Here is a 121,204-nt window from a genome sequence, read left to right as displayed (position 1 = left end):
CTACTCTTTCATACATTATATATTACATACATTATATAAATATACAATTTTCAAGTATATAAAGCAGTGGTCTCAACATGCAGTGGTCTCAGTAGGTGGGTGGTGGTGCACTGGGTTAAGCACACATAACAAGGGACATTTGGATGTAGTAATGGTGTCATGTGTGGCTTTGAGGTAGAGGACTGAACCTGGAAGAAAAGGAAGGCAATTATGTATAAATGTAGACAGCTATAGAGATGATGGTTGGCCCAAGTCTGCAACCTTAGGAGAACTGCAGTAGCTTGCAGTGGAGAGATTGGGGATTCATAACTCTGGTTGTTGGAACAGAATGGAATTATACCCCTGTTGACATGTAATTTTGTAAATCAACATTAAGTCACTAATAAAATTAAATTAAAAAAAAGAGCTAGAGGGAAGCTGAGATGGAAAGTGGAGCTAGGGAGAGAGAAAGAGAGGCATCTGAAGTACTGCCTCACTATCTGTGAAGCTCCCCCTACCCTAGGTAAGGTCTGGGGTCTTTAACCCAGGTCCCTGTGCATGCATGGTAACATGTGCACTCAGCCAAGTGCACCATCAACCAAGCCCAGACTTCCTTCTTTCTCATGGCAGAATAATATGCTTCACCTGCTTGATCTCTTCACCCATTAAAGAACATTTGGGTTGTTTCAATATTATGGCAATTATGAACAATGCTACACTGAACATAAAAGTACAAATATGACTTCAAGATAATGGCTTTATTTTCCTTAAATACCAAATGTGGGATTGCTGGATCTCACTTTAATATTTGATTTCAGAGTATGTAAGATATAACCTTACAATTGTGTAAATGTCACTAATATCTTCTGAGTTCACTTCTTTAACTCTGTCTGCTCAGGCAATTATTTCACCTGTGTGAGGGTGTATAAAACCCTGATTAGTCATTCAATAGCTATTTCAGGAGTACCCACAGGGTACATAGTTCAACCTTTCATTTCTGAAAATCCAGCCTTCTACCCATTATAGCTTTACTAAACAATATTAAATTTTTTAGAGATGAACAAAGTCACAACCTTGTTATTCTAATACTAGTGATTATAATAATAATATAAATTATGTTTAATGTACTCAGCATTTCTTGGTGGAATTCTGACTACTATGCAAATAACAGCTATTATTTTTTTAATGATCAAAGCAGGAAATGCCTTGAGTCCAGTTTCTCAGAATGAAGTATGTAGATCTCTATAAGATGTTGCTGACTACCTAAACATTTTCTGAGGCCAACAAAATAGATTGTGGAGAGTGTGCTATTTTGCCATATACATGACCCAGCCCCACTGCATTGGAAGAAGAGTCACTGTTGTGATCTATGTCTCTTTCCCTTTTTGTTTCTGTTTTTCTCTTTTTTTAAAAAAATTATCTTAATTTTCTGTTGGATAGAGACAGAGGGAAATGAGAGGGGAGGGGAAGATAGAGAGAGAGAGAGACAGAGAGACACCTGCAGCACTACTTCATCACTCACAAAGCTTTCTCCCTGCAGGTGGGATCCTAGAGCTCAAGCCTGGATCCTTGTGCATTGTAACTTGTGCGCTCAAATAGGTGCGCTACCACTTGGCGCTGTTTCTGTTTTTCTCTATCTGAAAAAGTCATCCTGAAACAATGAAACCTCAGAGATGACCAAAAAGGAAAGAAAAGAAAGGACTGAGAAGAACCAGTGATTAAACAACTAAGCATATTTTTAATTAATTAATTTATAGGGAAGGAGGAGGAGGAGAGAGAGTCTCCAGGGGACCAGGAAATGGCCTACCGGATTAAGTGTACATTGTATCAAGTACAAGGACCTGAGTAAAGATCTGGGTTCCAACCCTGGCTCCCCACCTGAAAGGGAGTTGCTTCACAAGCTGTGAAGCAGGTTTGCAGGTATCTCTCTGTCTCTCTCCCTTTCTATTTCCCACTCCTCTCAATTTCTCTCAATCCTGTCCAATAAAAATGAAAAATGGCTGCCAGGAGCAGTGGATTTGTAGTGCAGGCACCATTCCCCAGTGATAACCATGGAGGCAAAAATAAATATATATACAGAGAGAGAGACCACAGCACAGAAGCATTTTTCAATGTAGTGGGTTCCAGGCTTGAACCTCGGTCATGCACATTGTAAAGTAGTACATTATCCAAGTGAACTTTTTCCCTGACCTGCTAGGTGCATTTTAAGATGGCATGGCTTTCAATTCAGGAAAGTTTTACTGTTTATCTGTTTTACTGTTTATTGTTTTATTGATCTATTTCTGCATCTCTCTCAAAAATAAAATAAAGGGAGCGGACGGTAGCGCAGCAGGTTAAGCACAGACAGTGCAAAGAGCAAGGACCTGTGTAAGGGTCCCTGTTCGACTCCCAGGCTCCCCACCTGCAGGGGAGTCGCTTCACAAGTGGTGAAGCAGGTCTGCAGGTGTCTGTCTTTCTCTGCCCCTCTCTGTCTTCCTCTCCTCTCTCCATTTCTCTCTGTCCTATCCAACAACGACGACATCAATAATAACAACAATAACTACAATAATAAACAAGGGCAACAAAAGAAAATAAATAAATATTAAAATAAATAAATAAATAAAATATTTTAAATTTTTAAAATTATGTATATAGGCAGGGGTAGATAGCATAATGGTTATGCAAACAGATTCTCATGCCTGAGGCTTCAAAGTCCCAGGTTCAATCCCCTGCACCACCATAAGCCAGAGTTGAGCAGTGCTCTGGTAAAAAAAAAAAAAAAGAAAGAAAATTATTTATGCAGCCTGAGAGATAGCACAGTGAATAAAGCATTGGACTGTCAAGCATAGAGTTTGATCCCAGCCTTGCATGTGCTAGAGTGGTATTCCATTTCCCACTCTCAACTCTCTTGCATAAATAAATAAATCTCAGGGAAAAAATTATTTATTTGCCCCTAGGGTTATCACTGGGGCTGGGTGCCTGCACTACGAATCCACTGTTCCTGGAGGGCATCTTTCCCATTTTTGTTGCCCTATTGTGGTTGTTATAGCTGTTGTTGTTGGATAGGATAGAGAAATCAAGAGAGGAGAAGAAGACAGAGAAGAGGAGAGAAAGACGGACACCTGCAGACCTGCTTCACCGCCTGTGAAGCGACCCCCTGCAGATAGGGAATCAGAGGCTCAAACCGGCATCCTTAGGTCCTTGCTTTCCGCCACCTGCGCTACCGCCCAGCCCCGCCCTCTTCATTTTTTTAAATGTATTTTGAAGGTGTAACAAAATCAGTAGCCTAGGGGGTGGGGTAGTGATGCAGTGGATTAAGCTCAAGGACCTGCGTAAGGGTCCTGGTTAGAGCCCCTGGCTCCCCACCTGCAGGGGAGTCGCTTCACACGTCTACAGGTGTCTTATCTTTCTCTCCTCCTCTCTGTCTTCCCCTCCTTTATCTCTGTCCTATCCAACAACGATCACATCAACAACAACAATAATAACCACAACAAAGATGAAACAACAAGGGCAACAAAAGGGGAAAAAAATGGCCTTCCACGAGCAGTGGATTCGTGGTGCAGGCACCAAGCCCCAGCTATAAACCTGGAGGGGGAAAAAAAAATCAGTAGCCTAAACAGGTTCATATACAAATTACCAACTATAGTTCAATATTTATTTGTGGTGCTTTTTCTTAAATAAATTTAAATTGAGTGAAAAGTACAAATCTTAAATCTACAATCCAAAGAGTTCGAGAAAAAATATTTTAAAAAGTATTATTGGGGGCCGGGCAGTAGCACACAGGGTTAAGTGCACATAGTTTGAAGCACAAGGATCCCAGTTTGAGCCCCCAGCTCCACACCTACAGGGGGGTCGCTTTGCAAGTGGTGAAGCAGGTCTGCAGGTGTTTATCTTTCCCTACCCGTCTTTTTAAAATTTTTTTTTTAATTATCTTTATTTATTGGATAGAGAGAGTCAGAAATTGAAAGGGTAGGGGAAGATAGTAAAGGAGAGACAGAGAGACACCTACAGTACAGCTTCACCACTTGCAAAGCTTTCCCCCTGCAGGTGGGGACCAGGGGCTCCAACCCCGGTCCTTGCTCATTTCTTCTTCTAGCGTTTGCCCTTCTTCCGTAGCCAGTCAACAGCATCAGGTTGAGCCTGATGTAAAGTTTCGAGACCTCCTTTGAATCTGGAGAGGTGGCAGTCGTTGACTATGTGGGTCATAGTCTGTCTGTAGCCGCAGGGGCAGTTCGGGTCGTCTCTGGCTCCCCAGCGATGGAACATAGCGGCGCACCGGCCATGGCCTGTTCGATGGCGATTGAGGAGATCCCAATCATAACGTGCTAGGTCAAAGCCGGGTTGACGCTTGCAGGGGTCTGTGATGAGGTGTTTGTTCTTTACCTCAGCTGACTGCCAGCTCTGTTTCCAAGAGACTGGAACAGAGAAGTTCAGTGTAGGCGTAGGGGACCAGGTTGGGTGACGAGACGTCAAGCATTGGACAGGGTGGGCGAAGATATCCGCGTATATTGGCAGGTCCGGTCGAGCGTAGACGTGGGAAATGAACTTCGATGATGCCGCATCCCGACGAATATCTGGCGGGGCGATGTTGCTAAGAACTGGCAGCCATGGAACCGGGGTGGAATGGATGGTTCCAGAAATTATCCTCATGGAGGAATATAATTTGGAATCGACCAAGTGGACATGGAGGCTACGGAACCATACTGGGGCACAGTATTCTGCAGTGGAATAGCATAATGCCAGAGATGATGATCGTAGTGTGGAAGCGCTCGCGCCCCATGAGGAGCTGGCCAGTCTTGCAATGATGTTATTCCTCGTGCCCACCTTTGCTGCAGTTTTTATGAGATGTTTGTGAAATGACAGAGTGCGATCAAGAGTAACGCCAAGATAGACTGGCTGGGCTTCATGCTGGCTTCTCGTATCGCCAAGCTGCACATTAAGCTCACGCGAGGCTGAGGCATGGTGTAGATGGAAAGCAGATGATACCGTTTTTGCAGTGCTAGGGATTAGTCGCCATTTTTTACAGTAATCAGATATCAGAGACATGTCTTTCGTGAGTGTTTCCTCGAGGATGTCGAACTTGGATGCCTGAGTTGCACAGCAGATGTCATCGGTGTAGATGAATTTCCTTGAAGAAGTTTCTGGGAGGTCATTGATGTAAATATTAAATAGCGTAGGAGCCAGAACAGAGCCCTGGGGGAGGCCACTTGAGACAAGTCTCCATCTGCTAGACTTGTCACCCAGATGTACCCGGGATCTTCTGTTTTGGAGAAGAAACGATATAGTGTTGGCCACCCATGGAGGCAGGCATCTTGAGATCTTGACTAGGAGACCACGGTGCCAGACCGTGTCATAGGCTGCTGTGAGATCAACAAAGACAGCACCCGTCTTTAAATTCTTGCTCATTGCAATATGTGCACTCAACCAGGTATGCCACAACTTGGCCCCTCTCCCTCTATTAGTCTTTCCTTCTCTCTCAATTGCTTTCTATCCTATCCAACAACAGCAGCAGCAACAACAACAACAATAACAATAATAACAGCTACAACAACAGAAAAAAGATGGCCATCAGGAGAAGTGGATTCATAATGCAGGCACCAAGCCCCAAGGATAACTCTGTAGGCATTAAAAAAATTATCTATTACTAGGGGGTGGGCGGTGGTGCACCTGCTTGAGTGCAGGTTACTCTATACAAGGACATGAGTTTGAGGCCCTGCTCCTCACCTGTGGTAAAGTAAATACTGCAAGTGTCTCTCTATCTCTCTCTTCTCCTACCCTTTCAATTTTTCTCTACTCTATCAAATAAAAAAAAAGCAAATAGAAAAGAAAAGAAAAAAAGAGCGGGAGTACATAGCATAATGGTTAGGCAAAAAGACTCTCATGCTTGAGGTTCCAAAGTCCTAGGTTCAATTCCCCCACCACTGTCACCATAAACCAGAGCTGAGCAGTGCTCTGGTAAACAAATAATAATAATAATAATAACAACAACTGGGAAATGTTATGCATGTACAAACTATTGATTAAAAACATTAATTCTCCAATAACGAAATTAAAATTAATAATAATAATAATACCATCTTCAAAAATATTCTTTAAAGAAAAGAAAGAAGAAGCAGAAATGACCACCAGAAACAACGGATTAGTTGTATAGATACAAGTCCCATTGATAACCCTGGTGACAATTAAAAAAAAAAGTGGAATAAAAAAGGGGTGGGGGGGAGTCCGGGGTAGTGCAGCGGGTTAAGTGCACGTGGCGCAAGCACTAGGACCTACGAAAAAATCCCGGTTGGAGCCCGGGGCTCCCCACCTGCAGGGGCGTCGCTTCAGGCGGTGAAGCAGGTCTGCAGGTGTCTGTCTGTCTCACCCCTCTCTGTCTTCCCCTCCTCTCTCCATTTCTCTCTGTTCTATCCAACAACGAAGACAGACAACAATAATAACTACAACAATAAAACAAGGGCAACAAAAGTGAGTAAGTAAAAAAATAAAATAAAATAAAGGGGTGGGGAAGATAGCATAATTGTTGTGCAAAGAGAATCTCATCCCTGAGGCTTCAGAGTTCTAGGTTCAATCTCCCGTACCACCGAAAGCTAGAGCTTTCTGAAAATGTAGTGTTCTGATTAAAAATAAAATTTGGGAGTCGGGCAGTAGCGCAGCGGGTGGTGCAAAGCACAAGGACGGGCATAAGGATTGGGGTTCAAGCCCCCGGCTCCCCACCTGTAGGGGCATCGCTTCACAGGTGGTGAAGCAGGTATGAAGGTGTCTTTCTCTTCTCCTCTGTTTTCCCCTTCTCTCTCCATTTCTCTCTGTTCTAACAACAACGACATCAATTACAACAAAAATAATAACTACAACAACAATAAAAAAAAACCTTTAAAAATTAATTAATTTTTAAAAATCTACTACTAGGGGGCTGGGTGGTGGTTCACATGGTAGAATGTGCTTATCATAGTGCACAAAGGCCTGGATTCAAGCCCCAGACCCCACCTGCAAGAGGAAAGCTTCATGACCACTTCTTCTTCTAGCGTTTGCCTTCATGATCACTAAAGCAGTATTATAGAAGTCTCTCTCTCCCTTTCTTTTTTTTTATTATTTATTTTTTTGAGCTCCAGGGTTATTGCCAGGGCTCAGTGCCTACACTACGAATCCACTGCTCCTGGAGGCTATTTTTCCCATTTTGTTGCCATTGTTGTTGTGTTTGTAGTTGTTGTAGTTGTTACTGTTGTCATAGTTGTTGTTGTTAGATAGTACAGAGAGAAATGGAGAGAGGAGGGGAAGACAGAGAGGGGGAGAGAAAGATAAGACACTTGCAGACTCGCTTCACTGCCTGCGAAGCGACCCCCTGCAGGTGGGGAGCTGAGGCTTCTAACCAAGATTCTCACTCCAGCCCTTGCGCTTTGCGCCACATGTGCTTAACCCGCTTCGCTACCGCCGGACTCCCTCTCTCTCTTTCTATCTCCCCTTCTCTTTCAGTATCTCTCTGTCTCTTTCAAACAAACAAATAAAATATAAAAACACAGATTAAAAGAGAAACAGCAAGCAGAAAATTAATTTTTTAATATTTATTTATTCCCTTTTGTAGCCCTTATTTTATTGTCGTAATTATTATTGTTGTTGTTAATTGATGTCGTCATTGTCGGATAGGACAGAGAGAAATGCAGAGAGGAGGGGAAGACAGAGGGGGAGAGAAAGACAGACATGTGCAGACCTGCTTCACCTCTTGTGAAGCGTCTCTCCTGCAGGTGGGGAGCCAGAGGCTCGAACTGGGATCCTTACGCCGGTCCTTGCACTTTGCACCAGGTGTGCTGAACCTGCTGTGCTACCGCCTGATTCCCACAGAAAAGTATTATTTAATAAAAATATATATTACTTTAATTAAAGAGTCCTTTAATCAAAACCAGGGACAAGGGAGATAGCACAGTGGTTATGTAAAAGACTTTCTTTTTATTTATTTATACAGACAGAGAAACTGAGAGGGAAAGGGAAATAGAAAGGGAGAGAGACAAACACCTTCAGCCCAGCTTCACAGGAGGGAGGGACCAGGGGCTTGAACCTGGGTCCTTGTGCACTGTAATGTGAGTGTTTAACCAGGTGCACCACTGCCTGGTCCTGTAAAAGATTTTCTAAGAAATCAGGTTTAATTCCCTAGTACCACCATTTTTAACCAGATTTAAGCAGTGCTCTGCTTAAAAATAATAATAATAAGAAAGAAAGATATATTTCCCAGAAGCCTAGGAATTCTAGCTTCTACCACAATGTCTTATTGCTTCACCAAAGAAACATTCAGCTAAGTACATTCTAGTCCATATTTGGGGAGTAGATATTTGAGAGGGCACATTTAAATACATCATTGGTGTGGTTAATGTGTGAGCAAAAGTAGTTGGTATTTGCTCTCTACAAATAACAGTTTCTATCATATTATTTATCATTGTATGGAAAATTATCTTAATGGCTTAAACAATGAACACTTTGCATCTCACACTCTTTATGGGCCAGCAATTCAGTCGCAACTGAACTGGATTATGTGACTCAGTCTCTCTTAAGGCAATTAAGAATAGGGTTTCAGTCACCTGAGACATGTCATTTGAGGGCTTTAGGCTCTCCTCCAGGTAGCTTACTCAATTGGCTTCTGGCAGATGATCTTGGTTCCTTGCCATGTAGGTCTCCCCGAAGATTTTCTAGTGTGTCTTCATGACATGACATATGGATACCCTCAGAAAGACTTATCCAAGAGAGAGTAAGAAGTGCTTTGGGAGGTGGGGGTAGATACCATAATGGTTATGCAAACAGATTCTCATGCCTGAGGCTCCAAAGTCCCAGGTTCAATCCCCCTCCCAACCCACCACAAGCCAGAGCTGAGCAGTGCTCTGTTTAAACAAACTAACAAAAAATGGCTTTTATGACTTAGTCTCTATAGTTGTTCGCTATTATTTCCACTTAATTTTATTAGTCAACAAGTTACATTTTCTGAAGGCTGTCCTTAAAGGTACTTATGAGAAAGGTATAGGACAGGGACCCAGGTGTTAGCTCAGTAGGTTAACGGTATGCCTTATGTGGGCAAGATCACCAGTATCATCGAAGAGTCAGCAGTCACAGGATAGAAACAAATGGAGCTCTCCTAGCACCCCTTTCCTTCCTCTCAGAAAGAATTAATAATAAAAAGTTGGGCTGGGGGCCAGGTGGTGGCGCACTGGATTGAGCACACACATTACAGTGCACAAGGACCCAGGTTCAAGCCCCTGGTCCTTACCTGCAGGGGGAATGCTTCTCGAGTGGTAAAGTAGGGCTGCAGTTGTCTCTTTGTCTCTCTCCTTCCCCCTCCCCTCTCAATTTCTCTCTGTCTCTAGCCAATGATGAATAAATAAATACATACATAAATAAAATATTTTTCAAAAGTTGGGCAGGAAAAAAAAGTTGGTATGGGGAGGCTTCTCAGAGGTATCACATACGCACAGAAGTCTCTGGGTTCATTCTCCAGCACCACATTAATAAGGAACAAAAACACTAGGGAAAGATAGAAACAGGCTGGTGTATGTATGAATTGACTTGCCAATGCCTATGTCCAGCAGAGAAGCAATTACAGAAGCCAGAGCTTCCACCTTCTGCACCTTATAAAGAATTTTGGTCCATACTACAAGAGAGGGGGAGAAATGTTAGGGGAAGATTACTACAGGGTTCTGGGAAAAAAAAAAAAAAAAGGTGGCCACAGGTGATTCAGCCAGTAGAGGACAGGTGATGCCATGCCTGAGGACCCAGGTTTCAGCTCCTGGTAACAGCATGGAAGCATCTGCAGTGGGGGAAACTTCATGAACACTGGAGCAGTGTTCTGAGTCTCTCCATTTCTCTCTCTCTCTGTCTGTGTTTCTCACTCTCTATCTAGAGGGAAAAAGTGGCTGGCCATAAAGAGCAGTGGAATCATGTAGGCACTGAATCCCAGCAATAACCTTGTAGCAAAAACAAACAACTGAGTGAATGAGTAAAGACCTAGTTAGTCCTAGGTACTGAAAATAAATAAACAAATTAGTTAACTAATAAAATTAAAATGGTGGTCTGGGAGATGGTTCAAGTATGAGGTCCTGAGTTCAATCCCTAGCAGCACATGTACCAGAATCATATCTGGTTCTTTCTTTCTCTCTACCTGTCTTTCTCATTAGTCAAGAAATAAAATCCTTTAAAATAAATAAAAATTGGGAGTTGGGCGGTAGCTCAGCAGGTTAAGCACAGGTGGCACAAAGTGCAAGGACCGGCTTAAGGATCCTGGTTTGAGCCTTCAGCGCCCCACCTGCAGGGGAGTCGCTTCACAGGCGGTGAAGCAGATCTGCAAGTGTCTATCTTTCTCTCCCCCTCTCTGTCTTACCCTCCTCTCTCCATTTCTCTGTGTCCTATCTAACAATGATGACATCAATAGCAGCAATAATAATAACTACAACAATAAAAAAACAAGGGCAACAAAAGGGAAAATAAATAAATAATTAATAAATAAGTAAAAACTAAAATGGCCCCAACACCTATGGACATGTAATCTTTGACAAAGGGTCCCAGACTATTAAATGGGGAAAGCAGAGTCTCTTCAACAAATGGTGTTGGAAAAAATGGGTTAAAACATGCAGAAGAACAAGGCAACAAAAGGGAATAAATAAATATTTTAATAATAATAATAATAAAAAAGAGGACTTCCGGAGGTGGAGCTACGAACAGCAGATCGCTTTCTCTCCTCTCCTCTCCTTTCCTGGATCAACTAGGAATACCAAAGGAGACCACCCGGGACCGAAACAAGACAGGACTAGAATGACCACAGGAATCCAGTAAATCACCGGTGAGTACAAACACGTGTAGCTGATGACAGAGAAGAGAGAGAAGAGAGGAGCCTAAGGAGAGATTAAGTGACTGATAACAGTTCACCAGTTTATCAGTTGAGACACCACCTCCAGTCTGCTCCACCAACAAGGGGACAGCTTAAGGGAGGAGAGGACTCCTCAGAGATTCACCAAGTGCAACTCTGAGTCTCCATTGCTACTACACTCAGAATCTGGAGCAGCGACAGGAAGGGACACCAGGGGACAGAGATCTAACCAGGAAACTCAGAAGAACTATACCTCTGTGGCATAGCTGAGGGGCTGTGAAAGTCTCTTTGCATAACCACTGGATTATCTCTGCCACACCCTGCTTTATCTCTTGGTCAGGAGTCAGTGATTAGGCTAAGAAGCCTGTTGATAGTTTAAAAGCCCTCAGGCTCCCATTGCCTACAGGGAAGGAAAAAAAAAAGACTTTAACTTAGACACAAGTCAATCCAGGCAATAGTGATCAATAATTTGAAAAGTACTGATAAAGAGAACTCATAACATAATATATAAAATGGTTAAAACAACAAGAAAAAATATTTGAGAATCGAACCAGGACAAGAGTCCAGCTAAAAGTCCTCCAGAGGGTGAAGCACAAAATAACGAGTTCAATATCCAAACATTAGCTAAGGAAATAATAACAGCAGTGAGTAAAGAATTTGAAAAAATTGTAATCAGAAATGCAGGAACAACAAATGAGAATATGGAAGAAAATACTAATTATCTCATGGTTATTAGAGAGCTGAAAGCTGAAATCGCTGAGCTAAGAATGCAACTAGCTGAACAAGCTAAAACAGTATCAAAGCAGGGCAACAAAATAGATGAACTCCAGAAAACAGTAGAGGGCAGAGAGAATAGAATCTATGAGGCTGAAGACAGAGTTAGCAAAATTGAGGATGAGTTAGAGACAACAAAAAAGAAGTAAGAGATCTCAAAAAGAGATTAAGAGATGCTGAAAATAACAACAGAGTCCTATGGGATGACTTCAAAAGAAACAATATACGCATTATTGGCATACCAGAAGAAAGAGAAGGAGAGGAAGAAAGCATTCTCCAGGCCATAGTAGCTGAAAACTTCTCTAGTCTAGACAACATCAAAGACATAAAAATTCAAGAAGTCCAGAGGGTCCCAAACAGAATTAACTCAGACCTAAAGACACCAAGACATGTCATACTTAGAATGGAAAGGAATAAGGATAAAGAAAGGATCCTGAAGGCTGCAAGAGAAAAACAAAGAGTCACCTACAAAGGAAAACCCATAAGATTAGCAGCAGACTTCTCCATACAAACACTACAGGCCAGAAGAGAATGGCAAGATATCTATCGAGTGCTCAATGAGAAAGGCTTTCAGCCAAGAATACTATATCCTGCTAGACTGTCATTCAGACTAGATGGAGGCATCAAAACCTTCTCAGACAAGCAACAGTTGAAGGAAGCAACCATCACCAAGCCTGCCCTGAAAGAAGTTCTGAAAGGTCTCCTATAAACAACCAGACCACCACAAATAGGACATATATCAAAACACCCTAAAACTCTACAAGAATGGCGTTAAACTATCTTCAATCTTTGATATCAATAAATGTCAATGGCCTGAATTCACCTATTAAAAGACACAGAGTAGGAAGATGGATCAGAAAATACAACCCAACAATATACTGTCTACAGGAAACCCACCTAACTCAACAAGACAAACACAGACTTAAAAGTGAAAGGATGGAAAACTATCATACAAGCCAATGGCCCACAAAAAAGGGCAGGAACAGCTATTTTCATATCTGACATGACAGACTGTAAAATAGATAAGATTAAAAAAGATAGGAATGGACACTACTTAATGCTCAGAGGATCAGTCAATCAAGAGGACTTAACAAGTATTAACATCTATGCACCCAATGAGAAACCATCTAAATACATCAAACTTCTACTGAAAGACCTACAGCAATATATTAACAGTAACACAATCATAGTAGGGGACTTCAACACCCCACTCTCTCAACTTGACAGATCATCCAGGCAGAAAATCAATAAAGACATAAGGGAGCTAAATGAAGAGATAGATAAACTAGAACTATTGGACATTTTCAGAGTCATTCATCCCAAGAAACTGGAATACACATTTTACTCAAATCCACATGGGTCATTCTCAAGGATAGACCATATATTAGGCCACAAAGACAGCATCAGCCAATTCAAGAGCACTGAAATCATCCCAAGCATCTTCTCAGACCACAGTGGAATTAAACTAACACTTAACAATCAACAAAAGATCAGTAACAGTGCCAAAATGTGGAAGCTCAACAGTACACTTCTTAACAACTTCTGGGTCAAAGAGGAAATCAAGGAAGAAATCAGAATGTTTCGAGAGTTCAATGAAAATGAAGACACAAGCTATCAAAATATTTGGGACACAGCTAAAGCAGTCCTAAGAGGGAAGTTCATAGCTATACAAGCACACATTAGGAAACAAGAAAAAGCACAAATAAACAGCCTGATTGCACATCTTAAAGACCTAGAAGAACAACAACAAAGGAACCCTAAAGCAACCAGAAAGACAGAAATCACTAAAGTTAGGGCAGAAATAAATAACACTGAGAGTAGGAAAACCATACAAAAGATCAACGAAAGTAAATGTTGGTTCTTTGAAAGAGTAAACAAAATCGACAAACCTTTAGCCAGACTCACAAAACAAAAAAGGGAGAAGACCCAAATAAATCGGATAGTAAATGAAAGAGGAGATATCACAACAGACACCGCAGAAATTCAACATATCATGCGAGGCTTCTATGAACAACTATATGCCACCAAGCTAGAGAACCTGGAAGAAATGGATGATTTCCTAGACACCTACCAACTTCCAAAACTAAGTAAAGAGGAAGTGGATAGCATGAACAGGCCCATCACAGCTAATGAAATTGAAACAGTTATCAAAAATCTCCCCAAAAATAAAAGTCCTGGACCAGATGGTTTTACAAATGAATTCTACAAAACCTTCAAAGAAGAACTAATACCTCTACTTTTAAAAGTCTTCCAGAAGATGGAAGACACTGGAATACTCCCTGCCAGCTTCTATGACGCCAACATCACCCTGATACCAAAAGCAGACAGGGATACAACCAAAAAAGAAAACTACAGACCAATATCTCTGATGAACATAGATGCGAAAATATTGAACAAAATTCTAGCCAACCGGATACAGCAGTATATCAAAAAGATTGTCCATCATGACCAAGTGGGGTTTATCCCAGGCATGCAAGGTTGGTTTAATGTACGTAAATCAATCAATGTGATCCACCACATCAACAAAAGCAAGACCAAAAACCACATGGTCATATCAATAGATGCAGAGAAAGCCTTTGACAAAATACAACATCCCTTTATGATCAAAACACTACAAAAAATGGGAATAGATGGAAAATTCCTGAAGATAGTGGAGTCTATATATAGCAAACCTACAGCCAACATCATACTCAATGGTGAAAAACTGGAAGCATTTCCACTCAGATCAGGTACTAGACAGGGCCGCCCACTATCACCATTACTATTCAACAGAGTGTTGGAAGTTCTTGCCATAGCAATCAGGCAGGAGCAAGGAATTAAAGGGATACAGATTGGAAGAGAAGAAGTCAAACTCTCCTTATTTGCAGATGACATGATAGTATACATGGAAAAACCTAAGGAATCCTGCAAGAAGCTTTTGGAAATCATCAGGCAATACAGTAAGGTGTCAGGCTATAAAATTAACATTCAAAAGTCAGTGGCATTCCTCTATGCAAACACTAAGCTAGAAGAAATTGAAATCCAGAAATCAATTCCTTTTACTATAGCAACAAAAACAATAAAATATCTAGGAGTAAACCTAATCAAAGAAGTGAAAGACTTGTATACTGAAAATTATGAGTCACTACTCAAGGAAATTGAAAAAGACAGAAAGAAGTGGAAAGATATTCCATGTTCATGGGTTGGAAGAATTAACATCATCAAAATGAATATATTGCCCAGAGCCATCTACAAATTTAATGCTATCCCCATCAAGATCCCAAGCACATTTTTTAGGAGAATAGAACCAATGTTACAAATGTTTATCTGGAACCAGAAAAGACCTAGAATTGCCAAAACAATCTTGAGAAAAAAGAACAGAACCGGAGGCATCACACTCCCAGATCTCAAACTGTATTATAGGGCCATTGTCATCAAAACTGCTTGGTACTGGAACATGAACAGACACACTGACCAGTGGAATAGAATTGAGAGCCCAGTTATGGACATCTAATCTTTGACAAAGGGGCCCAGACTATTACATGGGGAAACCAGAGTCTCTTCAACAAATGGTGTTGGAAACAATGGGTTGAAACATGCAGAAGAATGAAACTGAATCACTGTATTTCACCAAATACAAAAGTAAATTCCAAGTGGATCAAGGACTTGGATTTTAGACCAGAAACTATCAGATACTTAGAGGAAAATATTGGCAGAACTTTTTATGCATAAATTTTAAAGACATTTTCAATGATACGAATCCAATTACAAGGAAGACTAAGACAAGTATAAACCTATGGGACTACATCAAATTAAAAAGCTTCTTCACAGCAAAAGAAACCACTACTCAAACCAAGAGACCCCTCACAGAATGGGAGAAGATCTTTATATGCCATACATTAGATAAGAGTTTAATAACCAATATATATAAAGAGCTTGCCAGACTCAACAACAAGACAACAAATAACCCCATCCAAAAATGGGGGGAGGACTTGGACAGAATATTCACCACAGAAGAGATCCAAAAGGCTGAGAAACACATGAAAAAATGCTCCAAGTCTCTGATTGTCAGAGACATGCAAATCAAGACAACAATGAGATATCACTTCACTCCTGTGAGAATGTCATACATCAGAAAAGGTAACAGCAGCAAATGCTGGAGAGGGTGTGGGGTCAAAGGAACCCTCCTGCACTGCTGGTGGGAATGTCAATTGGTCCAACCTCTGTGGAGAACAGTCTGGAGAACTCTCAGAAGGCTAGAAATGGACCTACCCTATGACCTTGTAATTCCCCTCCTGGGGATATATCCTAAGGAACCCAACACATCCATCCAAAAAGATCTGTGTACACATATGTTCTTGGCGGCACAATTTGTAATAGCCAAAACCTGGAAGCAACCCAGGTGTCCAACAACAGATGAGTGGCTGAGCAAGTTGTGGTATATATACACAATGGAATACTACACAGCTATAAAAAATGGTGACTTCACCGTTTTCAGCTCATCTTGGATGGACCTTGCAAAAATCATGTTGAGTGAAATAAATCAGAAACAGAAGGATGAATATGGGATGATCTCACTCTCAGGCAGAAGTTGAAAAACAAGATCAGAAACGAAAACACAAGTAGAACCTGAAATGGAATTGGCATATTGCACCCATGTAAAAGACTCTGGGGTGGGTGGATGGGGAGAATACAGGTCCATGAAGGATGATAAATGACATAGTGGGGGTTGTATTGTTAAGTGGGAAACTGGGGAATGTTATGCATGTACAAACTTGTATTTACTGTTGAATGTAAAACATTAATTCCCCAATAGAGAAATAAATTAAAAACAACAACAACAAACAAAAAAAAAGAAACATGCAGAAGAATGAAACTGAACCACTGTATTTTACCAAATACAAAAGTAAATTCCAAGTGGATCAAGGACTTGGATGTTAGACCACAAACTATCAGATAATTAGAGGAAAATATTGGCAGAACTCTTTTCTGCATACATTTTAAAGACATATTCAATGAAATGAATCCAATTACAAAGAAGACTAAGGCAAGTATAAACCTATGGGACTACATCAAATTAAAAAGCTTCTTCACAGCAAAAGAAACCACTACCCAAACCAAGAGATCCCTCACAGAATGGGAGAAGATCTTTTTTTTATTTTATTTTATTTTTTTTTTTATTTAAGAAAGGATTAATTAACAAAACCATAGGGTAGGAGGGGTACAACTCCACACAATTCCCACCTCCCAATCTCCATATCCCACCCCCTCCCCCGATAGCTTTCCCATTCTCTATCCCTCTGGAAGCATGGACCCAGGGTCATTGAGGGTTGCAGAAGGTAGAAGGTCTGGCTTCTGTAATTGCTTCCTCGCTGAACATGGGAGAAGATCTTTACATGCCATACATCAGACTAAAGTTTAATAACCAAAATATATAAAGAGCTTGCCAAACTCAACAACAAGACAACAAATAACCCTATCCAAAAATGGGGGGAGGACATGGACAGAATATTCATCACAGAAGAGATCCAAAAGGCAGAGAAACACATGAAAAAATGCTCCAAGTCTCTGTGAGAGAAATGTAAATAAAGACAACAACAAGATACCACTTCACTCCTGTGAGAATGTCACACATCAGAAAAGGTAACAGCAGCAAATGCTGGAGAGGGTGTGGGGTCAAAGGAACCCTCCTACACTGCTGGTGGGAATGTCAGTTGGTCCAACCTCTGTGGAGAACAGTCTGGAGAACTCTCAGAAGGCTAGACATTGACCTACCCTATGATCCTGCAATTCCTCTCCTGGGGATATATCCTAAGGAACCCAACATATCCATCCAAAAGGATCTGTGTACACATGTGTTCTTAGCAGCACAATTTGTTATAGCCAAAACCTGGAAGCAACCCAGGTGTCCAACAACAGATGAGTGGCTGAGCAAGTTGTGGTGTATGTACACAATGGAATACTATTCAGCTGTAAATGGAGACTTCACCGTTTTCAGCTCATCTTGGATGGACCTTGAAAAAATCATATTGAGTGAATTAAGTCAGAAACAGAAGGATGAATATGAGATGATCTCACTTCAGGCAGAAGTGAAAAACAAGATCAAAAAAGAAAACAGAAGTAGAACCTGAAATGGAATTGGCGTATCGCACCAAAGTAAAAGACTCTGGGGTGGGTGGGTGGTGAAAATGCAGGTCCAAGAAGGATGACAGAGGACCTACAGTGGGGATTGTATTGTTATATGGGAAACTTGGGAATGTTATGCATGTATAAACTATTGTATTTTTATGTTGAATGTAAAACATTAATTCCCCAATAAAGAAATTTAAAAAAAATGAAAAAAAATTAAAATGAAACAGGCCTATTCTGGTACAGGCATGGGGAAAATAGAAATTTTATCTGATGTTGGAATTTTTGCCACATAAGTGAGAAAGAACACAGTAGGGGGCAAGGTGGTGGTGCATCTGGTTGATTGCCTGTGCTACAATGTTCAAGAACCTGGGTTCAAGTCCCTGGTCCCCACCTACAGAGGGAAAGCTTCCCAAGCAGTAAAGCAGTGCTGCAAGTTTCTTTCTGTTTCTCCCCCTTTCTGTCTCTCCACTCCCCTTACAATTTTTTTTGTCTGTCCAAATAAATAAAATATTTACAAAGTACTTAAAAAAAAACAATGGGGGCGGGGGAGACAGCATAATGGTTATGCAAACAGACTCTCATGCCTGAGGCTCCTAAGTCCCAGGTTCAATCCCCCGCACCACCATAAGCCTGAGCTGAGCAGTGTTCTGGTGTTTCTCTCTCTCTCCTCTCTTCATCTCTCAAAAATAAAATTAATTAAAAAAAAAAATTAAAAAAAAAAAAAAAACAATGGTCAAGGGAGTGTAAAATATTGGAGCAGGGAGCTGGGTGGGAGCGCAGAGGCTTAAGCACAGGTGGTACAAGGCACAAGGAACAATGGAAGGATCCTGGGTGGAGCCCTGGCTCCCCCCCTACAGGGGAGTTGCTTCACAGGAGGTGAAGCAGGTCTGCAGGTGTCTATATTTCTCTCCCTCTCCCTGTCTTCCCTCCTATCTCCATTTCTCTCTGTCCTATCCAAAAACATCAACAATAATAACTACAACAATAAAAAACAACAAGGGCAACAAAAGGGAATAAATAATTTTTTAAGACTTTAAAAAATATATTGGAGCATTATTCTGAAATAGCACACCAAAGCTACTCATAACATTGTACCAAATTGATGAAATGTAAATGACTTTTTTTTTTGCCTTGTGCTCTCTTCTTGACATTTCTTTTTTTTTTTAATTTTTTCTTTTTTTTAACTTTTTAAAAAATCTTTATTTGTTGAATAGAGAAAGTCAGAAATTGAGAGGAAAGGGGGTAATAGAGAGGGAGAGAGACAGAGAGACACTTGCAGCACTGCTTCACCACTTGTGAAACTTTCCCCCTGCAGGTGGGCACCAGGGGCTCGAACATGGGTCCTTGCAATGTAACATATGCGCTCAACCAGATGAGCTACCACCTGGCCCCGTGCTCTCTTCTTGATATCTGAGATCACATATTTTGTTTTGGCTGAAATAGTTTGACCAGGAAAGCTTCAGCTGAATCAGGACTATCCCTGATCAACTGTCTTTCTCTACATTATCTACTGCAAATCCCAGTTTTTAGAAAGACGGAATACAATATTCATACAATACTGTTTTTGCTAATAACATTGAAAAACATCTTTTATGTATTTTAAAAAATTTTTATTTATTTGTTTTCTCGTTTGTTTCCCTTGTCTTTTTTTTTATTGTTGCTGTAGTTGTTGTTATTATTGATGTCGTTATTGTTGGATAGGACACAGAGAAATGGAGAGAAGAGGGGAAGACAGAGAGGGGGAGAGAAAGACACCTGTAGATCTGTTTTACGGCCTGTGAAGCGACTTCCCTGCAGGTGGGGAGCCCCGGGCTGGAACCGGGATCCTTATGCAGGTCCTTGAGTTTCACACCAGGTGTGCTTAACCCACTGCGCTACTGCCCGACTCCCCCTTTTATGTATCTTTATAATTTAATTCACATAAATTTGTATTTTATAAGTATATGTAAGATATATGTACTAAAACCAAGCAGATAGGTCCTCTGGGTAGTTGAAATCAAATGGAGTTTATTTTGGGGAATTTTTTTTAAAAAGATTTTTATTTTATTTATAAGAAAGATAGGAGAGAAAAAGAACCAGACATCACTCTGGCATATGTGCTGCCAGGAGTTGAACTCTGGGACCTCATGCTTGAGAGTCCAAAGTCTTATCACTGCACCACCTCCCAGACCACTGTTTTGGGGGATTTTATCATTGCTGGAACAGCAAATTTTCCTAGGGAAGAGAGTTGCAAAGAGATAGCAGTGGGGACTTGTGCTGCAAAGACTGAGATAATTTCTACCTTTAAATAATTTTAAACAAAGTGAGAAATGTTATGCATGTACAGACTATTGTATTTACTGTTGAATGTAAAACATTAATCCCCCAATAAAGGGGAAAAATAAAAAATAATTAAAAATAACACAAAACACAACTGAATGATTACTTTGTGTCAGAAATTACAGAGTACATTGTATAATAATCACACTTATTTTTTAAAATTATTATTATGGGATAGAGACAGAGAAAAATCAAGAAGGAGGGGGTAGTGGGCAGAAAGATATTGCCTGTGCAGGTGGGGGGGGTGTTAGGCCTGAACCCAGGACTGTGGGCATTGTAACACGTGCACTCAAACATGTGAGCCACCACCTGGTTCCATAACTACAGTGTCCTATTTAATACTCATGACAATCGTGTGATACAGGTACTGCTATTATGTTTCATTTTACAGAGATTTTGAGAGATTAACTTGTCCAAGCACAGAAATAAATCTGAAAGACAGTTCCAGCAGTCTTTAGTGTCTGACTCAGGCTACATTAGTGCCATCTCTTGAAACTTACCCTCTTCCGGTCTCATAGCTCTCCTTCTGTTTCTGGAATTTAACCAAGATCTTTTTCCCTTGCTGTTTCTTTGGAGGGTTTTTCTCCAGTTTGTTAATGGCTGGCTCCTTATTGCACATATCTTTTCTAAATTAGTACTCCTTACCTTACTCTAACATCATGTTTTACTTCCATTAGAGCATATTATTTATCACACTCTGAAATTATTTTGCCTTCCCTCCATATTATAAGAAACTGTATTCTTCTTTAATCTCTCACCATTTATCCCTAAGGACCCATTCCGAGTTTTTTCTAAGAACCGCCAGATAAAATAGAGTGCCGCTTTACCCATCTTGACCGGTAGGGGGCGGCATGGGCGGAGGCCTCTGTCTGGGAACTTCACGTCTCACAAAGGCAGAGAGGCTGAGCTGGGAGAAGTAGAGAGGAGCGGCAGCCGGAAGGAGCGGGCTCGCGGATGAGCCCGCCCCTGGAGGGAGATTCTCCTCCTTCGCCCCGCCCCTCCCCCCGCCCGGGCGGCCATGGCCATTCCCGGCATCCCCTATGAGCGACGGCTTCTCATCATGGCGGACCCTAGAGATAAGTCACTGACGGATTTTCGGAAGAAGCTTCTTGAACATAAGGAGATAGATGGCCGTCTCAAAGAATGTAAGTGCACCTCTTCCTGCAGAATTTTGTGACTGGACAGGCTTCGGTGTCTGACAAAGCGGAGGCCTTTCGCTGAGCTCGGCCACCGCGCTCGGGGAACGGGAAGGCCTCGGTCCAGGACAAGGCGCTTTGTCATCCTGCCCAGGGCTGGGGGAACGGGAGCCTCTGTGGGGGTGGCGATGGCTCGGGCTGGTCCAGGTGATAGGACATCACAGTTCTGAGGTGGAAGTGCAAGAGGACTAGAGGAGGAATGGCCAGGTTGGAGGTTTCCCAGGTTGGAGCGCAGTGGGAGCAGTTTTGGTGGAGTCCCGGTTCCCTGAAAAGGGACGAAGGCTTGAGGCAAAGCAGCACAAACGAGAGGGGAGAACAGGGAGTTGACTTGTTGGAGTGGAGTGCTGGGCGCGGAGATTGAGAGAGGAGTCCAGCGGTCACGGAAGTTTCTCTAACCATCTGAGCTAAAAGGAAAGGGCACAGCTTCCTTCCTTCCTTCCTTCCTCCCTCCCTCCCTTCCTTCCTCCCTCCCTCCCTTCCTTCCTTCCTTTCTTTCTGTACTACACCTGCACTGAAAAGGCTTTGTGTTTGTGTCACGTCGGGGCTTGCTTTGTGGCAGCTTGAGCCCACCACTTCTGGTGGACTCTTTCACGTAGAGGGAAAGATGCCACAGAGGCGCTTCACCAGTCTGGAGCTTTGTGGGTAGGGGGGCTTGAACCCAGGGCCTCGGCCCTCGTAAGTGTGCACTTTACAGGATGAGTTCTATCCCAACCATCTTCAATGGACAATTTAAAGGATGTACATGACCGTATAATTTTGTGTAGAAACGCACCTTTTGGATCTTTTATCATTTCTCTGTCACTGTCGATTAAGAATGTATCCTAAAATGTGCTTTGACAGCTATTACAGATTAAAGAAAACACAGTGCCTTCTCTGTTACATTTTATTTGTAAACATGATACAAGTAGCATTTTGTCCTTTGTGATTTGATATAGTGGATATAAGGCATATGTAAAATAAGAGTTAAGTGAGACTTTTTAAAAACTTACTCAAATTATTGTTTATTTAAAAATGTTCAAATTCTGTTATTTCAGTAAGAGAACAATTAAAAGAACTTACCAAGCAGTATGAAAAGTCTGAAAATGATCTGAAGGCCCTACAAAGTGTTGGACAGGTAGGTAATGAAGTTTGGGTTATGCTGAATGATGTTGATTTGCTTTGTTTTTTTAGCTGTTGGCAAAAAGTATCCTTTTTTTCCTTTCTTAGATTGTGGGTGAAGTACTTAAGCAGCTAACTGAAGAAAAATGTAAGTGGAGTTAAGATCTAAAACTTGTTCTCCCTGCCAGTTTTTGAAATGCTTGCTTTTTAAATTTTTATTTTTTGGGGGGAGAAATGAAGTGTGAAATGGGGCTGTCATAAGAGATTGAGCCTTGGGACTGTGCATGCAAATTGGTGTTTAACAGGCAGAATTATCTCCCTGTAGTTATTTTTTTGTTTTTCAAATGAAGTAAGTTTTCTTTCAACTGTGTTCTTGGAGGACAGAAAAAATTGGACATGTCATCAATGCAGATATATATTTTTTCTTTTTTATGCTTTATATTTTTCAAATTTGTCCTTTCATTTTCTTCCTCTAGTCATTGTTAAAGCTACAAATGGACCAAGATACGTTGTGGGTTGTCGCCGACAGGTAACACTTTAATTTTATTGGGAAAGGTTAATGGCTTATAGTGCAAATAGTTGACATTTCTAAAATGGTCCATGGTGATTTCTACAGTTAATTTGAGACTTTGGGAGGATAAAGACTACAGTGCTTGAGAAAACCAGAATATATATTTTCTTTCTTTCTTTTTAAGATTTTATTATTTTTTAATATTTATTTATTTTCCCTTTTATTGCCCTTGTTTTTTATTGTTGTTGTAGTTATTGTTGCTGTTGTTGCTGATGTCGTCATTGTTGGATAGGACAGAGAAAAATGGAGATAAGAGAGGAAGACAGAGGGGGAGATTACCTGCAGACCTGCTTCACTGCCTGTGAAGCAACCCCCCTGCAGGTGGGGAGCCAGGGGCTTGACCAGGCTCCTTAAGCTGGTCCTTGTGCTTGTCACGTGCAGTTACCGGCTGCGCTGCCGCCCAACTCCCAAGATTTTATTTATTTATTAATGAGAAAGATAGGAGGAGAGAGAGAGAAAGAACCAGATATCACTCTGGTATATGTACTGTCTCAGAACTTCATACTTGTGGGTTCAATGCTTTATCCACTGCACCACCTCCCAGATCACCAGATATATATTTTCTGTACATATAAGCATAGACATTGAATTTGCTTGATATTAAGCTATGTACAACTATTTTTCAAGTAAAATTGCATTTCTTTTTTAGCTTAATATACAATATTGGGTTGTTGGAAAGTTATGATGTATTTCTGCACAGAAAAACACATCATGTGGTCCGGGAGGTGACGCAGTTGATAAAGCATTGGACTCTAAAGCATGAGGTCCTGAGTTCAATCCCCGGCAGCACATGTACCAGAGTGATGTCTGGCTGGCTCTTTCTTCTCCTATGTTTCTCATTAATAAACAAAATCTTTAAAAGAAAGAAAGAAAGAAAGAAACATTACTTTTCTGGCAGCCCAATATTAAGCTTAGTGTTTTGCCAATCCAGTTCATTTCAATTAGCATTAAATCTTTTTTTTTAATTTTTTTCATTTTTCAAAGATATTTTATTATTGGATAGAGACAGAAATGGAGAGGAGGGGGAGATAGGGAGAGAGACAGACACCTGCAGCTCTGCTTTACCACTTGTGAAGCTTTCCCCCTGCAGGTGGGGACTGGGTGCTTAAACTCAGGTCCTTGTGCACTGTAATGTGAGCACTTAACCAGGTGCGCCACTGCCTGGCCCCAGCACTAAATCTTAAATTTAGAGCTCTTTGCAAAATCCTATGAAAAATGATCAGTAGTTTTCACAATTCTGAATTTTATGTTGGACGTGTTTTTTGTTTTATTTATTGGATAGAGACAGAGGAATCAAGGGGGAGAGAAAAAGAGACACCTGCAACACTGCTTTGAGGCTTACAAAACTTCCCCCTGCAGTTGGGGGCTGGGGAGGTTGAACCCTGTGTCCCTCCCTGCACATTGTAATGTGTGCTCAATAGATTATACCACTGTCTGGACTTTTTTGCTCTTTTTAAAAAAATGTTTATTTATTAATGAATGGGATAGGAGGAGAGAGAAAGAACCAGACATTTCTCTGGTATATGTGCTCCCGGGGATTGAACTCAGGACCTCATGCTTGAAAGTCCCAACACTATTCATTTCAGTACCTCTTTTCTTAAAGAGAGATTGAAAGAGACCACAAAAGGGGTGGGGGTATAGCATAATGGTTATGCAAAGAGACTTTCATGCCTAAGGCTTCCAAGTCCCAGGTTCAATCCCCCACACCGCCATGAGCCAGAGCTGAGCAGTGCTCTGGTTAAAAAGAGAGACCGACCACAACAGCAAAAGTTCTTTCATGTTGTGGGAGCCAGACTCAACCTCTGTCATACATCTAACAAAGCAGCCCACTATCCAAGTGAACTATTTTGTCAATACAACAAAGAATTTTATTTTACTTACTCCTTTATATAAGAGAAATACAATGAGAGGGAAACCGGGAGTCTGATCAGAGCACTGATTAACTCAGGCTTAGGATGGTTTTAGGTATTGAACCTGGGGCCTCAGAGCCTCAGGCATAGAAGTCTTTTTACATAACCATTATACTATCTCTCTGGCCCTAGCATGGAATTTTTAAAGATTTTAATTTTTTTATATATTTATTTTTCCTTTTGTTGCCCTTGTTTTTCATTGTTGTTGGTGATGTTGTTGTTAGATAGGACAGAGAGAAATGGAGAGAGGAGGAGAAGACAGACAGGGGGAGAGAAAGATAGATACCTGCAGACCTGCTTCACAGCCTGTGAATTGACTCCCCTGCGGGTGGGGAGCCGGGGGCTTGAACCCGGATCCTTAATATTGGTCCTTGCGCTTTGCGCCACGTGCGCTTAACCCGCTGTGCTTCCACCCGACTCCCTTTTTTTAAAGATTTTATTTATTAATGAGAAAGATAGGAGAGAAAGAAAGAACCAGACATCACTCTGGTACATGTGTTGATGGGGATTGAACTCGGGACCTGCTGCTTGAGAGTTCAGTGCTTTATCCACTGTGCCACCTCCCGGACCACAATTTTTTTTTTTAATAAAAAAATAACTTGGGGGAGGTCAGGGGAGATAGCATAATGCAAACAAACTCTCACTTCTGAGGCTCCGAGTTCCCTGGTTTAATCCCCTAAACTACCATGAGCCTGAGCTGAGCAGTGTTCTGGTTAAGAACAAGAGAGGGGAGTTGGGCGGTAGCACAGCAGGTTAAGTGCATGTGGCGCAAAGTGCAAGAATCCTGGATCAAGCCCCCGGCTCCCCACCTGCAGGGGAGTCGCTTCTCAGGCGGTGAAGGAGGTCTGCAGGTGTCTGTCTTTCTCTCCCCCTCTCTGTCTTCCCCTCCTCTCTCCATTTCTCTCTGTCCTATCTAACAACAACGACATCAATAACAACAACAATGAAAAACAACAAGGGCAACAAAAGCGGGGGGGTGGGGGGATGGCCTCCAGGAGCAGTGGATTCATGGTGCAGGCACTGAGCCCCAGCAATAACCCTAGAGGCAAAAAAAAAAAAAGAGTTATTGAAAAATAACTTGGGGGAGAAAAGACAGTGCAGCAGTAGAGCATAGGATCTGCATGCTAGAGGTTCAATTCAGTTTGATCCCTAAAGTCAACAGTAGCCAGAGCTAATTAGTGCTCTGGTGAAAAAAAAGAAGAAAGAAAGAAGAACCTGAACTGGAGTTGGTGTATTGCACCGAAGTAAAAGACTGGGGTGGGTGTGTATGGGGGTGGGTGGGTGTGGGGGGAGAGTACAGGTCGAAAAGGGATGACAGAGGATCTGGTGGGGGTTGTATTATGGGGACAACTGAGAAATGTTATGCCTGTACAGACTATTGTATTTACTGTCAAATGTAAAACATTAATTCCCCAATAAAGAAATTAAAAAAAAAAGAAGGCGGCATTTCCACATTGTGGGGTGGGGAATAAGTGAACTTCATTTTCTGTCAGTCCTCAGGATTGTCTTTCTGTCTGGTCGCTGGCCATTAACACCTTCAGTAATATGGAGAATCCAGAATTTTCTCACCCAAGATGCCAGTAGAGGTAGTGGGGTTTTGCTTCTGCCTTGTTTACCTAGTTTATCTTTCCAAGTTGGTCACCTGCTATTTTCTTTGAGTACCATGGGGTTATAGCCCAGGATATCCACAGAATTAAAAATAAATAATTTGGAGGTATATGGTTATGCTAACATTCTTAAAACTGAGGCTCCCAGATATCAGCTTTAATTCCCAACACCACCATGAGCCAGAGCTGTGCCAAGAGCTCAGGTTAGAGAGAGAGAGAGAGAGAAAAAAGTAACTTGGTGGCACAGAGGATAGTTTTGAACTCTGAAGCATAAAGTCCTGAGTTTGATCTCCTGCCTCACTTGTGCCTGTGATATTCTGATGTTCTTTTTCTCTCAGTAAAATTACTTTTTTTTTTTTTTTTTGAAAAATAAAGCTTGAATATCAAGTGAATTTACTGGAAAGACTATACTCAATTCTAGCCAAGTAAATTATCATGCCAAATATGCTGATGAATTATTTAGCGTTATTCAGCCTAATATCAGTATATAATCTAGCATAGTGTCTGACATGCAGAGAAGCCATGAATGGTTTCCTTTCTTTTTTTTTTTTTTAACCAGAGCGCTGCTCAGATCTTATGCTTATGGTGGTGTGGGGGATTGAACCTGGGATTTTGGAGCCTCAGGCATGAGAGTCTCTTTGCATAACCATTATGCTATCTACCCTCTCCCCATCCATGAATGGTTTCCAGCAATGTCTTTATTAGTTTGTTTGTTTGTTTGTTTGTTTTTAAGCTCTCAACAAAAATCTATGGGAAATCAGCATGAATTTCCATATTTCTCAGGCTAGTTATTTATCTCCTATGATCAAGTACCTATGACCTTTTTCCATAAAGATATATTAAAAAATAAATCTAGGGAAGCTGGGCAGTAGTGCAGCAGGTTAAGCACATGTGGTGCAAAGCCCAAGGACTAGCAGAAGGATCCCGGTTCTAGCACCTGGCTCCCCACCTGCAGGGGAGTCACTTTACAAGCGGTGAAGCAGGTCTGCAGGTGTCTTATCTTTCTCTCCCCCTCTCTGTCTTCTCCACTCTCCATTTCTCTCTGTCTTATCCAACAATGATGACATCAATAACAATAAAACAAGGGCAACAAAAGGGAATAAATAAATATTTTAAAAAGTTTTAAAAATAAATCTAGTAGCCACACCTTTAAAATGTGTCCTTTTGGGAGTCGGGCAGTAGTGCAGCGGTTAAGCACATGTGGCGCAGAGCACAAGGACTGGCATAAGGATCCCAGTTCGAGCCCCCGGCTCCCCGCCTGTAGGGGAGTCGCTTCACAAGTGGTGAAGCAGGTCTGCAGGTGTCTATCTTTCTCTCCCCCTCTCTGTCTTCCCTATCTCTCTCCATTTCTCTGTCCTAACAACAATGACATCAATAACAACGACAATAATAACTACAACAGCAATGACAAACAAGGGCAACAAAAGGGAAAATAAATTTTTCAAAAAGATATGCAACAGTGATTTCCTATTTTGGTTTCAGTTCAATAAAAATTTCTTTTTTTTATTATTGGATAGACAGAAGTTGAGAAGGGGAGGTTGAGATAGAGAGTGGGAGAGACAGAGACACCTGTGGCCCTGCTTCACCACTTGTGAAGCTTTTCCCTGCAGGTGGGGACCAGGTGCTTGAACCTGGGTTCTTGTGCACTGTAATGTGAGCACCTAACCAGGTGCACCACCGCTTGGCCCTGTTCAATAAATATTTATTATGGACAAAAAAGTATTAGCTTTTGAAGAACAAGAGTTCATTTCTTCTTGAAAAACTAAGCCATTACCTGCTCAACCTTTGTATACTAGTAATTACATCTTCAAACTGAAAGTGCCATAAAGGGCATTCTTTAAGGAGAAGATAGAAATAATTTTGAATTGTTATTTTTATGAAGTAGTCATGGTGTTTATAATCTAAAACTAATAGTTTCACTTGAAGGTTAGAAAGGATTATTTGGGGGGGGGCAGGCGGTAGCATAGCGGGTTAAGCGCATGTGGCGCAAAGTGCAAGGACCTGTGTAAGGATCCTGGTTCGAGCCCCCGGCTCCCCACCTGCAGGGGAGTCATTTCACAAGCGGTGAAGCAGGTCTGCAGGTGTCTGTCTTTCTCTCCCCCTCTGTCTTCCTCTACTCTCTCCATTTCTCTGTGCCCTATCCAGCAGCAATGACAACAACAACAATGGGCAACAAAAAGGGTAAAAATATCGTTCGAGAGCAGTGGATTCGTAGTGAAGGCAACAAGACCCAGCGGTAACCCTGGAGGCAAAAAAAAAAAAAAAGGATTATTTGGGGGGCCTGGGGGTCACACAGTGGGTAAAGCGCACATTGCATGAAGCTCAAGGACCTTTGTAAAAATCTCGGTTCTAGCCCCCAGCCTCCCACCTGCAGAGGGGTCGCTCCACAAGTGGTGAAGCAGGTCTGTAGGTATCTGTCTTTCTCTTTCCCACTCTGTTTTCCCCTCCTCTCTTGATTTCTCTCTGTCCTGTCCAACAGCGACAGCAATAACAATAATAATAACCACAACAAAAGGGAAAAAATGGCCTCCAGGAGCGGTGGATTTGTAGTGCAGGCAATAACCCTGGAGGCAAAAAAAAAAAGTGGCGTGGTAGATTATTTGGCTTGCAAATAATTTATTCTTGTTATTCCGCATTTAAAGTATTGATGTGTAATCCCTTTTGTCTTATAAAAATAGCTTGATAAAAGTAAGCTGAAACCAGGAACAAGAGTTGCTTTGGATATGACTACACTAACTATCATGAGGTAGGTTTCTTTATATGTTTATTCTCACAGAGAGAAGATTTTATCCAAAATAAGCTTTATGAGTTCACTTTTATCTTCTCCATTTTTTCCTTCTAATTTCTAATTATTCCAAGTACATTTTTTATCAAACTATCTACAGGTCCTTGCATAAGTGAGTCATTTATATTTGTTAAATCCTGCTTATAGGTGAGGTCATTTGGTATTTGTCTTTCTCATTTTGGTTTATCTCACTTAACATGATATCCACAAGTTTCATCTAAGATGATGCAAGGAGATATTTTTAACAGCAGAGTAGTATTCCATCATGTGAATATAGGATATGTATTTTGTCATTGTAGATATTTGCCAAGGGAGGTGGATCCACTAGTTTATAATATGTCTCATGAGGACCCTGGAAACGTTTCTTATTCTGAAATTGGAGGCCTATCAGAACAGATTCGGGAGTTAAGAGAGGTTAGTAATATAAAGTTTTTCTGAACTTAATAATAAATAGTACTGTTTTTCAATATCCTGTAGGAAGAAAGTGGTTGGAAAATTACTCTTTGGCACAACGACCAGCCTAAGGATCCCGGTTCAAGCCCCCCGGCTCTCCACTTGCAGGGGAGTCGCTTCACAAGCGGTGAAGCAGGTCTGCAGGTGTCTGTCTCTCCCCTTCTCTGTCTTCCTTCCTCTCTCCATTTCTCTCTGTCCTAACAATGATGACATCAATAACAATAACTACAACAATAAAACAAGGACAACAAAAAGGGAATAAATTAAAAAAATTACTTTTTGTTCAAATAGTGTTTTTTTTTTTTATTTTTTTTTTAATGCTGCTTATTTCATACAGAGAAACAGAGGGAGAGGCAGCATAGCATTTGGGCTTCCTCCCTGTCATGAGACTTCTATGTTGTGCCAGGATTCAGACCCAGGCTGCACACATGAAGGAGAAGCACTCTACCACATAAGGCAGCTTCCATCCCTGGTTTAACAGTCTTGCAAAGAAAAGTTCAGCTCACCTGGTAGAGCTTGTGCCCTACCATACTTGAGGCTCCAGGTTTAACCCCGAGCACTTTCCCTCTCAATTGCTCTATCCTATCAAATGGAAAAAAGAAGAAAAAATACAGAGCTACATTCCCATCTTGGAACTCTTAATTAAAATACAAAAACCTGTGGGATGGGCAGTAGCACAGGTTAAGTGCACATGGTGCAAAGCGCAAGGGCCAGCTTAAGGATCCCAGTTTGAGCCCCTGACTCTCCACCTGCAGGGGAGTCACTTCACAAGCTGTAAAGCAGGTCTGCCAGGTGTTTGTCTTTCTCTTCCTCCTCTGTCTTCTCTCCTTTCTTTCTGTCCTATCCAACAACAATGACATCAGTAACAACAATAATAACCACAACAATGATAAAAAGGGGGGGCCAACAAAAGGGAAAAAATAGACTCCAGGAGCAGTGGATTTGTGGTGCAGGTACTGAGCCCCAGCAACCTTGGAGGTAAAATAAATAAATATAAAAAAATACAAATACCTTATATTTCTCAGTTTGTTTTATCCGCTCTGGCTTGTGATGGTGGTGAGTGAGACTAAGTCTGGGATTTCAGAGTCTTAGGCTAGAGTCTTCTGCATAACCGCTAAGCCTTCTCTCTTTCCTTTCTCACTCTTTCTATTTTTCGGTTTTCTTTCCTTGAGCCAGTCTTTGAAGGACATTGAGAGCAGAACATATAGTTCTCTTTGTGTATATATACACCACAGCTTGCTCAGCCACTCATCTGTTGTTGGACACCTGGGTTGCTTCCAGGTTTTGGCTATTACAAATTGTGCCGCCAAGAACATATGTGTACACAGATCTTTTTGGATGGATGTGTTGGGTTCCTTAGGATATATCCCCAGGAGGGGAATTGCAGGGTCATAGGGTAGGTCCATTTCTAGCCTTCTGAGAGTTCTCCAGACTGTTCTCCACAGAGGTTGGACCAATTGACATTCCCACCAGCAGTGCAGGAGGGTTCCTTTGACCCCACACCCTCTCCAGCATTTGCTGCTGTTACCTTTTCTGATGTATGACATTCTCACAGGAGTGAAGTGATATCTCATTGTTGTCTTGATTTGCATTTCTCTGACAGTCAAAGACTTGGAGCATTTTTTCATGTGTTTCTCAGCCTTTTGGATCTCTCTGTGGTGAATATTCTGTCCATGTCCTCCCTCCATATTTGGATGGGGTTATTTGCTGTCTTGTTGTTGAGTCTGGCAAGCTCTTTATATATATTGGTTATTAAACTCTTATCTAATGTATGGCATGTAAAGATCTTCTCCCATTCTGTGAGGGGTCTCTTGGTTTGGGTAGTGGTTTCTTTTGCTGTGAAGAAGCTTTTTAATTTGATGTAGTCCCATAGGTTTATACTTGTCTTAGTCTTCCTTGTAATTGGATTCGTATCATTGAAAATGTCTTTCAAATTTATGCATAAAAAGTTCTGCCAATATTTTCCTCTAAGTATCTGATAGTTTCTGGTCTAACATCCAAGTCCTTGATCCACTTGGAATTTACTTTTGTATTTGGTGAAATACAGTGATTCAGTTTCATTCTTCTGCATGTTTCAACCCATTGTTTCCAACACCATTTGTTGAAGAGACTCTGGTTTCCCCATGTAATAGTCTGGGCCCCTTTGTCAAAGATTAGATGTCCATAACTGGGCTCTCAATTCTATTCCACTGGTCAGTGTGTCTGTTCATGTTCCAGTACCAAGCAGTTTTGATGACAATGGCCCTATAATACAGTTTGAGATCTGGGAGTGTGATGCCTCCGGTTCTGTTCTTTTTTCTCAAGATTGTTTTGGCAATTCTAGGTCTTTTCTGGTTCCAGATAAACATTTGTAACATTGGTTCTATTCTCCTAAAAAATGTGCTTGGGATCTTGATGGGGATAGCATTAAATTTGTAGATGGCTCTGGGCAATATATTCATTTTGATGATGTTAATTCTTCCAACCCATGAACATGGAATATCTTTCCACTTCTTTCTGTCTTTTTCAATTTCCTTGAGTAGTGACTCATAATTTTCAGTATACAAGTCTTTCACTTCTTTGATTAGGTTTACTCCTAGATATTTTATTGTTTTTGTTGCTATAGTAAAAGGAATTGATTTCTGGATTTCAATTTCTTCTAGCTTAGTGTTTGCATAGAGGAATGCCACTGACTTTTGAATGTTAATTTTGTAGCCTGACACCTTACTGTATTGCCTGATGATTTCCAAAAGCTTCTTGCAGGATTCCTTAGGTTTTTCCATGTATACTATCATGTCATCTGCAAATAAGGAGAGTTTGACTTCTTCTCTTCCAATCTGTATCCCTTTAATTCCTTGCTCCTGCCTGATTGCTGTGGCAAGAACTTCCAACACTCTGTTGAATAGTAATGGTGATAGTGGGCAGCCCTGTCTAGTACCTGATCTGAGTGGAAATGCTTCCAGTTTTTCACCATTGAGTATGATGTTGGCTGTAGGTATGCTATATATAGACTCCACTATCTTCAGGAATTTTCCATCTATTCCCATTTTTTGTAGTGTTTTGATCATAAAGGGATGTTGTATTTTGTCAAAGGCTTTCTCTGCATCTATTGATATGACCATGTGGTTTTTGGTCTTGCTTTTGTTGATGTGGTGGATCACATTGATTGATTTACGTACATTAAACCAACCTTGCATGCCTGGGATAAACCCCACTTGGTCTTGATGGACAATCTTTTTGATATACTGCTGTATCCGGTTGGCTAGAATTTTGTTCAATATTTTCGCATCTATGTTCATCAGAGATATTGGTCTGTAGTTTTCTTTTTTGGTTGTATCCCTGTCTGCTTTTGGTATCAGGGTGATGTTAGCGTCATAGAAGCTGGCAGGGAGTATTCCAGTGTCTTCCATCTTCTGGAAGACTTTTAAAAGTAGAGGTATTAGTTCTTCTTTGAAGGTTTTGTAGAATTCATTTGTAAAACCATCTGGTCTAGGACTTTTATTTTTGGGGAGATTTTTGATAACTGTTTCAATTTCATTAGCTGTGATGGGCCTGTTCATGCTATCCACTTCCTCTTTACTTAGTTTTGGAAGTTGGTAGGTGTCTAGGAAATCATCCATTTCTTCCAGGTTCTCTAGCTTGGTGGCATATAGTTGTTCATAGAAGCCTCGCATGATATGTTGAATTTCTGCGGTGTCTGTTGTGATATCTCCTCTTTCATTTACTATCCGATTTATTTGGGTCTTCTCCCTTTTTTGTTTTGTGAGTCTGGCTAAAGGTTTGTCGATTTTGTTTACTCTTTCAAAGAACCAACATTTACTTTCGTTGATCTTTTGTATGGTTTTCCTACTCTCAGTGTTATTTATTTCTGCCCTAACTTTAGTGATTTCTGTCCTTCTGGTTGCTTTAGGGTTCCTTTGTTGTTGTTCTTCTAGGTCTTTAAGATGTGCAATCAGGCTGTTTATTTGTGCTTTTTCTTGTTTCCTAATGTGTGCTTGTATAGCTATGAACTTCCCTCTTAGGACTGCTTTAGCTGTGTCCCAAATATTTTGATAGCTTGTGTCTTCATTTTCATTGAACTCTCGAAACATTCTGATTTCTTCCTTGATTTCCTCTTTGACCCAGAAGTTGTTAAGAAGTGTACTGTTGAGCTTCCACATTTTGGCACTGTTACTGATCTTTTGTTGATTGTTAAGTGTTAGTTTAATTCCACTGTGGTCTGAGAAGATGCTTGGGATGATTTCAGTGCTCTTGAATTGGCTGATGCTGTCTTTGTGGCCTAATATATGGTCTATCCTTGAGAATGACCCATGTGGATTTGAGTAAAATGTGTATTCCAGTTTCTTGGGATGAATGACTCTGAAAATGTCCAATAGTTCTAGTTTATCTATCTCTTCATTTAGCTCCCTTATGTCTTTATTGATTTTCTGCCTGGATGATCTGTCAAGTTGAGAGAGTGGGGTGTTGAAGTCCCCTACTATGATTGTGTTACTGTTAATATATTGCTGTAGGTCTTTCAGTAGAAGTTTGATGTATTTAGATGGTTTCTCATTGGGTGCATAGATGTTAATACTTGTTAAGTCCTCTTGATTGACTGATCCTCTGAGCATTAAGTAGTGTCCATTCCTATCTTTTTTAATCTTATCTATTTTACAGTCTGTCATGTCAGATATGAGAATAGCTGTTCCTGCCCTTTTTTGTGGGCCATTGGCTTGTATGATAGTTTTCCATCCTTTCACTTTTAAGTCTGTGTTTGTCTTGTTGAGTTAGGTGGGTTTCCTGTAGACAGCATATTGTTGGGTTGTATTTTCTGATCCATCTTCCTACTCTGTGTCTTTTAATAGGTGAATTCAGGCCATTGACATTTATTGATATCAAAGATTGAAGATAGTTTAACGCCATTCTTGTAGAGTTTTAGGGTGTTTTGATATATGTCCTATTTGTGGTGGTCTGATTGTTTATAGGAGACCTTTCAGAACTTCTTTCAGGGCAGGCTTGGTGATGGTTGCTTCCTTCAACTGTTGCTTGTCTGAGAAGGTTTTGATGCCTCCATCTAGTCTGAATGACAGTCTAGCAGGATATAGTATTCTTGGCTGAAAGCCTTTCTCATTGAGCACTCGATAGATGACCTACACAGCCCACCCCTCCCTCAGGACCCTGCACCCCAGACCTGCACAGCCCACCCCTCCCTCAGGACCCTGCACCCCAGACCTGCACAGCCCACCCCTCCCTTAGTACCCTGCACCCCTGACCTGCACAGCCCACCCCTCCCTCAGGACCCTGCACCCCAGACCTGCACAGCCCACCCCTCCCTCAGGACCCTGCACCCCTGACCTGCGCAGCCCACCCCTCCCTCAGGACCTTGCACCCCTGACCTGCACAGCCCACCCCTCCCTCAGGACCCTGCACCCCAGACCTGCACAGCCCACCCCTCCCTCAGGACCCCTGCACCCCTGACCTGCACAGCCCACCCCTCCTGTCAGGGTCTCTCTCTAGTTTGGGGTGATCTCCAGGGGAAAGGTAACGGGTTGGTTCTTTCTCGCTCACGACAGGGGTGACACGAAGTAAAAGACACCAGGGGACTCTTAGCGTGAATCTAGAATCTGAGTCCTTAAGAGTCCCAGAATCCTAGAGTCCGTTTATTAGCAACGTGGACATGAGTTAAATAGAAAAGCAATGAAGTTAATTATTGTTGAAATATGACAGAAATTACAGGTTTCTTAACAGTCAGCATGCCCCTAAGGTAAGGGGCTGGTATGACAGGAATTGATGAGATATAAGACAGTTATTCTCCATAACACAAGCAACTTAATTATCCAAAGGTATTTGAGAGAAGCATAGGGGTTAAACCCGTAGGGTGAGACAGAGAGAAGATGGATATCAAAAGGCCATATAGTTTGGCATTTCTCTTGTCTGGGGTCTGAGGTGTGTGATGAAGTGTGTGATAAGGTGTGTTCTTCTGTGATCAGAAGGTGACTTTGAATGAGTGAATCTGCGGCCATGTGGCCTGCAGTTAATGGAGGGAAGTACTGGGGTATCTGTGGGCCTGAGAGTCAAGAAGGAAAGAACCAAGTCTGAGTTTCCCCCCTTATGCTCACCTCGGTTGAGAGAGACTTACCAAGAGGTTATCTTCTCAGACCTCCATCCAAAGATGGGGGTGGTTCTCCCTAAGCTCTATCAGGCTCACACATGTTCCCAACAGTTGCTTCCTTCAACTGTTGCTTGTCTGAGAAGGTTTTGATGCCTCCATCTTGTGAATGACAGTCTAGCAGGATATAGTATTCTTGGCTGAAAGCCTTTCTCATTGAGCACTTGATAGATATCTTGCCATTCTCTTCTGGCCTGTAGTGTTTGTATGGAGAAGTCTGCCTGTAATCTTATCTGTTTTCCTTTGTAGGTGACTCTTTGTTTTTCTCTTGCAGCCTTCAGGATCCTTTCTTTATCCTTATTCCTTTCCAATCTAAGTATGACATGTCTTAGTGTCTTTAGGTCTGGGTTAATTCTGTTTGGGACCCTCTGGGCTTCTTGAATCTTTATGTCTTTGGTGTTGTCTAGACTAGAGAAGTTTTCAGCTATTATGGCCTGGAGAATGCTTTCTTCCTACCCTTCTCTTTCTTCCTCTGGTAAGCCAATAATGCGTATATTGTTTCTTTTGAAGTCATCCCATAGGACTGTTGTTGTTTTCAGCATCTCTTAATCTCTTTTTGAGATCTCTTACTTCTTTTTTGTTGTCTCTAATTCATCCTCAATCTTGCTAATTCTGTTTTCAGCCTCATAGAATCTATTCTCTCTGCCCTCTACTGTTTTCTGGAGTTCATCTATTTTGTTGCCCTGCTTTGATACTGTTTTAGCTTGTTCAGCTAGTTGCATTCTTAGCTCAGCGATTTCCGCTTTCAGCTCTCTAATAACCACGAGATAATTAGTATTTTCTTCCATATTCTCATTTGTTGTTCCTGCATTTCTGATTACAATTTTTTCAAATTCTTTACTCACTGCTGTTATTATTTCCTTAGCTAATGTTTGGATGTTGAACTCGTTATTTTGTGCTTCACCCTCTGGAGGACTTTTAGCTGGACTCTTGTCCTGGTTCGAGTCTCCAATATTTTTTCTTGTTGTTTTAACCATTTTATATATTATGTTATGAGTTCCCTTTATCAGTACTTTTCAAATTATTGATTACTATTGCCTGGATTGACTTGTGTCTAAGTTAATTAAAGGGTTCACAGTGGTGGAAGCTAACAGTTATTTCAATTCCTGAGTTGGAACTCAGTGGTTTAAAAGCCTCTTTTTTTTTTCCTTCCCTGTAGGCAATGGGAGCCTGAGGGCTTTTAAACTATCAATAGGCTTCTTAGCTTAATCACTGACTCCTGACCAAGAGATAAAGCAGGGTGTGGCAGAGATAATCCAGTGGTTATGCAAAGAGACTTTCACAGCCCCTCAGCTATGCCACCGAGGTATAGGTCTTCTCCTGAGTTTCCTGGTTAGATCTCTGTCCCCTGGTCTTCCTGTCGCTGCTCCAGATTCTGAGGGTAGTAGCAATGGAGACTCAGAGTTGCACTTGGTGAATCTCTGGGGAGTCCTCTTCTCCCTTAAGCTGTCCCCTTGTTGGTGGAGCAGACTGGAGGTGGTGTCTCAACTGATAAACTGCTGAACTGTTAGCAGTCACTTAATCTCTCCTTAGGCTCCTCTCTCCTCTCTGTCATCAGCCACACGTGTTTGTACTCACGGGTGATTTACTGGGTTCCTGTGGTCATTCTAGTACTGCCTTGTTTCGGTCCGGGTGGTCTCCTTTGGTATTCCTAGTTGATCCGGGAGAGGAGAGGAGAGGAGAGGAGAGGAGAGGAGAGGAGAGGAGAGGAGGGGAGAGGAGAGGAGAGGAGAAAAAGCGATCTGCTGCTCGTAGCTCCGCCTCTGGAAGTCGAATCCCCCCCTCCAGTAGTCGAATTCCCATAGCTCTCTTAAGGTGCTGTCACAGAATTCTAGCTTATGAAATCTCTATACTTTGTCTCAGTGGCATTTTTGATTTACTACATTTCAGTGGTTCATGATTGTTTTCTGTTGTATTCCTAAATGCAAATTATAATTATTTTAACGATGTCACTCAACTGTATGTAAAAGGAGATATCTAAGGAGGTAACATAGTGATAGTGCACAGGACTTGTAAAGATCCCAGGTTCAGTCCCTAGCACCACCAAAGTTGAGAGATGTAATGGTTAAAAAAAACTTTTTTATATTTCTTATTTACTTATCTATTGGAGAGAGATGATCAGAAATTGAGAGGGAAGGGTGTGATAGAGACAGACACCTGCAACACTTTCATCACTAGCAAAGTTTTCCCTTTTCAGGTGGAGACTGGGGGCTGGAAACCCAGGTCCTTGCACATTGTAATGGATTTGCATACCTGAGACTGCCCTTCCATTTGAATATTCTGAAGGCATGCTCTGGCCTCTCAGGAATTTTTGCCTCCTCATTGTCAGAACTTCATTGCTCTTGGTTGACTTTTTCATATAGAAGGAGGATGGGGGAGAGAAACAACAACAGTACAGAAGCTTCCATCAGTATCAGTTCCCACATGGTGTACAAGGGGCTCCAACCTGTGTCATGCTATGGCAAAGTGAGAATTCTCCCAAGTGAGCTTTCTTACTGATCCAAATCTCTTAAAAATTTATTTAAAATCTTTTAGATTTAAGAGATACCTTAAATGTGACTGAAGAAATAACTCTTAGAATAAGTGGATTTACATAGCATGGAATTCCAAATGTTATTTATGAGTAAACAGAATGGTGTTAATGTTTTACTTAAATATTTGAAAGTACATCAAAACATTTATCAACTTTTAAAGAAATATACAACTTTTTTTTTTTTTTAGGTGATAGAATTACCTCTTACAAACCCAGAATTATTTCAGCGTGTAGGAATAATACCTCCAAAAGGCTGTTTATTATATGGACCACCAGGTTGGTATTATGTCAACCCTACAGAAAATGAATTAACAAAAAATAAGATGGGAATTCAATGTTAACCATTACAACCCCAACTGTTCAGAGTAAGGAAGTGTTTACTGTTCTCTTGGGCATAGTAAATCATCTAATGTATCATAGTGTATATATATCTTAACATACCATGAGGTTCAAGTGTATGTAATGGACTACAGAGTGTGTTTCCGTGCATATTCCTGAAATATTTAAGGGAATTTGCAAATTCAGAACTTGAAATTTCATGGGGGAAATGGCATAATGGTTACGCAAAGAGAGTCTTTTGCCTAAGGATCCAAAGTCTCAGGTTCAATCCACCGTTCCAACATAAACCAGAGCTGAGCAGTACTTTGGTAAAAAAAAATAAAATAAAATCAGAACTTGAACTTTCACAGTAAGTTAGCATCTATGCTGATGATGCAATAATGATAAAAACTGCTCATGCCAGTTAACCTAGTTTCACAAAATACTATAGTGGTCATGTTCTTGATTGTTCAGAATTGTGATAAAAACCTATTTGGGTGTTTACTTCTTTCTGCAGCACGTATACTAAAATTGAAACGATACAAAGAAGGTTAACATGGCCCCTGCGCAAGGATGACATGCAAATTAGTGAAGTGTTCCATATTAAAAAAAAACTATTTTGGGGCAGGGGTAGAGATACCATCGTGGTTATGCAAAGAATTTATGCCTGAGGCTCAAAAGTCCCAGATTCAATCCCACCATCACCACCAGAAGAGCTAAACAGTGCTCTGGTTAAAAAAAAAAAGGGGGAGGGTTGGGCGGTGGCACAGTGGGTTAAGCGCAAGGACCTGGGTCCTGGTTCGAGCCCCTGGACTCACCTGCAGGGGAGTCGCTTCACATGTGGTGAAGCAGGTCTGCAGGTGTCTCTCTCTCTCCCTCTCTGTTTTCCCCTCCTCTCTCCATTTCTCTCTGTCCTATCCAACAACAAACATCAACAGTGGTAATAATAATAACCACAATGAAGCTACAACAACAAGGGCAACAAAAGGGGGGAAAATGGCCTCCAGGAGCGGTGGATTCATGGTGCAGGCACTGAGCCCAGCAATAACCCTGGAGGAAAAAAAAAAACAACCTTTTTTCCTCTTTAAATTGTTTTTGGTGATCTGGGTCAAAGTCCCTGGTTCCCACCTGCAGCCAGGAAATGCTTCACAACTGGTGCAGCAGTGCTTCAGCTGTCTCTCCCCCCCCCTCTTTTTTTTTTTAATTCCCCTCTCCCGTCTCAGTCTCTATTCTATCAAATAAAAAAGAAAAAGCTTCTGAAAATTTGTTTTACTTCTCATCTGACTTTCATTCCTAGGTACAGGAAAAACACTCTTGGCACGAGCTGTTGCTAGTCAGCTGGACTGCAATTTTTTAAAGGTAAGAGTGAGGGAAAGATTCTTTTTGTAGTTACTGAAATTAAGTTTTATTTGAATTCTCTTAATGTGGTTGTTTGTTTCAGGTTGTATCTAGTTCTATTGTAGACAAGTACATTGGTGAAAGTGCTCGTTTGATCAGAGAAATGTTTAATTATGCAAGGGACCATCAGCCATGCATCATTTTTATGGATGAAATAGATGCTATTGGTAAGAATATCTTTTACCTACTATTTATTTTAAAGATTTCTTGCTTGGGAAGTAGTTTAGCTAGTAGAATGCTGGATTTACATGCTTGAGGCTTCTGGTCTGATCCCCCAGAGCCACATATATTAGAGTGATACTGTGACTTCTTCCTCTTAATTTGAAACTTTCTATCTCATATGAAACAAATCTTAAAAAAAAAAAATAGGGACTGAGAAAGCTCACCTGCTAGAGCCCACACTTTAAAAAAATATTTTTAATATTTATTCCCTTTTGTTGCCCTTGTTGTATTATTGTTGTAGTTATTATTTTCGTTGTTATTGATGTCGTTGTTGGATCGGACAGAGAAATAGAGCGAGGAGCGGAAGACATAGAAGGGGAGAGAAAGTTAAGACACCTGCAGACCTACTTCACTTCCTGTGAAGTGACTCCCCTGCAGGTGGGGAGCCGGGGGCTCGAACTGGGATCCTTATGCTGGTCGTTGTGCTTTGCGCCACGTGCGCTTAACCCGCTGCTCTACCGCCTGACTGAGCCCACACTTTTTAACAGTCTTGACCTGGGCTCAAACCCTGGCCACCACATAGGATTACCTGCACAGAGGAAGTTTCACAAATGGTGGAATAGTGCTGCAGTGTTTCTCCCGTCTCTCCCTCTAGGAAGGGAGAGAGAAAAATCCACCATTAACTGGAATCCTGCAGGTATGAAGTTGCAGTGAAAACCCTGGTGGCAAAGAAAACCATAGTACTGCTCAGCTCTGGTTTATGGTGGTGCTAGGAGTTGAATAAAAAACCTTTTGTATGATCATTATGCTATCTCCTAGTCCTTTTTCTTTTTTTTAAAATTAAACCATTATTGAAAGTATTTTGTGTTTTAAATATCTGTAAGGATACTTCCCTTGACCTTTAGTTTCAGTTGTGGTTTTTTTTTTTTTTTTTTTTTTTTACCAGATTACTGCTCAGCTCTGGTTTATGGTAGTTGAGGGATTAAATTTGGGACTTTGGAGCCTCAGGCATGAGGGTCTTTTTGCATACTCATCATGCTGTCTACCTCCACCCTTTGTATGTATAAAAAAATAAATATATGTTGCTTTTTTCTCATTTATAGATTTTAGTTATTTACTTATTTATTTATGAGAGATAAGGAGAGAGAGAAAAAAACAGACATTACTCTGGTACATGTGCTGCGGGGAGTTGAACTTGGAGCTCATTCTTAAGAATCTAATACTGGGGGCCGGGCAGTAGTGCAGTGGGTTAAGCGCACGTGGCGCAGAGCACAAGGACCGGTATAGGATCCCGGTTTAGCCCCCAGCCCCAACCTGCAGGGGAGTCGCTTCACAGATGATGAAGTAGGTCTACAGGTGTCTATCTTTCTCTCCCTCTCTCTGTCTTACCCTCCCCTCTCCATTTCTCTCTGTCCTATCCTACGACGACAACAATAATAGTAACAACACCAATAAACAAGGGCAACAAAAGGGGGGATAAAAGGCCTCCAGGACCTGTGAATTCATAGTGTAGGTAGGCACCACCCTAGCAATAACCCTGGAGGCAAAAAAAAACCCAAACTTTAAGTGATCTGGGTGGTGGCTCAGTGGATAAAGCACTGAACTTTTAAGCATGAGGTTCTGGGTTCTATCCCTAGAAGCACATGTACCAGAGTGATGTCTGGTTCTTTCTCTCCCCCCTATCTTTCTAATTAATAAATAAAAATAAAAAAGAATCTAATACTTTGGGAGTCTGGCGTTAGCGCAGCTGGTTAATCGCACGTGGCACAAAGCGCAAGGACAAGCATAGGATCCTGGTTCGAGCCCCCCAACTCCCCACCTGCAGGGGAGTCACTTAACAGGTGAAGCAGGTCTGCAGGGGTCTTTATCTCCCCCTCTCTGTCTTCCCTCCTCTCTTTATTTAAAACAAGGGCAACAAAAGAGAAAAAAAAACATCCAATACTTTATCCACTACATCTCCCGATCACTTCCCCCACCCCCAATCATTTTATTGGGATAACAGGGTTTTTATTTGTTTGTTTTTTGTATTTACACTTTGTTTATTTTTATTTTTTGCCTCTAGGGTTATCTCTGGGGCTCAGTGCTGGCACTGTGAATCTTCTACTCCTAACAGCCATTCTTTTCCTTTTTTATTTTCATTTCTCTTACTATTTTTTATTGGATAGGACAGAGAAATTGAGAGGGAGTGGGAAGAGAGGCCAACTGGTAGATCTGCTTTACCACTCTTGAAGCATCCCCCATAGATGGGGGTAGTGGGAAAGCACATGGTATTATGTGCATTTAACCAACTGTACCACTGCCTGGCCCCTTTATTTTTATTTTAATGATAGAGATAACAGAAAGACAAGAGCACTGCTCAGCTCTGATGGCCCTGCAGATTGAACCTGGGAGTCTTCTCATCTCCTTAAAGTATCTACACACCACTCCCATGCCTAATGTAGGTTCTTCTCTACCACCATGCACTGGGTACCCCCAAACACTCTGCTTGTTGCTTATTTATGTATTCATTATCTATTTATGATAGTACAGAGAGAAATTGAAGGGGGAAGTTAGAGGGAGAGATAGAGACACCTGTAACACTCTTTCATAGCTCCTAAAGTTTCCTCCCTGCAAGTGGAGACCAGGGGTTTGAACTTGGGTCCTTGCATATGTGTGCTCATACTGATCACCACTGCCTGAACGTAGATATTACTTTTTAAAAAAAATTTTTTTTAAATATTTTATTTATTCCCTTTTGTTGCCCTTGTTGTTTTATTGTTGTAGTTATTGTTGTTGTTGTCGTTGTTGGATAGGACAGAGAGAAATGGAGAGAGGAGGGGAAGACAGAGAGGAGGAGAGAAAGACACCTGCAGACCTGCTTCACCGCCTGTGAAGCGACTCCCCTGCAGGTGGGGAGCCGGGGTTCGAACCGGGATCCTTATGCCGGTCCTTGTGCTTTGCGCCACCTGCGCTTAACCCGCTGCACTACAGCCCGACTCCCACTCAGTGCCTTTTTGACTCCACTGTTCTTGCCCCTTTTTCCTTTTCATAGAGAGCAGCACTGTTCCACAACTTACGAGACTTCCTCCCTGCTGATAGGGGCTTGAACTTGACAACTTGTGCACTCTACCTGCTGGGCTACCATCCTGCCCTACTTGAACCATTTTTAATGAACTTTGAGACTGACAAAATGACTAATATCAATTGCAAAGTCACTTCTTTGTTGGTATAGTTCTTAAGATTTAGTGGTCTTACTGTTTTTATATGCCCAACACTATCATGTCCTGTTTTCCCACAGAATGGTTATAGAGCAAAAGAGTGAGTTTCTTTATTATTTTATAGGTGGTCGTCGGTTTTCTGAGGGTACTTCAGCTGATAGGGAGATTCAGAGGACTTTAATGGAGGTAATGCTTGGTTAAAAGAGATTTTTCTTTTTTTGTAAGAAATCACTGTTTTAGATGAAGAATTAAATCCTGGATAGTCAAAGGTCGATGCATAATACAACACTTTAAATGAAAAATTTGTGTTAAATTTGAAAATGTTGACTGTAATGAACACATCTCCTCATCAGAATCTGTCAAGAAAATGACTGAAAAATACTGGGAATATCTAAAAATATCTAAATATCTAAAAAAGGTTTTAGATATTTTTAATACCTAAAAATCCTATTTTGTACAGAGTAGTTGTACTTTTCTATGAACAGATCAGCCATTTAGATATTAAAGCTATATGTTACCTTTTTATATTGTAAATATGATTTTTTTCCCCTTCAGTAGTAAAATTAGAAGGCGAAAGGAGAGATAGAGAGGAGATAGCTGTAGCACTGCTCTACTACTTGTGAAGCTCTCTGCAATTTGGGTGTGGGCTTGGCTTGAACCTGGCTCTTTGAGCAAGATAAGAGTTTGTGCTTTACCAGGTATGCCACCATCCAACCCCAATCTTGTGGTATTTTAGTAAAGCACTTTATGAGTGACATAGTAAGTCTGGTGACAGTAAATAAATTATAATTGCCTTTATTAAGCTGCTCTAAAAGTCATTAATAATATCCTGTTTCTGAGAATGATACAAAAAAATTGTTTTGCCTATTGATTAATGATGGGACATAGGAATGTATATATAATCATTGTTCACTTCCCCTTCCCACTCTCCAGAGTCTCTAAAAGTGATGGCAAAAATCCCAAAAACATTTCTTAAAACTATAATTATTGGATAGAGACAGCCAGAATTTTAGAGGGACGGGGAAATAGGGAGACAGAGACATCTGCAGCAGATGGGAGCTGGAGGATTGAACTGAGGTCCTGGAACACTGCAACATGTGTGCTTAACCAAGTGTGCCACCACCCCGCCCCCCAAATACATTTTTTTAAATTTGGATTTCTGCAAATAGAAAGTACATGGCAGTGGTCCGGGAAGTGGTGCAATGGTAAAGCTTTGAACTCTCAAGCATGAGGTCCTGAGTTTGATCCCCGGCAGCACATGTGCCAGAGTCATGTCTGGTTCTTTCTCTCTCCTCCTATCTTTCTCATAAATAAATAAAAAAATCTGAAGGGAAAAAAAAGAAAAGAAAGTACATGACAAAAGTAATAATACAGTGTTAAAGTTTCCCCCCCTCAAGGGCCCTTGAAAATCTTCATGAATTATACTGGTTTTCTCAGTCTTTTAAAATCAATTACTGAGTTTCTTAGAAATCTTTAAAAAAAATTAAAGATTTAAAAAAATTTATTGTATAGAAACAACCAGAAATTGAGAGGAAAGGGTGATAGAAAGGGAGAGAAACCTGCAGCCCTGCTTCACCACTCGCAAAGCTTTCCCCCTGCAGGTGGGGACCAGGGCCTTGAACCTGAGTCCTTACATAATGTAATGTTAGTGCTTAACCAGGTGTGCCACCACCTGGCCCTGAGGATTTTTTAAATTATATTTATTTATTTATTGGATAGAGACAGCTAGAAATCAAGTGGAAGGGGAGATAGAGACCTGGAACTCTACTTAACCACTTGTGAAGCTTCCCGCCTGAAAGTGGGGACCAGGGGCTTGAATCCTGGACCTTGCACACTGTACTATGTGCACTTAACCAGGTGAGCCACCACCTGGTCCCCTTAAATTGAGGATTTTAAAACAATACATTTTTATAACTGATATGTTCTCAGCTACCACATTTTGGGAAAGAAATAGACATTGTCAGGGTAGTTATATTTAATTAAGTTAGGTTGTTAAACATAGTAAGAAAACTTCAGTAGTCCTGAAAGTGGTGCAGTGGATAAAGCTTTGTACCCTCAAGTATGAGGTCCTGGCAGCATATGTACCAGAGTGATGTCTGGTTCTTTTTCTCTCTCCTCCTGTCTTTCTTATTAATAAATAAATAAATATCTTTTTTTAAAAAAGAAAAAACTTGAGAAATTAAAAAATATTTAGTGTCTCAGTATTGCTACATGTAACAATTATTTGAAAAGCTATGGTATGGACTTGCTATCAACTTTATAGGAAAGTCCTGTTTTTATCCTAATGTAAACTATGTATCTGGCAAGCATTCAGCATTTTATTTTATTGCCACCTGGGTTAGTTGAGGCTCCTTGCCACTTTTTTTCTTTATTTGATAGGATAGAGATTGAGAGGGGAGGAGGAGACAGAAAGATAGACATCTGCAGACCTGCTTCACCACTCGTGAAGCTTTACCCCTGCAGGTGGGTCCTTTCGCATGACAACATGTGCCACTGCCCAGTTCCCACGTTCAACACTTTTTACTTTACATTTTGTTATTAGATGTATGTTTAAAGTAATTGCATGAAAAAATTGAACATTGGAAATCAGATCACATAGTTTATTTCTTGACTAGTGGAAGCCTTTAGACTTATTAGAATGACTTGGTAACTATACAATGGTACATATTGATAATTAAATAATCTGTCTTGGAACTTTAAAGATGAAAAGTATATTTCTTATGTAAGGGGGGAAAAAACAGTGATCATTATGAATATCATATCCTTACCTGACAATTGACTAGCTATCATTGAATGCCTGTGACTGACAACCATTTCATGGTATTGGGCATATAAAAAGCCTCTACTTTGTATTTTTTGATGGTTGGGATGTATTATAAAATCTTTTATTTGCAAACAAATTCTTAGTTACTGAATCAAATGGATGGATTCGATACTCTACATAGAGTTAAAATGATCATGGCTACAAACAGACCAGATACACTGGATCCTGCTTTGCTTCGTCCAGGAAGATTAGATAGAAAAATACGTGAGTTATGGGTCCATTTCCCTTCCTTTATCCTCTCCTAACCCCTATTTTATTTTTAAAACCCAAAAACTTACAAAAACTTTTCTTATTTTCAGATATTGATTTACCAAATGAACAAGCAAGATTAGATATATTGAAAATCCATGCTGGTCCCATAACAAAGCATGGTGAAATAGGTAAGGAAATAATATATTTTACATGTGCTTATATTTAATAAATGAAGCAGAATGCTGTTGATATCACTTGTAGTCTATTTTTATTTTTAAGTGTAAATTCAGGGCCTCATGCATGCATGTTACCAGTACACTCTTCCTTGGCCCAATCTAAATGATAAGGTTATAGCAATAAACAAAACACGAAGAAATCTTGTCTTTATAGAACTTAGATTCCTATCAGGAAAGACAAATAGAATATTAGATGGTGATAAGTGCAATGGACAACAAACAAGAAAGGGAAATAACACTAGTCATCTTGTGTAATCATTATGCTGTCTCTCTCTCAAGCATTGTGTTTTGTTTGTTTGTTTGTTTGTTTTTACCAGAGCACTGTTCAACTCTGGTTTATGGTGATGCAGGAAATTGAACCTGGGACTGTGGAGCCTTAGGCATGACAGTCTGTTTGCATAACCATTATGCTATCTACCCCCCACAAACTCCAGTGTGTATATATATATTTTTTTTTTCTGTTTTTATTTATTGATTGGGTAGAGTCAGAAATTGAGAGGGAAGGGGAAGATAGAGGAGAGAGACAGAAACATCTGCAGCCCTGCTTCACCATTCATGAAGCTTTTTCCCTGTAGGTGGGGACGGGTGGCTCAAACCTGGGTCCTTGTGCATTGTAACGTGCACTGAATCAGGTGTGCCACCACCTGGTCCCTTGCCCCAATGTATTTTTTAATTAATTTTGTAAAATTAATTTTGGATAGAAACAGAAGTTGAGGGGCGGGCAGGGGAAGATAGAAAGGAAAAGAGATAGAGACACCTGCAACACTGCTTCACCACTTAGGAAGCTTCCTTCCTGTAGGTAGGGGCCAAGGCCTGCAGTGTCTTAAAATAATGTGATTCTAGATAGACTTTGGAGACAGGTGTTTGGACATTGCTCATTAATTTTACATGAGTTAAAGATTAGGGCCTGCGGGAGTCAGGCAGTAGCACAGCGGGTAAAGTGCATATGGCGCAAAGTGCAAGGACTGTAAGGATCCTGGTTTGAGCCCCTGCCTCCCCACCTACAGGGGAGTCTGCCTCCCCACCTACAGGGGAGTCGCTTCACAAGCGGTGAAGCACTTCTGCAGGTGTCTATCTTTCTCTCCCCCTGCCTTCCCCTCCTCTCTCCCATTTCTCTCTGTCCTACCCAACAATGACGACATCAATAACAACTACAAAAAAAAGATTAGGACCGGGAATTAGGTGGTAGTGCAACGGGTTAAGTGCACGGACTGGCATAAGGATCCCGGTTTGAGCCCCCAGCTCCCCACCTGCAGGGAAGTTGCTTCACAAGCAGTGAGGCAAGTCTGCAGGTGTCTGTCTTTCTTTCCCCCTCTCTGTCCTCCCCTCCTCTCTCCATTTCTCTCTGTTCTATCCAACAACGACATCAATAACAATGATAATAATAATAACCACAACAGCGATAAAAAATTAGATTTAAAAAGAAAATGGGAAATTTTATGCCGGATATATTGATATGGCAATTAGTTAATAGTAAAACTTTTGATGTGAATAATTGGGATACTCTGTGCTGGAGATAAATGTGTGTGTCAGCATAAAAATAGCATTTAAAGGGAGTCGGGTGGTAGCGCAGTGGGTTAAGCAAAGCGCAAGGACTGGCTCAAGGATTCCAGTTCGAGCCCCCGGCTCCCCACCTGCAAGGGAGTGAAGCAAGTGGTGAAGCAGGTCTACAGGTGTCTGTCTTTCCCTCCCCCTCTCTGTCTTCTCTTCATTTCTCTGTCCTATGCAACAACAACGACATCAGTAACAACAATAACTACACAATAAAACAAGGGCAACAAAAGGGAATAAATAAATATTTAAAAACTAACATTTAAAGTCCTGAGAATACATGATGATGAATGTGAATAGAGATGTTAATTTCAGGTGGGGGAATGCAAAGAGACTGACTGTCATGCTTGAGGCTCCAAAATACTAGGTTCAATCCCCCACACCACCATAAACCAAAGCAGTGTTTTGGTATTAAACAAACAAACAAAAAAAAAATCAGTTAATTCTGACATAAAGAAGTTCAGATAGGAGCTGAGGAGACCGCATAATGGTTTTGCAAAAAGACTTTCATGCCTGAGGCACCAAAGGTTCCAGATTCAATCCCCAGCATCACCATAAGCTGGTCTCTTTCTGTATAGATCTTTTTTTTTGTTTGTTTATTTTATTTTTGAGAGACAAACACCAGCACACTGCCCTGCTCTGGCTTATGGTGGTGGGGGATTGAACCTGGGACTTTGGAGCCTTAGGCATAAGTTGACTTTTTCATATATAGAGAGAGGAAAAGATATTATAGCTTCAAACTTCTCCCAGTGCAGTGGGGTCTGTGCTTGAAACTGGGTTGCATTCACAGTGATGCAGGCACCTCCTAGATGGGCTCTAATTCTGCCATCTTTACTTGACAGCAGAGGAAAATGGAATTTATTTATGCATTCCTGGGGATTGAATTTAGGACTTCATGATTGAGGGTCCAACATTCCCATCAACTGTACTGTCTCCTGAGGAGCTACATGCATGTTTGTTTTTTTTTCCTTTCTTTTTCTACATTAGCAAGCAAGCTTTAATCCGTAAGTCTAAATAAACTTTGTGCCACAATATTACTTTTAGGGTGCTTCTTGATAAACTATCAAATCATACCAATTACTGCTTTGGGCTATACCATACAAACTACATTCTCCAATGGAAGATTTGCAGTTCTTACAATGGGAACAGTAAAAGAAACATGATTTATCTTTCTTCTCTTGGTGGGGCTGGGGAGAGAGAAGGGAGAGAAAGACATCTGCAGCACTGCTTCACCATTCATGAAGTTCACCCCCAGTAAGTGTGACGAGAGACTAAGCAATTGTGCATGGTAACATGTATGCCACCAGCCAGTCCCCATGTATATCACTGTTTGTGAATGAATTTCATTATTGTGGTTGATTTGAAATATTCTAGGCTTGTTTAAGTGTTTGTTTATATTTCCAGAAAAAGTGTCTTAACTTGATAACTGAAGTTCATATGTTTATAATGGTTTAAAAAAAGAAAGAAACAGATTAAGGTAACCTAAGGAGGTACCTCTGAACTTGGAATCAGGAGGTCCTGAGTTCCACTCCCAATATCTTATGTACCCAAGTAGCTCTCTCCTTTATCTGGTGTTAATAATAAATGAAATCTAGGAAGTCGGCGGTAGCGCAGCGGGTTAAGAGCAAGTGGTGCAAAGCGCAAGGACCCATGCCCGTGTAAGGATCCCAGTTTGAGCCCCTGGCTCCCCACCTGCAGGGGAGTCGCTTCACAGGCAGTGAAGCAGGTCTGCAGGTGACTTTCTCTCCCCCTCTCTGTCTTCCCCTCCTCTCTCCATTTCTCTCTGTCCTATCTAACAAAGATGACATCAACAACAACAACAACAATAATAACTACAACAATAATGAAAAACAACAAGGGCAACCAAAAGGGAAAATAGATAAATATTAAAAAAAAAAAAAAATCTAAGAAAGAGAAAAAGGTAAGGAGAAAGGGAAGTAAAATAAGTAAATAAAATGCTTTTGGACCTTAATAATGTTTTCTGGTGTTTAAATTTCAGAGGTGTCTTTTCTTAGTGCTGATTTATTTAAACAGAAATAAGAAGGTGTGTCTATGTAAGTTGTCTTTGCTAATTTCTAAACAGATTATGAAGCAATTGTGAAGCTTTCTGATGGCTTTAATGGAGCAGACCTGAGAAATGTTTGTACTGAAGCAGGTAAGAATATAAAGAGTTGTTTTTGTTTGTTTTCCTATTGATCTTGATTTTTTTTTTCTAGATTGCTAAAAATGTGTTTAGGTTTGTCCAAAAATAGAATCTGAGCTTTACAAGGCTTTGATGTTTGTTTGTTTGTTTTAAGAGAAAATAGGGAAAGTAAAATGGAAAGAAAACAATTATAAGGGTGTAGCATTATTTACTTATTTTATTTATTTATTTATTTATTTATGAGACCTCAGAGAAACAGAATGTCAGCTGAAAGATGGGAAACAGCATTTATCAGCTGTGTGTCAGACTGGACCACCACTAGAAAAAGGATGACTTTTTAAATATTTATTTATTTATTTCTTTTTTGTTGCCCTTGTTGTTTCCATTGTTGTTGTAGCTATTATTGTTGTTGATGTCGTTGTTGTTCGATAGGACAGAGAGAAATGGAGAGAGGAGGGGAAGACAGAGAGGGGGGAGAGAAAGACAGACACCTGCAGACCTGCTTCACCACTTGTGAAGCGACTCCCCTGCAGGTGGGGAGCCGGGGGCTCGAACCAGGATCCTTGAGCCAGTCCCTGCGCTTTGCACCACGTGCGCTTAACCTGCTGCGCTACCACCCGACTCCCAGGATGACTTTTTTAGTACTAATCTGTCAGCAAAAAACTTTTGAGAGATTGTGTTGTGAATTTTGTCAGCATTGCAGCTTGTGTTAAATATAGTGCGTAAATTTTTTTTTTTGGTTTTGTTTTTTTGTTTTGTTTTGTTTGGTCATTGCTCCAGGAGGAGTTAACAGATAAAAAGACCAAGATAGGAAGTAGTAGTGAGGGGAAAAGACACCATTGTACCGAAGCTCCACTTCAGTGTGATGAGTGCTGGACTCAAACCTGGGTAGGGTGCATCACAAGGGAGGAATCCTCCAAAGTGAGCTTACTTGCTAGTCTGTGTGATAATTTTTAAATATAATTTTATTTGAATTGTATGATTCTAGTTTTATTTCTGGCATCAAGTGACTTTAAAATCCTGTGTATTTATAATTACTTAGTATTTGTCCCCCACACTAAATCTCACAACTGCATTTTTTTTCTCTTTTTAAAAATTTTCATTTATTTGCTTATATATATGTATTTTATTATTTATAAAAAGGAAACATTGACAAAAACATGGGATAAGAGGGGTACAACTCCACACAACTACCACCACCAGAACTCCGTATCCCATCCCCTCCCCTGATAGCTTTCCTGTTCTTTAACCCTCTGGGAGTATGGACCCAAGCTCATTGTGGGATGCAGAAGGTGGAAGGTCTGGCTTCTGTAATTGCTTCCCCACTGAACATGGGCATTGACACATTGATCCATAGTCCCAGCCTGCCTCTACTCTAGTGGGGTGGGACTCTGAGGAAGTGGAGCTCCAGGACACATTGGTGGGGGTTGTCTGTCCAGGGAAATCTGGTCGGCATCCTGCTAGCATCTGGAACCTAGTGGCTGAAGAGAGTTAACATACAAAGCCAAACAAATTGTTGAACAGTCATGAACCTAAAGGCTGGAATAGTACAGATGAAGAGTTGGGGGGTCCTCTACTTTATAGATAGGCATGTTTTAGTTATATTCCAAAGGGCCTGTGGCTATACAAGTGTTTTTTTTTTTCCCAAGCCTGAAATCTGATACACAGGTGGATCCAAGTTATTGTCTGGGGAGATGATGTCATGCCTGGAAAAGGTCCAGAAAGCTGGATCAGGGAACAATATTTATACACTATGGGAAAGGTGTATAAATATTGTTGACTATAAACTCTTATCAATTTGATCTGATCTGGGGCCCATATTCATCTTAGGAGCCTATGTGACCTCTGCATCCCTGTAGATTTGAGCTCACATTCTGTGGTCATGAGCAGGAACATTCCCAGCTGCCCCAATATCAGGACCCATCTTCCTTGAGTGTAGCATAGAGTATGTTGTCCATCCTCCCTTCGGAGGATGGAACATTTTTCTACTGTTGTTGATCCAATTTGAGGGCAAGGTCCTATGGGGGACCCACAGAGGGGTCTATTTTGTTGTTCCTTGCTTATTTATATTTTAATGAGATAGAAATACAGAGAGAAAGACCAGAGCACTGTTCAGCTCTGGCTAATGGTGCTGGGGATTGAACCTGGGACCTCAGAGCCTCAGGCATGAAAGTTATTTGCATCCCCATTATGCTGTTTCTCCAGTACTCCCCTTTTCTTTCTTTCTTTTTTTTAAAAAATATTTATTCCCTTTTGTTACCCTTGTTTTATTCTTGTAGTTATTATTGTTGTTATTGATGTTGTTGTTGGATAGGACAGAGAGAAATGGAGACAGGAGGGGAAGACAGAGAGGAGGAGAGAAAGACACCTGCAGACCTGCTTCACCATTTGTAAAGCAACTCCCCTCAGGTGGGGAGCGGGAGGCTTGAACTGGGATCCTTACACCAGTCCGTGTGCTTTGCGCCACCTGTGCTTAACCCGCTGTGCTACTGCAGACTCCTATTTTTCTTTTTTTCAGAGTACTGCTCTGGATTATGGTGTTACTGGAGGATTGCATCTAGGGACCATTTTTATAACCATTATTCTATCTCTCCAGACCCCAAATTATTTTTTTAAATTTCTTTATTGGGGAATTAATATTTTACATTCAACAGTAAATACAATACATAACATGCATAACATTTCTCAGTTTTCCATATAACAATACAACCCCCACTAGGTCCTTTTTGGACCTGTATTCTCCCCCTCACCCACCTGAGTCTTACTTTGCAAATTAATTTTTTTTTAATTTAAAAAAAAAATATTTTATTTATTTATTCCCTTTTGTTGCCCTTGTTGTTTTATTGTTGTAGTTATTATTGTTGTTGTCATCGTTGTTGGATAGGACAGAGAGAAATGGAGAGAGGAGGGGGAGAGAAAGATAGACACCTGCAGACCTGCTTCACCGCCTGTGAAGCGACTCCCCTGCAGGTGGGGAGCCGGGGTTCGAACCAGGATCCTTATGCCGGTCCTTGTGCTTTGTGCCACCTGCGCTTAACCCGCTGCGCTACAGCCCGACTCCCGCAAATTAATTTTTTTAATTGCTTCCAGAGTTATCACTGGAGCTCTGTGTTTGCAGGACAAATCCACTTTCCCAGTTGTCATCCTCCCTCCTCCTTTTTTCTTTTATTTGATTGGACAGAGAAAAATTGAGATGGGAGAGAAAGTAGGGGGAGGAGGGGGGAAAAGAAACATAAAGTACTTGCTTCACTGCAACACTGGAGGAATTTCCTCTAGTGCCACTGCATCTTCTGTGTAGTGCCAGAGTTTGAACCTATGTTGTATGCATGGCAAGGCATACATCTTTATTAGTGAGCTATCTCTCCAACTGTCTAAATAGTTTTATATTAACTTTCATAGGTTGCATATGAACAGTTTTCGTCAGCCTTATTTGAACATGTGTTACAAATTAAGCTCTGTTTAATGAAACTGCTCAGGCAAGCCTTCTCTGTAGGAGTGTCTTCATAGTATATTTTAAGTAGGCTTCTAGAATAGGTTTGAATCCTAAAAGCTCAAAGACACACCCACCATGCACTGCACCAGAAGAAGCTTCATGAACAGTTGTGTGGAGGGCAGGGGTAGATAGCATAATGGTTATGCAAACAGACTGTTAACACTGAGGCTCCAAAGTCCCAGATTCAGTCCCCTTCTCCACCATAAGCCAGGAGACAGCATAATGATTATTCAAAGAGAAATTTAAGCCTGAGACTCTTGACACCCCAGCTTCAATCTTCATACCACTATATACCAGAGCTGAGCAGTGTTTTCACTGAAAAAATAAAAGATTATCAGGCAGGAGTCATGTGATTGCACAGATACAGAATTCTGATGCCAAAAATAAGTAAAATCCTGTTGAAATATAATTAGCAAATAATATTGTGTAACTTAAGTCTACTAAATATTCAACACTGCAAATATTTACAGTTCTACGGTCTACTGTCTTAGCAGCTTCCAAATACTTTATACTGGATCAGTAACTATAGTACAGTAACCAGGCTTATTTATATTTATATCCTTAGGACTTATTTATATTAAAACTGAAAGTTTCATTAAGGGCAACAAAAGGGAATAAATAAATAAAATGAATATTAAAAAAAACAAAACTGAAAGTTGTATCTTTTGATCATGCCCACCCATTTTTCTCACTACAAATCACATATTAATAATCATATTTGTTTTATTTTCCATAGGCATGTTTGCAATTCGAGCTGATCATGACTTTGTAGTACAGGAAGACTTTATGAAAGCAGTCAGAAAAGTGGCTGATTCCAAGAAGCTAGAGTCTAAATTGGACTACAAACCTGTGTAATTTACTGTAAGGATTTTGATGGATGCATGACAGATATTGGCTTAATATTAAAATAAAGTTAAGGAAAATAATGTGTGTATTGGCAGTGATCTCATTAACAGTGTATTAGGAAAATATATATATGAATAACATAATTAATAATTCAGTAATTCTACTTTTAAGGTTGGTACAGAGGAGATTTGTACGTTAGTGTTGCACTTATTGAGGCAGAAATTATAAAAGTATGTTGAAACTTTTCCTATTTGCTGTGTGAGGATTTTGTAAAACATTGAAAGTGATTTGAGATAGTAGTTCAAGGAGCATTTCTTCTTATGACTTATTTTATATCATTTGTTTTCCTCATCCTAAATAAATGAATAAAATCTCTTTGATTCAGTTCTACTATATATTTTCTTATCTTCTGAAAAAAATATATTTGTTATGTTTTTTTTTTTTTTTTTTGGATGGGGGATTCTTTTTTTTTTTTTTTTTCCTCACCAGGGTTTTCACTCGGACTTCTTAACATACAAAATAACAAGGCTTCTTCCTAATTGGTTTTCACTTATTTATTATTGGCTAGAGACAGAGAAATTGATGGGGGGACATAGAAAGGGAAAGAGACAGAGACCTGCAGCCCTGTTTCACCACTCGTGAAGCTTCCTCCTGCAGTTGGGGACCAAGAGCTTGAACATGGGTCCTTGTGTACTGTAATGTGTATGCTTAACCAGGTATGCCATCACCTGTCCACACTTTTTTTTTTTTTTTTTTCACACCAGAGCTCTATCTTGTGGTGATGGGGATTGAATCTGGAACCTTTGGTGCCTGAAGCACCAAAGATTTTTACATAATCATTATGCTGTCTCCCCAGCCCCTTTTAATTTTGGATAGAGAATGAGAATAATTTACTCACAGATGTACTATTCACAATAGTCAAAGAACCAGCCTCAATTCCCATAGAAAGAGAACTGGACAAAGAAAAATTAGGGGTGTTGGGGGCAAGTGGCAAGTGATGGCTGGCACACCCAGCTGAGTGCACATGTTCCAATGTGCAAGGATCCACTGATAGGCATTTTTTTCTCGTCCTCAATTTCCCTCAATTTCTGGCTGTTTCTATCTGAAAAAAAAATTTTTTTTTAAAGGGAAGAATTGGGAAGGTATCGGAACTTTGATGGTGAGTATGGTAAATTGTACATACACTTGTGTGAAACTACCCCTGAAATTTTATAATTTAGTAAAACAAAAATAATGCCAACAGTGTTCATAAAAGCATCTTGTTAAATGTAACATTTGTATGTATATTTCCTCTATACACACACAAATTTTTCTTTTTAAAAAAAAAAAACTATTTTACCAGAGCACTGCTCAGCTCTGGCTTACGGTGGTGCAGGGGACTGAACCTGGGCTTTGGAGCCTCAGGTGTGAGAGTCTTTTTGCATAACCATTATGCTATCTACCCTGCCCACAATTTTTTTTTCTTAAGATTTAAATATTTAGTTTTACCAAAGTTCTGCTCAGCTCTTGAGTATAGCGCTGGGAGTGCGATGGGGGGTGGGGTTTGAATCTAGGACTTCGGAGCCTCAGGCATGAGAGTCTCTTTGGATAGAACCATTATACCATCTATCCTGCCCCTGAAAGTCATAACCACTATGGGCTATCTCCCCAATCCATCTTGCCTTTTTAATTTTGATGTTAACTATTTTTTCTTATATTATAGATTTGAACTTTTGTATTTATTTTACCAAAGCATTGGTTTATGGTGGAGGTGGTGAGAGTAGTTTTTTAAAATTTTTGACTATTTGTGAAATAGGTATTTTAAAAGAAAAGAAAGGCATTTCCTTATGCACAAAAAAAGTACCACATACCTTAAATTTTACTAACACTACAATTCTGGATCTGAGGACTTAAACCTTTTTTTTTTTTTTTTTTTTAAAGATTTTATTTATTAATGAGGAAGACAGGAAGAGAGAGAAAGAACCAGAGACATCACTCTGGCACATGTGCTGCCGGGGATCAAACTCGGGTCCTCATGCTTGAGGGTCCAAAGCTTTACCATCGCACCACCTCCCGGACCACTTAAACCTTTTTTTTAAGGTACTAGAAGTGAGGGGGCGAGGTGGTGGCACACCAAGTTGAGCTCACACATCAAACAAAAGGGGTTAGAACCCCTGCTCCCCACTTGGAGGAGGGAAGCTTCAAGAGAGGTGAAACAGGTCTGCAGAGCTTTTTCTCCCCTACCCTCTCAATTTTTTCATCATATCAAATAAAGAAAAAAATAAAGGAAAAACGTGGCTACTGGGAAGGTAGATTCATAATAGTGCTGGCACTGAATCTCACTGATAACCCTGGTGGGGGAAAAATGTTAGTATACTTAGAATAAATGAGAGAACTTTCTTGAGTATTATATACAACAGTCCTTTTTTTAAAATTTATTCATTCCCTTTTGTTGCCCTTGTTTTATTGTATTCTTGTCATCGTTGTTGGATAGGACATAGAGAAATGGAGAGAGGGGGAGAGAAAGACACCTGCAGACCTGCTTCACCACCTGTGAAGCGAGTCACTCCCCTGCAGGTGGGGAGCAGGGGGCTGGAACCGGGGTCGTTATGCAGGTCCTTGAGCTCTGTGCTACCTGCGCTTAACCTGCTTTGCTACCCTCCGATTCCCTTCTCCCTGGTGAGCTATTTTTACTAGTTCTGTAAAATTTGAAAGTTGAGCCAAAATATTGAGTCACTACAAGATTCTAAGAGGGAAGAAACTTTTCCTATCAGGTGCCAGTTTCTCGTGGGTAGGAACATGTTTTGCCCTCATACCTAGGAAGGGATTTGCGCAGCATCCACTAGTTTGGACCGTCTCACAGCCTTTCTCAGGACATAAAGGGTCGGCTCTCCAGACACCGCCCACCTCCTCCGCACCCCTTCAGTCCCGACTAGTCTCCGAAGCCCCGCCCCCTCGCGCCTGCGCTCTGGTGAAGGGGCGGGAAGGCGATGCGCTGACACCTGGCGGCCGCGAGGGGCGGGCCGAAGGCGAGCGTGGGCTGCGATTGGCTGGCGCGGCGTGGGGCAGGCGGTAGAAGGAGAGGCGGTTGTGAGGCTCGTGGTGGTGCCGGAGGCTGGGAGGCCCTAGGGGCGCGGAGACTATCGGGGAAGGGGGAGGGAAGACAGCAGCATGGCGGCCGGGTACGAGCCGCCCAACCCTCCCCTTCATCACTGTCGCCGCGGCCGCGGCCGGGGTCGCTGGGACCCTTCGGTCTGTGTGTGTGAATTGTAAGCCCGCCGCCCGTCCGTCTGTCCTCTGGCCCTTCTCCCTCACCGCCACTGCCTGCCCGAGGGTCGGGACGGCCGGATCTCTCCTACCAACCCACCAGCGCACGGTTCGGGGCCATGGAGGACGTGAAGCTGGAGTTCCCCTCCCTCCCGCAGTGCAAAGAAGACGCCGAGGTGAGTCGGCTCGCTGACCGCCACACACAGGCCTCCGTAGCGGCTCTTCGGCCGAGGGGCTACCCCGGCCCCTGCCGTCGGAGCCTCAGCTCGGCAGCCGCCCAGCTCCCTCCCGCGGGCGGCCCGGAAGCTCGGGGCGGAGCCTCTGCGGCTCCGGGGCGCCGGTCCCACCCTGCCCGGCGCTCTTCCTCCTCCGGCCCGGCCGGGGGGCTGCGGCGCACTCCCAACCGGAAGAGGTCTGCGGAAATCTGCGTCTAGATTTACTTGAACTTTGAGCCCTCCTTAAAAAACAAAATTAAAAAATCGTCGCAGTAGTAGCGAACTAACGTTTGAAAAATTTTTTAAATTTATTTATAAAAAGGAAACACTGACAAAAACGATAGGACGTTTGAAATCCTAATTTGAGAGAGAGCTTTGGTGGCGAGCATTCACTCCCGGGCCCCAAGGGCCCAGGTGTAGAATTAGACCCGGGCCTGCCTCAGCCTGGGAAGTGCGCCTTGGAAAAGTTTTCCAAACTGGTTTTCTTTTTTTAAGACCAGCAGCATGAATTGTCACAGCTCGTCTGAATCCAAACTTTCAGTCAGAAATATTGCCCTTTGAGGGAGAGTTTAATATCGAGCATAAGATGATTTATAATTTGGACTCCTGATACCTAATTCGGGGTGCTTTCTTTTCGACCTAATTTATTCCCTACAAACATGTATTCAGAGGTTTTCCTCTCATTGGACAGCGGGTTAAGTGCACGTGGCGCAAAGCGCAAGGACCAGCGTTAAGATCCCGATTCCAGCCCCGGCTCCCCACCTGCAGGGAAGTCGCTTCACAGGCAGTGAAACAGGTCTGCAGGTGTCTGTCTTTCTCTTCCCCTCTCTGTCTTCCCCCTTCTCTCTTCATTTCTCTCGGTCCTATCCAACAACAACGACAGCAGTGACAAAAATAATAATAACGATAAACAAGGGCAAAAAAGGGAAAAGGTAGCCTCCAGGAGCAGTGGATTCTTCACCGAGCCCCAGCCATACCCTGGAGGCAAAAAATAAATTTCCTCTTGATATCTTGAGATACTTTATGGTATCGCAGAATAGTAAGATGGAGTTTCGTGAGGGCTCAACAGGATGGGGACACTCAGACTCTAGTAGGATCAAGAAATAAATCTTGTGGTCCGGGAGGTGGCTCAGTGATAAGGCTTTGGACTCTCAAGCATGAGGTTCTGAGTTCAATCCCTGCAGCACATGTGCCAGAGTAATGTCTGGTTCTTTCTCCTATCTTTTCATGAATAAATAAATAAAATCTTAAAGAAAAAAAAGAAAGAAATCTTAAAATGTTTAGACCTTTTTTTGCCCCCCCCATTCTTAACCTCTCCTATGCTAATTTCATCAGTGTGTGTATTTTTTCTGAAATTTTTTTCCTTTATTGGGGGATTAATGTTTTACAGTTGACAGTAAATACAATAGTTTACATAACATTTCTCAGTTTTCCACATAATAATACAACCCCCACTAGATCCTCTGTCTTCCTTTTCTAGGACCTGTACACCCCCCTCCCTCTTAATTTTTAAAATTTGCCTAGATGGACAGACACCACAGCCTCAAGGCATCCTTTGATGGTACTGTAGTACTTCCCATGTGATGTTGAGGTTTCCACTGTACACATGGCAAGGCAGGCCTCCTACCTGCTGACCTATGTCTTTCCCCACAATGTGCAGTTTTAAACATCTTAAAAATGACTTAAAAAATAAATGAAAGGGAGCCCGGCGGTAGTGCAGCAGGTTAAGTGCAGGTGGCACAGCAAGGACAGGTGTAAGGATCCCAGTTCGAGTCCCAGGCTCCCCACCTGCAGGGGAGTTGCTTCACAGGCAGTGAAGCAGGTCTGCAGGTGTCTATCTTTCTCTCCCCCTCTCTGTCTTCCCCTCCTCTCTCCATTTCTCTCTGTCCTATCCAACAACGATGACATCAGTAACAACAGTAAGAACTACAACAACAATAAAAAACAAGAGCAACAAAAGGAAATAAAAGAATCATGAAAGAAAAAAAAAGAAAATTCCACTAAATATATAAATGAAATAAAGATCTGTTTTTAAATATCTAGCTTATATCAAGTGTTTATACTATTGAGTATCTTCATATAGGCTCACTTTGGACTGATTTTGTGGTTGTGATCCTTGTTTTAAAAGGTAGAAAGAGTGAAAAGAGACCACATCTTTCTTCAATGCAGTGGGGCCTGGAATCAAACCTTATTTGTACAAATGCCAAAGCAACATTGTCAAATGAGATACTTCAGTTGCCCAAGGTTTTCACTTTATAAAAGATTTATTAACATACACCCGCAGAGAGAAAACAGAGAAAGCATCACTCTGGCACATGCTATACTAGAATAGAGTCCAGTGTTCTGGCCATTGTGCCACCCTCACCTAGAGAAGGATTAGAATTAATTATTTGCCTTTTACCATTTTATTGGGGCTTAATGGCTTACAGTACAGTTGTTGACACATGAGTACAATTTCTCATCTCCCCTTGTTAGGTGTCTGGAGAACACTTTGAGCCCCTGACTTGGGTCTTTTATACCATCATGCACCAAGACCCCATAGCTCCTCACCCCCTTCCTCCCCAGAGTCCTTTGTTTTGGTCCCTGAGGCTCTAGGTCCCAGGTTTAACCTTTTTCTCTCTGCTCCTCCTCCACTACCTTAAGCCAGTGTTGTTGTGTGTTTCTTTCTTTCTTTTTTTTTTTTTAATATTTATTCCCTTTTTGTTGCCCTTGTTTTATTATTGTAGCTATTATTGATGTCGTTGTTAGATAAGATAAGAGAGAAATGGAGAGAGATGGGCAAGACAGAGGGGGAGAGAAAAGTACCTGCAGACCTGCTTCACCGGGTGTGAAGCGACTCCCCTGCAGGTGGGGAGCCAGGGGTTTGAACTGGGATCCTTAATGCTGGTTCTTGAGCTTTGCGCCACCTGTGCTTAACCCGTTGTGCTACCCCTCCTCCATGTTTGTCTTTCTTAAAGGAGCCCGTCTCTCCTTCATCCTCCTTCTTCCCCACCCCCTTCTATTTTCCTCAGAGCACTAGTTTATGATGTTGCATGGAACTGAACCTGGGACTTGAGAGCCTCAGACATGAAAGTCTTTTTTTGTATAATCATTATGCTATTACCCAGCCCAGGAGCATGCTAATAGCCAACAAAATTATTGTGGATGCTGGGAGGTGGTGCACACATGATACCAAGGGCAACTGAGTTCAAGCTCCCACTCCTCACCTGCAGGGAATCCACTTCACAAGTGGTGAAGAGGTCTGCAAATGTCTTTTTCTCCCTCCCTCACTCGCCTTGTCCTTTCTCAATTTCTATCTTCCCTAATAAAAATTAGAAAGGAAAAATTATTCTGTAGTTTCAGTACCAGAAGCAACCTTTTAATTTGCAGTTTTGTCAAATTTCACATGAAGAAATTGCAGGTTACAGAGGTTAAATGCTCTTTTGAAAGAACACATTAGCACAAAACAGACAACCTTGATCTCCTGGCTTATAGTTCATTTTTCTGTTTTAGTACACTGTGCACTGAGTTCTTCCCAACTCTTTTTTTTTTTTTTTTAAGGTTTTATTTATTAGTGAGAGAGAACCAGAACATTACTGGCACTTGCAGTGCTGGGGATCAGACTCAGGACCTCATGCCTGAGACCCCAGATGTAATCTTTAAAGTTCTAGTTTAAGGGACTGAGTGGTGCAGATGTTATGATGCACAAGGATCCAGGTTTTAACCCCCAGACCCTACCTGCAGGGGAAAAGCTTTTTGAGTGGTGAAGCAGTGCTACAGGTGTCTCTCTGTCTCTGTCTTTCTCTATCACATCCTTCCCTCTTGATTTCTGGCTGTCTCTGTCCAATAAAGATACTAATAATAGCACCAAAGTAGAAGACTCTGGTGTGGGTCGGGGGAGAGTACAGGTCCTGAAAAAGGATGACAGAGGACCTAGTGGGGGGTTTTATTGTTATGTGGAAAACTGAGGAATGTAATGTATGCACAAACTATTGTATTTGCTGTCAACTGTAAAACATTAATCCCCCAATAAAGAAATTTTAAAAAAGATACTAGTAATAAAAAAATGAAAATGGAGGATGCTTTCTGTTTCCACAAAACTGTAAATGGACATTAGATAAGACATGGTAACATAATAAACAAATAAAACATAATGTTAATTTTGGAAAACTTTTGGTAATGTCTAGGCCTGCACTGTAATCTAGCAATTTCATTGCATCCCATATATATTTTTAATTAATTAATTAAAAAAAATTTTACCAGAGCACTGCTTAGCTCTGGTTTATGGTGGTGCTAGAGATTGAACCTGGGACTTTGGAGTCTCAGGCATGAGTCTTTTGCATACCATTATGCTATCTAACCTGTACCTCCATTGCTATTTTACATATAGGAGAAATAAATAAGATATTTTTAAACCAGAGTACAGTTTCACCTCTAGTATACAATGGTGCCAGGGATTGAACCTGGGACCTTTAAGTCTCAGGCATCAAAGTCTTTTGCATAAACATTGTGCTATTTTCCTGGCCTCTAGAATTTTCACTGCCTCTGTATGTATAATTATCAAAACCTGGCATTTACTTAAATCTCCCCCAGAGTTTAGGTAAATTGTGGAATATTCATGCAATAGTATATACATAGCAGTGAAAATGCAATAACTATGGACATATATGAGATCATGAATTTATTACACAGGTTGAGAGAAAGAAGCCAAACAGAATAGTACTGCTGTATGATGTAGCAAATTCAAAAACAGGTGAAATGGAATCCATAGTGATTGAAGTCAGTGATCACCTGAGGAGTTGGAGGCAGTAGACTGAGAAATGAGGGAACTTTCTTTTTAGTATTTTAATGACAGTGGTAAAAGAAAGACCAGAGCACTGCTCATTTCTGGATAGTGTTGCTGGGACCTTGGAGCCTCAGGTGTGAAAGCCTTTTGCATAACCACTGTGCTATCTCCTTGGCCCAAGGGAACTTTCTAAGATAGTAGAAATCTATTTGATGTACGTGGTGATTATGTGGGTGATTATATTCATAATTAGGAGATGCTTCATGAGTGGTGAAGCAGTGTTGGAGGTGTCTCTCTCTTTCCCTCTCTATCTTCTCTTCCCCTACCAATTTCTCTCTGTCCTATCAAATAAGAAACAACAAATAAAGGACCATGAAGGATAAGATTTTCTCAGGACACCGCATTAGTGCTCTGTAACCTTTCTGGGTTTGTGCTTTTTTGTATTTGTGTGGGTGTTGGGTCTTTATCTGGGGATTTTCCCTTACTCTCTTTTTTTTTTTTCCCCTTACTCTCTTGCAGAGCTTCTCAGGACTTGTAGCCTATTTCTACTACATTGCTAGACCAATTTTCAAAATAAATCAATTTCCGCTTCTCTAATAAAAAAAAAAAAGCAAACTGCATCCTTGTGTCAATGAATACACTGTAAACCATTAACCTCAAAAAAAAAAAAAGCAAGCGGACGGAGGGTAGACAGCATAATGGTTATGCAAACAGACTCTCATGATTGAGGCTCCAGGTTTAATCCTCCACACCACCATAAGCCAGAGCTGAACAATGCCAATGCTCTGGTAAAAAAAAAAAAAAAGCAAGGCAACAAATTTATTACAGGTTTATTATTTTCTCTTTATTATAGCTCTATAACATTTCTGTTTAGGAGTTAAATTTTTTTTTTCCTGAGGCCAGGTGGTGGCACACGTGATTCCTGGTTAAGAGCACATGTTGGGAGTCGGGCTGTAGTGCAGCGTGTTAAGCGAAGGTGGTGCAAAGGGCAAGGACCGGCTTAAGGATCCCGGTTTGAGCCCCTGGTTCCCCACCTGCAGGGGAGTAGCTTCACAGGTGGTGAAGCAGGTCTATCTTTCTCTCCCCCTCTCTGTCTTGCCCATCTCTCTCCATTTCTCTGTCCTATCCAACAACCACATCAATAACAACAACAATAATAACTACAATGATAAAACAACAAAGGCAACAAAAGGGAATAAATAAATATTAAAAAATAAAATTAAAGCATATGTTATAGTGTGTGAGGAGCCAGGTTCCTTCTCCCATTTCCCACCTGCAGGGGGAAAGCTTTGTGAGCCATGAAGCAGTGCTGGTCTCTGTCTCTCTCCTTACCTCTAAATTTCTGTCTATCCAATAAAGATAATTATAAACAATAATAATTTTCTGTGGTCCAAGAATTGGCTAAGTGGCTAGAGCATCGGACTTAAAATCAAGAGTTTCTGAGTTCAGTCCCTGGCATAATATGTGTTAGAGTGATGCTCTGATTTTCTTAAAAAAGGGGGCTGGGTAGTGCAGCTGGTTAAGTGTGCATGGCGGTAAGCACAAGGACCAACTTAAAGATCTCGGTTCGAGCCCCTGGCTCCCCACCTGCAGGGGGGTTGCTTCACAGGCGGTGAAGCAGGTCTGCTGGTGTCTATTTTTTTCTCCCTTCCTCTCTCTATATCTCTCGGTTCTATCCAACAGCAATAATAACAACGATAAACAACAATGGCAGCAAAAGGGGAAAAAAATAGCCTTCAGGAGCAGTGGATTTGTGGTGCAGGCACTGAGCCCCATCAATAACCATGGAGGAAAAAAAAAAAGGGGACTGGGTGATGGTGCACCTGATTAAGTGCACGTGTTAAAATGCACAAACACCCAGGTTCAAGCCCCCAGCCCCCACTTGCAGGGGGAAAGCTTTGCGAGCGGTGAAGCAGTGCTGCAGGTGTCTCCCTATCTCCCCCTACCCTCTTGGTTTCTGGCTGCCTTTATCCAACAAATAAAGATAAAAAAAAAATTATTGGGAGTCGTGCGGTAGGTAGCGCAGTGGGTTAAGCGCAGGTGGCGCAAAGCCCAAGGATGGGCATAAGGATCCTGGTTCGAGCCTCTGGCTCCCCATCTGCACGGGAGTCGCTTCAGAAGTGGTGAAGCAGGTCTGCTCATGTCTTTCTGTCCCCCTCTCTGTTTTCCCCTCCTCTCCATTTCTGTCATATCCAACAACAACAATGATAATAACCACAACAATAAAATAATGACAACAAAAAGGGAATAAATAAATAAATATTAAAAAAATTACTTTTCTTACTTGGTAAATCTGGGTGAAGGGTAAAGAAAATGCCAGATACTATTTGCAATTTTCTGTAATCCTGATGTTTCAAAATAATAAATAAAAAGCTTATTTTAATCTTTACCATTTTAACTTTAGCAATCTATTTTTTTCTTTATTGGAGGGAATAATGGTTTACAGTCGAGTAAAATACAATAGTTTGTACATGTGTAACATATCTTGGTTTTCCATATAACAATCTATACACCCACCCCCCATCATGTTCCAGGACCTGAACACTAACTACCCTTTGCCCCAGAATCTTTTATGTTGTTGTATTTTTTTTTTTTAAGATTTTTTTTTGTAATTTTATTTATTTATCTTCCTTTTTGTTGCCCTTTGTTGTCTTTTTATTGTTGTTGTAGTTGATGTCATCGTCGTTGGATAGGACAGAGAGAAATGGAGAGAGGAGGGGAAGACAGAGAGGAGGAGAGAAAGACAGACACCTGCAGATCTGCTTCACCGCCTGTGAAGCGACTCCCCTGCAGGTGGGGAGCCGGGGGCTCGAACCGGGATCCTCATGCCGGTCCTTGCGCTTAGCGCCACCTGCGCTTAACCCGCTGTGCTACCGCCCGGCTCCCTATGTTGTTGTATTACACCAATTCCAGCTCAAGTTTACTTTGTGTTTTTCCTTCTGTTTTTTTTTTTTTTTTTTTTACCGAGCACTGCTTAGTTCTGCTTTATGGTGTGGGGGGATTGAACCTGGGACTTCAGAGCCTCAGGAATGAAAGTCTCTTTGCATAACCATCATGCTATCTACCCTGCCCTCTTTTTTTTTTTTTTCTTTATTGGGATTAGTGGTTTATAAACGACAATAAAATACTGTAGTTTGTACATGTGTAACATTTCTTAGTTTTCCACATAACAGTTCAGCCCATTCTAGGTCCTCCTTTGCCATCATATTCCAGGATCCGAACCCTCCCCTACTTTTTGAGTCTTTTACTTCAGTGTAATATGCCAATTCCAGTCTAAGTTCTGCTTTGTATTTTCCCTTCTGTTCTTATTTCTCAACTTCTGTCTATGAGTGAGATCACCCCATATTCATCCTTTTCTTTCTGACTTATCTCACTTAACATGATTCCTTTAAACTTCATCCAAGATGAGGTGAAGAAGGTGAATTTACAGGAGTCGGGTGGTACTGCAACGGGTTCTTCTTCTAGCGTTTGCCCTTCTTCCATAGCCAGTCAACAGGTCAGGTTGAAAGCTGTCAGGAGCTGCTTGTTGCTGGCTTTGAAAGTGACTGGGATCCATGTGGATTCAGTTGGCTAGGAAGGATCGTCAGTTTCCCCAATGAATGGGTACTCACGGGATGCACCACGAGAAGGTTGATCCAATGCAACGGGTTAAGCTCAAGTGGCACAAAACCCAAGGACCCGGTGTAAGGATCCCGGTTCAAGACCCAGGCTCCCCACTTGCAGGAGTGTCGCTTCACAAGTGGTGAAGCAGGTCTGCAAGTGTCTTTCTCTCCTCCTCTCTCCATTTCATTCTGTCCTATCCAACAAAGACGACATCAATAACTACAATAAAACAAGGGCAACAAAAGGGAATAAATATATATATATATATATTTAAAAAGGTGAATTCACGAGTTTTAATAGCTGAGTATATATATATATATATATCACAACTTACTCAGCCACTCATCTATTGTTGGACACCTGGGTTGCTTCCAGGTTTTGGCTATTTCAAATTGTGCTGCTATGAGCATAGGTATACACCGGTCTTTTTGGATTGGTATGTTTGCTTCCTTTGGCTATATCCCCAGGAGAGGGATTGCAGTGTCATAGGGTAGGTCCACTTCTAGTCTTCTGAGAGTTCTCTAGACTGCTTTCCACAGGGTTTGGCCCAATTTACATTCCCACCAGCAGTGCAAGAAGGTTCCTTTGTCCTCATGACCTCTCCAGCATTTGTTGTTGCTACCTTTTCTGATGTATGTTTTTTTTTTTTTTTTTTTGCCTTTAGGGTTATTGCTGGGGTTCGGTGCCTGCACCATGAATCCACTGCTCCTGGAGGCCACTTTCCCCCCTTTTGTTGCCCTTGTTGTTGTAGCCTTGCCGTGGTTATTATTGTTGCTGTTGACGTTGTTCGCTGTTGGATAGGACAGTGAGAAATGGAGAGAGGAGGGGAAGACAGAGATGGAGAGAGAAAGACAAGTGCAGACCTGCTTCACTGCCTGTGAAGCGACTCCCCTGCAGGTGGGGAGCCGGGGCTCGGAACTGGTATCCTTATGCTGGTCCTTGCGCTTTGCGCCAGGTGTGTTTAACCCGTTGCACTACCACGCGACCCCCAATGTATGACATTTTAATAGGAGTGAAATGGTATCATTGTTGTCTTTTTTTGTCAGAGAACTGACAATCAATGACTTGGAGCATTTTTTCATATGTTGTTGACCTTTTGGATCTCTTGGGTGAATATTCTGTTCATATCCTCTCACCATTTTTGGATGGGGTTGTTACTCTGTATACTTTAGTTATTAATCTTTTATCTGGTGTATGCCATATATAGATCTCCCATTCTGTAGGAGGTCTCTTTGAGTAGTAGTTTCTTTTTCCTTTTTTCTTTTCTTTTTTTTTTTTAATTTTTTAACCAGAGCACTGTTCAGCTCTGGCTTATGGTGGTGCAGGGGATTGAGCCTGACACTTTGGAGCCTCAGGCATGAGAGTCTGTTTGCATAATAACCATTATGCTATCTACCCTCCGTCCTTTTTTCATTTTCTTTCTGGATCGAATCCACTGCTCCTGGAGGCTTGTTTTTTCCCCTTTGTTCTTGTTATTATTGTTGTTGTTGTCATTGATGTCGTCGTCGTCCTTGGATAGGACAGAGAGAAATTGAGAGAGGAGGGGAAGACAGACACCTGCAGATCTGCTTCACCACTTATCAAGCGACGCCCCTGCAGGTGGGGGGCCTGGGCTCCAACCAGGATCTTTTTTTTTTTTTTTTCCTCCCTCCAGGGTTATTGCTGGGCTCAGTGCCTGCACCATGAATCCACCGCTCCTGGAGGCCATTTTTCCCCCTTTTTGTTGTAGCCTCGTTGTGGTTATTATTATTGCCATTGCTGATGTTGTTCGTTGTTGGATAGGACAGAGAGAAATGGAGAGAGCAGGGGAAGACAGAGGGGGAGAGAAAGACAGACACCTGCAGACTTGCCTCACCGCTTGTGGAGCGACTCCCCTGCAGATGGGGAGCCGGGGGCTCGAACCGGGATCCTTAACGCAGGTCGCTGCGCTTTGCACCACATGCGCTTAACCCACTGCGCCACCGCCCGAAATCCCCCCCTAACCAGGATCTTGAGCAGGCCCTTGTGCTTCGCGCCATGTGCACTTAACTCGGTGCGCTAAGTCCCCCCCCCCCCATTAGTTTACTTTTAAAATTTATTTAATAATGAACAACAAGTTCTTTGGGCAAGAGGGTTACAATTGAACACAATTCCCACCACGAGAATTCTCCATCCCACCCCCTCTATTGGATGCTTTCCTATTTTTTTTATTCCTCTGGGAGTATGGACCCAGGGTCATACATATGGACCCAGGGTATGGACCCATGGTCATACATTATGGGGTTCAGAAGGTAGAAGGTCTGGCTTCTGTAATTGCTTCTCTGCTGGACATGGCCATTGGTAGGTTGATCCATACTTCCAGTTTCTGTCTTTACCTAGTGGGGTAGGGCCCCATGGAGAGGTGGGGTTCCAGGACGCCGGTAAGTTCATCTGCCCAAATTGGTTTATTTTAGTTTATCTTCCTTGCAATTGGATTTATATCATTGAAGATGCCCATAAAATTTAGATGGAAAAGAGTTCTGCCAACATTTTGCTTTAAGTATTTGATAGTTTCTGGTTTAACATCCAAGACCTTGATCCAATTGGAATTTACTTTTGTTTCTGTTGATGTGTAGAGAGAGGTTCATTTTCATTCTTCTGTATGAATCAACCCAATTTTCCCAACACCACTTGTTGAAGAGACTTTCCTTTCCCTATTTAATAATGGGCACCTTTGTCGAAAATTAGATGTTCATAGGTGTGGGGGTGTAATTTCTATTTATAATTCCAAGTTGGGGGGGTTTGGTGGACTGGGTAAAGCTCAAACATTACCTTGTGCAAGGATCCCTGGTTTAAACGATTGGTCCCTATCTGCATGGGAAAGTTTCAAGAGTGATGAAGAAATATTGCAGGCATTTCTTTTCCTCTCTTCCTCTTTCTTCTCCACTTTCTCTATTTCCTTCTGTCATATCAAAGAAAAAACAAATGCACTGGGAACAGTAGAGACATTGTACAGGCACTGAGCTCCAGCAATAACCCTAATTAAAAAAAAATTCCAAGTTGCACATTTTGGACATATAAACCACTTATAAATAAAGAGTATCTGTGCTACAGATATTAATTACAACTGCTTTTTTCCTTGTCTTTTAAAATATTTTCAATCTGGGAGTTGGGAGGTAGCACAGCGGGTTAAGCGCAAGTGGCGCAAAGCACAAGGACCAATGTAAGGATCCCAGTTTGAGTCCCTGGCTCCCCACCTGCGGGGGAGTCAATTCACAGGCTGTGAAGCAGGTCTGCATGAGTCTATCTTTCTCTCCCCTCTCTGTCTTCCCCTCCTCTCTCCATTTCTCTCTGTCCTATCCAACAACAGCAGCATCAATAACAACAATAAAAAATAAATATAAAAAAATAAAAATCTACAACAATAAAAAAACAACAAAGGGCAACAAAAGGGAATAAATATTTAATAAAATAAAATATTTTCAATCTTGTCATCAGTATTTCATAACATCTTTATTATGAAATCTTTACCATTAAAGACATATTAATAGGTCCAAGAAGGATGACAGAGGACCTGGTGGGGGTTGTATTGTTATATGGGAAACTGGGGAATGTTATGCATGTACAAACTATTGTATTTACTGTTAAATGTAAAATATTAATTCCCCAATAAAGAAATTAAAAAAAATACATATTAAATGTATTTATGAAGGAAACTAAACTGGACTAAATCTTAAGCCCAATTGAAATATGGAAAAAGTTTTTTGATTGATACATATCTTTCAGTTAAGATCTGGTATGACAAATATGCTATTCTTCTTTTACTGCAGATAGACTTCCTGAGTTTTTCTCCACACAGTGCTTTAATTTATCTATTGCCAGTTGTTTTGAGTTAGCATGACAAACAAAATGTCTGTTTGATATCTCTTGATTTAGAGAGTTAATTTTGGGGAGAAAATTCTGGAATATCTAGCCATGTGTTCTACACAAATTCCTTTTCTATACACAAACACAGTATCTGTCCCATCCCTTGTATGAATAGTAGCATAATCATAACTTTGAAAGTCCAGGTATTTAAAAAATACCTTAACTAATATATCTTATATAAATTTTCAGGTATTTGTGAAACCAGTTCTATCTATTTTTATAAAGTATTGTTAAAGTAAAAATGTATTTCTTTTAATTTGATTGTTATATATTTAACTGATTGATAGTTTTCATAATATTGCTTACTTTTTAATTTTTTTCTCATGTTTTCTTTCTATTTTAAAGGAGTGGACCTACCCTATGAGACGTGAGATGCAGGTATAACAACATCTTTGTTTTTTTAAGCCTGTCAATATCATAGCAATCTTCATTTAAAATAACTTAATTTTCACAAAAGATTTGACAAGTGTTGCTTCATGGTTAGATTGGTCAATAAGTATTTCAAATATCAGTATATTTAAGATTAATTGGGAATCTTGGATGTATGGAAGATGAATTTTGCCTTTCTTAAATTAGAGCCATAGGGGCCTATGTAGACAGCATAATAGTTTTGCAAAAAGACTTTAATATCTTGAGACCTCAAGGTCTCAGCTTGTCACTGTGAGCACCACTGTAAGCCAGAGCTGAGCAGCGATCTGGTTTAAAAAGAGGGGTTAGGGGTAAGTACACATGGCATGAAAGCAAGGATCGGCACAAGGATTCCAGTTCCAGCACCTCACTTGGTGTGCGGTGAAGCAGGTCTACAGGTGTCTATCTTTCTCTCCCTCTTTCTCTCTTCCCCTCCTCTCTCCATTTCTCTCTGTCCTATCCAACAACAGTGACAATAACAGGAAGGGCAACAAAAATGGGAAAAAATGATCTCCAGGAACAGTGGATTTGTAGTACAGGGACCTAGTCCTAGTAATAATCCTGAAAGCAAAAAAAAAAAAAAAGAGGGGGATAAGGGGTGGCCTAGGAGGTAACTCTTGAGCATAATGTCCTGAGTTGTATCTCCAGCATCACGTGTACAGAGTTAGGATCTGGTTTTCCTACCCCCACCCCCTATTAATAAAAAATCTTTTTTTTTTTTAAGATAAAAAACTACATTGAAGGAAGCTTTGGTACTGTAGTGTCTCTCTGTCTTTCTGCTTTTCTTCCTGTCACTGTCTTAGAAATATAAAAATAAAAAGATTTAAAAAGAACCATAGCTGTGACCATGTGTTTAATGAGTCACCTTGTTTTCTTTTTCTTCTTTTTCTTTTTTTTTTTTTCTTTTTACCTCCAGGGTTATTGCTGGGTCTCGGCGCCTGCATTGTAAATCTACTGCTCCTGGAGGTTATTTTTTTCCCTTTTTGTTGCCCTTGTTGTTTATTGTTGTTGTTATTAATGTTGTTGTTACTGCTGTTATATAGAGCAGAGAGACATCCAGAGAGGACAGGAAGACAGAGAGGGGAGAGAAAGACAGACACCTGCAGACCTGCTTCACTGCTTGTGACGTGAGCCCCCCTGCAGGTGGGGAGCTGGCAGCTAGAACCGGGAACCTTACGCTGGCCCTTGTGCTTTGCACCATGTGCGCTTAACCCGTTGGGCTATTGCCCAACCCCCTCACCTTGTTTTCTTCATCTTAAAAATTATGAAAGCCTTTTGTTTAGCCCTTATACTATCTCCCCAGTCCTTTATCTGAAAAATTATGTAAATTTATTTTCCTTTTTGAAAGCAATTTGCTATTTTGTGTTTCTAGTTTATAAGTTTAGGAAAGTTGAGGAAACCACATCACATTTTTGAAATTGTTCACTTTTACTTATTTTCTTCTTGAAATTTAATATTTTAATTTACCACACCACTGCTTAGCTCTGGCTTGTGGTGGTACTGGGGATTGAACCTGTGACCTTTGGTATATCAAGCATAAAAAGTTGTTTTCTTCTTCTTACTATTATTTATTTATTTTCTAGTATTTTTATTTAATTACTAATGAACACAGAGAAGTTGAGAGGGAAGGGGGAGACAGAGACACCTGTAGCCCTGCGTCATCACTTGTGAAGCTTTTCCCCTGCAGGTAGGGACCAGGTACTTGAACCTGGATCCTCACATGTTATAATGTGAGCACTTAACCAGGTTTGCCACTGCCTGCCCCCAAAGAATATATTCCCATAAATACCCCCCCACACACACCAGATTATTGCTAAAGTCTGATTTATGGTGGTACAAAGGATTTAGCCTGCGACTTAGGAGCCTCAAGCATGAAATTCACAATAAATTTTAAAGTAGGGGATTGGGCAATAGTGACCTGGTTTAGCAAACACATTACCATGTGCAAGGACTCGGGGTTTGAGCCTTTTCCCCATACCTGCAGAAGGAGAAGCTTCATGAGTGGTGAAACAAGTCTGCAGGTGTATCTCTCTCTCTCCCTCCCCCTCCTGCTCCCCTCCACCTCTCCCTCCCTCTCTGTCTCCCCACCCCCCTCTCAATTTCTTTCTGTCCTATCTAATAAAAGAGAAAATAAAAGAAGTAAAAATAAGTTTTATTTATTTTATTTTGCCTCCAGGATTATTGCTGGGGCTCGGTGCCTGCACCACGAATCTACTGCTCCTGGAGGCCATTTTCCCCACTTTTGTTGCCCTTATTATTTTATTATTGTTGCTGTCGTTGGATAGGACAGAGATCGAGAGAGGAGGGGAGACGCGGGGGAGGGATGGTGGGGGGGAAGAGAAAGACAGACACCTGCAGACCTGCTTCACCACTTGTGAAGCGACTCCCCTGCAGGTGGGGAGCTGGGGGCTCCAACCCGGATCCTTACGCCTTGCGCTTCGCACCACGTGGCTTAACCCGCAGCTACTGCCCAACTCTCAATAATTAGATTTTAAAGCAGCATTTGGAAGGTACTTATTTAAATATTAATGTTATTTTGTGGTTATCTTGTGTTGTTTTTGATTTGACTGAGGATTTTTATAACTCCAAAGGGGTAATTTTCTTTATTTTTAGACTATGTTATTTATGTACTATAGCAGAGTATAGACGTAAAATGAGAAATACTTTACTAGTCTAAGAAAACAACAATAAAATAGACCAATTCTATTAAAGCTTCTGACAAAAAGCACTATAGAAGTTAAACTATCTGACTTTAGGACTATACTTAAAATTTGAAGGTCTCACTGGACATATAAAACCTACCTGCATTTGATTTGCCCATCATTTTCAGTGAAGGTAGGAAATGTACCCTAAGTAATGAACTTTTTTAGCTGATTACTATAACAACTATGAAAATACTCCATAAACTCACTCACTGTATAGTATACATTATGTATTGGTTTAACTTGCTGATGGTTACTGTTTCTTCCTTTTTCTAGGAAATTTTACCTGGATTGTTTTTAGGCCCATACTCTTCTGCTATGAAAAGCAAGGTATGAACTTAGGTTAGACTCTTCAAGAGACTTTATTAGCCGTCTTTTGAGAGTAAGTTTTCTGCAATAAGAACTTTATTGGATTGTTCACAGACATTGCATGTTAATAGTAATTATCACTGTACAGTACTTTACCACCTTGCAAGTTTTACTGGGTTAGTGATTTGTTACACCAGGAACTACAAATGAAGTTTCATATTTTGTTTTATTCATGAAATCCATGTGTTTCAAATATTCACAAATAATTGACCTTGGGATAGCAAGATAGTGCATTGCTTTGCCATGTAACAAATAAAGCACTTTCCTTGAGTCTGTGAAGCCCTGAGATTAAAGTCTAGCATTACATATGCCAGAGTGATCCTTTAGGTCTTTGTCTCATAATTAAATAAACAAACACATCTTTTAAAAATAACCGTAAAAAGGGCCAGTGGTAGCACACCCGGTTGAGCACACATGCTACAGTGCACAAGGACCTGGGTTCAAGCCCCTAGTCTTCACCTGCAGGGAGAAAGCTCTCAAGGGGTGAAACAATGCTGTAGGTTCTCTGTATCTGTTTCCCTTTCTGTCTTCTAGTCCCCTCTTGATTTTTGCCTCTATCCGTATAAGTAAACAAATAAAATATTTTTAAATCACTATAGAAATTATTAGTGCAAAGAACAAAAGTAGTCAAAATTGGACCAGTGAAATAGTTCACTTGGTTAGTGTGCTGCCTTGGTATGTGCACATTTTAAGTTTGAGTACTGCCACCACTGCTTTGAAGGAAGCTATAGTGCTATGGTTTCTTTTTCTGTCTGCCTCTATCTAAAACCTGACAAACACCAAGTAATTGACATCTATCATCAAAAATAGCAGAATCTCTAATTGCTAATAGCTTCTGAGTGTAGGCTGGGTGATGACTAATCCAGTAGAATGCAGATGTTGCCATGTGATGAACCAGTTCATGCCCCCAGTCCCTACTTGCAGTGAAAAAGCTGCATGAGTGGTAAAGTAGTGTTGCAGGGGTTGAATTGCAGGGGTTGAACCAGAACCTCAACTCTACCATTGAGTCATTTCCCCAGCCACATACCCACTTTTTTTTTAAAGTTTTTAAAATTATCTTTATTTGTTGGATAGAGATAGTTAGAATTTGAAAGGGAAGGGGGTTATAGAGAAGGAGAGAGACACCTGCAGCATTGCTTCATCACTTGCAGAGTTTTCCCCTTGCTGTTGGGGATTGGTACCTGGGACCCTGTTCCTTGCGAACTGTAACATGATCGACCAGGTGGCACCACCACCCGGCCCCTTTCCTCTTTATCTTTCTGATGCTTCTAATAAAAGTAAAAAAATAGTAAGAGAGGATGAGAGACAAGTAGAGAGTGAAGAAGAGAAAACATAGCACCACTCAATTGTTTGTGCAGCTTACCTTATGCAGTTCCTCCCATATGATGACTGGGACCTCGAACCTCAGTTCTTGCTAATAGTAAAAGTGTGAGTTTCTCTGGATGAGCTGTTTTCTAACCTTAGATGCTTTTTTATTTCATTTTATTTTATTTTCTCAACAGAAGCAACAGCTTCTTCTATCCCACCCCCCACTCCCTCTTAGAGATAAGAGAGGGAGAGAGAGGCAGATAGGAGAGAGACCTGCAGCACTGTTCCACTGCTATGGAAGCTTCCCCTCAAAGGTGGGGATTTGTGACATGAACCCAGGTCTTTGTGTGCAGTAATGTGTCACTGACCCAGTGCACTATCACCTGCCCCCTCTGAATTTTTTTTTTTTACTGTTACTTTTTGTAAGATTCCTTTGTAGTAGGAAATAAGGTCGTATTTTGTTTTAGTAACTGATTATATGAAATGGGGTCATATTTTGCTTTAGTGACTTATTATATGAAATAGGGTCATATTTTGCTGTAGTAACTGATTTCTCTTAGACTGGGATTCTGTTTTGATAATGTCCTTGTGCACTGTAATGCATGTGCTTAACCAGATGCGTCACCACCCAGCCCCTAACTATAGTTTAGTAATAACTATCTAAAGAATAAAAATTGGTGGCCTGGGAGGTGTGGTACATTGGATAAAACATTGAACCTTCTGGCATGAAGTCCTGAGTTTGATCTCTGGCATCATATGTGCCAAAGTGATGCTCTGGCTCATTCTCTCATTAGTGAATATATATATATACACACACACACACACACACACATATATATATGTTAATAGAAATTATAGTGGGGAGTGGCGATAGATAGCATAATGGTTATACAAACAGTCTCTCGTGCCTGAGGCTCAGAAGTCCCAGGTTCAATCCCCTCACCACCATAGGCCAGAGCTGAACAGTGCTCTGTTAAAGAAAAGAAGAAAAAATTATAGTCATTATATGTACTTTTTTACTAAGCACTTTCCATGCGCACTACACAAAACACTTGACATAAATAATTTTATGTAATTCTCACAACCATTCAGTCTTCTTCTTCGAGCGTTTGCCCTTCTTCCGTAGCCAGTCAACAGGTCAGGTTGAAACCTGTCAGGAGCTGCTTGTTGCTGGCTTTGAAAGTGACTGGGATCCATGTGAATTCAGTCGGCTAGGAAGGATTGTCAGTTTCCCCAATAAATGGGTACTCACGGGATGCACCACGAGAAGGTCGATCCAATGCATCCCAACCATTCAGTGAATAGCTTTTACTCCTCCATTTTCATATGATCAAACTGAATCACAGAGTGCAGGTTACTAGCAGAACACAACTTTATACACCTTGAGCTCTGATGTTTCTGAAGTCTGTCTTTAGCTACTGCATGGTATTGTTTCCTTAAGTAAAGTACTTTAAGGCCCCATTAAGCTCTAATACTGATATAAAATAACTTAATCTTGTGAGAACTAATAAGAGAAGAAGAGAACCAAAATACCACTCTGGGCATGTGCTATGCTGGGGATCTAAGTTGGCTTTCCACACTTTTAACTCTAATACTAGCCACCTCATAGACTGCATCGTGTATGAATCTTAAATCATTGAAATATCTTGATGATCACTTTATGTACATTATTATCAAACTAGCTTTAATTCCTTATATGTCAGGCTCAGATATATATTAATTATGACAATGGTTCTGTGTATTTTTTAAACATCTATAAGAATAAGGTCTTTTGTAGTTAAACTATTTTTCTCCCCATCTCTTTTTTTTTTATAGTTACCTATGTTACAGAAACAAGGAATAACCCATATAATATGTATAAGACAAAATATTGAAGCTAACTTTATTAAACCAAACTTTCAACAATTATTTAGGTAAGAATTTTTATTTCTAATAGAAAAAAATTATAAAAATGTTAATAGTAATCATATTTTTATTTCCAGTGTATTTTGTAGTCTTCTGTACATATTTAATTTATAAAGATGGGTCATACATTTTTCTTCTTTAAAATGGTTATTTATGCACACAATGCAGAATTCTGGATGCTGAAAATCCTGAAAAGTAGACGTAACTATTTCTATTTCCCACTTGATTTCTCTCCCTACAGGCAGCCATTATTGCTTATTTTGGGATATCATTCCAGAGTTTAGCTAAATAAACAAGCATTTTTCTACAGCTTTAAAAAAATTAATATTTATTTATTTTTTCCCTTTTGTTGCCCTTGTTTTTTATTGTTGTAGTTATTGTTGTTATTGATATCGTCGTCCTTAGATAGGACAGAGAGAAATGGAGAGGGGAGAGAAAGATAGACACCTGCAGACCTGCTTCACCACCTGAGAAGTGACTCCCCTGCAGGTGGGGAGCCGGGGGCTCGAACTGGGATCCTTTGCATCACATGTGCTTGCTGCGCTACTGCCCGACTCCCCCCCGCCCTTTTTTTTAAACCAGAGCACTGCTCAGCTCTGGCTTGTGGTGTGGAGGATTAAATTTAGGATTTGTGGCCTGGGAGTATTGGACTCTCAAGCATGAGGTCCTGAGTCCCGTCCATGGCAGCTCATGTACCAGAGTGATGCTTGGTTCTTTCTTTCTCTCCTTTCTCATTAATAAATAAATATTAAAAAACAAACAAACAAACAAAAAACTAGGACTTCAGAACATCAGGCATCAGAGTCTGATTGCATAACTATTATGCTGTCTTCCCCACCCCAGATAACATTTTATTTTTTATACTGACTTTTTATATATTTTTGGAGATCATTTTACATTATACAATTATATTCTTTTAAAATTATAGTTGTTGGGGCCAGGTGGTGGCGCACCTGGTTAAGCACACACATTTACAGTGCACAAGGATCCAGGATAGAGTCCTCGGTCCCCACCTGCAGAGGGGAGCTTCATAAGTGGTGAAGCAGGGCTGCAGGTGTCTCTTTGTCTCTCTGTCTATCTTCCCCTTCCCTCTCAAATTCTGGCTGTCTCTATCCAATAAATAAAGATAATAAAAAAAATTTAAATTCATAGTTATCCATTGTTGTTTGTTTTCTTTTCTACTCTGTTGGTTTATTTTTTTTTATTTTTTATTTTTTTAAAATAATTTATTTCTTTATTGGGGAATTAATGCTTTACATTTAACAGTAAATACAATAGTTTGTACATGCATAACATTCCCCAGATTCCCATTTAACAATACAACCCCCACTATGTCATTCATCATTTTTTTTTTTTCCAAACTCAGTCAATTTCTGCTTTGCGTTTCTACTTCTTTTTTTTTTTTTTTTTTACATGCATAACATTCCCCAGATTCCCATTTAGCAATACAACCCCCACTATTTCATTCATCATTTTTCATGGACCTGTATTCTCCCCACCCACCCACCCACCCCAGAGTCTTTTACTTTGGTGTAATATTCCAATTCCATTTCAGGTTCGACTTGTGTTTTCTTTTCTAATCTTGTTTTTCAACTTCTGCCTGAGAGTGAGATCATCCCATATTCATCCTTCAGTTTCTGACTTATTTCACTCAACATGATTTTTTCAAGGTCCATCCAAGATCGGCTGAAAACAGTGAAGTCACCATTTTTTACAGCTGAGTAGTATTCCATTGTGTATACATACCACAACTTGCTCAGCCACTCATCTGTTGTTGGACACCTGGGTTGCTTCCAGGTTTTGGCTATTACAAATTGTGCTGCCAAGAACATATGTGTACACAGATCTTTTTGGATGGATGTGTTGGGTTCCTTAGGATATATCCCCAGGAGAAGAATTGCAGGGTCATAGGGTAGGTCCATTTCTAGCCTTCTGAGAGTTCTCCAGACTGTTCTCCACAGAGGTTGGACCAATTGACATTCCCACCAGCAGTGCAGGAGGGTTCCTTTGACCCCACACCCTCTCCAGCATTTGCTGCTGTTACCGTTTCTGATGTATGACATTCTCACAGGAGTGAAGTGATATCTCATTGTTGTCTTGATTTGCATTTCTCTGACAATCAGAGATTTGGAGCATTTTTTCATGTGTTTCTCGGCCTTTTGGATCTCTTCTGTGGTGAATATTCTGTCCATGTCCTCCCCCCATTTTTGGATGGGGTTATTTGTTGTCTTGTTGTTGAGTCTGGCAAGCTCTTTATATATGTTGGTTATTAAACTCTTATCTGATGTATGGCATGTAAAGATCTTCTCCCATTCGGTGAGGGGCCTCTTGGTTTGGGTAGTGGTTTCTTTTGCTGTGAAGAAGCTTTTTAATTTGATGTAGTCCCATAGGTTTATACATGCCTTAGTCTTCTTTGTAATTGGATTCGTTTCATTGAAAATGTCTTTAAAATTTATGCAGAAAAAAGTTCTGCCAATATTTTCCTCTAAGTATCTGATAGTTTGTGGTCTAACATCCAAGTCCTTGATCCACTTGGAATTTACTTTTGTATTCGGTGAAATACAGTGATTCAGTTTCATTCTTCTGCATGTTTCAACCCATTGTTTCCGACACCATTTGTTGAAGAGACTCTGGTTTCCCCATGTAATAGTCTGGGCCCCTTTGTCAAAGATTAGATGTCCATACGTGTGGGGCCTCAATACTGGGCTCTCAATTCTATTCCACTGGTCAGTGTGTCTGTTCATGTTCCAGTACCAAGCAGTTTTGATGACATTGGCCCTATAATACAGTTTGAGATCTGGGAGTGTGATGCCTCCGGTTCTATTCTTTTTTCTCAAGATTGTTTTGGCAATTCTAGGTCTTTTCTGGTTCCAGATAAACATTTGTAGCATTGGTTCTATTCTCCTAAAAAATGTGCTTGGGATCTTGATGGGGATAGCATTAAATTTGTAGATGGCTCTGGGTAGTATATTCATTTTCATGACGTTAATTCTTCCAACCCATGAACATGGAATATCTTTCCACTTCTTTCTGTCTTTTTCAATTTCCTTGAGTAGTGACTCATAATTTTCAGTATACAAGTCTTTCACTTCTTTGGTTAGGTTTACTCCTAGATATTTTATTGTTTTAGTTGCTATAGAAAAATGAACTGATTTCTGGATTTCACTTTCTTCTAACTTAGTGTTTGCATAGAGGAATGCCACTGACTTTTGAATGTTAATTTTGTAGCCTGACACCTTACTGTATTGCCTGATGATTTCCAAAAGCTTCTTGCTGGATTCCTTAGGTTTTTCCATGTATACTGTCATGTCATTTGCAAATAAGGAGAGTTTGACTTCTTCTCTTCCAATCTGTATTCCTTTAATTCCTTGCTCCTGCCTGATTGCTATGGCAAGAACTTCCAACACTATGTTGAATAGTAATGGTGGTAGTGGGCAGCCCTGTCTAGTACCTGATCTGAGGGGAAATGCTTCCAGTTTTTCACCATTGAGTATGATGTTGGCTGTAGGTATGCTATATATAGACTCCACTATCTTCAGGAATTTTCCATCTATTCCCATTTTTTGTAGTGTTTTGATCATAAAGGGATGTTGTATTTTGTCAAAGGCTTTCTCTGCATCTGTTGATATGACCATGTGGTTTTTGGTCTTGCTTTTGTTGATGTGGTGGATCACATTGATTGATTTACGTATATTAAACCAACCTTGCATGCCTGGGATAAACCCCACTTGGTCATGATGAACAATCTTTTTGATATACTGCTGTATTCCGGTTGGCTAGAATTTTGTTCAATATTTTCGCATCTATGTTCATCAGAGATATTGGTCTGTAGTTTTCTTTTTTGGCTGTGTCCCTGTCTGCTTAGGGTATCAGGGTGATGGTGGCTTCATAGAGGCTGGCAGGGAGTATTCCAGTGTCTTCCATCTTCTGGAAGACTTTTAAAAGTAGAGGTATTAGTTCTTCTTTGAAAGTTTTGTAGAATTCATTTGTAAAACCATCTGGTCCAGGACTTTTATTTTTGGGAAGATTTTTGATTACTGTTTCAATTTCATTAGCTGTGATGGGCCTGTTCATGTTATCCACTTCCTCTTTACTTAGTTTTGAAAGTTGGTAGGTGTCTAGGAAATCATCCATTTCTTCCAGGTTCTCTAGCTTGGTGGCATATAGTTGTTCATAGAAGCCTCGCATGATATGTTGAATTTCTGCGGTGTCTGTTGTGATATCTCCTCTTTCATTTACTATCTGATTTATTTGGGTCTTCTCCCTTTTTTGTTTTGTGAGTCTGGCTAAAGGTTTGTCGATTTTGTTTACTCTTTCGAAGAACCAACATTTACTTTCATTGATCTTTTGTATGGTTTTCCTATTCTCAATGTTACTTATTTCTGCCCTAACTTTAGTGATTTCTGTCCTTCTGGTTGCTTTAGGGTTCCTTTGTTGTTCTTCTTCTAGGTCTTTAAGATGTGCAATCAGGCTGTTCATTTGTGCTTTTTCTTGTTTCCTAATGTGTGCTTGTATAGCTATGAACTTCCCTCTTAGGACTGCTTTAGCTGTGTCCCAAATATTTTGATAGCTTGTGTCTTCATTTTCATTGAACTCTCGAAACATTTTGATTTCTTCCTTGATTTCCTCTTTGACCCAGAAGTTGTTAAGAAGTGTACTGTTGAGCTTCCACATTTTGGCACTGTTACTAATCTTTTGTTGATTGTTAAGTGTTAGTTTAATTCCACTGTGGTCTGAGAAGATGCTTGGGATGATTTCAGTGCTCTTGAATAGGCTGATGCTGTCTTTGTGGCCTAACATATGGTCTATCCTTGAGAATGATCCATGTGGATTTGAGTAAAATGTGTATTCCAGTTTCTTGGGATGAATGACTCTGAAAATGTCCAATAGTTCTAGTTTATCTATCTCTTCATTTAGCTCCCTTATTTCTTTACTGATTTTCTTCCTGGATGATCTGTCAAGTTGAGAGAGTGGGGTGTTAAGTCCTCTACTATGATTGTATTACTGTTAATATATTGCTGTAGGTCTTTCAGTAGAAGTTTGATGTATTTAGATGGCTTCTCATTGGGTGCATAGATATTAATAATTGTTAAGTCCTCTTGATTGACTGATCCTCTGAGCATTAAGTAGTGTCCATTCCTATCTTTTTTAATCTTATCTATTTTAAAGTCTATCATGTCAGATATGAGAATAGCTGTTCCTGCCCTTTTTTGTGGGCCATTGGCTTGTATGATAGTTTTCCATCCTTTCACTTTAAGTCTATGTTTGTCTTGTTGAGTTAGGTGAGTTTCCTGTAGACAACATATTGTTGGGTTGTGTTTTCTGATCTATCTTCCTACTCTGTGTCTTTTAATAGGTGAATTCAGGCCATTGACATTTATTGATATCAAAGTTTGAAGATATTTTAACGCCATTCTTGTAGAGTTTTAGAGTGTTTTGATATATGTCCTATTTGTGGTGGTCTGGTTGTTTATAGGAGACCTTTCAGAACTTCTTTCAGGGCAGGCTTGGTGATGGTTGCTTCCTTCAACTGTTGCTTGTCTGAGAACGTTTTGATGCCTCCATCTAGTCTGAATGACAGTCTAGCAGGATATAGTATTCTTGGCTGAAAGCCTTTCTCATTGAGCACTCGATAGATATCTTGCCATTCTCTTCTGGCCTGTAGTGTTTGTATGGAGAAGTCTGCTGCTAATCTTATGGGTTTTCCTTAGTAGGTGACTCTTTGTTTTTCTCTTACAGCCTTGAGGATCCTTTCTTTATCCTTATTCCTTTCCAATCTAAGTATGACATTTCTTGGTGTCTTTAGGTCTAGGTTAATTCTGTTTGGGACCCTCTGGGCTTCTTGAATCTTTATGTCTTTGGTGTTGTCTAGACTAGAGAAATTTTCAGCTATTATGGCCTGGAGAATGCTTTCTTCCTCTCCTTCTCTTTCTTCTTCTGGTAAGCCAATAATGCATATATTGTTTCTTTTGAAGTCATCCCATAGGACTCTGTTGTTGTTTTCAGCATCTCTTAATCTCTTTTTGAGATCTCTTACTTCTTTTAGTTGTCTCTAATTCTTCCTCAATCTTGCTAATTCTGTTTTCAGCCTCATAGATTCTATTCTCTCTGCCCTCTACTGCTTTCTGGAGTTCATCTATTTTTTTGCCCTCCTCTGATACTGTTTTAGCTTGTTCAGCTAGTTGCCTTCTTAGCTCAGCGATTTCAGCTTTCAGCTCTCTAATAACCGTGAGACAATTAGAATTTTCTTCCATATTCTCATTTGTTGTTCCTGCATTTCTGATTACAATTTTTTCAAATTCTTTACTCACTGCTGTTATTATTTCCTTAGCTAATGTTTGGATGTTGAACTCGTTATTTTGTGCTTCACCCTCTGGGGGACTTTTAGCTGGACTCTTGTCTTGGTTCGAGTCTCCAATATTTTTTCTTGTTGTTTTAACCATTTTATATATGTTAACAGTTTTTTCAGTCCCTGAGTTGGAGCTCAGTGGTGTAAAAGCCTCTTTTTTTTTTTCTTTCCTTTAGGCTATGGGAACCTGAGGGCTTTTAAACTATCAATAGGCTTCTTAGCTTAATCACTGACTCCTGACCAAGAGATAAAGCAGGGTGTGGCATAGATAATCTAGTGGTTATGCAAAGAGACTTTCACAGCCCCTCAGCTATGTCACTGAGGTATAGGTCTTCTCCTGAGTTTCCCGGTTAGATCTCTGTCCCTTGGTGTCCCTTCCTGTTGCTGTTCCAGATTCTGAGGGTAGTAGCAATGGAGACTCAGCGTTGCACTTGGTGAGTCTCTGGGGAGTCCTTTCCTCCCTTCAGCTGTCCCCTTGTTGGTGGAGCAGACTGGAGGTGGTGTCTCCTCTGATAAACTGTTGAACTGTTAGCAGCCACTTAATCTCTCCTTAAGCTCCTCTCTCCTCTCTGTCATCAGCCACGCGTGTTTGTAGTCACGGGTGATTTACTGGGTTCCTGTGGTCATTCTAGTCCTGTCTTGTTTCGGTCCAGGTGGTCTCCTTTGGTATTCCTAGTTGATCCGGGAGAGGAGAGGAGAGGAGAGGAGAGGAGAGGAGAGGAGAGGAGAGGAGAGGAGAGGAGAGGAGAGGAGAGGAGAGGAGAGGAGAGGAGAGGAGAGGAGAGGAGAGAAAGCGATCTGCTGCTCGTAGCTCCGCCTCAGTCAACTCCACTCTCTGTTGGTTTATTTTACCAGAATACTGCGCAGCTCTGACTTACACTGGTGCTGGGGATTGAACCTGAGAGCTCAAAACCTCAGACTTACAAGTCACTTGTGTAACCACTAGGCTGTCTCCCTAGCCCCATAGTTATCCATTGTTTAAGTGAAATATCTTCTATTCATCTCTGATTATAGGACATTTAGACTGTTACTGATATAATATATAGAAAGTAACTCATATACATATTGTGAGTATATCAGTATAATACATTGATAGAAATGGGATTGGTAGAACAAAGAGACAGGCATTCAAATTTTTAATAAATGTTGGAAGTTGCTTTCTAATTTTTTTAATTATCTTTATTTATTTATTGGCTAGAGACAGCCAAACATTGAGAGGAAGAGGGGGATTGATAGAGTTGCCCTACTTCAATACTTGTGAAGCTTTCCCCTTGCAGATGGGGACTGGAGGCTTAAATCCAGGTCCTTGAGCATTGTAGCATGTGCACTCAGACAGATGTGCCATCGCCTAGCCCCCCTCTTCAGTGAGTTTTATCAGTTTTTATCCCAAATACAAAGTGTATGGGACTGATATCATTGGTATCTCTCTAAGACATGATTATTTTTTAATATTTCAATCTTCTGGAGTGAGCAAAATTGGTATGTCACAGCTTTATTTTGCCTTTTTTATTTTGTAATGAGTACAGCTGAACATCTCACTGATTTTCATATTTAGCTTTATTTTAAAAAGCTAAAGCAGGATCAAATATGATAACTAACCATCTATGCATTTCCCAGGTTCACGTATTTTGTATACTATAAACTAAAGAAAAAATTGGTGCAGTAGTGTCTTTTTTTTTTTTTATGGGGTTGCTGATTTTTTTTTTTAATTGGGGAATTAATGTTTTACGTTCAACAGTAAGTACAATAGTTTGTACATGCATAACATTCCCCAGTTTCCCATATAACAATACAACCCCCACTAGGTCCTGTGAATCCTTCTTGGACTTGTACCAGTAGTGTCTTTTCTTTCTCTTCCTGCCTGAAAAAGTTGGTCAGGGAGGCAAAGCCCTGACAATGACAAATTTTAAAACAATTTAAAAGGAGAATTATATATGACACAAAGGTTAAAGAGTACAAAATATTGTGTAGTGAAATATCTTTCCTTTTCTCCTACAAAGTAACTATTACTAATCTATCTTTCATTCTCTCCTTTTCTTTTTCTTTTTAAAAAATATTTATTCCCTTTTGTTGCTCTTGTTGTTTTATTATTGTAGTTATTATTGTTGTTGTTGTTGTTGGATAGGACAGAGAGAAATGGAGAGAGGAGGGGAAGATAGAGAGGGGGAGAGAAAGACACCTGCAGACCTGTTTCACCACCTGTGAAGCGATTCCCCTGCAGGTGGGGACCTGGGGGCTCAAACCAGGGTCCTCAATCTGGTCCTTGCGCTTTGCGCCACGTGTGCTTAACCCACTGGGCTATCGTCCGACTCCCTCTTTCTTTCTTATCCATTTACCAGAGCATTGATCAGCTCTGGCTTATGGTGGTGCAGGAGATTGAACCTGGCACTTGGGAGCATCAGACACGAGAGAGTCTCTCTCCATAATCATTATGTTATCTACCCCTGCGTTCTGTTATTAACTTTTCTTTGATTATTATTCTAGAGGTACTTTTTTTTTTAAAGATTTTATTTATTTATTAATGAGAAACATAGGAGGAAAGAGAAAGAGCCAGACATTACTCTGCTACATGTGCTGCTGGGGATTGAACTCAGGCCCTCATGCTTGAAAGTCTGATGCTTTATCCACTGCGCCACCTCTTGGACTACTTGTTTTGTTTTTAAAGTATTTTATTTATGAGAGAGATGCAGGGAGAGAAAGGCACAAAGAAACACCAGAGCACTGCTCAGCTCTGGCTTATGGTGGTGCGGGGATTGAACCTGGGACTTCAGAGCCTCAGGCATGACAATCTCTTTGCATAACCACTATGCTATCTACCCTCCCCCCACTCTAGAGATATTTGTACTAACATGATAGCCTCCAGATTAATATTCTGCTTTAGTATTTATAAAAATGAAAGCAGCCTGAATTGTCCATTAACTAAGACACCTACATATATATTTTGGTGAATATACCATAAAATATGACATAAGAAAGAAAGAAATATTTCTTTTTTATTTATTTTTTTATTGGGGAATTAATGTTTTACATTCAACAGTAAATACAATAGTTTGTACATGCATAACATTCCCCAGATTCCCATTTAACAATACAACCCCCACTATGTCATTCATCATCTTTCATGGACCTGTATTCTCCCCATCCACCCACCCACCCCAGAGTCTTTTACTTTGGTGTAATACTCCAATTCCATTTCAGGTTCGACTTGTGTTTTCTTTTCTAGTCTTGTTTTTCAACTTCGGCCTGAGAGTGAGATCATCCCATATTCATCCTTCAGTTTCTGACTTATTTCACTCAACATGATTTTTTCAAGGTCCATCCAAGATCGGCTGAAAATGGTGAAGTCATCATTTTTTACAGCGAGAAAAATAGACACCTGCAGACCTGCTTCACTGCCTGTAAAGTGGCCCCCCTGCAGGTGGGGAGCTAGGGGCTCAAACTGGGATCCTTGAACTGGTTTTTATACTTTGTGCCATGTGTGCTTCACCTGTTGCGCTACTTCCCAAACCTCTGTGTTTGTTTTGATATGGAATAATCTCTAAGATTCATTAAGTGAAAACAAGATGCAGAATCATTTGTATTTTTATTTTATTTTTTTTTAATTTCTGTAATGGGGAATTAATGTTTTATATTCCACAGTAAATACAATAGTTTGTACATGTATAACATTTCCCAGTTTTCCATATAATGATACAACCCCCACTAGGTCCTCTGTCATCCTTCTTGGATCTGCATTCTCCCCACCCACCCACCCCAGAGTCTTTTACTTTGGTGCAATATGCCAATTCCAGTTCAGGATCTCTTACTTCTTTTTTAGTTGTCTCTAAATCGTCCTAGATCTTGCTAATTCTGTCTTCAGCCTTATTGATTCTATTCTCTCTCTCCTCTACTGTTTTCTGGAGTTCATCTATTTTGTTACCCTGTTCTGATACAGTTTTAGCTTGTTCAGCTAGTTGTGTTCTTAGCTCATCTATTTCAGCTTTCAGCCTTCTAATAACCTTGAGATAATTAGTGTTTTCTTCCATAGTCTCATTTGTTGTACCTGTATTTCTGATTACAATTCTTTCAAACTCTTTACTCACTCCTGTGATTATTTCCTTATCCTAGTTTTTGGATGTTGACCTCATTATTTTGTGCTTCACCCTTTGGGGGGCTTTTAGCTGGACTTTTGTCCTGGTTCGTTTCTCCAATATTTCTTCTTGTTGTTTTAACCATTTTATATATTATGTTATGAGTTCCCTCGCTTAGTACTTTTCAAATTACTGATCACTATTGTCTGGATTGACTTGAGTCTAAGTAAGGTAATTAATGAGTTCACAGTGGTGGAAGTTAACAGTTGTTTCAGTAGTATTTTAATCCCTGATTTGGAGCTCAGTGGCTTAAACACCTCTTTTGTGCTTTTTCTTCCCTGTAGGCTATGGGAGCCTGAGGGCTTTTAAACTATAAGTAGGCTTCTTAGCTTAATCACTGACCCCTGACCAAGAGATAAGGCAGGGTGTGGCAGAGATAATCCAGAGGTTATGCAAAGAGACTTTCACAGCCCCACTGCTATGCCACCAAGGTATAGGTCTTCTCCTGAATTTCCTGGTTAGATCTGTCCCCTGGTGTCCTTCCCTGCCGCTGCTCTAGATTCTGAGGACAGTAGCAATGGAGACTCAGCGTTGCACTTGGTGAGTCTCTGGGGAGTCCCCTTGTTGGTGGAGCAGACTGGAGGTGGTGTCTCTGATAAACTGCCAGACTGTTACCAGCCACTTAGTCTCTCCCTAGGCTCCTCTCTGTCCACCAGCCACACATGTTTGCACTCACCGGTGATTTGGTGGGTTCCTGAAGTCATTCTAGTCCTGTCTTGTTTCAGTCCCAGGTGGTCTCCTTTGATATTCCTAGTTGATCCAGTAGAGGATAGGAGAGGACGGGAGGGGAGGGGAGAGAAACAGATCTGCTGCTGCTCATCCATTTGTATTCTTAATGTATCAAACACACACAATTATTAATCATATAGTGTACGTACAGAAAATTTCTAGACTCTAAACACAATAAATGTATTTTTCATTATATGTATTTATTGGATAGAGACAGTCAGAAATAGAGAGGGAAGGGGGTGATACAGAGGGAGAGAGACAGACACCTGCAGCACTGCTTCACCATTTGCAAAGCTTTCCCCCTGCAGGTGGGGAGGTGGGGACAGGAGTCTCAAACCTGGGTCCTTGGGCATTGTTACATGTGCACTTAACCAGATGTAAAACCACCCAGACCCTTAGAAGTGTATTTAATTAAAAAAATTAAATTATCTTTATTTATTTATTGGATAGAGATAGCCAGAAATCAAGAGGGAAGGGGATGATGGAGAGGGAGAGAGACGTTGTAACGTTGCTTCACTGCTTGCAAAGCTTTGCCTCTGCAGGTAAGGACAGACTGGGGTCCTTGAACCTGGGTCCTTCCACATTATAACATGTGCACTCAACCAGGTCTGCCACCACCCAGCCCAGAGATTTTTTTTTTGCCTCCAGGATTTTTGCTACACTCAGTGCCTATGAATCCACTACTCCTGTACTCCTGGCAGACTTCCTTTGAATAACCATTATGCTTTCACCTTAGGCCTCAAGACCTATGGTTTTCAATGCAAATATTTTATATTATTAGAATTTTTGCCATGTGTATATATTTTTAATTGAAAAACCAGAAAGAACATATGCTAAAATAAATTCAATATTCTGGGGCCAGATGATGGTACACCTGGTAGAGTGCACACACTAGCATATGTGAAGACTCAGGTTCAAACTCCTATCTCCACCTGCAAGGGAAGCTTCACTAGTGCTGCAAATGTCACTCCATCTCTCTGTCTCTCATCTTCTATGGAAAAAGAAGTAAAAGAAAGTGGCTGCTGGGAGCAGTAAAATCCTTGTGCAGAAACCCAGCTCCAAGTGGCAAAAAGAGAGGAAAATATTCCTTTTTTTTTCTTCTTCTTTTTATTTATTTAGTTTTATTATTGGATAGACAGAGAAATTGAGAGGGGAGGGGAAGATAAAGAGAGAGAGAGAGACAGAGATACCTGCAGCTCTGCTTTACCATTCATGAAGCTTTCCCCCTGCAGCTGGGGATCAGGGGCTTGAACACGGGGCCTTTGCTCACTGTAGTGTGTGCACTTAACTAGGTGTGCCACCACCTGGCCCCAAGAAATACTTCTTTTTTTTTAATCCTTTTAAAAAATATTTTATTTATTTTCCCTTTCGTTGTCCTTGTTTTTTATTGTTGTTGTAGTTATTATTGCTGTTGTTATTGATGAGAGAAATGGAGAATGGAGGGGAAGACAGAAAGGGGGAGAGAAAGACACCTGCAGACATGCTTCACCGCTTGTGAAGTGACTCCCCTGCAGGTGGGGGGGAGGCCTTGAGCCAGGACCCTTATGCTGATCCTTAGGCTGCTTCGCGCCACATGTGCTTAACTCGCTGCGCTGCCGCCTGACTCCATAAAAGGACTTTTTAAAAAATTAATTAATTATTTCACTTTTTTTTAAATTCGGGAATTAATGTTTTACATTCAACAGTAAATACAATAGTTTGTACATGCATAACATTCCCCAGTTTCCCATATAACAATACAACCCCCACTAGGTTCTCTGAATCCTTCCTGGACCTGTATTCTAACCACCCACACACCCACCCCAGAGTCTTTTACTTTGGTGTGATACGCCAATTCCATTTCAGGTTCTACTTGTGTTTTCTAATCTGATCTTGTTTTTCAACTTCTGCCTGAGAGTGAGATCATCCCATATTCATCCTTCTGTTTCTGACTTATTTCACTCAACATGATTTTTTCAAGGTCCATCCAAGATCGGCTGAAAACAGTGAAGTCACCATTTTTTACAGCTGAGTAGTATTCCATTGTGTACTTAGACCACAACTTGCTCAGCCACTCATCTGTTGTTGGACACCTGGGTTGCTTCCAGGTTTTGGCTATTACAAATTGTGCTGCCAAGAACATATGTGTACACAGATCTTTTTGGATGGATGTGTTGGGTTCCTTAGGATATATCCCCAGGAGAAGAATTGCAGGGTCATAGGGTATAGTCCATTTCTAGCCTTCTGAGAGTTCTCCAGACAGTTCTCCACAGAGGCTGGACCAATTGACATTCCCACCAGCAGTGTAGGAGGGTTCCTTTGACCCCACACCCTCTCCAGCATTTGCTGCTGTTACCTTTTCTGATGTATGACATTCTCACAGGAGTGAAGTGATATCTCATTGTTGTCTTGATTTGCATTTCTCTGACAATCAGAGATTTGGAGCATTTTTTCATGTGTTTCTCGGCCTTTTGGATCTCTTCTGTGGTGAATATTCTGTCCATGTCCTCCCCCCATTTTTGGATGGGGTTATTTGTTGTCTTGTTGTTGAGTCTGGTAAGCTCTTTATATATGTTGGTTATTAAACTCTTGTTTGATGTATGGCATGTAAAGATCTCCCATTCTGTGAGGGGTCTCTTGGTTTGGGTAGTGGTTTCTTTTGCTGTGAAGAAGCTTTTTAATATGATGTAGTCCCATAGGTTTATACTTGCCTTAGTCTTCTTTGTAATTGGATTCGTTTCATTGAAGATGTCTTTAAAATTTATGCAGAAAAGAGTTCTGCCAATATTTTCCTCTAAGTATCTGATAGTTTGTGGTCTAACATCCAAGTCCTTGATCCACTTGGAATTTACTTTTGTATTTGGTGAAATACAGTGGTTCAGTTTCATTCTTCTGCATGTTTCAACCCATTGTTTCCAACACCATTTGTTGAAGAGACACTGCTTTCCCCATTTAATAGTCTGAGCTCCTTTGTCAAAGATTAGATGTCCATAGGTGTGGGGGCTTACTTCTGGGCTCTCAATTCTATTCCACTGGTCAGTGTGTCTATTCATGTTCCAGTACCAAGCAGTTTTGATGACAATGGCCTTATAATACAGTTTGAGATCTGGGAGTGTGATGCCTCCGGTTCTATTCTTTTTTTCTCAAGATTGTTTTGGCAATTCTAGGTCTTTTCTGGTTCCAGATAAACATTTGTAGCATTTGTTCTTTTCTCCTAAAAAATGTGCTTGGGATCTTGATGGGGATAGCATTAAATTTGTAGATGGCTCTGGTTAGTATATTCATTTTGATTATGTTAATTCTACCAACCCATGAACATGGAATATCTTCCCACTTCTTTGTGTCTTTTTCAATTTCCTTGAGTAGTGACTCATAATTTTCAGTATACAAGTCTTTCACTTCTTTGGTTAGGTTTACTCCTAGATATTTTGTTGTTTTTGTTGCTATCTAAAAGGACTTTTTAAGATACAAAATATTCGGTCATTCATAACCAAATTAACTTTAGTTAATATCTTGGCCTATTCCATTTAAAAAATTCTCAATTTACATGCATATTGTGTCATGTATATACATATAGACTTATTTAAAGGAAATTTAACTGTCATATTTTTTAAATGCCACAGTATATATTTTTAATTTGTTTAAATTTTTCATTTTTAATACCAAAATGCGCCTGGTGCAGGTTCTTTTTTTTAAAAAAAATATTAATCTGTTTTTTTAATTTATTGGATAGAGACAGCCAGAGATTGAGAAAGTAGGGAAAAGAGAGAGACACCTGCAGCCCTGCTTCACCACTTACAAAGCTTTCCCTCTGTATGTTGGGACCGGGGACTCAACCTGGGTTCTTGAGCAGGTGTGCTCAACCAGGTGAACCACCACCTGGTCCTCCCCCCCCTTTTTAAAAATATTTATTTTATTTATTTATTCCCTTTTGTTGCCCTTGTTGGCTCCCTCCCCTTTTAAAAAATATTTATTTCCTTTTGTTGTCCTTGTTGTTTTATTGTTGTAGTTATTATTGTTGTTGTTATCGATGCCGTTGTTGTTGGATAGGACAGAGAGAAATGGAGAGAAGAGGGGAAGACAGAGGGGGAGAGAAAGACACTTGCCGACCTGCTTTACTACCTGTGAAGTGACTCCCCTGCAGGTGGGGAGCTGGGGTCTTAAACCGGGATCCTTATGCGGGTCCTTGTGCTGACTGGCTATGGAAGAAGGGCAAATGGTAGAAGAAGAAGGCTATCTGTGCTTAACCCACTGTGCTACAGCCCGGCTCCCCCCCCCCCCTTTTTTTTTTAACCAGAGCACTGTTCAGCTCTGGTTTATGGTGGTGCAGGGGACTGAACCTGGGACTTTGGAGCCTCAAGCATGAGAGTCTGTTCGCATAACCATTGTGCTATCTACCCTCTGCCCCTGGTGCAGGTTCTTTATTCTTCTGGAAGAATTCTTTCTTCTTAGAATACTAACTTACAGATTTATAATTTGAATAATTGTATTTGACGTTCAAAAGATTTTAAAAAATATTTTATTTATTCATTAGAGAAATCAAGAGAGATGAGGAAGAAAGAGAGACAGACACCTCCGTCACTGCTTTACTTTCCCCCTGCATGTGAGGACTGGGACTTGAACCTTGGTCCTTGTCACATGTACTCTACCACGTGTGTCAACATTTGGGCTCACAGTAAAATATTTTAATTTGAGTTTTTAAAAAATATTATTTATTTATTTATTCCCTTTTGTTGTCTTTTTTTTTTGTTGTTGTAGTTATTGTTGTTGGATAGGACAGAGAGAAATGGAGAGAGGAGGGGAAGACAGGGAGAGAAAGACACCTGTTGGTATGCTTCTAAAAACCTCTTCTGTTTCTTTTGGTTTAATCCCCCCTGCTTAACACTATTCTATTTACATAACACTGTATTCTATTTACATAACCTCTGTTAACAAGCACCACCCTCCCTCCAGGGCATTGGTGGTTTAGTGGTAGAATTCTTGCCTGCTCCGCCCCCTCTCCTTGTCATACCCTGATTTTCACCAGTCACTTTTCTCTCCACCCTCTCTGTGTGGCATCCTGTTCCCACCCTACTGGCAACTTATATTTATAAGGACAAGATTTTTGTAGTTTTTAGTTTAGCTTAGCTCGGCTTAGATTGTGCTGCGTCCTGCATGAATGAAGAGATACTGTCTACAGCCCAGCCATGAGTCCCTGGTCGTCTGTTACCCGCCCATGAAGCCAGCCCGGTGAAAACAACAGACACCTGCAGACCTGCTTTACCCACTGTGAAAGGACTCCCCTGCAGGTGGGGAGCTGGGGGCTCGAACTGGGATCCTTATGCCAGTCCTTGCGCTTCGCGCCATGTGTGCTTAACCCGCTGTGCTACCACCAGACTCCCTTAATTTGAATTTTTTATCCATGAATCAGTGCTTAATGTAATATATTTACTTTGCCTAGATCAACTTCGGAAACAGTCTTGTCAGAATCCTTGTGGTTTTTACATTGCTTGTAATTGTTTCCTGATCTTTCTCTGTGACAAACCCTGGTTTTACTAAGTAGTACTGGAGTTTTATTGTATTTATTTATTTTTTAAAAAGAGGGCTTTACTATTGAATGTAAAACATTAATTCCCCAATATGTACTGGAGTTTTAAAAGCAATTTTGATGGTGGGGGAAATAGCATAATGGTTATTACAAGACTGCCTGAGAGCCAGGGCTGAGCAGTGCTCTGGTAAAGAAAAAAAGATAAAGAAAAAAAAAAAAGCAAACAAACCAAAAAATGCATCACTTCATCACTTAATTTCCTATGCATAGTGTGTTAACAGGTGGTTTTGGATGAGTTAGGCATGAAAGTTTTTCACAAAATAAACTTACTTAGCATATTTATGATGGCCTTTTTTAAAAATAGATTTTATTTATTTTATTAATGAGAAAGGTAGGAGGAGAGAAAGAGCCAGACACCACTCTGGTATATGTGCCCCTCGGGATTGCACACAAGACCTCATGCTTGAGAGTCTAGTTCCTTAACCACTGCGCCACCTCCCAGACCACTATGATGGCCTTGTTTTAAATAGTTTCTTTTTATTAGTTTGTTTATTTATTTATTTTAATTTAATTTATTCATGAGATAGATAGAAGAGAAAGAACCAGACATCACTCTGGTACATGTGCTCTCAGGGATTGAACTCAGGCAGGATCTCATGCTTGAGCTCTCAAGCATGAGATCCACTGCACCACCACCTGGACCACAGTAGTTTCTTTTCTTTTAGATTTAAGTTTCATTTGAATTGTTCTTTTAGTGGGTTGAGAAGGGTTATAAGACTACTCAGAACAATCTTCTAGTCTTGGGCAAGTTGATAGAAATAGAAGACTAACAAGAATACAGACACTTTTTATTATCTAGTTAATAATATGGTATTTTGAAAATTGTTCTTTGCATGGTTGCTAAATCCCCCACCCTCAATATCTGTATTGCTTTATTGAAGGAATGTTGATTTATAGGATTGGTTATCATGAGTCAAGAAATTTTCTAAGTTAAATCTATGTACATTCTGTTTTATTAAAAATGTGCTTATCACAAAGTATTGTATTTTCAGATACTTAGTCTTGGATATTGCAGATAATCCAGTTGAGAATATAATACGTTTTTTCCCAATGGTAAGTATCAATATTTAATAATAATTTAAAATTTCTTTATTATTCATCCCTCTTATTTGAGGTTCTGATACTTAATAATAATGAGGTATAATTACTTTATTGTTTTAAAAAATTGTAGAATTATATGTACATATATATTTTTCTTTTTGCTTTCTTTTCCTTTTTACCATCAGGGTTATTGATGGGGTTCAGAGCCTGCATGATGAATCCACCACTCTTGTCCATTCTTTTTTTCTTTCATTTGATAGATAGAGAGAAATTGACAGGGAAGGGGGAATCAGAGAAGAAGAGAGAAAGAGAGACACATGCAATACTGCTTCCCTGTTTGTGAAGCTTTCCGTCCTGCAGGTAGGGACTGGGAACTTAAGCCTGGGTCCTTGCACATGGTTCAACTATGTACACCACTGGACTGTCCTGTAGGTATATGTTTTTTTAAATTTATTTATAAAAAGGAAACATTGGCAAAACCATAGGATAAGAGGGGTACAATTCCCACCACCAGAACTCCATATCCCATCCCCTCCCCTGATAGCTTTCCTATTCTTTAACCCTCTGGGAGTATGGACCCAAAGTCATTGTGGGATGCAGAAGGTGGAAGGTCTGGCTTCTATAATTGCTTCCCCACTGAACATGGGCATTGATAGGTCGATCCATACTCCCAGCCTGTCTCTCTCTCTTTCTCTAGTAGGGTGGGGCTCTGGGGCTCTGGGAAGTGGAGCTCCAGGACACATTGGTGGGGTTGCCTGTCCAGGGAAGTCTGGTCGGCATCCTGCTAGCATCTGGAACCTGGTGGCTGAAAAGACAGTTAATATACAAAGCCAACTGTATGTATATGTTTTTTTAAAAAATATATATATTATTGTTGTTCTTGATGTCGTCGTTGTTGGATAGGACAGAGAGAAAGAGAGAGGAGGGGAAGACAGAGAGGGAGAGAGAAAGATAGACACCTGCAGTCCTGCTTGACCACCTGTGAAGCGATTCCCCTGCAGGTGGGAAGCCAGGGACTCCAACCGGGATCCTTAGGCCGGTCCTTGTGCTTTGCACCACTTGCGCTTAACCTGCTGCACTACCGCCTGACTCCCTGTATGTATATGTTTTTAAAGATTATTTATGAAGGGCAGGGTGGGACAAAGAATCAGAACATCACTCTGTTAAACTTGGTACCAGGGATTGAATTTGGGAACCTAGACATGCAAATCCTATGTTTTGCCATGGAGTTACCCATCAGCTACTGTAGAATTCTATTTTAAAGAAAATTTAGGGGGCCAGTGGTGGGCACCTGGTTGAGCACACGTCTCAATGCGCAAGGACCCAGGTTCGAGTCCCTGGTCCTCAATGTAGGGAGAAAGCTTTGCAAGTGGTGAAACTGTGTTGCCGGTCTTTCTCCCTCTTTTTTATTTTATTTTATATTTATTTATTCCCTTTTGTTGCCCTTGTTGTTTTATTATTGTAGTTATTATTGTTGTTGTTATTGATGTTGTTGTTGGATAAGACAGAGAGAAATGGAGAAAGGAGGGGAAGACAGAGAGAGGGAGAGAAAGACACCTTCAGACCTGCTTCACCACTTGTGAAGTGACTCCATTGCAGGTGGTGAGCCAGAGGTTCGAACTGGGATCCTTATTCCGGTTCTTGCATTTTGCGCCATGTGTGCTTAACCCACTGCGCTACCACCCAACACCCTCAGGCATGAAAACCTTTTCTGCATAGCCATTATGCTATCTCCCCTGCCTAGGAAATTATTTTCAGTATATATTAATCTATTTATACTTATGTTGATCCATGTGTTATTTTAACATACTGTCTTTTACCTTCAGACTAAAGAATTTATTGATGGGAGCTTACAAGCTGGAGGTAATAATATTTCCTTTACTTAATGTTTATTCTTAGATTATTAGTTAATTAAAAATTTTAAATACATGAAACGTAGTAAAATTCCATTTGGTATGTGTATATATACAAAATGTTTGGGGGGGCCAGACGGTGGCGCACCTGGTTAAGCGCACACACTGCAGTGCACAAGGACCCAGGTTCAAGTCCCTGGTCCCTATCTGCAGGGGCAAGGCTTCATGAGTGAAGCAGGGCTTCAGATGTCTGTTTATCTCTCTATATGTATCTCTTTCCCCTCTCAATTTCTGTCTGACTCTATCCAATAATAAATTAATAAAAATGTATTAAAAAATGTTTAAGAAGAGTATGGTGATATGCATGATTTCAAAATGTCCTGGCTACTGAATTGGGTGTTTTTTATATTAAACTAACTGTTTCTTGTTTTTCAGGGAAAGTTCTTGTCCATGGAAATGCGGGGATCTCCAGAAGGTATGAAGTTAGAAGTACTTTTTTTTTTCTAACATTTAACTGATGAACTGTGTTTTTTATTTTTTTCTAAAATTTTTCCTCATTCTTCAGTGCTGCCTTTGTTATTGCATACATTATGGAAACATTTGGAATGAAATACAGGTAAGAAAGTACTCTGACCCCTAGTTAAATTCTCATTTAAGTTAAGCTCCATGAAAAAGATGTGGGGATCTGAAGATAATCTTTTGATTGTGTCATCTGTTTGATTACATGTCCTTTTTCCCCTAATCAGTCTCTGAACCATTATAATTTGTGTACTCTGTATATATCTGTTTAGGCTAATTAAAAAAAAAATTCATTTATTGCCCTTTTTAATTTATTTATTGTCCTTTTTTTTTACTTGTATTTGTTGTTATTGCTGTCGTCGTTGTTGGATAGGACAGAGAAATGGAGAGAGGAGGGGAAGACAGAGAGGGGGAGAGAAAGACACCTGCGGACCTGCTTCACCACTTGTGAAGTGATTCCCCTACAGGTGGGGAGCTGGGGGCTTGAACTGGGATCCTTACGCCAGTCCTTGCACTTTGCACCATCTGTGCTTAACTCACTGTACTACTGCCCGACTCCTTGTTTAGGCTGATTTTTTGGGCCTAATGCTAACTTTTGTTACTTTAGGGAAACTGACATAGTTATAGTCAGAATAACCCATGGAAAACTATTTACTACTAGGGGATTGGTTAGTCTTGGTTTAAATACTCTTAGGCTCAGTTTTGTTTTTTTGTTTTTTTTTTGGTTTGGTTGTTTTTGTCCCTTTTTTGGTTTTTCCCCCTTGTTTCAAAGACAAATTTATTGTTTTCCTTTTTAATAGTAATTATACTAAACACACCTAGGAATTGTTTCAATTTTTATTCACAGTTCAATCTTAGTCAAAATCTTTTTCAAGCCTACTGTATAGATAAAAGACGGGGAGAGGTGCTCATGAACTTGTTGCTCCAAAACAATGGTCAGTGTAGTCTTTGCTATTCTATTGTGTCTTGTGCAAGTGTCACATCTTTTTGCATTGAGAAATTTATTTCTCTTTCAATAACTGTCTCCCATGTTGATCCATTACCAAAGGCTGCCTACTTGTCTCTGTTATCATTTAATCTTTTTTTTAAAAAATTTTTAAAACATTTAATTTATTTTAATGAGAGATAATAAAGGGAAAGAGAGTAGAGCTCTGCTCAGCTCTAGCTTACGTTGGTGTTGGGAGGGGGGCCAGGTGGTGGTGCACCTGGTTGAATGCAAGGACCCAGGTTTGAGCCCCTAGTCCCCACCTGCAGGGGAAAGCTTCATGAGTGATGAAGCAAAGCTGCAAGTATCTCTCTCTCTCCTCTGTCTCCCCCTTCTCTCGATTTCTGGTTGACTCTATCCAGTAAATAAATAATTATGATGGTGCTGGGGATTGAACCTGGGACCTTGGAGCCTCAGGCAGATTTATTTGTAATACCATTATGCTGTCTCCTCAGCCCTCATTTAATCCTTCTTATCCAAGTTTAAGTCTTATCTCCCTTGGACTATTGCAGTAGGAGCCCTCTTTGAGCTCTTGTCTTCTCTATCCCTGTTTTCACTCTCCACACGATTGTCAGAAAGTTCTTATCATGTAATTACCCCAAAAAGCCCCCCCATGGTACCAGGGCCTTTCCCATTTATAATTGTTCTGTTAAATATTTATTTATTCCCTTTTGTTGCCCTTGTTTTTTTGTTGTAGTTATTGTTGTTGTTACTGATGTTGTCGTTGTTGGATAGGACAGAGAGAAATGGAGAGAGGAGGGGAAGACAGGAGGAGAGAAAGATAGACACCTGCAGACCTGCTTACCACTTGTGAAGCGGCTCCCCTGCAGGTGGGGAGCTGGGGGCTCAAACCCAGATCCTTATGCTGGTCCTTGCTTTGAACCACGTGGGCTTAACCCGCTGCTACTGCCTGACTCCCGCCAGTTTATAATTCTGCTACTCCTAGGTTGATTTTTTTTTTTTTAAGATTTATGTTATTTGTACATAGGATACAGTTTCACATGAGATGGAAAGAGAGAAACGAGAGCACTATTCATTACATGCAATGCTGGGGATCAAACAAGCTGCCGCAGGCATGCAGGTCATTCCCACAGCTGCTAATATAATTTTTTAAAGACTAGTTATTTATTAGAAAGGTAGGATGAGAGAGAGAAAAACAGACATCATTTTGGCACATGTGCTGCTGGGGATCAGACTCAGGACCTCATGCCTGCACTACAAACCCATTGCTCCTGGTAGCCATCTTTTTCTCATTGTTGTTGGATAGGACAGAGAGAAATTGAGAGAGGAGGGGAAGATAGAGGGGGGAGAGAAAGACACCTGCGAACTTGCTTCACCGCTTGCAAAGTGACTCTCCCGCAGTTGGGGATCGGGCCGTGAACTGGGGTCCTTGAGCCCGTCCTTGCGCTTAACCCGGTACACCACCACCCGGCCCCCTTATATTCTCTATTTTTTAATTGTGATTGGTAAAGTGTATTTTGTGTTTATTTTTCAGTAGAAAAACCCTTCATAGTCATTTCATGGCAGTAGGAAGTCACAGAAACTAGGCAAAAAAAAAAAGACAGGAAGTGGGGAGTGAGGTGAGGAGGGGTGAATGCAAGAAAGGGTACACATGGGAAGGGTTGGTGGGGCATCCTCAGGCATCCTCCTCCTATTCCATGGGTTGCCCCTCCTGCTCAGGCCACGGTAAAGTTTACTTAAAAGAGGGGCTGGGTGATAATGCACCAGGTTAAGTGAACAAAGTATGAAGCACAAGAATCCCGGTTTGCACCCCTGGCTCCCCACCAGCAGGGGGTTGCTTCACAAGCCATGAAGCATTTCTGCAGATGTGTCTCTCTTTCTACCCTCCCTTCTCTCTCAGTTTCTCTCTGTTCTATCCAATAAAATGGGGGGAGAAATGACCTCCAGGAACTGTGGATTTGCCAGGATAGCCTGAGGGTACTTCTTCCCGAGCTAGTGCTCTCTGAGTTGGAGAGAACTCAACTGGAGCCGATCTAGGCTGCTACGTGGGAGAGGGATTAGGAACTCGTGCCGCACTAACTTCACAGGAGATACACTCTGGAACTCTTGGAGCCGGAAAGCAATTTCCAAGTGTCTTTAATCAGAAGAGCAGCTGTTTTTATACTCTCCAAGTAGGGTGGAAACAGGATGTGATATAGAGAGGGTGGAGAGAAAAATGACTGGTGACAATCAGAGTGTGACAAGGAGAGGATCAGGGTGTGACAAGGAGAGGGGGTGGAGCAAAAACATATGAAGCAGTGGGGATTGAACCAATGCCCTGGAGGGAGTGTGGTGCTTTATGTAAATGTAAAAGTGATTTATGTAAATAGACCAAAGCTTTGAATGGGATTAAATCTATCCCTATATAGGCATATGGTTAAGCAGAAGCCAGGGGGAGCTGGCATACTATCCAACATGGATTCTTAGTATTGGGGCCCAAGAGATAGCTTGTAGCATGTAGATCATGTAGTTGTGTGTGAACCCTGGGTTCATCCCTGACACCACAGAAGAGCTCCATGGACAGTGGGAAAGTGCTTTGATGTCTCTTTGTTCTGCCTCCACACACACCCCATTTTTTTAAAAAACCAGAGCACTCATTTCTTTCTTTTTTTTTTTTTAGTATTTATTTTCCCTTTTGTTGCCCTTGTTGTTTTATTGTTGTAGTTGTTATTGATGTCGTTATTGTTGGATAGGACAGAGAGGAGGGGAAGACAAGAGGGGGAGAGAAAGATAGACACCTGCAGACATGCTTTACCACTTGTGGAGCGACCCCCCGTGTTCGAACCGGGATCTTTATGCCGGTCCTTGGGCTTGGCACCAGGAGTGCTTAACCTGCTGCACTACCGCCCGACTCCCTGAGGATTGAACCTGGGACTTTGAGCGTCAGGCATGAGAGTCTCTTTGCATAAGCATTATGCTATCTACCCCTGCACCATGCCCCTCTCTCTAAAAACTAAAAATGAATATAAAACTAGGCCAGGAAGGCTGCTTAGCCAGTTCCTTTTCTTTTTTTTTTTTTTTTAAATATTTATTTTATTTATTTATTCCCTTTTGTTGCCCTTGTTGTTTTATTGTTGTAGTTATTATTGTTGTTGTCGTTGTTGGATAGGACAGAGAGAAATGGAGAGAGGAGGGGAAGACAGAGAGGAGAGAAAGATAGACACCTGCAGACCTGCTTCACCGCCTGTGAAGCGACTCTCCTGCAGGTGGGGAGCCAGGGTTCAAACCGGGATCCTATGCCGGTGCTTTGCGCCACCTGCGCTTAACCCGCTGCGCTACAGCCCAACTCCCTCTTTTCTTTTTTCTCTCTCTCTCTCTCTCTTTTTTTTTTTTTTTTACCAGGGCACTGATTAGCTGTGGTTGATGATGGTGCAGGGAATTGAACCTGGGACTTTGAGCCTCAGGCATGAGAGACTCTTTGCATAAGCATTATGATGTCTATCCTTTTCCCAGTCAGTCTTGTTCAAAGCCCTGGATTTATTCTCTAGCTCTCTCTCCATATATATATATATTATCAGCTCTTAAAGGAATTTCATTATTTGAATATAAATATTTAATTATATTTTATTGAAGAAGATTGGCAAGCATTGGTAGACTTTTTATATAATCTTTATTTGTTGTTAATAATATTAATAGTGAAAATAACTTCCATTTACCTTATTTAACAACAACACAACAACACAATAGGTATACTGCTCATTGTTTAGCCATTGATAATATTTTGAGCATATACTATATAATAGATGTGCTATATAAAGTGCTTTACAATATCAGCTCCCATCTTTATAATCCCTTCCAAGTTAAGTATTATAAGACTTTCTTTTTTTGTCTCCAGGGTTGTTGCTGGGGCTGTGTGCCTGCACTACAAATCCATTGCTCCTGGAGGCCTTTTTTTTTTTTCCATTTTGTTGCTCTTGCTGTTATTATTGTTACTGCTGCTGTTACTGTTGGATAGGACAGAGAGAAGTCAAGAGAGCAGGGGAAAACAGAAGAGGAAATATAGACACCTGCAGACCTGCTTCACCACTTGTGAAGTGACCCCATTGTAGGTGGGGAGCCGGAGGTTCAAACCAGAATCCTTATACCAGTCCTTGTGCTTTGCACCATGTGCACTTACCCTGCTGTGCTACCTCTTGGCCCCCTAAATCCTATTTTACAAATGTGAAAGGTAAAGCTTAAAGAAGGTGAATATTTTTCCCTAGGACACACAGCTGATAGGCAAAGAGATTGTGATATTAGCCTGAATATACTAGCAAATTTTATACTGCAATTCACTACCCCCTGTAGTATAAGCTGTGTCATTTATAGTTTACTTTTTTTTAGGTACGTTATAGAAAAATTGAGATTCATAAAGTACTATCATTGCTTGTTCTGTTTTCAGAGATGCATTTGCTTATGTTCAAGAAAGGAGATTTTGTATTAATCCTAATGCTGGATTTGTCCATCAACTTCAGGTAATTTTTCTTCTATGCTAAGTCAGAAAGTAAGATAGTTTTTGCATTTTAAAAGGTAATATGCACATGTCTAAAAATGTCAAAACATTGTAATGTGATAAATTTCTTTAACAGTCTGTCTTGAAGGTCCTTTTTAAATTTTTTTTAAAAATTAATTTTAAATTCAAAGGGAAGATAAAGAGGGAGGGAGAGAGACACCTGGAGACCTGCTTTACTACTCAAGAAGCTCCCCCTCTGTAGGTTGGGGTTGGAGGCTTAAACTTGGGTCTCTGTGCATGGTAATGTATCTGCTTAACTGGATGTGCCACTCCTCCCCCTTTGAAGGTCATATGTAGCACTGTGTATACATTTGTGTGTCTGTAACACAGTTTTATATGATCTGTGAACCTTTAGATGATACCTAACTTTTCATGATTATAAATAATAATGAAAAATATCTTGCTTAGCTCAATTTTATTAATATGTGTTCCTGTATCTTTATAATAAGTGATCAGAGTGGGATTGTTGGGTCAGAGTGTCTGAAATAATGTAAATTTTCCCTCGAAACTCCCTAGAAAATATGGAGTTTGCCTGTATTCTAATCAATACTAATAGCCATATTATGGGGCCAGGTGGTAGTATACCTGTTAGAAAGGAGGTCTCGAAACTTTACATCAGGCTCAACCTGACGCTGTTAACTGGCTGCGGAAGAAGGGCAAACGCTAAGAGAAGAAAGAATAAGACTATGCTCAAAGACCTTGATTCAAGGCCCTAGTCCTCACTTCTGGAGGGAGGAGGGGGAAGAAGGCTTCACGAGCAGTGTTACAGGTGTCTCTTTTCCTTTCTGTATTATATTTCCCTGGTCTCTACTACTCCAGAAAGAGAGAGAGAGGAAAACATAATTGCCACCAAGAATGCTGGATTCAGGGGTTGGGTGGTAGCGTAGTGGGCTATGTGCACATGGCACAAAGACCAGCATAAGGATCCCAGTACAAGCCCCCCAACTCCCCACCTACAGGGGGTTGCTTCACAAGCAGTGAAGCAGGTCTGCAGGTGTCTCTGTCTATCTTTCTCTCCCCCTTTCTTCCCCTCCTCTCTCCATGTTGTTTGTCCTATCCAACAACAACATCAATAACAACAAAAATAATAACCATAACAACGAAAAAAGAAGGGCAACAAAAGTTGGGGGGAAGCCTCCAGGAGCAGTGGATTCATGGTGCACTGAGCTTCAGCAATAACCCTGGAGGCAAAAAAAAAAAAAGAATTGTGGATTCATTGTAGGTACTGAGCGCCACTAATAACCTTTGACGCCACCAATAACTTTTTTTTCTTTAAAGATTTATTCTTATTAATGATAGAGAATACAAGAACATCACTCTGGCATATGTGATATTGGAATTAAAGCATAGGATTTCATACTTGTGAGTCCAGTACTTTATCCAATGTGCCATCTTCCAGGCTGTGGTCTGAAATACTGAATGGTAAGGAAAGTCATTACTTTCTGACAACCCATTATTTTAATTTATTTTTTACTTATCTATTTATTTATTTTCCTTTTTGTGGCCCTTGTTTTTTATTATTGTTGTAGTTATTGTTGTTATTGATGTCGTTATTGTTGGATAGGACAGAGAGAGACACCTGCAGACCTGCTTCACCACCTGTAAAGTGACTCCCCTGCAGGTGGGGAGCTGGGGCGTCAAACTGGGATCCTGAGTCGGCCCATGCGCTTAGTGCCACCTGCGCTTAACCGACTGCGCTACCGCCCGACCCCCAACCCATTATTTTTTAGCTCTACCTTCACAGTTCGGAAAGAACTGACAACTTGGGATCTGGTGGTGGCATACCTGGTTGAGCGCACATGTCACAATGTGCAAGGAACTGAGTTCAAGTCCCCAGCCCCCACCTGCAGGGGGAAAGCTTTGTGAGTGGTGAAGTAGTGTTAGAAGTGTCTCTCTGTCTTTCTCCCTCTCTATTACCGTCTTCCCTCTTGATCTCTGGCTGTCTCTACCTAATAAATAAATACCAAATAAAATAATAACTGACAACTTTAAAATTTGGTCTCATCTAAGAATATTTGTGTAAGTCAACTCTGATATTCTCTGTTTTTTAACTGTTTTTATAGGATGTATTCATTTTAATATACATATATATATATATATATATATATATACACACACACTTATACACTTTTTTTTTTTGACACCCAGGGTTATATCACTGGGGCTCCTTGCAGACAGTATGAATTCACCACTCTTGGCCATCTTTCTTTTATCTTTATCCTAATCCTGTCCTATCACCCCCTCCCCACTTTATTTGATAGATGGAGATTGGAGGCTTGAAATTGGGTCTTTGCACATGGTAACTTGTATGCTTAACCATGTGTACCACTGTCTGCCTCCCCCTGTCTACCCCCTGAAATTTATTCTTAAGTCTCTTTTTGATAGATATTGTTAAGTTTTTTCTTGGGGGGGGGGGAGGAGTTGTTTTTATTATCAACTTTTTTTTTTTTGCCTCCAGGGTTATTGCATGGTGCCTGCACCATGAATCCACTGCTCCTGGAGGCTATTTTTTTTCCTTTTTGTTGCCCTTGTTGTTCTATTGTTGTTGTGATTATTGTTGTTATTGATGTCATCGTTGTTAGATAAGACAGAGAGAAATGGAGAGAGGAGGGGAAGGCAGAAGGGAGAGAAAAAGATAGATACCTGTAGACCTGCTTCACCACTTGTGAAGCGACCCCTTTGCAGGTGGGGAGCTGGGAGCTCGAACCAGGATCCTGATGCCGGTCCTTGTGCTTGGCGCCATGTGTACTTAACCCGCTGCACTACTGCCCGACCCCCTATCATTTTTTATTATAATTTTTATTAACAATACTTTTTTTTTCTTTTTTCCTTCCCTCCAGGGTTATTGCTGGGCTCGGTGCCTGCACTATGAATCCACCACTCCTGGAGGCCATTTTTTCCCCCTTTTGTTGCCCTTGTTGTTGTAGCTTCGTTGTGGTTATTATTATTGCCATTGTTGATGTTGTTCGTTGTTGGATAGGACAGAGAGAAATGGAGAGAGGAGGGGAAGACAGAGAGGGGGAGAGAAAGATAGACACCTGCAGACCTGCTTCACTGCCTGTGAAGCGACTCCCCTGCAGGTGGGGAGCCGGGGGCTCGAACCGGGATCCTTATGCCAGTCCCTGCGCTTTGCGCCACATGCGCTTAACCCATTGCGCCACCGCCCGACCCCCTTATTAACAATACTTACAAAACATTGGGAATTCTTGATACAACAGAGTTGATTCAGGAAGAAGACAGAACATACAATGGGATAAATGGTTAAACAGCATAAAACATAAAGTAGGGTAAAGGAACTTAGAGTAGATTTAGTTCTGTGTGTCTTTTTTTTTTTTTAATGAGTGGGTAGACACATTTAGAGGGAAAGGGGAGAGAGAGGCATCTGAAGCCCTGCCTCATTACTTGTGAAGCTTTCTTCCTGCAGGTAAGGGACCAGGGGCTTGAACCTGGGTTTTTGCACACTGTAATGGATGTGCTTAACTGCCTGGCTCTAAGAGTATGTTTAAACTCAGCATATGAATGACTACTGCTTATTAATAGTTTACTGATACTCCTCTTCCATATACAAGGTTAAGGAGCTATTGCTGCCTTTTGAGTTTTTTCTCAGTACAGCTATGTTTGAGTTACTTGGTTAGATTTAAGCTTGAAGTTATGGACATCTGATATGCATGTCCCCCAACAATCATTGCTTTACTTATTGCACTGTGTGCATGTTTGTGTCAGTATCCCTTTGTTAGTATATAGAGAATTAAAAAATATATTTATTGATGAGAAAGAGGAGGGAAGAATCAGAGCCAAATCACACTTGAGAGTCCTATGCTTTAGCTACTATGCCACCTCCTAAGCCACCACATATAAAGAGCTTTTGAGAAGTGTATGACTTTTTGCTTTTAAAAAAAGTTTGTGGAATGAATATGTAAACATGTAAGCCATGGATAAAGTGAAATGAATTGGCTCACACATTAGAGTCCATTGTGTAAATGGTAGTTATTTGTAATTTTTCTTTCTTTACTACATTTTTATGAATTTTATGTTCATGGCATTCTTAATTTTTAAAAAAATATTATATATTAATGAGAAAGATAAGTGGAGAGAGAGAAAGAACCAGATATCACTCTGGTACATGTGCTGCCGGGGATTGAACTCAGGACCTCATGCTTGAGAGTCTAGTGCTGTAGCCACTGCGCCATCTCCCAGACTACAGTATTCTTAATTTTTTTAAAAAAGATTTTATTTATTCATGAGAAAGATAGGCAGGCAGGAGGGGGGGGGAGGGGAGAACCAGAAATCACTCTGGTACATGTGATGCCCGGGATTGAACTCGAGACCTTATGCTTAAAAGTCTAATACTTTGCCACCTCCCAGACACAGTATTCTTATTTTTTAAAAAAATTTTGCTTCTTCCCCCCTTTTGTTGCCCTTGTTGTTTTATTGTTGTTGTTTTTGCTGTCGTTGTTGTTGTATAGGACAGAGAGAAATGGAGAGAGGAGGGGAAGACAGAGAGGGGGAGATAAAGATAGATACCTGCAGACCTGCTTCACTGTTTGTGAAGTGACTCCCCTGCAGGTGGGGAGCTGGTGGCTCAAACCAGGATCCTTATGCCACGTGCGCTTAACCTGCTGTGCTACCGCCAGACTCCCAGTATTCTTAATCTTGGAACAGTTTGAGTTAGATTGGAGTTTCTTGTTATGAATTATTTGGTTTGCTATATTTACTCATTCATTCATATACATATGTATTTTTTGCCATTATGGAGGTTTCACTGTCCTGAGATGACCTTTTCACTGAAGCTTCCTCCAATGTGGTAAGGGGCTGGGCTCAAACCCTTCATAATGCTGTGTCACTCTTCTGAATCAGTGGTTATTTTTCTGTTCCTGTTCCCTTCACTGTAGAAGTTTTATTGTTAGAGAATCAGAGAATTACACTAGCATATGTGTTGCTGGAGATTGAACTTGGGACCTTATGCTTGCAAGGATGTACTGTATCACCTACCTGGACATTGTAGTCGATTTTTTAAATCCTTATTTCTAATTTTGTAAATTTCTGTGTATCCTGTTCTTTTTCCTAGATTTTCTTTTTTTATAATTATTATTTTTATAGCTTCTCTTTATTTTATCTTTATTTTGTCTATTATTGGATAGAGACAGAGAAATTGAGAGGGGGAAGATGGAGAACAAGAAAGAAAGACACCTGCAGTCCTGCTTCACCACTCATGAAGCTTTCCCCCTGCAGGTGGGGATCAGGGGCTTGAACCTGGGTCCTTGTGCACTGTAATGTGTGTACTTAACCAGGTGCACCACCACCTGGCCCCTCCTAGATTTTCTCTGTATCATTTTCCTGTATCTCAATTTCTGCTTACTTTGTGCTTTCCTGAAATTTTGTTGTTGACACTATTTTGCAAATTTCCTTAATTGTAAATACTTTACTTAGTTTCTATCATTCTTTGAAGATTTCAAGACTCTAAATTATTCTTTTTAGCATTGCTCTTAACTTTATACACAGATCTGTGCAATGTTTATTATTATTGTTGTAGTAGTTGTTATTATTATTACTTGAGTTTTGTGATTTTTGAGGCAAAGGAGAGAGCATAATGGTTATGCAAAAGACTGTCATGTCTGAAGCTCCAAGGTTCCAAGTTTAATCCCCTGTACCACTATAAGCCAGAGCTAAGCAGTGCTCTGGTCTTTCTCTCTGAATATTTCTCATTATGTATTTGTCTCTCGTTATCATAAAATTAAAAAAATATGTGGCAATTTTGATTTTACTTTTTATTTAGCATTGCGATTGGTAGCTTTTAGAAACACAAAGGTGGAACGGTTAAAATTTTCCTGTTTTGCTTCTTTTTTAATGAATTTTTAAATTTTATTGAAGAGAAACAGAAATTGAGAGGGAAAGGGGAGATAGAGCTGCTCTTTTTTTTTTTTTTTTTAGGACTTATTAAAGAGAAAGAGGAGGTGGGGGCAGATGGTGATGCACCTGGTTGAGTGTACACATTACAGTGTGCAAGGACCTAGGTGAACCTCCAGGGGGAAAGCTTCACAAGTTGTGAAGCAGGGCTACAAGTGTCTCTTGGTCTCTTTCCCTTTCTGTCTCTCTCTCCCTTCTCAATTTCTCTCCGTCTCTACCCAATAATAAAAATAAACAATTAAAAATTATTTTCATTAAAAAAAAGAGCAGGGAGAACCAAAGCATCACTGTGGCACATATGACAGGGATTAAGCTTGAAGGTTCAATATTTTATCCACTGTGCCACCTCGTATAATGTTATTTTTGTTCTTCCACTCTTTGATAAGCTGCATTAGTTGCTGTGTTATCTCTTTGTCCTTTTTCTTCTGTCTCTCTTGTTCGTTGTCCTTTTTCTTTTCTCTCTCTCTCTCTCTTAATATTTTATTTATTTTAATGAGAAAGAGTAGACAGAGGGAAAAATACCATGAGAGAGGAAGAGACCAGAACACTGCTCAGTTCTGGCTTATGGTGGGGCTGGGGATTGAACCTGGGACCTCAGAGCCTCAAGCTTAAAAGGCTTTTGCATAACTATTATGCTGTCTCTCTCTTTTTTTGGAAACTCATTTAAAAATGCCTTATTACTCTTCTGGTAAGCCTCACAAGGGTTTGAAATTACAAATTTGCTATTATGTTTGATTGACAAAGGTCAGCAGATGATACATACAGACTAGCTTTTCCTCTGCCTTACTGTATGTATATATTAATTTTCAAGGGATGATTTCACACTTGGATATATGTTTGTCACACTTAGGTGAAGTCAGATTATATAGCTAACATCTTGGTGTTGGAGAACACATACTGTCAATTAAGTTTATGCTACTCTATTTTCCAGTCTCATTAATGAAAATAACACTGAGGAATGTTAAACCTTCCTTTCTCTTACACTATGGGCATCTTATTTTAGAATAAACTAAGAATACTAATAATGTACATATTAGTCACTGCGATAGGCAAGAATATAAATGTATATTCAGATTGATTGAAATTTTTATTTATATTTTAGGAATATGAAGCCATCTATCTAGCAAAATTAACAATACAGATGATGTCTCCACTCCAGATAGAAAGGTCACTATCTGTCCATTCTGGTACCACAGGTAAGAATTTTTTTTTTTTTTTGGTGGCGAGAAAGAAAGATAAGATAAGGGGCTGGGTGGTAGCATATGGTACAAAGCGTAAGGACAGAAGTAAGGATCCCGGTTTGAGCCCCTGGATCCCCACCTGCAGGGGAGTCACTTCACAGGTAGTGAAGAGGATCTGTAGGTGTCTGTCTTTCTCTCCCCCTCTCTGTCTTCCCCTCCTCTCTCAATTTATCTCTGTCCTATCCAACAACAATGATAAACAAAAAGGGCAACAAAAGGGAAAGTGGCCTCTGGGAGCAGTGGATTTGTAGTGCAGGTACCGAGCCCCAGTAATAACTCTGGAGGCAAAAGAAAGAAATAAAGAAAGAAAGGTAAGATAAGTAAAATATATATCAGAAAATTTTAAAAAAAGAAAAGAAAAGATGTCATTCTGGGTCGGGCGGTGGCGCAGTGGGTTAAGCACATGTGGCGCAAAGCGCAGGGACTGGCGTTAAGGATCCCAGTTCGAGCCCCCGGCTCCCCACCTGCAGGGGAGTCGCTTCACAGGCAGTGAAGCAGGTCTGCAGGTGTCTGTCTTTCTCTCCCCTTCTCTGTCTTCCCCTCCTTTCTCCATTTCTCTCTGTCCTATCCAACAACGAATTGCGTCAACAAGGGCAATAATAATAACCACAACGAAGCTACAACAAGGGCAACAAAGGGGGAAAAAAATGGCCTCCAGGAGCAGTGGATTCATGGTGCAGGCACCGAGCCCAGCAATAACCCTGGAGGAGGAAAAAAAAAAAAAGGTAGTCCAGTAGTTATATAGAGAATTTACCTGAGAGAAGTCCAAGATTCAGTCCCCAGCACCAACTAGAGCAGATTGGTACTCTGGTGGGAAGAGGGAAAAAAAAAGTAGAAGTCTTGCTTATAAGCTGCACTATACATTTGAAATTAATTTGAAAACTGGGTCAATTAAGTTAATTAAAATAAGATGATTTGAATTTAAATGTTATAATGAATCAATGTGTGTATATACTGCTGTAACTAGTTAGTTAAAATCTGCTGTTTGAAGACCAAATTTCCACTTGGTTTAGTTTTTCTTTTTTTCAGTCTAAGTAGTATAACTGTTAAAAACTTTAAAATATAAGAGTAGCCTGGAGAAGAGACCCATAGCATGTTTAACCTGATCTTATTAAAAATAAATGAAGGTAAAAAGATAATGAACGAACGGCTGAGGTGATAGCATAATGGCTATGCAAAAAGACTCTCATGCTGAGGCAAAAGTGCCACATTCAGTTCTGGGCACCACCTTATGCCAGAGCTGAGCAGAGTGCTCTGGTAAAAATAAATGACTACTCAGTAAAAGTGTGTTTTAAGTACGGTGATTAATATAAGCTACTTCTTTTTCTATTGTCATCAATATTTCAGTTTTATTTCACTTTCCTATTTTTAATACTTCGCCCTCATATTCAAAGTTTATGATTGAAGCATATTCAAAAGATCTTTTCAGTTTTAACTCCCTTCTCTGAAACTGTAGCTACTTTTCTTCCCCCCACCATTTTGTTGCCCTTGTTGCTGCCTTTGTCATTATTGTTATTGTTGACACTGTGTTGTTGTTGCTGGACAGGACAGAGAGAAATCAAGAGAGGAGGGGAAGATAGAGGGGGAGAGAAAGGTAGACACCTGCAGACCTGCTTCACGGCTTGTGAAGCGACCCCCAGGTAGGTGGGGAGCCAGGGGCTCAAACCAGGATCCTTAAGCCTGTCCTTGGGCTTTGCGCCATGTGCGCTTAACCCACTGCACTACCACCTGACCCCATTTTCTTTTTAATCTGTTAGCATTCATGGAATTTACTTTTATGTTATTTTGCTCCCTCATAGTTTGTCTTATTTACACTAACGGCTTTATAAAATAGGGACAGTATGATACGTAATTAGCATTTGACTTGTAATCTGGCCCTCTTTATTATTGTTTTTTATTTATGGGATAGAGACATTGAGAGGGCAGAGGAAGACAGGGAGAGAGACACCTGCAGCACTGCTTCACCACTTGTGAAGCTTCCCCCACTGCAGGTCGGGACCGGAGGCTTGAACCCAGATCCTTGTGCATAACAACATGTGCACTCAACTAGCTGCACCCTTTCTCTTTTCACTATACTGTACTACCTGTAATGATTATATCACATTCCCTAGGCTCAACTTGCTAGTTACTGACTTTTGTTCCTATTGCCACCTCTAATCATTTTCCAAATCTATTTAATCTTTTGGAGGGGCTGTATTGACAACTAAACTCTTTTTTTTTTTTTTTTTGGTCTTTTTTTGTACACTAGGGCCAAATTTATTTTCATAAAGATATAATTCCATTATTTTCCCTGTACAAAAAAAAAAAAAGTCTCCACTGGCTTAATTCCTACAGAAGAAATTATATAGTGTTATTAGTAATAGTTACTGATCTTTATTTGTATTGCTGTTTATATATGCACTCCAGAAACTAAACTAATGATTTCCTGTATGTCTTTTTCCCACCTAGAATGTATCAGACTGAATATCTGTAATCTTAACGCACTAATTTCAGATAACATCTTTTAAGAAAGCAGGATTAAAACAACAAGGGCAACGAAAGGGAAAATAAATAAATATAAATTTTAAAAAAAGGAAGATTAACACTTTTTTTCCAATTATAGTAATTTAGATATCCCATTTAAAAAAAATTTTTTAAAAATATTTATTCCCTTTAGTTACCCTTGTTGTTTATTGTTGTAGTTATTGTTGTTGTTGATGTCATTGTTGTTGGATAGGACAGAGAGAAATGGAGAGGGGAGGGAAAGACAGGGGAGAGAAAGACACCTGCAGATCTGCTTCACAGCTTGTGAAGTGACTCCCCTACAGGTGGGGACCTGGGGGCTCAAACCAGGATCCTTAAGCCGGGCCCTTGCACTTTGTGCCCGCTTCACTACCGCCCAACAACCCCCCCTTTTTTTTTTTAAAGATTTTATTTATTAATGAGAAAGATAGGAAGAGAGAAAGAAAGAACCAGGCATCACTCTGGTACATGTGTTACCAGAGATTGAACTCAGGCAGAACTTCATATTTGAGAATCCAGTGCTTTATCCACTGTGCCACCTCTTGCACCTCCGTTAGTGCAGAGTACAGGTACAGTACTTCATATGCAATTTACAACCATATTTAGCTTTACAGCTAGCATGCTTTCCTATTACTCTATCTTGATATTACATTTCTACCCTAAATTATTAGTGTTATAGTAATGCATGGGGACGTCTGGAATTTACTCTCTCAGTTAATATTACCATAATGTAGGTAATATTGTAACCTTTGGTGCATAAATATAGTGGCTATGTTATTTTTATTTATTTATTTATTTATTTGCCTCCAGGATTATCACTGGTGCCCGTGCTACAAATCCACTGCACCTGGCGGTCAATTTTACCCCCATTTTTTTTGTTGTTGTTGCCCTTGTTGTTGTTATTGTTGTCATTGAATAGGACAGAGAGAAATTGAGAGAGGAGGGGAAGAGAAAGATAGACACCTGCAGACCTGCTTCACCGCTTGTGAAGCGACCCCCTTCAGGTGGGGAGCCTGGGGTTTGAACTGGAATCCCTATGCTATTCCTTGCACTTTACATTTTGTGCGTTTAACCTGCTGTGCTACCGGTGGACCCTCTATGGCCACATTATTTTTTAATTTATTTTTTAATATTTATTTTCCCTTTTTGTTGCCCTTGTTGTTTTTCATTGTTGTTGTAGTTATTGTTGTTGTTACTGATGTCATTGTTGCATAGAACAGAGAGAAATGGAGAGAGGAGGGGAAGACAGAGAGGGGGAGAGAAAGATAGACCCCTGCAGGTGGGGAACCGGGGGCTTGAACTGGGATCCTTAACCAGTCCTTGTGCTTTGCGCCACGTGTGCTTAACCCCTGCGCTACCGCCCGACTCCGGCCACGTTATTTTAAGATTTTTCCCTAAAAATATTTTCAAAAGTTTTTCCTTGACATTTCAAATTTCTTGATTATTCCTGCTAAGGATAGAGATTGCTTTGGTTATTCTGTGTGGGAAATTGCTATACTAGCAGAATGATGTGAAGAGTAGGCAAAAGGAACTAACTTCTTTAAAAAAAAAAATCTCTATTTATGATAGAGACAGAGAAATTGAGAGATAGAGAAGGACAAAGAGACACCTACAGCACTGCTTCACCTCTTAAAGATTCATCCCCCTGCAGGTGGAGAGTGGAGGTTTGAACAGAGTTCCTTGCACTGTAATGTGTGCACTTAACCAACTATGCCACCAGCAATTCTTTTTTTTTTTTTTTAAAGATTTTATTTATTAATGAGAAACATAGTAGGAGAGAGAAAGAGCCAGACTTCACTCTGGTACATGTGCTGCCGGGGATTGAACTCAGGACCTCATGCTTGAGAGTCTGATGCCTTATCCACTGTGCCACCTCCTGGACTACAGCAATTCTTTTTTTATATATAGATAAATATTTTTTGCTTTTTAAAAATTTTACTTATTTACCAGAGCACTGATAAACTCTGGTTTATATGGTGGTATGAGGGATTAAACCTGGGACTTTGCAGCCTCAGGCATGAGAGTTTCTGCATAACTACTATGCTATCTACCCCCATCCTTTTTGCCTTTATTTTTTTTATTGATTTAATTATGATCAACAAGTCCCTTGGATAAGAGGGGTACAACTTCACACAATTCTCACCACCAGAGTTCTGCATCCCATCCCCTCCATTGGAAGCTTTCCCATTCACTCTCTCTCCCTCCCTCTCTCTCAATTAAAAAATTTTTTTTTTTCTTTGGTCTCCAAGGCTATTGCTGGGGCTTGGTGCCTGCATTACGAATCCACTGCTCCTGGAGGCCATTCCCCCCCCCCCCCTTTTGTTGCTCTTCTTGTTCGATAGGACAGAGAGAAATCGAGAGATGGGGAAGACAGAGCAGGGGAGAAAGACAGACACCTGCAGACCTGCTTCACCGCCTGTGAAGCGACTTCCCTGCAGGTGGGGAGCTGGGGGCTGGAATGGGAATCCCTTATACCAGTCCCTGCGATTTGTGCCATGTACGCTTAACCCGCTGCCCTACTGCCCGACTCCCAAAGGAAGGTTTTTTAAGAAGTTTTTAAAAAAGAATCTACATACTTGGTTGACTCTCTTCTGCTGAATACTATTCATTCGCAACCTGGCTAACTGTATCACAAGTGATAACCAACCTGAAAGGGGAAGGCTCTCAAGTAAGACAAATAACAATGACAGCAAGTAGGAATAAAAAAAGCGAGAGGGAGGGGCGAGTCCTGGACTGCCAACGTCCATGTTCAGTGGAGAAGCAACCGCAGGAGCCAGAACTCCCACCCTCCACACCCCACAAAGAATTTTGGTCCATACTCCCAGGGGAACAAATAAGAGGGAAGCTTCCAATGAAGGGGATGGTACATGGAATTCTGGTGGTAGGAACTGCAGGGAACTGTACCCCTCCTTTCCTACAATCCCATCAATCATTATTAAATCACTAATAAAAAATTTTTAAAAGGGTCTCGAAAAAGATGATGAATACCCTGTTTCTGGGTCTGAGGCACCTTTGACAACAAGAAAGGAAGGAAGGAAGGTTAAAAGGAGAGCACATGCCTTCAATTCTACTCAAGAGATTTTTCAGTGTTGTGTAAAAACGAAAATTGCTTCTACAAAATAAATTTGTAGAATTGTACAAATATAAATATCTTACTGAATAACATTTACAAATCATATTTGTTACCTTAAAAACACAATCTTACACCGCAACTTTAAAAATTGGATGTTCATACTACTTTAAAATTTATTATATACAATGCCTGAGATACTCTTAGTTCTTAGGGAAAAATGATGAAAGCTTGCTGAAAATTCAGTCTTATTGGAGTTTTCATAGTGTACATACATGAAGGTGAGAGCTAAAGCTTTTAGTAGCTATAACATTAAAATCAACAATTTCAGTTCCCATTTTCTATTGTATCTATGCAACAACTTTTAGGCAGTTTGAAGAGAACACATGAAGAAGAAGATGATTTTGGAAACATGCAAGTGGCAACTGCACAGAATGGCTGACTCAAGATACATTATGTAGAGGATGTTGATTTCTGTTTGGGAAAGAGAAAATGGTAACAACACAAGCAGTTTCTTTTCAATTATATGTTGCTTCCAGGTATCTCTGCAACTTCATGAACAACATTTTGAGATGTTGGGACTTCCATAATAGATGGCACTGGTAATGGTTTTACTTTTTTCTTTCTTTTTTTTTTTGAACTTTACATTTTATTATTCTAAACCAAGAATTTTGGACTTGCAAAAGAGGTATTATTGCAATAATGCACTTTTCATACTTGAAATTTATTTGTATGATATTGTTATTACTTTAAAATGCAATTTAGGGGATTTGTTTATAAAATCTGGGTAATTTATAACAAGAAATTCCTAAAAGTTTCCTAAAAATTAATTTTGTGTTCTATATATTGCATTTAAAAATAATATTACAGTAAAATTTTATGATAGAGCCTCTTACAGAAACATTAACAAATTAAACTTCTTGATCTCTTAATATTTAAATCATGACACTAGCTAGCTATCTTTAACATTATCCAACTATTTTTTTTCTATTACCACCCTAATTTTCTTATTCTCTAGGTAGAAAAAAACAGGGTTTAATGAACAAAAAGATGCTTTTCTTTATAGATGCTCAAAACAAGTTTTTTCTTTATTTCTTAAAAGCCAAATGTTAATGCCTTTTCTTTAAAGACTTGCTTATTAGCCTTTTTTTTTTTGCCCAAACAATTCTAACTAGAATATAATAAACTGTAATGTAGCACTATTTTTTCCTAAATTCATCCCCCAAAAGAAAAGTGCCTTGTGTCTTCAAAAATAATTTTCATGACCTCTAAATTAGAATGTAGAGCAGCAAAGTTTTAATATTGTATGTAATTTTTCCATAATTAGTTGAAACTGAAAGCATGAGGTTTAAAGTAATCTATAAATTATTTGAAATATGGAATATTTACCCATTTTATGTTGTCTTAATGATTCTGTGAGGTTGCTCTGGCTCAGAACAAAACGTTTTTTATAAATGCATCTGTTGGGGAAAAATGATTTATGGGATGTTAGAATACTTTGTTTCACTCGGTTTTTTACATTGAATCTAAATCCCCCCCCCCATAAGTTGCATCAGCAAAGTCACTTTATGGATTCTTGACCTATTTTTATTTATATATGTAAAAATTCTAAGAAAAGAATTTTTGAAGTACAATGTAAGGGAGGAGAGGAGTGTTTTTAACTTTTTATAGTTGATTTAGGGTAGCACAAAATTCCTTTGTATTTCACTTTTCTCTATCCTCTCTTGAGGTGCTTTACTGATAGGAAAATTTCCTTATGTTCCATTAGTACCAGGGGCACTATGCAAGGTACACCAAGTTACTTGCTTTGCTTTCCTCTGTAAGATGTAAGTTACAGCTTTTTAAAATTCAGCATAGTGGAAGAATGAAAATGCATTAAAATTGTTTTGTTAATTAAGAGTTTATTCCTGTTGGCCTAGGTGGTATTCTTCTGATTTTTCCCTTTCCTTGCAATATTTTACCATCCTGAAAACAACATATTGTGGTCTATTCTGTTCTGTGATTAGGTCATTTGGTGTGGTGATATAGTAAATTTGCATTGAGTGTTTAGCAATTCCAGTTAGTGTGGTGCAGTGCCAGATAACACAGTTTATCTGTGTATAGATCACTGTTACATAGGTCAGCAAAGGTCTTTCTTGCAATCTAATAATCTATGATACTTTGTTCATCAGAAATTTTGCCTAAAGGAATCATTATTTAGGTTTTTTAAATGAGACAGTTGATACTTTAAAAATTAGTTTAATACATGTGTCCTTTCTAGTAGCTGGCCAAAAAAATACAGATTTGGTTATCCATTACTGTATACTTGGCAGTTTTCCACTTTTTCTAATAACCACTGTAATTTTTATGTTGTCACTAAAGTGCCTACCCAGCACTGTATTAAAGACTGTCTTTCACAAACACTAGAAAAAGGGGGCTGTTATCTTGAGCACATTATTAATGTGAACAAAATGTTTATTCTTTATATAAGAACTGAAAGGTTGTTTTATCTTATATTTGTTCTTCCATTTAATGTTTGATTACCTCTTCAGGTAGCTCTTTCATTCTTTTATTTGGTTTGATTCTGTAATTCTTTTATTTTTACTGATGTTTTGTAATAGCTACAATGCATTTAACCGATCATGATTTTTTTCCTAGGATATTTTAATAATGTAAGGATGACATAGCACCCAGTTTTGAACATTATATAGTCTGGGCAAAGAATTTAAAATGAAATTGCTTTAAAAACTTACTGTCCATTTTGAAAGTATGTAACTTTATTGGAAATATTCAAGCTGGAGTGGCAGTATTCAAATTTTGTTTAATTCATATTTTTTATCTATTAGATGTTTAACAGCAGTTACCTTTATTTGTATCTACCACCATATATGGGGAAATGTTAAACCGTGATAGCTTTTACTACCAACAGTTAACTTTTAGAGCAGAATATTGTTGGGGTGGGGAGGGGTTGTGCTTCATCTGAGTTTAGAATGTCAGAAAATGTTAAGCATGTCTTTTTAAAGAAAAATTGAAGTTTCTAACTATCTTATTACCATAATTCAAGCAAGTTAGAAGTATTTAACTGCAATCTTGAATTATAAAGTTGGGGTTTATATATAAGTAGCTCAACTTGATGTACAGTAAATCAGCAGTTACCTGGCGGATTTTTTTTTAAACTGGTTCAGTCCACAATTCCATAACAAACTTAGCTTCACTTCAGTATTTACTTTATATCTTTGTCCATTCAACAATGTTCCAATAATGAAATGATAGGAAGTTGCTGAGAATTAGTACAAGATTTTATTTTTTTATTGATTAGAGAAATAGTGTTTAGGATCTTTGAATGCTGGACTTGTTTTTCTTCCTTTTTTTTTTTTTTTTTTTAATTTGTCTTACCCATTCATGGCAGCTAAAAAAGAAATCACTCAAAATATTCAGGTTTACATGCTAGCTCTCTTGCATAGGGAGTTGTCATACCTCACAGTTCAAAGTGTATTCTATAGATCAGTAACATACTGACATGTAATTGCAATTTACTATGCAGCAAAAATGATTCAAGAAGAAAAATAACCTAGTGTCTAACTTTGTATAGGCAAATACTTAAGTTACTCTAATTTTAACATTTGTACTTGGATAAAATGCTTATGTATGTGTAAGAATGTCAATGCAAGATGCTGCTAGCCCAGGCACAAAGTATTAAAGTTATTTTGTGAAGATTGTTGGTTGTATTAAAACTGTTGTGCCATTATACCTCAAAAAGATTTGAAAATCTCATTTACACTGCTTATATGTCTCTGGACTTCTTTAGTATAGATTGTTGTTTTCTGGATCAAAGGTAATCCAATTTTATTCTCACAAACTGAGAAGGATAAATGAACTTCACTGACTATTAAAAGCACCCAAGAATATCTTTTAAAACGTTGTGGCCACACACACAAAAATTATAGTCAGTAGTCCATGCAGGGTTAAAGTCTCAGCTGATGTGTATTTTAAGGATTGCTGAATAAGTTTGGAACTGATGTCAGGTCATCCATAGAATACCTTCCAGCCCACAACAGAAATATTCTCAAAGCACCCTTTCCTCAGTTGATCTATCTCCACATCATTATTTATTAAATCATGATGTTATCACTACACCTTTATTTTAGGTGCTGTTAAGAAGCAAAATAAATAAATATAAATTGATATAGATAAATATAAATATAGAATGCATCCAGGTATCTACAATGTCAGTGAAATTCAAATACAGTTTATGGCACAAAATAAAAACCACACTACAATTTCATTATGCCCCTTCAAAAATGATGTCTTTGGCCTGGTGAAATAGCTCAATTGGGTAAGTTTGTTGCTTTGCCATGTGCAAGATTCAGATTCAAGCCTGACTCCTACAGCATTGAAGGAAGCTTCAGAGCTGTGGCCTCTTCCACTTACCTCCTTCTCTGCATGTCTCTATTTTTAAAAAAGAAAAAAAAGTGATGCCTTTAAATATTTTGTTTTTTATTCATTCATATTTGGATAGACACAGAGAGATATCGAGAGGAAGGGGGTATAGAGAGGGAGTCAGAAAGACACCTGCAGCCCTACTTCACCACTCATGAAACTTTCCCCCTGCAGGTGCGGACCAGGGGCTTGAACCAGGAGCCTTGTGCACTGTAATGTGTGTGCTTAACCAGGTTCATCACCACCTGGCCCCATAACATTTATTTTCATATTCCGATTATGCCAAGCCACCAAATGGGAGCACCACACAAAGGAAGAAGCAGTAAAGTGGTGCTTAACTTGTCTTTCCTGTCATTCTCGCCCTTTGTTTCACTAGGAGTGGTGGGATCCTGTAGGCACAAAGCCTCAATGAGAAAGCCCTGGTGGAAAAAAAAAAAGCACTAAATATAGATTGTGATTTCCCTCAACCACACAATTATATACCAATGCTTATTTCACGTAGGGAGGGTTTAATACAATCCCTTAAGAAAACACTACCAGTGAGTTGGCAGTAGTGCAGCGGGTTAAGTACATGTGGCACGAAGAACAAGGACCGCTGTAAGGATCTTGGTCCGAGCCCCCGGCTCCCCACCTGCGGGGGAGTCACTTCACAAGCGGTGAAGCAGGTCTTTCTCTCCCCCTCTCTGTCTACCCCTCCTCTTCATTTCTCTCTGTCCTATCTAACAACAATGACATCAATAACAGTTAATAGCTACAACAACAATAAAATAACAAGGTCAACAAAAGGGAAAATAAATATATAAAAAGAAAACACTACCAAAGGGGTTAAAATACCAGCCTTGTAGGGGCTGGGTGGTAGTGCAACTGGTAAAGAGCACATGTTGCCAAGCCCCCGACCCCTTCTTTAGGGGGAAAGCTCCATGAACGGTGAAGCAGTGCTGCAGGTGTCTTTCTCCCAACTTCTGACTCAGTCAAAAATAAAAATGAATAATAAAAAAGACGCCAGCCTTGTAGATACTTTTACTTCAGGCAGTTCAGTGGTAAGAATCGGAATAAAGTATTTAACTTTGCCTTTTTTTTTTTTTTTTTAACCAGAAGTAGTACTGTTCAGCTCTGGTTGGGACTTTGGAGCCTCAGGCATGAGAGTTTGTTTGCATAACCATTATGCTATCTACCCCACCGTCCCGCCTTTTACTTTTTAAGTAAGTTCAAGTCCCCGGCTCCCCATCTGCAGGGAAGTCCCTTCACAGGCGGTGAAGCAGGTCTGCAGGTGTCTTTCTTTCTCTCCCCTCTCTGTCTTCCCCTCCTCTCTCCATTTTTCTGTCCTATCCAACTACAACGACATCAATAACA

The 121,204-nt window shown here is 40.3% G+C and overlaps 2 protein-coding genes, 1 long non-coding RNA gene and 1 other non-coding gene across 7 annotated transcripts; 3 read left to right on the top strand and 1 right to left on the bottom strand.

The window, feature by feature from the left end:
- The first annotated feature begins 20,964 nt into the window (after positions 1 to 20,964).
- PSMC6 (proteasome 26S subunit, ATPase 6) lies at positions 20,965 to 55,022 on the top strand. 2 transcript variants are annotated; one of them, XM_060174961.1, is made up of 14 exons: positions 20,970 to 21,147; positions 22,233 to 22,312; positions 22,405 to 22,444; positions 22,773 to 22,825; positions 29,063 to 29,130; positions 29,469 to 29,583; positions 38,471 to 38,558; positions 39,898 to 39,959; positions 40,042 to 40,165; positions 43,482 to 43,543; positions 46,265 to 46,385; positions 46,481 to 46,561; positions 50,244 to 50,315; positions 54,533 to 55,022. In XM_060174961.1, the coding sequence occupies exons 1-14, from the start codon at positions 21,021 to 21,023 to the stop codon at positions 54,649 to 54,651; spliced, it is 1,212 nt and encodes a 403-aa protein (XP_060030944.1). In that variant the 5' UTR covers positions 20,970 to 21,020; the 3' UTR covers positions 54,652 to 55,022. The 2 variants fall into 2 exon arrangements, with proteins under 2 accessions (XP_060030945.1, XP_060030944.1); XM_060174962.1 differs by lacking the exons at positions 43,482 to 43,543; positions 46,265 to 46,385; positions 46,481 to 46,561 and having other exon boundaries at positions 20,965 to 21,147.
- Positions 39,098 to 39,208, top strand: LOC132533584 (U6 spliceosomal RNA). The gene has a single exon (XR_009545448.1). It is a non-coding gene; the product is annotated as a U6 spliceosomal RNA (small nuclear RNA).
- Positions 55,023 to 57,689: 2,667 nt separating the features above from the next.
- Positions 57,690 to 119,170, top strand: STYX (serine/threonine/tyrosine interacting protein). 3 transcript variants are annotated; one of them, XM_007535520.3, is made up of 11 exons: positions 57,690 to 58,064; positions 70,702 to 70,734; positions 73,743 to 73,796; positions 76,959 to 77,056; positions 94,815 to 94,875; positions 96,690 to 96,726; positions 97,152 to 97,191; positions 97,282 to 97,332; positions 102,602 to 102,674; positions 109,722 to 109,815; positions 115,801 to 119,170. In XM_007535520.3, exons 1-11 carry the CDS (start codon positions 58,008 to 58,010, stop codon positions 115,872 to 115,874), a joined length of 672 nt encoding a protein of 223 aa, XP_007535582.1. In that variant the 5' UTR covers positions 57,690 to 58,007; the 3' UTR covers positions 115,875 to 119,170. The 3 variants fall into 3 exon arrangements, with proteins under 3 accessions (XP_007535582.1, XP_060030936.1, XP_060030935.1); XM_060174953.1 differs by lacking the exon at positions 115,801 to 119,170 and adding an exon at positions 115,327 to 115,783; XM_060174952.1 differs by lacking the exon at positions 70,702 to 70,734.
- On the bottom strand, positions 103,950 to 116,915 carry LOC132533442 (uncharacterized). Its single transcript, XR_009545332.1, has 3 exons — positions 116,822 to 116,915; positions 110,615 to 110,667; positions 103,950 to 104,127 (listed from the first exon to the last, which is right to left on the bottom strand). It is a non-coding gene; the product is annotated as an uncharacterized LOC132533442 (long non-coding RNA).
- Positions 119,171 to 121,204: the final 2,034 nt, after the last annotated feature.

The sequence above is a fragment of the Erinaceus europaeus genome, chromosome 16 (assembly GCF_950295315.1).
Source record: "Erinaceus europaeus chromosome 16, mEriEur2.1, whole genome shotgun sequence".
Taxonomy (NCBI): domain Eukaryota; kingdom Metazoa; phylum Chordata; class Mammalia; order Eulipotyphla; family Erinaceidae; genus Erinaceus; species Erinaceus europaeus.
The sequence above is the reverse complement of the archived record's forward strand: the minus strand, read 5'-3'. Positions and strand labels throughout refer to the sequence as shown.

Bases quoted from the DNA above. Each gene is read 5' to 3' on its own strand.
- PSMC6 (XM_060174961.1), top strand. From the start codon at position 21,021: ATGGCCATTCCCGGCATCCCCTATGAGCGACGGCTTCTCATCATGGCG. The intron at 38,559-39,897 runs GTTGGTATTATG...TTTCATTCCTAG, and splicing joins TTTATTATATGGACCACCAG to GTACAGGAAAAACACTCTTG. The intron at 43,544-46,264 runs GTAATGCTTGGT...ACAAATTCTTAG, and splicing joins TTCAGAGGACTTTAATGGAG to TTACTGAATCAAATGGATGG.
- STYX (XM_007535520.3), top strand. From the start codon at position 58,008: ATGGAGGACGTGAAGCTGGAGTTCCCCTCCCTCCCGCAGTGCAAAGAA. The intron at 73,797-76,958 runs GTATGAACTTAG...TTTTTTTTATAG, and splicing joins CTTCTGCTATGAAAAGCAAG to TTACCTATGTTACAGAAACA. The intron at 77,057-94,814 runs GTAAGAATTTTT...TTGTATTTTCAG, and splicing joins AACTTTCAACAATTATTTAG to ATACTTAGTCTTGGATATTG.